General features: G+C 40.6%; 1 protein-coding gene across 8 annotated transcripts; it reads right to left on the bottom strand.

Annotated features, from left to right (window-relative positions):
- Positions 1-21,628: 21,628 nt before the first annotated feature.
- Positions 21,629-109,623, bottom strand: ZNF438 (zinc finger protein 438). Of its 8 annotated transcripts, XM_086742038.1 has the most exons (9): positions 100,370-100,716; positions 100,128-100,237; positions 98,752-98,833; positions 98,188-98,241; positions 67,026-67,095; positions 63,100-63,156; positions 53,004-53,108; positions 46,655-48,518; positions 41,329-45,031 (listed from the first exon to the last, which is right to left on the bottom strand). In XM_086742038.1, exons 6-9 carry the CDS (start codon positions 63,125-63,127, stop codon positions 44,419-44,421), a joined length of 2,610 nt encoding a protein of 869 aa, XP_086598164.1. In that variant the 5' UTR covers positions 63,128-63,156; positions 67,026-67,095; positions 98,188-98,241; positions 98,752-98,833; positions 100,128-100,237; positions 100,370-100,716; the 3' UTR covers positions 41,329-44,418. The 8 variants fall into 8 exon arrangements, with proteins under 8 accessions (XP_086598169.1, XP_086598164.1, XP_086598161.1 ...); XM_086742043.1 differs by lacking the exons at positions 41,329-45,031; positions 67,026-67,095 and adding an exon at positions 21,629-21,790; XM_086742035.1 differs by lacking the exon at positions 67,026-67,095.
- Between the last annotated feature and the right edge of the window lie 5,392 nt (positions 109,624-115,015).

Here is a 115,015-nt window from a genome sequence, read left to right as displayed (position 1 = left end):
CATCTGCGCTCAAGTATCCAAGTCTTTCACAACCCCAATACTTTTAAGATGCAGCATAAATATTACAGCCCTGCTTTTGCAGGGAGAAAGGCTGCGGCATGGAGACTCTGAGTAAGTAGGGCAAACTTCAGAGAAAACCCGGAGCACGACTGAGAACAGAACCCAGATGCACCCAGGCTCATGCTTGGCTTTAAATGCAGCAGTAGGATCCCTCTCATTCGTGATGCCAGTATAATGGTATTTCCTCTCCTGGAATGGTGCATTCGGCTTTGGCCAGCACCTCTCTCTCTCTCGGAAAAGTCAGAGGGAGAGAGGGAGAAGAAGGCCAGAGAAGCACAACCAAAACAGTTTTTGTTGTGCAGAGGACCACCATACAAGGGAAGGCAGAGGTGCAGGAGCCTGCAGAGGCCTGCGACGTGCTCTGTGCCTGGGGGAGCAGCGGGCAGACCAGCAAGCTGACAGCGTGGGGCTGGGCTTCAGCCAGCCGCAGGGACGGGGCTCGGTGGCAGGGAATTCGGGCTCAGCCTGAGTCTGCTTCTGTTTTCGCTGTGTCCTGGAACAAGCTGTTTAACACTTTGGGGCTTATCTACCAGTGTGGGGAAACTTCGGCAGGGTGTTTTAAAGTGCAAGTTTAAGGTGTGCTGGTTAGTCTGGAGAAGAGGAGGCTGAGGGGAGACCTCATTGCTCTCTACAACTACCTGAAAGGAGAGTGTAGGGAGGCAGGTGTTTGTCTCTTCTGCCAAGTAACAAGTGATAGGACAAGAAGAAATGTCCTCAAGCTGTGGCAGGGGAGGTTTAGATTGGCTATTAGGAAAAATTTCTTTACCGAAAGAGTGATCAGGCACTGGAACAGGCTGACAAAGGAGGTGTTGGAGTCACCATCCGTGGAGGTGTTCAAAGAACGTGGAGACGTGGCACTTCAGGATATGGTTTAGTGGACATGGTAGTGTTAGGTTGACGGTTGGACTTGATGATCTTGGGGGTCTTTTCCAGCCTTAAAGATTCTGTGATTCTATGATTCTACCTTGAGCTAACTCCTCAGGTCAGCCCAAATGCAAGGCAGATCACTGCGCTTGTGAGTGGCTGCTCCCAAAGGTGCTGTTAGACGTCTTGTGTATGAGCAGTTTGTGCACAGTATCATGGACATAGGTGTGATGATGAATGTGCTGTGAAGTCCCACCTTAGTACTGCATGCAATGGTCCTGGCAGAGGTAAGCCCTTAGTCAAGAAGAACAAAGCTCAGCTTCATGAAACCTGAAGACCCTCAGATGCCCCACGGTGGTAGAAATGCAAAGTATTCTTTTTTCAAGCCTTTATTGTTCCAGCATGACCTGTCTTAAGTACTCCCCGCCTCTAACTATGGGATGGTAAAACAGCCTTTATCCAAGGGAAAAAGACAAAAAACTTCAAAGACTTGAAAAATAGACAAGAAAATAAGTTAATGGGGCCAAAATGGACTCTTCAGTGTGTTAGGGAAACACCCCGGGGAGGATTTGAAAAAAATCTTCTTTCTTTAACAGAGCATTTGACACTGTATAATTACTTTATGGAACTCTTCCGGTTTATGCTTGCAACCTACAGAAAAGGGCATCTTGTTTAACAAAGAATCTTGATTTTCAGAAAGCCTCAATTTTAGATGTTTTAGAAAGGCTCAGTGTTACACTGGGAGTTGGACTAGATAACCTTTGAAGGTCCCTTCCAACCCTAACCATTCTATGATTCTATGGTTTAGGAAAATGCACAGTTTCACTGAGGACACTGTTTTTGATTCCAGGCCTGTGTAAGAGCCACTAAAATGCAAGTACATTGTGTCCTGTGCTGTAAGGTAGCTGAGCAAGGCTCACAGCCTTGGAAGATGACGACCACTTCCACAGTGCAGGGAAGGACCTGACGGGCCCCCTTGCCCAAACTGGCTGCAGGGCTGTGTCCTCCAGCTGGCAGAGAGCCTGTGGAGCAGCAGGTAGCATACAGCCCGTGCCACAGCTGGTTTATGAATGGTGTACGTGACAGCCCGCTCTTCTTCCTGCCTGCCTTGCAAAGTTTTGTGACTATTGCCTTTAGCCGCTCATGAGGAATTAAATGAAGAAGCCATGGCTGACATCCCGTCCCATGGCTGTGCCATGCTCTGTGCACAGCTATCAGACAGACTGTGGTGTGATGGCAGCATTGTGAAAAGATAGCCTTCATCTAGCAGGCACAGATACAGGCACCAATGAAGATGCACTATTGCCATCAATAAGGTGAAACTACCCAGGATCATACCCAGGATCCCCAGGTGGTTGTAGACACATATGCCAAGCCAGAGGCTGCTACAACATCAGCATTTAGGCTGTGCCTGCCTGTGCCAGTCCTGCCAGACTGCTGAGCTGTTGGACTATGGAGGATGAAAATGAAGTTCTCCAGGAAGTTTGGCCCCCAAATGAGTGTTTCTTCAGGGCATTCCTCCCAAACACAGACTGGGAAATATAATCCCTCAGTTCCCAGATACTTTTTCTAGGCAGCTCTTCATTGTTCCTGTGTCACTCTGTGAGGGTCTAATGAACCTGGCAATGGGGACAGTCATTAGACAGGCCCAATGTGTGCCTTTGGCACAAAGCCATCAGACAGTGATGGTTCAGCCCTCCATCAGCAGGGTTGCTCAGGGTTGTCAGCACCTACCTCTACGTTTGGAGATGGAGGAGGCCAGAAGAGCCCAGAGCTGCATCAGAGCCCAGGGCTGCTTCAGCTATTTCATCTCAAACACCACAAATTCCAAAGGCATCCTCTCCTCCATCGCATTCGGATCCTTTATTGCCTCTGGAGGCCCAGGTGACCTTGCCTTTCTGACACCACATCCCTTGACTTCTATCTTTGTCTCCAATAAGTCCTCTTTTCCATCTAGGCATACACAGTGGCCTTAGCAATCTGTTCTCCTTAAAGCCAGGGGCCCTCTGTGAGAAAGCATCTTTTCCCACATCTGCAGGTCTTGTACTCACTTTGAAATCTGAGATGTACTTATGGTTCTGCCCCATTGCTTTGTGCACATGCTAATGTGAATGTGGGATTTCCATGCAACTTGAGACAGAGATTTCCTTTGGTAACCACATCCATGATCTGCCTGAACCCTGCAGCTTAGGGATCCCTTGGCAGCCTCTGTCACCCATTTTTAATTTGCAGAGCTCTTTCCTCTACCATTTACCCTCTTGTCCTCACAAGGACCCTCCCATAAACATTGGCCAGTTATCTCTACAAATCCCTTCTGCCATGATCTCTATGAAAAGCTTTCTGAAGACCACAGTTTGCTGTTTATGATGCTAATTCTGTCTCCCTGTTGCCTCAGCCCCGAGCCTGCCTGTACTGTAAGCTGCCTGGGCAGGACCAGCGCTTGGCCTTTCTTTGGTACAAGGGGATGATGGTCCAGGATGAGTGATACTCTGTGAGACAATAATAAAAGTGGTAAACAAATAATCAGACTAATGCAGGGGAAAGTACTTACTGGAACACTGGTAGGAGAGATCAAGCAATTCCTCTAAAAAGCAAGTTATTCCAAATACCGTCTTCCCTCACCCAAATCAAGCCATCAGGACCTATGCTGGTTTGACTGACCACATTTGCCCTCATCAGAATATCCTTCTCCACCAACTCTTCAACTTCTGATACTCTTCACTTTCAGAGCCCACAAACATAAATCAATTAGAAATAAAATTTAATTTACAACATCAAAACCAGTCACATTTGGAAACAGTCTAATTCCCTGACGCTCAAAAGCACATCGCATTATAATTTATCAACCATCACATTTTTAATGATGTCAGACATTTGTCATAAAATCACCATTAAATTGGTATCTAATGGCTTCTAATAAATGTCAAAATGAACTTGCAGATGCCTATTTGAAATATATTAGGAGCCGTTAAACAGCAATTAAAAGGAAGTTTCACAAATAATATTTTATATTAGATATGTCACAGAGCCATGCAAGGAAGGGACAGTGACATTTTGAGAAACCTCTGAAAACGCTCCCTCGTGCCACATATTTCTGCAACGATGGACTGCGTACCTTCCCGGAGAGCATCCATGCTTCCTGGGCATCCAGAGCTGGCCCTGGGCGCTCATGATATGGATGCCGTAAGTCACTGCTTTAAGGCCCAGCATGGACAGTATGTGGGGTAATGGCTTTATCCCCTCTGTCCATTGTCCCCTTCTGCTCCAGAGGCAGAAGGGTGTCCAGACCCTTCCCCAGTGTTGCCCTCCAAGGTGCTGGGAAGTGCTGGGACAGGCAGGGACGTGGGGCAGGAAGGGAAAGATGCCAGTGTGGGGAGGGATAAATGGGTAGTGGCATTTGCTGATGCTTGGAGGGGACGGGCAGGGAAAGATCTCCAAGGGGAGTGCAGAAGGGAGGATGAGTGGAGAATGGGATGTGAACAGCCATTCTCCCTCTACAAATGTGAGGTGGGTGAGATACAGGTTTACAAAGTTGAGTAGAGGAACAACTTGAGGCCTCCTGGTACCGAAGTTTGCATATGCACTATGCATATGCATGCACAGTTTAGTACTGAAGTGTGCACAGTTTAGTACTGACTTCAAGAAAAGAGCTCACACCACTGGCACTGCCCTGCCTATCACCTTTTTCTCCAGTCCACATATTAACAAAATTCATCATATGTGGTTGGTGCAGTCTGCTATGATCACATCCCAGGCTCTTTCAGGGGAGCACTGAAGATCACCTTTGCCTGCTGGCTCAAAGCTCTCCAGAAGCAGCTGTGTGCTGAGAGGCACCGATGGTCCATGTTATGCCCATGTGTCCATGCTCCTTCTGTTCTGGAGCTGTGGTTTAAAAAATGCATCTTAAGTCCATGTAGACATGTATATACGATTTCTGTAAAATTATACAGCTTGTTAAAAACATGCCCAGGTATGATGCCCCTAGTTTCTTTTGCAGAACAAAGATTACTTTCATCCGCTGCAGAATCATAGAATCATTTAGGTTGGAAAAGACTTTTAAGATCATTGAGTCCAACCGTTAACCTAACACTGCCAAGTCCACTGCTGAACCATGTCACTATACTTTGAAAATGGCTGACAGACATGTAACTGTCAAACATTAACAAGAATGCCTGTATCAGTCCAGCCAGAGCTTAGAAGTGGTTAAAAACAACTTAATCCCAGCCTGCTCCATTGTAATGTTAGGTTCTCTTAAAAGAGCAGCTTGATTTCTTCTTTTTTTTTTTTTTTTTTTTTACATTGACCCTCACAAACGGGAGGGAGGGATGGGACTAGATGTGACCATTAATCCTGCTGAGGCTCAGGCCAGTGCAGTGAGAATTAGGTAAGCGGGAGGCTGCGGAGCCCGATCGGGACAGCACGTTCTGGCGTGGTCAGGAGAGCGAGCAACAAACCAGCGCCTTACACAAGTAGGTATCAGCAGCCAGTAATAGATCCGTTGTGTCAGTACACAAATATGCTGTTATGCTCCACCTTCCGTCCTATTTGTTTCTTACAGTACTATGGCTACTTTACTTTTTACGTAGCTGAGAATTGGTCCTGACACAGAAAAAGCAAGAAAAAAATCCCATTTCCCCCACCCTCCCTGTTGCTCAGGCTGTAAAGGACCTGTTTATACAACTGTGGGAGAGGGTGTGTATTTGCATATTAAATGGGATCAAGAAAATATGTAACGTATGTTGCAAACAGAACTAATGTCTAAACACACATGTAAACCTGGGCTAACGGGTCCTGCCAAAATATTTTAACCATCTGTTTTTACTTAGCTGTTTTTGAACAAATTATGTTTATTATGTTAATTTATTTTACTGTCAACAACACCAAATGACAGAGTTGCCGCTAAACAACATCATTATATATCACATTCTGGCATAATACCAGCAGGTTTTTTTAATGTGACAGGAATAAATGCATATTAAAATGTCAATTTGTTTAAAATCTAGTTCAGGGTGGTAAATACATCTGCACAAATTCCTCGTGTTCCAACAGACTCTGTTTGCACAGAGACTGCTTAAAGATAAGGAGCTTCGACAGGACTTGGAGAACGAGGCAGGAGTGCGGAGGGGCTGCCTGGACCCCTGGCTCCAGGCTTGAGGTTGATCCCAAGAGGAGGGGAAGGGAGGGAGCGAAGTGGGGGCTAATTCACCTTTTAAGAAGTTGTGATTAAACTTCCTACAAGTCTGTCTTCATTTGCAGCATCCATGAAATCTCCCTTAGATGAAGAAAAACTGAAATTGAGATCAACCACAAAATAATATTGATCTTCATCTCAGGTCCACGTCCTGTTCCCCAGCGTACGCTGTTTGTGCCTGGGCAGGAGTCTCTGCCATCAGGCTCTGCCTCAGGCAGCTGCTGCTGCAAGCCCACATCCAGACCTGAGGACAGTGAGGGATGCTCTGGAGGCCCCAACATCCTCTCAAAAATCTCCCAGCAATTAAGTTGCATGATACCTTCTGGATCGGCTCCTCTTTCTTGCTCAAATAATTTTCCGCGCGTTGCCCAAAAGCAAATCTTTGTTTCAGCAGAATATCTTTTGCTGACCCCCTCTAAGACAAAAGATCTCTTCTCTGGAAGGGAAGGGTCTGTCAGTGGCTTCCTCACCTTCCCAGCTTCCCCATCCACAAGTGCAGAATCATTCCTCTTCTGATTTCCAAAGTCAGTACCTGTTCTCCTAAACCGGTCTGCTCCTTGAGTCCTATTCCCGCAGAGAGAGTTGCTCACACCTTCCCTAGCAAAACCAACCTTTTTTCCAAATAACTGGTTCTAAATCCCATCTTCTTGTCCCAAGGAGGCAGTGTGATCATCTCCTCTGGCCACGGGTCCCTTCCAGTACTGTTAGTGGAATGGCGTAGGCTGCTCTGCTTTTGTTACCTTATTCTCTTCTCAGGGCCACGCTCGTGGGGCTGACCTTCCCTCACACCATGAGAGGACCCTGCTTCTTCCAGCTCTGGGCCTGCACATGCTTTTACACCGCTCCACAGGCAGATCAGGGAAGTGGCCAGAAAACCCCAACCTACCTCAATCCATCCTTTGGAGCGGTGGGAAAATAGACTATGGCCCAGTACAGCTGGGAGCAGAGGTTTTTATTGTGCTCCGGAAGACAAATAGAAAAATTGGAGAAGTAGGGATTCCTCTGGATTTTGAGCCAAATAAAACAGAAAGAAGACAGACTGACTTTCCTGCCCAAATATTCCTCCTTTCTCTCTTGTGCTCACATACAAAGCACTAAATCACACACACCACCCTCGTCTCCACCTAGCACAGACCTCTGGAGCTGTCTTGATGATGGCTCGGTAGTATAAACACAGCAACTGGGACATGGTAGGACAGGCCATGGCATTTTCCCTGGTGTTTTTATACGGACCTCAGAGAGGAGAAGAGAGAGTAAAATGAGCTTGAAGTCTTCAGAAGCACTGAAGAACTAGAATGGAATAAGATGAAAGTGGAACAAGTGGAAAAGCCCAAGATGAGATCACGAGTGCAAGGAATGCTCTCTGGCCATCATGAGCCATGCTGCTTCCAACAGTTTGCTCTGGGAGCTGAAGGAACTCATGACATATAAGCCACTGACAATGTGATATATTGCAGGATATGGTGCAAAATAAAATACAATCAGACCACAGTCCTGCAAAGACCCATGCATATGCGTAACGATACACATGAACGGTCCTGCTGAGGCCCGAGGAATTACTCTGGCACAGATGGTTGAACACATGCACAAAACCTTGCAGAACCAGAGCCTGGGAGAGGTATGGTCAAGGAGGAACACTCCTGCCCTGAGAAATCCTAATGCACCATAACACCACCACTGATATTGAATCAATTAGCTGAGAAGCAACCAGTCAGGAAATATGATATTGCTTTCTGGGCACTAAGGAGCAGGCATCTTGGGACAAGATTTTGTTTAAGACAAGGAACAGGCTGATTTTGATCAGCCTTTTGAGAAATATAGCAAAGAAATACTCTGCACATAAATATTTTGATATCTCACTAAAAAATATTATAAGCCATGCCACCTTTGTTTGAATGCCCTTCCCCATCATGACAAGGGCTGTTCACGCAGGATGGTAACGTAATCGTTGTTTATAGCATCCACTATGGCACTAGACTTTGTCAAGTGCAGCGACGTGTAAGAGGCAATGCCATGCAGTGCAAAGCTTGGGGGAATTCCCCCTCCCCTCTCTAAATTCTGGTTTTATGAAGAAAAAGGTTACACAGTTTGTATTTCAGGAGTTGAAGTCCTGAGAAAATAAACCTCAGTCCAAGTACTTGTCCAGCATACAACAGATATTCCATAAATGTATGGGCTGATTTCACGCATATGGCTGCTCATTTTACAAGGGGATGATTAAGATGGTCATGGTTATGTTGGCTTTTAGTCGGCAAATGCCTCAGCTGTTCTGGATTCATTTAAAATCATAATGTACCTCTGTGTGCAAAAAGCAAGCAGCCAGCACTCCTCTGCTCTTACCGTCCTGCAAATCCAGCCCTTTGCTTTTGACGGTGTTTCCACCATGGTTCATTAGTCGCTATTGACTTACGGGGTCCGTCTCTTTGTCCTTGCAGCCTGACATCTTCCTCTGCTCTGGCACCAGAGACCCAAGGAGTGGGCAGGGCTGCCTTTGGGGAGGGGTGAATTTTTATTGCAGTTTGCCAGCTTCCACCCCGCTTCCTGCTGCCTTTCTTGCTCTTTGATATCTTGCGACAGGCATTTTGCAGCCTGCCTCCTGAGGGATGCCAGCCCGCCCCGCCCCGGCCTTCCAAGCAGAGCGCACGGAGCTGCTCTGCAGGCACTTTCGGAGGAGTCATTTGTTAAGAAGTGTTCCCAGTGGGAACACAGTTCAAAGTGTTCCCCCCTCCCCCTCCGCCCAAGATTGGACCTTCAGCACTTGCACCCCAACCCAAAAGAGAAGCGTGCCTGGCACCATCGGAAGAACCAGCTTTTCACCCCCGGGAATGGAGAAGGCTTTTGCAGTGCAGTCTGGGTGGTGCAGCACCGTGCGGTGTTATTCCTGATGTACCCCATCCCCTCCCCAGGAGTCATACAGAGCGTGATTAAAATCGCAGGCTGTGACTTAAGAAACATAACCACCTTTTCCCACTTTAATCTGATTTGTTAATCTCAGGCTTTTCACGCACACTCCATTTGATACTTCCTGCTTCAGAGGGTTTTCTTGCTGCAGCTGCCCAGCGTCTCTTCCCCTCACCCTCCTCCACATCTTTTCCTGCACTTGGTTTATCTCTTCATTGTAAAAAGGAAAGGCATTTATTGCTTCATTCATATTAAGTTATTATCATGTAACAGAAATAAACTGCTTGTTCCTATATAATCATAGATCACTTTGCAGAATGCTGGCTTCAAACAGCAGAGGTAGAAGTCTGCAATGTATTCCTCTGAAGCAATCTTCATTTCTTAAAAAAACTCAACAAAACAAACCCTAAAACCCCTAAGTCAGTATCTTCCCACAACTGCAGCTGATTTCCTGTGTAAACTAAAACCATGTGATATTCCATAAGTGCTTCCAGCTCTAAATTACAGGAAATTAAAACCATCATGGAAAAGGAAAGCTTTGGACTAAATTCCCAGATCAGATATCATTATAACTCCATTTCAGTCTGATTACAATTTGGATACTTTCTAACATACCTGTTAGTAATTAAAGGAGCTGGTAAGAGCTGGTACAGCCCAATGTCACCCAGGTCCTCGCTGCAGACAGAGACATCTTCCACACCCAGGGCAGTGCCTCAGAGGTGCCACAGCTGAAATCATGAGCTGAGGTTGATTGAGGGAAGCGTTTTTATGTAGCCTTTGTGAAGGTCAGGCTCTGACCTTTCGACTGTATTAAATTGCGTGTGCCATACACAGTCACGGTTTGCAATTAGCTGGCCACACACCCACATCTGCACATGCACGTGCTGTTTCACCATCAGCCCGGTGGCTGTGCAGCTCTCCGTTGCTCAGTAACATTTTTTACAATACGAAAGAAAGAGTTGTGCAAGGGAACGTGGGCCAGTGCTGGTGCACAGCATATGCATTACAAAAATACAGGAAAAGAGAGAAACTGATCTGAGCCCATCCCACCTGAATTTGGATGCTTGGTCCTTTGGGAATGGTGCTGTCTACTGCCAGTTAGAGCCCTAGAGCTGCTCTAATCCCATGGAAAGCTGTAGGAGAGATTTAACCCATGTTTGCATGCTACAGTGATATGCACCATGCAATCTGAATGCACAGGTGATCATAGAACCATAGAATGGTTTGTGTTGGAAGGGACCTTTAAAGCCCATCCAGTCCAACCTCCCTGCAGGGAGCAGGGACATCTTCAACCAGATCAGGTTGCTCCAGCCTGGCCTCGAATGTTTCCAGGGATGGGGCATCAACCACCTCTCTGGGCAACCTGTTCCAGTGTTCCACCACCCTCACTGTAAAAAATTGTTTCCTTATGTCCAGTCTGAATCTACTGCCTTCTATTTTGAAACCATTACCCCTTGTCCTATCACAACAGACCATGCTAAATTGTTTCTCCCCATCTTTCCTATAAGCCCCCTTTAGGTATTAGAGATCTCCTCCATATTTTCCCCATAGGTCCCTTGACAGAGAGCACCCACAGCCCCTCATAGCTGCAATGATGCACTGCATAGTTAGCAGCCCTCTGCCTCTCAGGTGGATTCTCTGTAGCTCTGACTTGCTGGCAAGTCCAGTGGCCAAGCTGAGATATATGGGCACTTGTCCCAGTGTTCCCATCCCGTAAATGGCTGCAGAAAGGGAACTTTCATTCCTGTGACCAGCACATTCTCTTATTTTCTGCAGAGTATCTATGTCCTTCAAGGCACTAAATCAGCCTGGCACTGCTAAGAAATAGGGACTTCAATTAAACAAATTAATTGCAATGCTCTTGTACAATTTGTTAATTGATGTGCTAGGAGATTTTTTAGTTTGTTCAGCCAAGATCATGGTAATTTTCCTTTTGAACTGATGCAGTGAATAATTATCAGATTGAAAAGAAGTTGAGGCAAAGTATTCATTTTAAGGACAGCTCTTGGGTACGCTATCATTCATTTCTTATTTCAAATGTCACAGGAGCAAAGCATCGCTCTCACTGTGGAAGGGAGTCTCGCTGGGTGTCAGAGCAATGCTGTATGCCACAGTCACCCTTTCAGGTGTTTTAACTGCTGCTCTCACTTCTTCACATGTAAAACATTTGGGGCAGTTCCTAGCTCCTCCAGATGTTAAATTTTAGGCTGTCCTGTTCCTGGTATTACAAAAGCATTTCTATAAACAGGAGTGTCTCAGCCATCAATACATACTCACATTTAGGCCTGCATTGATTGCTGTCTTGTTACCAGAGTGAAGCAGATGCTCCAGTGGGGCACAGGGTCACCTGTCCGATGCCAAAGGAACCAAGACAATTTGCACAAATTGAGGACTTCAGCCAATACTTTTTATAAGCTGTTCTTACTGAATGTCCCAAATGAGAGGCTTCAGTGCCAGCAAAATCATTAAAGTGAGCAGCTTTGCCTTTCCCTACCCAGCAGACATTTCTGTTAGGGTAGGTCATTAGTTATTCCTGAGGTTGTTAGGTTATCGCATTGAATCTTAATCCATCTAATTCATCCCAGCACACTCCCATTTGTTTCTAGAGCTTGCCTTTTAAAATACCATTAAATCATGTCAAAGGCCTTCTCTGCACCTGCCAAGAAAGCTGCATGCATTCCGTTTTTCTTTGCCAGGTGAATTCTATTTAGTGTATTCCTGGAGAAGACAGCTCATTGCAAATCCTGTTTCTCCTTCTCCTATTTCTCCTTTCCCAAGCACACTTTCTCACATGCACTGGGAGATTTTAACTTTACCAGACCCAGCTCAACCTGGGCTCAAGTCAATCTGTGTTGTCCTGAGCAGGGGCTGGCGGGTTTCCATTGCCTTGAGCTAGCCTGAGCGTCCCCCTTTCTCCTGCTGAGATGAGAAGTTATCAGGGGGAAGAAAGAGGAAAGTATTTGCCTTTGATAGTGTAATGTGAAAATAAAGAAATCCCCACAAAACCTGTCCTTCTGGTGCATAAAACTCTGGTTAAAAATTCTTAGCAGGATACTAAAACTAGAGAAACTCCGCTGAGATCGGTGCACAGCTTTAAACCAAACGTATAAATTAGTAAAGAAATGGCATTCTCAGTCCTAGATAGCTTGTAGTGAATTAGACCAAGGCTTTTACAGAACAAAGGAACCTAAACCCCCCCCTAATCTCACTTTGAAGGAAAAAAGTCTCTGATCACTCCACCTGCCACTTCTCTCTGTGCCAAGAGAAACTTGAGTATACACCAAAAATATTGAAGGAGAGTTGAGTGTTGCATTAAATTTATGTACCACTAGAGACTAGGGTTGAATGTGCTGACTGAACTTGTTCTAATAACTGAGATGGGAAAAATCCATACTGCAAATCACCTTACTTAGGTTGGTTTAACAAGAACTATTTACCCAAGAAAGAAAAAAACACTGAGTGCTGATTGCTTGCTTTCTCACCCAAGAAGAAAGAAATACACACAGCCAGAGCCTTATAATTTTTTCTAGCTGCAGAATACAACAGAAGAGGAAAGGGAGTGTTTTGTTAGACCAGGTAAAGGATTTTCCACAGAAAACAAGCAGGATTTGCAGAGAGCCTGTGTTTGTGTATTTGCCATTGGTTAAATGTTTACAATTGGTGCAAGCTTTGAAGGCACATGGGGAGCTAGGGATTCTGGGGTTGTGCTGATGTTGCCTTAGTCATCAGGGTTAACCTTAGGGAGTGTGTTGGACCTTGTCTTTGAGAACACATAATTGGGCCACACTTCACATGCTTGGGCCATCCTGTGCCTGTTCCCTTATGGCAAATGCTCGTTTGGAGTCTGTCCCCTTATGGGTACGCTTACACTGTGGGTCTTGGTCCAGGAGAGCGGGCAAGGGGCACGGGCTGGAGGTGGACGAAGTACACAAATGCAGCTGCATTCATTGCCAGTGATTGTAGGGCAAAAGTAACCTCCACCCTAAATTACATCAGCAGAAGGGAGGAGATCTCTCATCTTAAATGGCCAGGTCTTGTCCCCACATTTTGTCCAGTGAGACCCACGCACAAAGGTCTGGTCTGACCTGTGTGTGGGGATGAGGAGGTAGGGAGCACCCTTGGGAGGACCCGGGGAGTGTGGGGAAGAGGCAGGGTGAAGGGGCTAAGGCTGGAGCAGGTCTCTGGGGAGGCTCAGCAACAAAGGTGGGCAAACCTGCTGTAATTAAAAATCCAGGACTTCAAAACCTTGCTGGGAAGCTGGGGTGTCTAAGGGCAGCCATTGCTGCAGCCATGGTCTGTAGCAGTTTTCGGTGCCCGTGCCCACGTAGGGGTCTCTGCTGAAATTGCCAGGGAGGTTTCCAATTAGCATGAACTGAGGTAAGTTATTTGGGGGGTTTAATCGGGCAGACACGCCTCCCCTGGGAAGCAGCGTGAGACCACCCACTCACATTGCGTAAGCCACCAAGAAAACATTAAACTTATAGTAACCGTTCTGAATCACTACCAACCCATACCATATTTGAACCATTCACAAAAAGGTGAAAGGTTAATGTGAGCTAATTTTTTTAATCATTGCTGTAACATTAGGAAGAAGCTCTGTTAACCTTCTGGGGACTGCTGACTTACTGCCTGGTCTTCATTTGTCTGATCCTATGGGCTGCAATCATGATGGAGTAGTTTCCCATGAGAGCAAATAAAATCCAAGAGGTACATTTTTCTTCTCAGCTCATCGTTAAAAGTGTGATAAGCCATGCCATATATTTTCTTGTATATTATAGCCTTTAATTTTTAATGTTAATGACAGAAATGTTACCATTAGCAGGACCGTATTTTGCTCCACACTTTAGACATTCTTTTGTAACCATATTTTCCTGTCCTCTTTCAGGCAGATGGTAACTATTTCAGCTTGAATTCCTTTTTATATTAACATAAAGAGAATTTGAAAAACCAAACGAAGCGATAATATAACTAAAATAGAAGCTTATGGCAGCAAAATGTCAAACAATTTTTTTCCTAGCCATGACCACCCTTTAACTTTGCTGTTACTAGGTGTGTGCCTTGAAACAGAAGTCAGTTTTGTAAATACTGACAATGAAGAGGAATCAATCCACCTCAATCCCCGAGTCACGCTGACTTGACTTGTGCACAAATCCGAGAGGACAAATTATTGGCTGATCAATTGGAAAATTCGTATGTTTACAAAGCATGTAAAAGCCATGTTGGAGAGCAGGGCTTTGTCCAATAATTAATAATAAGGCTGGTAAAGAAGGAATTCCTGAAGTCTAATCCCAGCTACGTGTTTCTCTCCGTCCTTTACGCAAGTCTTTCCAGCTTCCCTTGTAGCTTTGACCTTAGCAGCTGTTAAATGCAGAGAAGAGCAGTGACGCCTATACGTCACACCAGTTTTGCAAGGAGCCATTAACTGTGTTGCATCTACTTATGCAAGGTTGGCATCACATTTCAAATCCAGTTACAGCCAACATCTGAAAAATGCTATGGGATTAAGCACAGCTCTTCTCAAGGGAGGAAAGCAATGGTGAAGAAAGACATCATCAAATCTGAGCTGGGGACTAGGGAGTGAGGGCATGAAGAACATCTCTCTTTTTATGTGCAGGGTGCCAAGCATAATGGGGCCCAGTTTGCTGCATGTGATTGCTGTGCCCATAAGGACATGGGAGGAATGAGGAAAGATTTCAGCCCTCATCTTGAACCAGAGAGTGTTTCCTTTAAAAACAATCTTTTAAGCACGAGGCTTGAGGGTGTGCAATACACTCCCACCACTGCCAGCCCTTCCTGCAGGTTGTTCCTTGGTCCTTGGTGGTGGCTGAGGGGTCCCTGGGTCACCAATGTATGTGTTGGCCAGGAGGCACCTGTGGGCTTGAATAGCCAGTCTGGGAACAGCCAGGGAACAGTAATCTGCATGGCAGGTGGTTGTCTTCACAGCTCATGAGCTTCCTGGAAATGTCAGAGCAGGGACAGATTTTAAGGAACAAGATGGATATTTGAGTACTATGGTCTCCAGTGACTTCTGTTCCTTCATCAAGGCTAAGGAAGGAGATGGGCCACCTATGTGATGACAGACATTAGTGACACTACTGTAGGCAAAGACAAGTGATAAACCACTGATAGTGGAGCAGAGGGGAAAAGGTCTACTCCTGCAGTAGCTTTCCTCTTCTTCCTCTGAACACTGGGTCCGTGGCCTGAGACATCTCATCACGCTGATCTGCAGGAGGAGGACAAGCACAGTTCCTCCTGCTTTGAATCAGAAGGAATTAAATCAAACTTGAATGTTTTTAATCCTGTTGGCATGGGCTGGATCCTTGAAAATCATTACACCTTAGCACTAGAACCTTTCTCCAGGCATCTCAGCTTCCTGGAACAGCAGTTCTTTTGCAATACTTTTAAGTCTGCAGAAATGTTTCACCTTAATGCTACTAATGACACTTTACTGAGCTGGATCACAGCACTCACATTTTACTAGTTTTTATGTCTTAAGTGTGAGTTCTGTTTCTGATGTCTCTACTCATAGGCATGTGCATGTGTGCTTAGCTGTAGAGGTGTATCCATCATCTACATGGCCTTGGAGGGAATGCAAAATTAGGTAGACATGGAGCATTAAGAGTCTTATTTTGAGAAATTGTTTGCATGTGTGCACAGATACTCTGCTTAATAGATGTAATGAACTCTGGGGGAATAGATAGACAGGTGTATTTATTTTTCACTACTTACGATTAGACACTCAAAACCAGGATGTCTCTTCCCTATTTACCAAACTGTGGCACTAGGACTGTGGTATTTCAAATAAAAAAACCAGCTTCTCAGAGTTTCAGGTTATGCTGAGAAATTTGTTTAGGAATTTTGAGGCTTTTTTTTTTTTCAAAAAGTTACTCATTTGACAGCGATCACAGCCACTTGCTCTGCCTCGGCCTTTCAGTGAGGGCATGTGAGCTGTGAGGGCAGCACGGAAGAGGTGTCTGCCTCTGTTGGGGATTTTTCTGGTTTTCAGCATTTTTTAAGGCAGACACCGTGACTGCTCTACTGAATTTAATGTTGGCAGTGAGTGCAAATGAGACCCGAATATCAAATCAAACCTTTCCTGGTTTAGGCTCAGCGGAGGTGGGACAGGTCTCTGGCTGTGCAATAGGGGATTTGAGAGATGTGAGTATCATTACTGCTGAACAGATAAACCCCTACAACCTGCCAGGCTTCTGCATAGTTCAATGACTTTTTTCTCCTCATGTTTTCCTAGGCTAAACTTGGTCCTGAACACCACACATCTGAGGCATTAATGGACCTTTTCTGCCTCTCATGCGCAATTTTTACTATTAATTTTAAGCCCACAAAGCTAGTATTTGAAGATCAGCAGCCTCATAGCCACAGTCCTTTTTTTGAGGAAATCTTAAACTCTTCAAAATTCCATTTAAAATTCTAGCAGTGGCAATGTGTAAGGACCGTAACTACCGAGGGTCCTGCACTACTGGGACAGCCCCAAGGAGCCATTCAACAGGAAGATGCTCTCATTGAAGCCTTTATGGGCCTGACCCAGTAAGTCGGTATTGTTTCAATCTTCTATGTTCATTAACAGCTCTATATTGTAGGGTTGACATCATAAATCTTAACTGCTGCAGAGACTCTGTGGTGATTGATAGTGTCAATGTTTTTCTGTTACTCACAGCTGCAGCCATCATCAGTGTAATCCCTTCTACTGTATTTGGAGCATGTTGTATGTTACACCAAATATTGGCAACTTTTTCTGGATTTAAGCGGAATATTCCTTGCAACTGTAATGCAGTAGCATAAAATTTAGGTGGTGATGCATATCCATAGTGCAGAACAAACACTAAATCAGCAATGGGGTTAAGTCAAGAAACTTTTGTGCTCCAAAGAGCTGCAGGGCTCTTGCTTGGGAAGGGAGGGAGGCGTACGGACCCTCCTTGCTGTCATCAGTTTTGTTATGATTTATTTTGTTACATAAAGTTCCTGTCTGAGGGATTTTATCTGTATATTTCCCTGTAAATTAGTATGCACTTTAGCATGCTCAGTAAATAATAACAATAAATATTAATTATAGGCAGTTCTGGTTTTATCATACCATACCTGTCAAAAGCCAAAACTTTACCCCCTCCTTTACTATACTATTATGAAATAATTGTTCAGTTTTCTAATCTTTTACCAGACAGCTGAATATAAATAATATCCTGGTTTTGTTTCTTGGATTCTCAACAGCTTTACCTCTACTACTCATGTCTTTTTATGTCTCCAGAGGGAACAAAGCAGAAGAAAGAAGATAATGATTTAATCAAAGACAACTCAAAGGGTAGTTTTGCTGTGCAGATATAAACAGAGTTATTGGTTCTCTCAGGATTCCTTTTTGAGAACCATAAAATACCACTGCACTTAAGAAATAAGAGTTAATACACACGTTTCAGAAGTGTTTTCCTATCTGAGGAAAGGATTGACATCTAATATGTTATTGGTTGAATCTTAAAACATTTATGATGTTGTGAAGACAAGGTTTTTATTATACATTTTATCTTCACTTCTTAATCTATTCCTTAGAGTAAAATCAAACAATCAGTAGCAGCCTGCTATTTTGCTGCTGTAAAATGGAACCTAAACCACACATGAAAGCGGCAAATTGTTCAGGTGACATGTGAACCTTTACTGATTGACCCTTAACTAAGAAATGGACTATAGGAGGTACTGATCGGGTGTTTTATCTTACTCCAAGGTCTCTTTCTGTCATCTTTAAGTGCGACTGGTATGAACAACTATGGAGAAGTCTTCACACCATTAGCATTGTTGGACAGTAGCATTTTCAAAATGAATTTCCCAAAACTCTTCTTTTCTACTTGAGATAAAAGTGATACAGTCAAAGCCATCATATGAAGGATATAAAATACTATAAATGAGGTGTCTGCTTACTGTCCAGCAGCAAAAATATGTGCATTACTGAGACAATTTATTTCAAGACTCCTTTCTCACTCTTTAGTGGTGTTAAATGGAAATGACTAGGGAACTTCCAAGTGTAAATTTGGTCTGATTTGCTGAAGACTAACCAAATGAAAGGTGAATTTAGAGTAAAAATAGTATAAGCAGCTTACAGGCTTATAACTATAGATGAAAGATTATATTCTGCATGGGAGCTTTGCAGGCAACTCAGGCAAAAGTGTTCAATGTCACTAACAAATGTGTCACTTTCCATAACAAAAATGTGTATTTTAGGATGAGAAACCTCAGCAAATAAAGATGGAAATGTTACAAGCTGCTGGAGTACTTAATTTTCTTTTAACTCTGTACCATTTTGCAAGTACTTTTAAAATTTCTTTTCTAAAAAATAAATGATGCAGACTGTGCTACTTAATAGCATTAAGACCATCAGTCTGCTTTGCTAACTGGATCTGGATCAAACAGTGGAGATCGAAAAGAATATAAATGTACCTGATATTCCAGCAGATCCAGGAATAAACTGCACGCAATAGAAGAACTAAAGAAAAGAAGAATATATGTTGAGTATTCTTATTTCCAATGTTTCTTCACAGTTACTGGATTAACTCACCCTTCATCCCTTCTTTACTCATTCAGATCTTGACTCTTTTATCCTCTGCTGGCAAACTGAAGGTCTGCCTTGTGGTCAGAGGTCACTGAATTAATCACTTTAAACAAGAGCTTTGCTGAGATTTCAGAATTTCTAGTGTGACCTATTTCTCCTTTCTGTTTTCCACAGCTTTCCCAGCTTTTCCCCTGTTGTTTGTAAAGGAAAAATCAGTGGAATAAGATCAAGAAGCAGAAGGTGCCAGGAAATGAGCCGTCTTGTGGCCCAGCTTACAAGAAAGCGAGTGGCTCGTATTCCCAAGCCAGGAGGGGTGGCTTGGTTGCCGCCATCTCTCCAGTGCAGGATCTGGCCACAGCAGTAGCAGAAGGTAGTGATGCGGGTTTTGTGGCAAAGCCCTGGATGACAATTTTTCTCCTGATGTTAACACTGACACCCACCCTTTAGTCCCAGCAGCTACAGAAAGAAGAGCTCTACCCAGTTACATGATTCCATCAACTGGAAATGCAACGTTCTTAATCTTACACCAAATATAGTTTTCAAATTGCCATTATACAAGCATTGGAGTTGCTTAGGATCTGGTGGTTTTCTTTGTTAGGCACCAATAATCAGCTCTGCGTGGAGCAAATCACCAAAATAAAGAAATCCTTGCCCCAGAACATTTTGGAAACCTGAACTGTGACCAGACAAGATGAATCAAGAGGAATTTATGCCTGCTCTTCTACAGAAATTGAGCCATGAGGACCACACTAGTATGGCAGTACATTTTGGAGAGGAGTCTCGTCTCTTCAGTGCAGACACTGCAGCGGCAGTGTGCATGCACAGGGATGAGTGGGAGCTAAACTATCACCAGGCTCTTCTGTACAGCATAAATGTGTCCCCTTCCATGCACTCTATGTATCATCTCTTTAGCTAAGCAGTCACTCTGGCGACAAATATTGCCATCCTGCATGTCTATACCATAAACAGTGTTCCTAATCTGAAAGTGCTGTGCGCACGTTATCTAGAGACCAGGCAAAAGGAAAGTATAGATAAATACCTATTTTGGCAGTGATTTATGCCACATAGGCAAGAATAAGTCAACTGGAAGAAAACCAGCCTGTCGGTTTTTTTCTTAGGTTCATTTTTCCAGCTGAAGCCAGTCCCCAATGCAACCGCCAAAACGGATGTGTGGTTGGGCAGGGTGGAAGGAGAGGGTTAGCAAGGGTCCTGGGGGATGTGTGGGCAGGCCTGTCCTTGGATGCCAAAATACTCCTGGTGCCTCGTTTATTGACTTGTCCTTTGGTCCAGAGGCTTCCCCTTTTGCAGCCATCTCCTCTCCTGTCACTCAGGGAGGGCCAGTTTCCATGCGCAGTAATATTCCAGGGGCATCAGGGGAGCAGCAAATCCTCTGAAGAGTAGAGAAGCTCTTTCTAGCTATTTTCCTTTGGAGCTGATTCCAACACAAATCTTCAGCTGAACAACTGTCCAGCGACTAATGCAACAATTGTACCTTGACCAGTTGCAATAACACACTCAGGATTTTTGTATATACTCAGTTTCCACTGAACCAAATAGGATTTAAAGAAAGTGCTGTAAGATTTACTGAAATGAGGGCTGTGGTTGGGAGCCACGGCTCAAGCATTTTTTCCCTTGGTTTATGGTCTATTTAGATATGGGGAATGTACTAAAAAGAAACAGCACTTCTCACTCGTGTACAGGGGAGTAGATGTAGACGGGATGAAAAGGGTGCTGCCGGCTCAGCCCTTGCCCCATCGCACCCTCTCGCCTGCCAGCACTGCTCTCAGGCATTCTGCAAGCATTAACTGCCTTTAACTGGGTTACTCTATTTGCTATTCCTTCGGTCTCCAGTACACCTTGAAAGATTGCATTTAAAATGTAAAATAAAAAAAGAACTAATTCCATTAACTCAAAATAGGTCTCTAATTGACCTCTTAATACAGTGTATTTAACATGACACCGTACAATTTTCATATGTAAAGAGGATGATTCTTAATAATTCAGCGCTTCTATTTTCATTCTATAGAATACATCTTCCAAGAGAATTGGGAGAACATTGTGAATTCCTGTCATTTATCATTCCGCCACAGAAATGAAACTGCAGCTGCCACCGACATGAAGCAGTATATTTTATGCCTGCCTTCCCATGCTTTGCTCTTGTAGTGGTGGACTCCAAAAACTTTATACTTTTCATATTAATAAACATACTGGAAATGTGGATGTGAACATACTTTTTCTTAATCTTTTCAGTAACAGGAGGGAGAAAGTGCAGACAATCAGCACTTACCTTCGCAGGATTCAGTTCGGACTCATAGCTGTTCTGAGAAATAAAATGTATGCAGAGCAGAATTAGTTAATTTGATTTCATGTTGGGCTCGTACACAGCATCTTCCCCCGCCGTCTCCCTCTCCCCAGCCAGCCCATCCCCTCCGCCCCCAAGATGACACTTTGCATTTGATGTGAACCCTCGCAGATTAAGCGGGCATGTAATTTACTCCCACAGCAAGGCCCACTGGAACTGCGGAAGTGATGTAAAGGGGACTTTGTTTAAACGAGAACCCGATCCTTAATGTTAAGCCTGCAGACCTGCATGTAAAACCCTCTTGTTTAGGCTGTCAGCAAAGCCTTTAATTTGCATTCAGTCTTGCATTCATCTGGGATCCGTGTATGGTATTGACTAATGTTTTATTATTGTTTGGTAAATAGAAATATTTAAATTAAGAACAACTCAATGGCAGGGAGTGCTTTATATAGTCATCACAACATGCTTCTCCTGCTGCTGTGAGTGTAGGAGGCATGGCATTTTTCTACCACTTAACATGTGAAGTCTGACATATTTTAAAAACATCATCAAAGTGTAGCTTTAGAAATCACCTTAAACATAAGCCCAAAGAAACAAATCAGTAGTCTTTAGACAATTTCCCTCAGCTAAACTGTTTCAATATGCTATTTTTACTTTATTACTTCTTTCCGCCTTTGGCAGCACAGGCCTTTTCAGCCAAATAGGGCATAACGGACCATGAAAGCGGGATACGTCCTCCAAACCCAAATGTCAGCTGCAGTTAAGGTGAACTGCTCCATTTTAAGACACAGTGAGTTATCTTGTGCTTCACAGGAAACCTCAGCACCAGTGTGAGAGAGGGACTGGGAAGGGAGGTTGGTCTTCACCGCGATGGAGTGTGACAGCTCTCTGGGCCCTGGTGGCTCCTCGTGCAGGAATGCTATGAAATAGCAGCTTCATTAAAGAAACACAAGGGAAAGCGTCATTGCCAGATTTGCAGTATTTCCTCTTCTCACAGACTGTGTATTTTACACAGCTGACAGTGTGTTTGTTACAACGTACCTTCAGATGTGTGCCGGCAGGACACGCTGGAAATTGTGCATCCAGACTGGGGGACTTCCTAACCATAGGCCCCCGACATCTGCTGCACACTTGTTGCATGGCTGGAACATGAACAGAGCTTTTAATTTTGCTCTTTGATATTTGCATTCCTGTTTTTAAATGCTGTTTGTGTAATTTATGCCTTGCAAGCCCACAGAACTTTGGTGGAAGGGGACCTCTTTATTTGAACTCTCTGAAGTGCAATATTTCTCTTGGCTTAATTTTTCCCTCCTTCTAAGCTTGTGTAGTATCATCTGACAAATTGGATCTATTCTTTTCCAGCGAGTTATCTGAACACGTACTTGTAGCTGCTTTTAAGAACAGTACAGCTCTCAGATAATTCCATTGTTACTTTATTTGCCAGATGTAGTTTGTTTTCCACAGCTGGAGTACTAGAAAAAATGTTGCATAACATACATCTATTCTTTTCCAAATAGAAATTAAAATCTACACATAAAAGATAAGTGGGTCTTGCAGAACCCAGTACTGCCTTATGTCACTTGTCTCTGTATGCTGAAGCGAGTTCAGGCTTGCGGTCACCTCCCTGCCAAAATACAAGCTCATCGCTCATGTTCCCTCTCCCTGGGCTTCCCCAGCCATTCTGCTGCTCTGCGCTTCAGTGGCTGCATTTGACTCAACAGGCCCATTGACCAGAACTCGAAGCGCCAAAAGAAACTCTTTACACCAACCTTCAAAGCAAGTCGAGGAAGCCTTTTGGTTACTCTCCGTTGACTAGCATCACCCACATTAGCAGATTTACTTTTGATATTTAGAGCCCTGACATTATCCACAGTCTGTGCAACCTCTTTTTCTTTCTTTCTTTCAGGAGTTATTCCACAGAGGAACAGCTGGTGTCTCTAAGGTATTATGAAGTGCCCTGAACACCACACCTGGGGGCTGTGGGATAAACCCATGGAAGGATCCCCCCAGCTTGGCACGGAGAGATGATACACTGCTGGACTCCCTCTCCCTTCAAAGGAGGTTAAACGCAAACAAACACTTTTAGCTCAGTGGAGATCAAACCGGGTAGCCAACATGTGCATCCAGCTGAGAGCTCTGTGAGGTCTGGGTGACACTGACTTTCTTCAAAGGAAAAGACAGAAACAAACTGATTTTGTGAAACCCATGAAAGCCGCCTTTGCAAATCTCCACTAGAGAAATGGAGGTATCTGTTTGGCAGAAAGCTAAATTTACTTCCAAGCTCCAGGATAGCAGTGACGTGTCGTTCTTTGAGAATTGCTTGTCTGTGTGTATCTGCGTGTGCACCGCTTCAAATGTTCATGAGACGGCATTTGTCACTGTGTGTTCCCTCTGCAAAGTGTCCTGTCTCACCGGGGCAGTGCACACAGTGGCAGGGCTGCCAGGGTCCATGTTTCAGTTGAGGACAAAAGTAGCCCAGTAAAACGTGCAAAGCCAGGCACTGCGTAAATTACTGATGCGCCCAATCTGCAGACATCTACAAAGCAGCATCCTTGAAACATTCTACATATTTTAATATTTTAATTAAATACATGTTTTATGCATTCATGCCATAAGTACTTTATGGTTACTGACTCTGCAGTCTTCTGGACTTAAAACCTCCAAGAGGTACAAAAGAGAATACTTAACACACGGGAGAAGAGGAGCCTTCTTCAGATGCCAGGACTCAGTATCTTTCTGTTTGATTTTTAATTTTACAGATAGAGTAGATCAGGAATTCACAGACCAAGTCATTAGGGCTTAAAAAAGTTTAAATGCAAGCCACTTTGGCATTAGAAAAATACATACGCAGCATTTTCTGTTTGCAAGGTGCCACAAATGTTAATTAATGAATAAATCTTGCTTGTCTTAGCTAGAAAAGTCCCTTGGTCAGTCTTCGACTTTCCCCCAAAAGCCAACAACAAAGGCCTTTATCGTAACTGCTGGAGTAGCACTGGGCACAGATCATGTCTTGACTAACGGGATGTGATGCAATAAAAAGCTTTAGAGATAATGAAACCATCTCTTAAAAGTAGTGCATTAAGAGGAGGCTGGACTTCGTTACAGGAAATTATGTGTCACCATGGCCGTGCTCCCAGCAGGCAGGACCTTGTAGGCAGCTCTCTCTTCATCTCACCACAAACCCACCAACCAGCAGTGGTTTCGCTCCAACATGTCCACATCCTTATTGTTGGGGGCTCCAGAACTGAACACAGTACTGCAGATGGGGTCTCACAAGAGCAGAATCAAGGGGCAGAATCACCTCCCTCGACCTGCTGGCCACGCTTCTTTTGGTGCAGCCCAGGATATGGTTGGATTTCTAGGCTGCAAGCGTGCATTGCCGGCTCATGTTGAGCTTCTCGTCCACCAGCACTCCCAAGTCCTTCTCCTCAGGGCTGTTTTCAATCCATTCTCTGCCCAGTCTGTATTTGTGCTTGGGACTGCCCTTGCCCATATGCAGGACCTTGTACTTGGCCTGGTTCAACTTCATGAGATTTGCAAGGGCCCACTTCTCCAGCCTGTCAAGGTCCCTCTGGATGGCATCCCTCCCCTCCAGCATGTCGATGGTACCACACAGCTTGATGTCATCGGCAAACTTGCTGAGGGTGTGCTCTATCCCACTGTCCATGCTGCTGAGAAAGATGTTGAACAGGGCCGATCTGAATACCGAACCCTGAGTAACACCACTTCTCACTTGTCTCCACTTGGACATCAAGCCATTGACCGCAATTCTTTGAGTGCAGCCATCCAGCTTCCTTATCCACTGAGAGGTCTGTGTGTCAAAGCCATTTCTCTCCAGTTTAGGGACAAGGATGTTGTGCAGGACAGCCTCAAACACTTTGCACAAGTCCAGGAAGATGACATCAGTTGGTCATCCCTTGTCCACTGATGCTGTAACCCCATCATAGAAGGTCATCAAATTGGTCAGGCACGATCTGCCCTTGGTGAAGCCATGTTGGCTGTCACCGATCACTTCCTTATTTTCCACGTGCTTTAGCATGGTTTCCAGGAGAATCTGCTCCATGACCTTGCCAGGCACAGAGGTCAGACGGCCTTCTAGTTCCCCAGGTCTTCCTTGTTTCCCCTTTTAAAAATAGGGGTTATATTTCCCCTTTTCCAGTCCACAGGAACCTCACCAGATTGCCGTGACTTCTCAAATATGATAGACAGTGGCTTGGCAACTTCATCCACCAGTTCCCTCAGGACTCATGGATGTATGTCATCAGGTCCCACAGACTTGTGGATCTTCAGGTTCCTTAGATGGTCCCAAACCTGCTCTTGTCCTACAGTGAGAGGTTCTTCATTCTCCCAGTCCCTGCTTTTGTCTTCTGTGTCTTGGGCAATATGGCTAGAGCCCTTGCCGGAGAAGACTGAGGCAAAAAAGTCATTGAGTACCTCAGCCTTCTCCATGTCCTGGGTAATCAGGTCTCCTATTTCCTTCTGGAGAGGGCCCACATTCTCCCTGGTCTTCCTTTTATCCCCAATGTACCTAAAGAAGCTTTTCTTGTTGCCCTTGATGTCCCTGGTCAAATTTAATTCTGTCAGGGCTTTAGCCTTCCTTACCTGATCCCTGGCTGCTTTCTTAATCTCCTTTACAATTCTATGCCAACATGTCATATAGGTAAATCTTAACCTCATTGGAGCTGAGAGCTTATTTTCCTTATTATCTCTGTTGGCTCTGCATCACTATAATTGAAGGTTCTGCTCTTTTCCCAGCATGAGCTCAAGTCCAAGTACAAATTGTTAGAGAGGAACTGATGTGCAAGCACATGCCAGGAGAACCTGACAGCTCGTGGTGCAGCTCAGCCACGGGCACAAAACCAGCACTCAGCTGAGCAGTGAGCACACAAACCCTTTCTGTGACTGCATGAATTCTTAATAGAAATATCTCTAGAAGAAAAACATTAATGTGACTTTGACAGGACATTTCTTCCCCTGATCTCAAAGCACACTCCAGAGGTGGTGGTATCTAGTCACGGTTAGAACCGGACACTGAGAAATTCAACAATGTCTGTACATCCAGATCTGGAGCACTGCAAACTTTTCAGGAATGCTAGTTAGGAAGAGGAGAGGATCAAAACACCATTGCCCATAGCATCTGCCAACAAACATGCTTCTTGTTTTTATAACCTCTCTTTTGAGAAACCACATTAACACCTGAATGCTGCCTCATTGCATTGTGCAAAGCGTTTCTAAGATTTAATTCAATGAGTTATTCAGATTCATATCACTAACCTGCAATCATGCCAGTCAATAAGTTCTTTGATTTTTATGTTAACTTTCTGCTATCCCACTAATTGACTCTCGGGAGAATTACAGTTAGTGCTCACTGTACTGGAGCACTGAAGAATTGCAGCTATTGCAATACTTTCAAATCAAGATCACTTGAAGAAATAAAATGTTTTTAAGGAGCTGACATAAAGCATGAGATTAAAAGAACAGACTAATGAAATGATTATAGACAGCATCTTCATTTTCATTCTGACCAGTACTTTGCGATCAAACACACCACCTTGCATGTGGTATACAACAAACATTTATTTTAAAGAAAAGTTCCACTGGGCAGGTAAGTACTACACTGAATTAAAAGGTACCTTTCTGTTTCCTATAAAATTTAAAATGAATAACTTAGGGAAAATAATTGCTTGACTACTGAGAAATTGTACATAAAGCACAGCCATAAACGAGTGATCTACTCGGTGTTTGTATTTAAATGTTCCCTAGTTACCCCTGATTACAGCTTGCCACATCAACGAAACATCTGGTCTGGTATTTTTCTTACACTGAAATATCTTGGCCAAGCAGGAATTTTTATCTCAAAAGCAGCTGAAACCTTTGTTTACCATCTCACAGGACATGCTGTTAGACTCTTGTGCTGAAGATCTTTTTTAATGACATGCTTGATGGGACTGAACGGTGCATGTTCACCAGCTTTCACCTTCACTACTAATAACAGCACAGTTTCCATCTGAAATGTCTTCTATAATTGTGTAATTACACACCTCATTTATCCAATTGTTAAGCCAAGAGTCTGATTAAATATTAACTACTGCTTGGTTCTCCCAGTGTCATTAGTTGGAAAGCAACCCTGTAATCTCAGGTAACACATGATGGTAATTATCCTTCACAGTCACACTTAGCTGAAAATCCAGCACAATCAGAGCAGATAAGGTTGCCCAGCAGAAAACACATTGCCTCTCTGTTCCTCCTCACCTTACTGCTGCCTGAGCCACGTGCCGCGTGTATGGGCTTCCCAGGATGGAAAGGCAAACAGGTACAGAGCACAGCAGAGGAGGGCAGTGGCTGGTTTTGCTCCTCCAATCCCGTGCTGCACGTTGAGAAATTGCAGCCTGGCTTCCAAAGTTATAATGACATTTTTAAACTTCAAGTCAAAGAAGGGTCAGTTTGGTGTTGCCCAAACATCCCTTCCTATGGAAAGTAAGAGGGAGGGCAGAGCAGCTCGGCTTGTGACCAGCAACGGGAGAGCTGGGAATGACGCTCTTGTGTCTGGCCTTGCATCAGAGCGGAGCGTGCTCTGCGAACTACGTAAATATTAGGCAACCTTAGCTGAAATACATAAACCAGGAGCAAACTGCACTTCTGCTGTGCTCTGCATGGGAGCATCACCAGGCTCCTTAAAATAAAACGTTGCAGAAGAGAGCATCAAAATCCTATAAACAACGCAGAGCAATGGCAAACAGATGTTTCGTTCGTCCCTCTGAAGAGTGCTGTGTGCCGCTGCCCACAGCCCTCACCAAAGACCTCGGGCCCCAGGGACCCTGGGCTGTGCGGGGGGTTTGAGCAGGCACCCTCTGCCTTGGGGAGCGGGACCACGTTGGAGGGGGGGTCCTGTGAAGTGGAGACCCTGAGCTGTGGGGGTGAGTGATGTGTGGGGGTGGGCATCATGGAAAACGATCCAGCAGATCCCCTTTCCCAGCTGCCGCGGCGGCGTTAACAGAGGACTGCCTGGAGCAGCGGGGCTTTTCCCCCGTTAACGTCTTATTACGATGAAAGGAGCAGTTTATACCTCCCAGAGTTATTGCTTCCAGGCTGTCTGTAAACTCAGGTGAAACCTTGCATCTGGTTCAGGTTTTCAGTCTTCCTGTTGCAGCAGAGGGGATGGGACCACAATTTGTGTGCGAGGAGAGTGGAGCTGGAGGTGGGCTGGGACGGGGCCCTGGCCACCCGCCGAGCTGGGGCCACCGAGTTGCTGCCTGAGGCCTGCTGTGCACAGCCCCTTGCCTCCCCTCTCTGCGGTGCAACGTGGCATGGCGGGGCCGGTGCTGGCACGCCGAGGTGTCGGGCATGGCTGTGCACGAGGCTGCGGGAGGGGAAGGGGTCAGGGCCCAAGACCTCTCAGAGCATCGGGGTGGGCTGCTCCAGAGCAGGGGACGCAGAGGGGCTTTGGAGCCGGTGGCACTAGAAAGCCCAGGAGAGAGCTCTCTCATCCGTAATACGCTGCAGGCCAGCTCAGGCTCCCGGTTCAGCCCTGCCAAGTGATGAATTTGAAATAAGATTTGCAAGATCAGAGACAGAAATCAATAAACTCCATCAGCTAGATCTAGCAGCTGTCTGAAACAACAGGTTACAGCGGCTGATGAATACTTCAAGGTGGGGGAAATGAATTAAAAATAAGACCAAAATACGATCAGAAAGCATGCTCTCCAGCTGCTAGCCTTAGAGGAGAGCAAAACCCAAGAGAAATAACTACATTCAGGTATACCCCTTAAAAACACAGCTACAGCAACCTCTTTAAGGATAGAAAATCTCTTTATATGGTGGGCAGGTTACACTGCAAGTTACCAAATTGCTCCGTGTTCAGGTTTTATCTGCTTGGTTTTGTGATTCATAAAACTGAACCATCAGTTCCTGTATTCTTTCTGAAATCCACTTTGAACAACCCTCAATCCACGTCTCCGCCACAATCTTTTCTTGCACCAGTTGTGTAAATAAAGGCTTCAGTGAAATACTATTGATACGCATGACTCAGCCCCAGCAGCGATTTTTTTGGAAGCTGAGTGAATGCTTGAGCTCACCAGCATGCAGCTTGCAGGTGGGACATGCAATAGGACATGGCCTGGCCTGGGAAGCACTGGGGAACCCCCATGCAGTCTCTACCGTATCAGCACATGGCAGAGGCCTCTCTCTCCGTAATTTTCCTTTCCAGCCAAAGCCATAAGAAGTGGGATTTAAGCCAAAAAGTGTTAAATGTAGACAAAAAAAGGCAGCAGAACACCAAGGTGTCTGGGAGGCAGGGGTGGCCGCTGGGGCAAACCTGGGGAAATCGGAGTAACCTCCATCCTGCAGGACTGGAGTGGGAGTTTCCCAACTTCTCCAGCATGGGCTGGGACACAGCTCTGGGACCTGCCGCCGCTGAGCCAGGCTGGGTGGGGAAGCCACGAACGTCACTCTCGCTAGAACCTATGGACAGTAGGCGTGGAGCTGCAAACTCATGTGTTTGCTTCCCACCAGAAGTCAGGGTGGACAGGCAAATGAAGCCTTTGTGATCAGTGGATGAAAAGCATATGAAATATTGGCAAGGACAGCTGTTTCAAGTTGTACTTGGTAGCTTTAGTGGGCTCCTAATGCCTGGAAAGATAATCTCAGGAAAGGAGGCACTGACATGGCCACCGTTCCTGGAGAGGTTTCTGGCTCATTACAATCTTTGTGCGTTACACTACATAAACCACTTAAAAATATGTTGTTGCTATTTAAAGGGATTATAGCTATTGATCATCAGAAAACATCTAAGGGGCCTCTGATGAAAAGTCAAAGAGAACATACATAGAACTAGATTTTTTGCAGCACATCACTCGCTGTCTTCTGTGTTGTTGGAAGAAGTTTCACAGAAAAATAAAACCACCTGGAGGAATAAATTTGTTCAGTTAAGGTTGACCTGAATACAAGGCTTTTTTTTCCTTCTGGCCTTGCACAGACCTTTTACAAACAATTGTTTTCCAAACACTGATTACTGATACTGACGTTGCTTGCCAGGAGTCTGACTGTCCTCCTGGTGATGCAGAGGATCCCAGAACGCCATCGCTGCTCTGCAGCAAAATTGCCCATTTCCTCAGACAGACGTGACTAGCCATTCAAAAAGCCAAAGCACGGCTGAGGAGCCTTTCAGAGGAAGCACAGATGCACCACCCTGAAAGATAACTCATGTTCCTTCTGCTGCCTTCACATCTGCAGCACCAGTTCTAGCACGGAGGCGGTTCCAGCAAATGGAGACGTGTGATCTTGGGGAGCCACCTGCAAAAGCCCACACAAAGGCACTCCCCAGAAACCTCCCAGCCTCGTAAACCTCTCACGGGCCCCCGAAGGCCATAAATTCTGCAGAGCCTCTCACAACTGTTTCAGAACACTTAATGTTTTCCTTCTGCTCTGCGGTTTCCCTGCCCACAGCGGAGATCTCTGCACCCACCTGATACTGAGCCTGGCCGAATATTGCTCCATATGCCAAAAAGCACTGTGGAATTGAGCTAAATTGTCTTAGCTGATGTCCATCTAGGTAAGACGTTGATGCCACTTCCTTGTGACTTGATTTATTTTAAATTAAAAGGGGAAAAAAGGCAATTGAGGTTAAGTATTTGAGTCAGATTTTCAATTTCTAATGTCAAGCATCAAGAAATCAGTGAAATGGGTGAATGACATCACCTGAACTGAAGAACTTGACTTGGGACAAGTGTGATATTTCTTTCCATAAACACAAAAATGCTATTTAAAAACTAGCATCCCAAACAAAGAGAAAAAACTTGTAAGGAAGATGGCTTACCCTACCACGTCAGAGAGGGCAGGAGGAGAACACATTGAATGAGTTACTGAAAACAAAACCAACCTGCAAAGCAAAGTTAACGTTTCCAGGTAAGAAGGTGGTGGACAAACCCAGTTAGACCCTGAAAAGGAAACTAAATAGGAATGTGAATGTAAAACTGTGAGTGTCAATATCTCATTTGAAAAGGATTTTCTTGCAGAGAACCTAAGAAATATCAGCCTGTCTCAGCTGCAAAACATCTATCAAATGAAGAGCATCAGTGTGTGAACCAAAAATACATCATAAAGAGGGAAAACCAAGCAATCTCAACAATTGTAACCATTTTAGTCTATCCTCAATATTGAACTATAATTTGGAAACCTTTATGAAGTCAGAAGATGATGAAAGACATGAAGGTCTGTAGATACTTCCCAAAGTTGTCTACCTTCAACCTAGTGCCCTACCATTCTTCAGTAAGACAAGTGATCGTCTGCACAGTGGGCTGTGTTCGGTGTAAGCTACCTGCACCTCGGTTAAGAGGTGCCATACAGAAACTGGTTATTTAACCAAGTACTTTTGTTGTGGGCCAAGAGGAAGAAGACCATGGGCTGTACTGAGATGGGAGCCATCAGGTGAAGATGGGTACCACCATTTTTGAAGGCTCAGCAATTCAAGTTATTTATTTAATATTTTTAATTAACCAGATAGGAGAATTAGTTGGTATTGTGAGGGTAACAAGAATACCGGAATATTATGCATGAGACTTACATGACTTTGTGGGTTGGACTATTAGAAATGGATTAAATTTGATTGAACCAACTCCACCTTGTGCACCTGGAGACCCCTAAGTGGAACTGTAGCTTTCACATGGGGACTTGTTATTTGGTTTTGACAGCGAAAGAAGAGGGCTATTAGTTCACAAGATGATTACGAGCTACCAGAGCAATGAGGCAGTACGGAAGGAGATCAAACTTTATGACCTGAGAAGTTTATCCCTATTGCTCTGAGCCTCACCCACGATCACTCAGGCTTTCTTCTACAAGGCACTGAAACAGCCCCATTTTTCGCTGCTGCCTGAGCCCCCATGGGAGCTGCCGTAACCCTCCCGCCCAGCAGTGGCAGAACTCCTGGGGCTGTGTGCTGGAGCAGCTGGTCTCTCCTCGGGCGCCAGCTCAGGGCTCTCACACCTAACGAGAAACAACGAAATAAAACCATGTGAACCCTTGTACTGTCTCTGAAGCTTGGTCAAGTCTGTACGCCATCCTTGCAGCACAGCAATTAAAGTGATGCTCTTCCAACCTTGCCACCATCTCCAAAATCCTTCCTCCCTTTGCCACCAGCACCCCAGGGCTCAGGGGCAAAGGAGAGGGCTGCGTGCTCCCTGCTCCCGCTCATCAACCAAAGCGCTTTGAGTGTTGCAGTATCGAAGTGCAGCAGACTGAACTTTACATCAAATATTTTAACGTGAAGCCTGTATCAGATTTCACTAGCAAAGCATTTCATATGGGATAAAAAGTATTCTGTTCTGAGCAGCGAGTCACGTTTTTCTTATTGGGACACCGATGGAGCCTGCAAACAGCTTGGGTGGTGGTAATGCCGTGCTGGGAAGGCTGCAGCTCAGCAGCGATGGGAAGTGGTGAAGTAACAGCAGTAACCTCCCTGTGTTTGTACCTCTCTCCTTCCCTGGCCACACGTCCCCCCAAAGGAAGAGGGATCCTGCTACACATCCATGGGTGCACTTCTGTCAACTTTGATGCTCAGCTTTACCACCTGGTAAAAAACCATCTGGGTTTTTGTTTGTTCATTTCTGTTATTTTTTAAAAGTTTCTTATACATTGAATGACTAAAAGGGATTTTGCTGGAAAGGACTCCTGCATGCAGACAGGAAGGGGATACAGCTAGCAGGACAACAAAAATAGTGTTTGTCACAGCACACCTGAAAACCAAACTGCTATTACATTTTCAAGGCTATTTCTCCATGTATATTTCAATCTTTCACTACTTAAAATCCCTGAAAATACTTGCAGACCTGCTTGTCTTAATTACTTTTCCCAGACCGTCTATAAAACATCAATCAATAGCCAGTGCTACAGGCAGGAAAACTCTGTGATGGAGAAAAATCTAAAGCAAACAATGTACTGTTTAAGTCTACGAGAAAGAACTCACTCCATGGCCACTCACGGCCAGTCATTCTTTAATCAGGAATTTCTATTTAGCGTTAGGTACTGCTGTTCTTTGCAGGGGCTATCTGAGATTTTTTACAGGCTACAGGAAAGAAAATGACAGCAAGGGCTGCCCGAGCAGCCAAGCGCCCGGCGCAGCCGGCACGAGGGCGGCGAGCCTGCGCACTGCGCACCTGGGCAGAGCCTTCGCACAGGGGATGCAATCACGTGTGAGAGAGCAAACAGGAGGGGAGGAAAAGCTCCCCAGCAAATTTAACATGGAACAAGGAACCAAATACTCTTTCCTTTTAATCCCTTGCAGTGACTTTGGCAGATATATAAAAAATTATATAGCTTTTCAGTTATCTTTATTTGTCTTCATTCTTACCAAATATCCAGCTCTGGAAATACTTTGAATTTCTTCAACCCCTCCCCAGCTTTTATTACCCTGGTTCAGTACATTCTGCAAACTGCAATTTGGTGAATGAGTTCAGACCAATTTATTCTAACTTGTATTGTAATTATATACAGCAATTAACCTCTTTCTCCATAATTATGCAAGTAAAACTACTCCTTGTTTTCCCTCTGTCTCAGTTCAGGCTTCTTGACAGAACTTCACTCTTTGTCCATAATTATGAATGCTTGCCAGATAACGACCTACCAGTGAGGACATTCACTGAAGTCCAACTATGGTTCTTGTACTGGGATTTCTCGACCTGTTGTTTGGATCTTTGTAATCAGCACCAGGAACAGGATTTTTCTTGTTATACACAAAATTTACTCATGAATTAATTAGAAGAAATAAGATACGCTGTTCTGTAATTCAAATTAATTCTCCCTGTTCATTGTATGCTGGCGTACACTTGCCCAGTGGCATGGCTGTTGGCTAACAGACAACAACCACATGCCTGACGGGGCTAGGTGTCACTGATGTCACCTCGCAGGCATCAGTCCTGCAGAGGCTTGCGATGAGAATACTATTAACTGCCACAGAAACACCCAAAGTGCCAAAAAATTAAGTCTTTGCAGGATCTGCTCTAATCGCTTGCTGGGAGAGCTATTGGGATGGCGGTGGAGTGCACCCCTCCAAAGGCAGCTCCTCCTGGAGGGTCCTCTGGCTGGAGACAGCACCACGGCCTCTGCCCGTGCTGCGACCCGGCATGTGCTGAGCAGCAGAGCAAATCAAGCCCTGTGCAGCTACAGCACCCTGCGACGGGGGAAACGCAGAGGCTGGGAGAGAGGACCGCACAGCGCAGGACGCGGCACGCTTGGCTCTGCGCTTGGCTTACCTGGGAGCAGGCAAACTGAGATGCGTGGCGACCTTGGCCCCTCCTGAATGAATCTCACTCCTGAGACACATTAGCCTTTTAGAATCATAGAATGGTTAGGGTTGGAAGGGACCTTCAAAGGTCATCTAGTCCAACCCCCCTGCAAGGAGCAGGGACATCCCTGACTAGGTCAGGTTGCTCAGAGCCTCATCCAGCCTGGCCTTGAACGTTTCCAGAGATGGGGCCTCCACCACCTTTCTGGGCAACCTGTTCCAGTGTTCTATAACTCGCATCGTAAAAATTTTTTTCCTAATTTCTAATCTAAATCTACCCCCCTCTATTTTAAAACCATTACCTCTCGTCCTATCGCAACAGGCCCTACTAAGCAGCCTTTCCCCATCTTTCTTGTAGGCCCCCTTGAGGTACTGGAAGACCGCTATCAGGTCTCCCCGGAGCCTCCTCTTCTGCAGGCTGAACAGCCCCAACCCTCTCAGCCTGTCCTCATAAGAGAGGTGCTCCAGCCCTTTTATCATCTTCGTGGCCCTCCTCTGGACCTTCTCCAACTGGTCCATGTCCTTCTTGTGTTGGGGGCTCCAGAACTGGACACAATACTCCAGGTGGGGTCTCACCAGGGCAGAGTAGAGGGGGAGAATCACCTCCCTCGACCTGCTGACCACGCTTCTCTTGATGCAGCCCAGGATGCGGTTGGCCTTCTGGGCCGCAAGGGCACATTGCCTGCTCATGTTAAGCTTCTCATCCACCAGCAAGTTGGAGTTTTGCAGTCTATGAAAATGTTCCCAATATATAATATTTATATTCCACTGGTTGAAATATGGAGCAGCTCAAAGTTCTCCCACCCAGTTACAGTTCTGGCCATTAGGACAGCAAGCTATCAAGACCAAGTTAAAAAAGGAGAGTGGCTGCATTCACCGTGCTGCTTTATTTCTCAGAAGGTTGGCATTTAGAAATAACTAATCACTTCAATTTGACAGCGAGCAAAGCACTATTTGCTGTGGTGTCTGAAAGCCTTGAGAAGGATTTGGGTACATTTAAAGCTTTATTAGAATAGTGACAGGGCTTGCCTGTACAGAGCGAGGATGCTGGATGGCTGTGCTGAATTGATACTGATGCATATTGAATCTAGCACTGATATCATGAGGGGCAGGAAACTTGAAAGGTGAAAAGGTAAATGGCAAGAGACCTAAGGCTTCATTCTAATCGCTCTTTTTTAAAGGTTTTTTTTTTTTTAATTTTAAACTGGAGACTTCTGTCAGTGTAAACTGAAGATTCACTCACTTTGCAGACTTAGCAGTGATTAAAGTTCTAGCATCTCTTCTCCACAGCGAAGCACTACCATGGCACTGCAGCAAAGAAAAGAATATCACAAATAAATGCTGCACGGAGAACTGAGCATCAACTCCAAGTGACAAACTTGGTACCTGCACCTCTCCCCTACCGCAGGGAGAACTTCTCTTCTCAGCCCTCCACAGCTAAAAGAGCCATCCTTTTCTTCTGGTTCAAAAGAAATTCTTAATTCTATTGCAGCTTCATCAGAGCAGGTGAACAAGTCTATTCTATAATGAATTTTATCTGAGAGAAGTTATTTACACTCAGATAACCTGCACACGTTGGGGATTTTTTTGTTGATTTTTTTGCTCGAGGCTTCATTACGCTGTGTTTACAGTTCACTCTTTTCTTCCTTTTTTTTTTTTTTTTTTTTTTTTAGCCTAGTGTTTTTCAAAACCACTGCCACATTTTAGGTACTCCAAAAAGATTGCGACTAAGAGCTAACCTCTACATTTTCTTTTAAGTGCAAATGAATCCTAACAACCTCATGAGCTAGAAAGCTTTAACCCGAGAAGGCTTTCCCATGCCTCACAGCAGCCGCATCCCCTAGAACAGAACTTTGTTCAGAGCCAAGTAAACAATAATGCACTTCCTCCCCTCTTAAATCTCACTTGTGGATTGATCATCTTACTTTCCTTGGACCCAACTGCAGAAGGGGAATTATTTTTCACAGCTGACAGTGGGAATGGGAAGCCCAGGAGGCTGAGAGCCCCGGAGACCTGACAGTCTGCTTGAACTGTGCTTGAAAAATGCAATTCATCCGAACACGGCAGAGAGAAGAGGGGGAAAAAAAAAGATGAGCCTAATTGGTTCTGACTATAAAAGTCAGATCTCAGTTTTCTCTGGAGATGCACATTGCAGGAAACACTATTAGTGAACCTGGATCCTTTTTAAAAGGGCTAATTTAATCAAGCACTACAATAATTTACGAATATGACACTGGTAGGAGATTTACATATAATATTTGACAGTAAAAACTATCAAACGTTTGTCATTAAATGACACCAAATGATTCATTTGGGAGAAAGACAACACACGTTAGCAGTAGCCAAAGGGAGTGGTCTCGCATACGGTAAATCTGGAGAATAGACAATTTGTTGAGCACTAATTCAAACGCAGATCCTATCTGTTATGCACAGAATAAAAACAGGAGACAAAAGCTCAAAGTATAAAGGATGCCTACCATGAAGATATGGGGATGATTTATTATCAAGTGACGGGTTAAATGAGTTTGGTGACAAAATACCCTATGGTGCTGCGCATGATGCTGAATGTTTGTAAATGCCAACTCTGGGCTGCACTGAGGAGCTTTTGTTGAGCAGCATCCCCGGGACGGCTGGTGGAGGTGCAGCCGCGAGGCTCCCATCGCGCTCCAGGCGAGCAGGTACGGAAACCACATCACATTCACCCCGCGTTCCTCTGCCTGCGTGTGGAGCTTTCAGATGGATCCCCTAAGGGCTTCAGGCTTCTCATTTTTTTCAATCTCTCACCTTACATAAGCACTTCATTTATCAGAAAAGAAAGGGGAAAAAATCCATTCCATGTTGAAATAGACTGCCACCTGTATTGCTTCCTAATGTAAGTGAATCCCAGTGGAAAGGTTTAGCACCAGACTTTTCTGCTGGACCAATAAATCACTCTCAGAAATACCGTTTAAACCCTACATGTGGTGTTAACCAGCAAGAGTAGCACGTTTTTGAAAGAAATTCCATCAATTCAACAATTAATCCAATTTCCTGGAAGGACTCAGGAGGCCACTGTGTATTTTGGGATTCAGATCAGCCACAGATCTATTAGCAATGTAATGACACTGTTACTGCATTTTAATTTGAAAAAAAAATAACTGGAATACACTGTCTACAGTGTGACACTACCAAACAAGTTTTAAATGTTGCACAGACTTAATCCTTTTATAATTTTGTCTGCGACCGTGTGTGTAAAGACACTGGAAATGACGCTATCGAAAGCCATGAGCCCATTAACCTGCGCAGACATCGCGGCTGTCTCCTGGAGTGCTGGTATCCCATCCATCTATCAGCCCAGCTGTCTTACAAGGTACAAATAAAATGGTGCTTTGAGTTTAACAGGATGTAATCGACTTACAAAGTGTGGCTGGGGAGAGGCTAAAAACTGGATTAGGAGAGCAGCACGTAAAACAGCATGAAAAAAACAAATTCTTCCCTGGAAAACTTCCTCTCCAATTATCCACAAAAAAAAAAAAAAAAGAAAAAAAAGAATAAAAATAAGTGAGCTTTCAAACAATCTGTACCACTTCTCTATTTTATAGCTCACTGCAATTGCTTTTAATTAACTTGTGTAATTTACATGGCCTGAATTCTAGAGCCAGTTCCCTTTGAAAAAACACCTTCTTGCAAACTTTGATTAGCTCCAGAGAAAAGACAGCAGATTACTTTAAATGGCACGAAGGTGGATTTATTGGCAAGAGTGTCAGGTTTGCACTTAGCAAGGAATTGGCAGATTGCAGAAAATAGCTGGACGGGATTCAAACTCCAAGGACTCTGAGCTGAAAAAGGATTTATTTGAATAGCAAAGTATAGCAGCGTATTTACTTTCGTTAAAATTAATAAAAGCTTTTAACTAAAAACATGAAGAAATTAAACTTCCAGTGGAAAGCAACGGCACTGCTTCCAACGTACGGTCACAGGGATATTTATTGCTTTCTTCCCTCACCACAGCATTTATTGCTTCTAGCACTAGGAAGGTGTATTGATCTCCTTGATCGGGTGTATGTTCAAAAGTCAGATTAAATCTGAAGCTGCACAAAATGACTTAGCATACAGGAAATAAAATGCTTTATTTTTATCCTAAATCAATTGTAAAAAAAAAAAAAAAAAAAAGTAGTATATTCATTGCATATGAAAGGCAGAGATATTGAAGTCCCAGGAAAAGCAGAGCAGTCAGAGGAGTGTAAGCTGCTTTGGGCAGGTAGACAAGAAGCTTGGCCATGGTCTACAACAGGAATGAAGGGTTTTGTGCCAAAAGAAGTTTGCACTACTGAATGGTCACCAGCTGAAATAATGATGTTATTTGGTTGGGGGGGGGGGGGATTTTTTTTTTGTCTCAAGTTTTGTGCTTTCTTTACAAATGTCACAAAATTGCTTATGACAGTGCTTAAAGTATCAGATTCAGTACTGAAGCCTTGTTTACACTTGTGACTCCACCACTGGAGATGGACCAGTGGGAACCCCAACAGAAATGGTTTCCAAAAAGCCAGGTACTGCTCTGCTCCCGGGCTGCTGCTAAGCCCTGCTTCAGGTGGGAGGCTGGCCCGGCTGACCTCCGGGGTCCCCTGCAACCAACGTTTTCATGAAACATTCTGCAAAATAGCATTCACAACTACTCAATCCCAGGCTTTTGGCTAGTAGCAAAGATGCCAGACACAATGCTGACTTTGCAGAATCAGACATTTATGTATTGCCTTCAGCCAGAACAGCTCACAGAGGATGCTTAAAAGGTAGAGGGCTAGGAAAACAGAAAAAGAAAAAAGGAAAAGAGGGGAAAGGAGGGGAAAGTGGGGAGGGGGCGGGGGGGGGGGGGGGGAAGAAAAATCTCAGCCACAGTGTCTCTGAATGTCTGCTTTACACCATCAGATCTGCGTGAGACACTTCTATGGAACTTCCCTAATTCCAGTCTAAGATTGGAACTACGTGACGAGATGTTCTAGTCTTTTCCAACAGCATATAAAGAGCCCAAATCACATTTAACAGCTTATTTTTCTCATAGTAACCGTTCACTTTTTTTCCCCTACTACTTATCAGTGTTGTATCTGCAAGAAACGGAGTGAACACTTTTCCTATTTTGCTAAGTACTGATGCAGCGTTTTATTTCACTTCTATGGACTAAAGCTAAAAGATGCTTTTTCAGAAAACTGAAAGACCACATTTCAAGTCTGGCAGCAAGCTGGTCTCAGCAGTCAGCATGTGGCTCACATAACCAGAAGCATTTAAGTAAGATACCAAAAGAAGAGGACATTCACAAAGTCAGTCATGCCACTTGGAAGAGCTCTTGCGCAAGGAAGCCAAGGACGCTCCAGACTGACACACCTCAAATGGGAGCAGATTCTGGAACCTTGTAACCACAGGGGGTGGAAGGGAGAAGTTCAGAGTAAGGCTGCAGGACACTTCCACGTATACAGACCATCAAAGGCTAGTCATACTGATGCTGGACCCCATATTCAATATGTTGTGCCAACCTTCATCATCACTGTTTCCTTTGTGTATTCCCCATTCCTCCACTGAATTATGCTATAAGTCCCCTAGAAAGTGTCTGAGTATTTACATGCCTTGGACCATGTTCCAGACTGGCACAACAGTAGAAATATTTAACAAAATTCAAGTCAAAGCAAAGGTATGGACATTTTTAAATTCTTACTTCCCTTGGCCACTTTAAGTAACTCTGGACAAGAACAAACTGTCTGTACCTAGTAGCAGAAGACCTATTATCTATAGATTTCCTCTACGGTGGTGTAATTGTGCAGAGAAATCCACATACGGGACAGTTGGCTTACACATCTCTTTCCAAAAGAATTTTCTTTTCACTGATTTGATCTGTTATTCTAGACTAAATTGGAAATTTCTGCAAAATAACTTCAGAATAATGTTTCTGGATTTGTCGGCAGAAGAAATCATAATTCATCCCATCATTTCTAATGCTTACATGGAAAAGTCAAAAAAATGCAAAGAAAAATGGAAGGAAGAAAGCTTCCTTTGTACTTGACAGCACCAGACCTCTCATATTTTAGAACACGCCTTGTATTACTACATCAATAGAACTGTTAAACAAAGCACAAGTAGAGAAGTACGCTATTGCCATTTTCTAGGATTTCTTGAATGTTTGTCAATAAGGTATTAGAAATTCACTCAAGTCTGAAAACCAAGTTATTTTTGCACTGAAATTTGCAGTTCCTACTTTGGAACTGCAGAACAGTCAGCCACACAAAGTCATACACTGACATTCTCGCATGTTGCCCCACATTGTGCATGTATATGTAAGGCCATCAGGACTATTTTGATTCCATGGACCTGCCTGCCTGTACAGATTAAGGAAGTAAACACATTTTTTTTCCCTGAAACTTGCTTGCAGGCTCAGGTCTTCTTCAGTATTCCTAAGCAAGAAAAAATATAGCAATTTAATAAAAAGTGAAGAAAATTCTACAATGTGACAGATCAGCTATAAAAGCACACACTGAAATGAGGACAACCTTTTTAAGCCATCAGAATTTTCTTCATGAGACTAGACTTTTTCTGTGTCATACTCAGCATGCAGAGATTTTCCTTTTTCAGAGCTATAAGGAATTTGATGAGTAAACCCCCTGCAGTTAATAGCATTCAAATCTTTATGCATAATAACCACAAACCTACATTGTACAGGTTTGATAATAATAACTGACAGCTGAATTTGAAGTATACGTTTCTTTCCAAAATAGATGCGCATGTAGGTGGATGTGTTGTAGAAATATAATATACTACATGGCTGAGCCTAGATAAGCTGGTGATTCTCAAATGTCAGCATCATCTGCACAAAGTTAGGGTTGAAATCTGCTCTGCTAAATACCTGTTCATCCTTCTCACGACACTTTCTCTAAAGAGCTCTGTGAATAGTAGATTAAAAAAGTATCTAATGAAGTATGACAGAAACTCTGATGGAGCTGAACAGGAGAGATCTAAATTCTAACAAATAAATGAAGTAAAACATTTACTGCCAGCAACTATGTCAAGTTAGCCATAGGAAACTGTAGCTCTGCAGCTGGAGAAGGGAAATACTCTGCAAGCCAGAGAAGCGATGGAACTCCTCCAGCTTTGATTATTTATGGTGTGATGATGAAGGAACAGCTTTCCATGTGAGGAACAGCTTTAAAGTTGAACAGTGAAGCTGAAACAGAGATTTAATGAAAAATCAGAGGGGAACAAAACTACAGCTACAAAAACAATAACATTCGTTTCAACAATTTAAAAATATAATTTATGTGCAAAACCAGATGTTAATTTGTCCAGCTTCAAGGTAAACAGCAAACTGTATTCATAACAACCCTTCCGCTGAACAGCAAACACGCACTATTTAACGTTGCTGTAAATAAGGCTCACTTCATACCTCCAAATGTTATCAAAATCAACACAACTGCAAAATAAACACATTTTAAACAAAGGACACATCTGTATTTAATGCAAAGCCACTTTCAAAAATCCCAGCCTTTCATAATCTACCATAATCATAATAGCCTGAAACATAAGAATGCTTTCAGGCTCAGAAAAAAAGGCTTCTAATTTTAAACATTTACAAGGACACTGAGAAGTGGCTTAGAATCATACTTTAAGACATGTTTTCATGCTTTAAATTGCTGAAAGCTGAGACCCCTTTCCGCATTTGGCCTGGACTAGAGAAAGGGAGAGGAGTACAAAAACATGATGAAAAGAAAAAACTATACATGAAAACTTCCATTAAAAAAAAATGCAACCCACTGCCTCGTCCCAAACCTCCTTCCTCCCATCATCATTGCAACTCACCCCGCTTTTACGCTAAATTAAAAGGAGTAACTCTTCTTGCCTGAAAACCACCATCAAATCACTTGTCTACAGCACTAGCTCTGATGCACCACTATTTTTAACAACTGATTTCTGAAAATATTTCTGAAGGACAACTCTGCCATCATCGGTGCTGCTCCTGAACAGGAGGGACTCAGTGTTAGAGCTGCATTCATTTCAGCTTGTTTTCAACTATACCAAGGAATGAGTGATACTGCAAGAAACGTGATTTAATGTCCATTCTAAATAATGAACATGAGCAAACCTTTTTAATGTGGGGGTTTTTTTTTCCCAACTCTTAAAATGCATACTTTATCCTGGGAATAACTTCCCTTTGATATATTATAACTATGTGAAGGAGGGACTGCTCTCACATTTCTGTTTCAGAGAAAACACCAAGCTGTTTGATTTTGAAAGTTAAAGAATTAAGATGGGGGAAAAAAAATGCTTCTAAATGCAAACACATTCTACTAAGTTAAATATAGTCTCAGTTTGATATGAAACACTGACTTTAAAATTAGCTATTCCTTTCCAAATATGCCATAATTTCTCCTCCATCTACCCAGTGAAAATAAATATGAATATATTGTACGCATTAAAAGATGGGTGTGCCATACCCAAGGGTAAGAAAAAGCAGCATTTTTAAAGTAGTTCAGCATACAAAAGTAATACACAAAACCAAAGAAACACCCACAAATATGTATTTATAGTAACAGACAGAATGAAGAAAGTTTTGAAAATCCACAGGGATTCTTCCACCTTACCAGGCACCTGTACAGTTCTGAGTATTTTCTTTTTGTCTTTTATTTTTCTTGGCTCCAGTCTTACAGTTCAACTCCAGGGCAAAGCACCATACAACAAGAAATTGCATTCAAAACTATTAGCTCATCAAAACTGCACACAAAATACTGCAACATCTTGTGGAATCCCACTCAGAAAACCCATCATTTTTAGATCTCTTCTCATGTCATCACCACAATTTTTGCAAAACTGTGAGAAGCCACCCAGGACATTTTTAGGAACAACTCCATCATTGCAATCCCTCAGTTACAGTTTGACCACAAGAAGAACTGGATAGAGCAGTGCTGTAGAGACAGTATTGGTGTATTTTTCAGTTTGCCTTCTGATGTGCTCTGACTTCTGTTGAACAGCAATATAGTGACTTCTTATGCTGCCTCCATTATTGCTCCCAAAATAAATCAGAGGTACATAAGGCTTTTGATAACAGTGGTTTAAACACCAGTTTCAAACTAGATTCAACAGTTCAACGACCTTTTCATCAAAACTGAGCCCCAGAACTCCGTCTTGGTACAGCCTGAACTGACTTGCCCTCTTGGAGGTGTGCTGAAATGGTCACTTACCGTGCCTGCTCCGGAGCAGGGGACACAGCAGGCACTATTCCTGCATTACAGGCTGCTACAGCTTTGCATCCTGGTAAGGCAACTCTTACTGGTTCCTGACATTGCAAGGTTAAGGTGCTGCATGCAATTCCTCTAGTACAGTAAATCTGGCAACATGAGTGAAAAAAAAACCTCCTTACCTGTACAATAGACTTAGAAGTGAAGGGACAATTCCCCTTTAAAGCCACAGACTGGGTCAACTGCAAAGGTACAAAAGCTGTATCCCAAGAGTGTTAAAGGCAGAGCGCTAACGGCGTTGGCAGCAATAGCGCTGCTGTCACAGAAGGTGCGAGGAATATGCTAAAAGTTCACTGTGAAACATGCAATCTATTGCAGAATGTCAAACTTCCCAGGAGTAACCAGCTCAGACTACTATTTTTAAAACAAATTTTTTTTTTTTTGTAAAGCAGTCAAGCTTTGAGGGTTCCATCTGCCAGTAACAAACTTGTAAGCAAGGAACACAGTTGAAGACACTGAAGTCAGGAATACAAGTCTTTAAAGCTCTTAAACTATAGATTATAAAGCTCTTGAAGGCCAGCTGCATCTATGCACATTCAAACGATTCACAGAACTGCATGGAAATGTATATTTACTATAAAATCTAGAAGCACAGTTTGGACTGAAATTATACTTTCAGTCTGGTTTGTAATTTAATTCTAGATTCAGATTACTTCATATAAATGGATTTATTTCTGTGTGTTTAGTATAATTTAACTTGAGAATCTTTTTCCTTGTTAACCATTAGTACTGAGTATTTGCTGCTACTAAGTTCCTTAAGCATGAATTTTAAGTACAGTGTTTTATAATCAGGTTGCATGTACTCATCTGGAATGATACTGGATAAATACATTTTCTATTTAACAAAATAAAGGTTAGCATAAATTAAAAAAACAAACAAACAAACAAACCAGCAAACCCACCAAACAAACCTCAGAAGTGAAACATCTCTTGAGTTAGTTTAGAAACACAGCAAAAAAACCCATAAACAATTTGGTAAGTTACTTGATATTTTTCATAGCATTGTAGAACTCAGCTTCAATATTCACCATTATTAGACAGTTCAATAATTCCTTGTTTTGATAACAAGCTAAAAATTGTCCATAAAGTGGAAGGGTCTTCACAGTTATGATGACTCTGCCAATGATGACAAAGATCCTCTTTTCTCCAAAATAATTGTTTGCATAAAATGCAGTTATAGCCCGCTTTAGACCAAATTTCTATTTTTCTGCTTGGGGTACCAAAACCTACCTTTTGCGTCTCCTTGGCTGCTTCACCGCTTCCTGACTGAATCAGTTCACTTTTAGACAACGTATCAACATTATTTTGATGGTGAAAGTATATCTGTCTTTTCAGTTTTGGAAAAGTATAAGCCTCCTCCTCATGGGCACTGCATTTTGCTAAATGTCTTCTCTCATTGCGCTGTTTCCAGAAGTGGGTTGCATGTTTGATCAGTTCCCCCTTAGCTCCTCTGTTTCCTTGCATAACCCCTTCCTTTACTCGTCCTTGGATCTCTTCTCCATGAGAGCACAGTAAGTGAAACTTCATTTCACCAAAAGACTGTGCAATAAACTGGCATCGACCACATTTGATCTGTAAGTTCACTTCTCCTGGGTTATGGAATAAGTCCTCAAAATTGCACTTATTTCCCCTGTCAAGAAAAGGAAATATGAACTATTTCAGTGTTAACCATGCACAGAATAAAGATGGCAACTCCTGTCCTTATAAATTCCAAGAAGAGATGACATCCACAAAATAGTCTTTTAATTAAAAACAGGCACTGGTGCTACAGTATCTAATTTATTTGGAACAGAATAAAAAAAAAAGATAAATAAAATAATAGTAAGGCTGATTAGGAAACGACTAAACCAAATGTTACTCAACACTGCTGAATTTAAGAATTGCCTCCAAAATTAGCCTTGGTAGAAATAATCTTTTAACAACACCAACCTTTTAACAAAAGGTTAATAACTTTTAAAGTTCCTGATTTAGTGAGGTCAATCCAAATACTTCTAGCTCTGCCACAGAAAAGTGAAAATTAATATTACATGTAGCGCACTACTAAGAGACACTAACTTGTTCACGCTGAGTGATCTAAGGTCAATTTAAGGCAAAACCACATGTCCCACCTCCCACTCCAAGATGGAAACAATGAAACTTCAAAGTTTTTCTCCCTAAAAGTTTGTAGCACAGTTTAAAAAAGTTTAAATATCTAATTTACAATTGGACAGCCCTTATTGATTTAGGACAACTCTGCAGCATAAAAGAAACAGATAGACACAGGGCTAGCAAGTCCCTGGTTTAAGTTAAGCCAATCAAAAGAAGACCTCCAGAGAAAGCTTCTCGCAATGTCGACAAAAAAGACCATATAATACTTTGTATTTATACACATTAGACATACCACCCAACAAAACAGATAAAATAAATGATCCATTGTACGAAGTCCAGTAAGGCTGAAAGAAAAACACTGGTGACTCTCGGGTTCAATTCCTTAGAAATTTCTAACTGATGCCCCAGAGAGTGGAGCTGGGCAAAGCAAAATGTGTAAAACTGAACTGTAGTGTTGTAGCGAGGCATCAGGTTAAAGCCCTGAGCTTATTAAAGTGTACTTCAATGAAAGTAAATGCGCAGAACACACAAAACAGTCAACATTTATACTGTGTCAAGAATTTAACCTCAAAAATCATAATGCAGAGATAAAAGAGTATTCTATCCATCATATTAACTTCTCTACTTGGCTAAGTGATCGTAAGAGCAGCAGCAATCAAAACACAAGATGGATTAGCTCACAGCACTCCAGAGAAGAAAATGGGATAATGATATTTAATAGGGTAAACAAACTACAAGCTAACATTGAAATACGAACTGCTTTGCACTTGTTGCAGTTGGTTCACTTATCTTCTGGGGAAAATCCAAAATGGGCAGAATGCAGAAGACAGTGCAGATTAACAGAAAAAGCATTAGCCGTGAAAAATCAACTGATCAAAATAGCTCCACTGGCAGTACACTGGATATTACTAGAATATATGCAAATTTACTTCGGATATTCCAGTGCCAGTAATAATTTATATTCCATAAAACAGCTAAAATATACTAGATGGCCCAACGGATTGACTAGATTCCTTAACAAAATATTTACACCATTAGCAATCTCACTTGAGGGGGGGAAAACATAAGGAAAAATAAAGAGTTTCCATAACGGTGATATTAATGAACTTCCACTGACAATCTGAAGGTCTGTTTTCATTAGTACTTAAATAGTGAGAACACTTACATCTCTGTTGCTTCTTCTGCCTCTTTTGTATTTCTCTCTCTCTTCTTTAAAGCATCTTGCAGGTGTTGCTCGCTAGTAGAGGGCTCTGTGCTGATAACAACCCTGTGTACTTCCCTTAGGTGGCCAAAGTACACTTTTGCATGGCCAAACACTTTAGCACAGAATTCACAGCACACAAGCTTTTTGGGTTTGCCTTCATTGTGATGAAGTTTCATATGTGTGCTCAGGCTCCCAGAATGAATGTACGCTTTCCGGCAAATGCGACAGCTGTAAGGCCGTTTGTTGGTATGTGTGTTCATATGGTCCTGAAGATGGTGTTTAAATTGGAAGACATGGTTACAAACATGACATTTATGCAACGGCTTAGGTACAGATGAACATGCATTTCTACTTAAATCACCGGATTTAGCTGGTGTGGCATCACTACGCTTGTAACTTAGATATCTGTTGGGAAGTGAACTATTTAAAATAAAACCTTGGTCTGAACGGTCAGGAGATGGTGTCTCTACTATTGCTGCAGAAGTCAGTGGTGCAAAAGCCTGCACAACGACCACTGGTTTTGGTCTAATACTACGGTATTTTTTTACTCCTTCTGCTTTTTTGTCTTCAGGCAGTTGAGTATCAGCTTTTGCCCTCTCTCTTCCTTCTCTAAACTTATTAATGATGCATTTCCTTCGCTTGGCCTGAAAAGCCAATAAATCATCTGGGGCTCTTCTTCTCCTGCCTCTTCTTTTACAGGCTGCACCGTTCAATTTCTTAAGACTGTCAACATCCACTTTACTGGATGGAGAGAAGGTATTTTCTCGAACGGTTTGTTTGGGGACTTGTGTAAATGATACGGCTAACCGCTTATCAGATGCTTTAGTAGGCGCATGAAAGGATTTCGCCAAAGCTGGTATCTTTTCACATTCAGATCTTAGTGAAGGACCAGATACATCTGTAACATCAGCATCCTGCTTAGATTTACAGAACACTGAATTTTTCATCCTTGAGCAAGGCAAAATAGGAAGTTTCCCTTTTGGTGCTGATGGAGTCATCTGTATTGTATTGCCAAAAACCGCCGGCGACAGGACAGCAACAGAATTTGGAGAATTTGTGGGTTTTTCTTTTAGTTTCTCAGACATTACGGATGACTCTCTTGCGGTTTCAAATGCTGTCTTCACAGAGTGTAGACTTAGTTTCATGGGATTAATTGTACTTACTGGCTTGGACAAAGAGTCTTTAACTACGCATGGTCCAGAAACATTACTGTTAGCAATTTCAGATTTGTTCACTAAAGGAGATCTAGATTCCACACAATTGCTTTTATTGACTAATGCAGCAACTGTAATTTCAGCTGAGTCACGGTCTGTTAGCATTACTTGCTCAGTTGAATCTGAACTAGAATGAGGTTCAGGACAGTCTTCAGTTAAGGCAGTCACAGGGGAGGTCTGCGATGAGATCGATGCTTTGGTAGGAACCTTGTTACACGCATCCAATACAGAGACTTGTGCTGGTTTTTTGTCACTCAGCAATTTATTTCTTACGGATTGGTACCTAGGGATAGGCAGCTTTAGGTTTTCAGAGGGGGCCACATTGGACTGCTTGACTTGCTGTGTTAGGGCAGGGGCAACATATGGCAAGGCCAACAGAGAAAAAGTCCCCTCGTGACCAGCCACCTGCATGACAGCATAGTTTTGAGTTGGTACCACCAGTGGTTTAGAACCTGCAGCTGAAATTGGTGTATTTCGCTCAGGCAATGATGACTGAGGACAAGAAACGACTCCAGATGTTAAAATTTTTGGTACCATTTTTGGAGCAATGGTCCTAAATTGACTTTTCTTCTGAAAACTTTGTATTATATCCGAAGGGGATTTGTGTTTATCTGTAACAATAACATAACAAAGATGTAATATAATATATAGTATTTCTCTTTTAAAAATGACTGTATTGAAAATAAAACTGTTTACAAAGGATACTATTACACACAAACTTACTAAAAATATTTGGGTATTTAAATGACCACTAAACTAAGTTTAGAATTGCAGAAGTTTCATAGACAAAAAAAAAAATACTCCCTGAAGCCATGTGCTTGAATATAGATATGCAAAAAAAAAAAAAGCTCTCTTAATCTAATCTTAAATGGATGTTTCATTCTAGGTTAGAAACTACGTGATGTTTCAGAACAAATACACTTAAAAGCCTCTTCTGCCCTGGAAAAGCGGCAGTAGCATGCTGGCAACATTCACCTGGAAGAACTAACAGGGACAGGAATTAAACTCCATGATGCAGAACTTTTCTGAGCACCTGCTCTGATCCTATCTCTCAACCAGAGTCACGTTATCTTTCAGAGCTTCTGTAACAATTAGAATATGTGGGTTTTATCAGATACAGACCAAAGCTTACCTGATTAAGTCTTTAAAAAATTACTGATATAAAACATGCAAATCATGCGTAACACAATCAAAGAGGACTTGACAGAAGATGTACCATTGTTAAACACCCAACCACACACATTGCTTATGTGCCTTCAATGCACAATAGAACTACTGTAGTAAGTTATTCAAATATTTTATTGACAGATGCAATTTATCAAGGTTATATCACAGTTTCTTCCTGTTTCTACTTGTGTTGGTAAATGTTACGAACATTTTTAGTAAAAAAGTGAGGATAATTAAGTAAAACAAATAAAAAGGTAAACTGTGTAAGACATAATCTGCATTAAGCAGCAGACATACACACTGATCTTTCAGAGACTCCATAAAAAAGAATTGGATATGCAGTTATTTGTACCACTATATATTCCATTTCATATAACAGCCTCATTACCCACTCCCAAATTCAACTACTGATGCTTCAAAAACTCAAAAACTGGGATAGATTTCCTGTTTTAAAAAAAAAAAACAAAAAACTCCCAACAATCTCAACCACTGAAAACTCAGCTACAGAGATTCCCAAGCAGGAAGGCAATCTGGGAAGGCAACAATGTAAGAAAAATTAATTTTGAGAGAGGAATCACATTTGAATAGAACATACAAAAGTAAATGCTGGGACACTGAAATATTGCAGTAAGGTAATTCCATAGGGAAGTTTCCATTCCTTACCATTTTAAAGCCTGGTATTATAAATGCATTTCTACGTGGTTATGGACTTAAAGAGGTAACTGTGAATTACTACTAAGACTGGAAACTCCAGTAAGTTTATCTTAATCCTGGATGTTCTTCTCAGACGTCACTCACTTTGCAACATGCAGCGTAAGTTACAGAGCTATCATACTTCATTACCAGAACTCCTGGACAGATATACGAGCATACTCATGGCACGCACACGTGCAGTAAACCCACTGCCTTCAGGACATGCTAGATTCACTCAGCAATCACATACAAACTGTACGGTTCATATATAGTAGGTCTGATGCCTCTCAAAACTCTTTGACGTACAGCAGGTTTACAGAGTAATAACTCTGCAGGGCATAAACCTTTGATTCTTTTATTGCCACCCACAGCATCAACCCCCAAGTCTATTATGTACCTTCTTGATTATCCAATTAAGTGAAACTACTGGGTACCACCGTAACTTCCTTTCTGCTCAATGTCTGTAGAGATGTCCAGAATTTCTAGATATTCTGTCCAGATTGGACTACTGTACATATGGAAATCCTGCACAAATTTAAAGAGCAATCCCTACACACAAGGATAAGTCCAGGCCTACAGAGTTTGTGCAACCTGGGAAAAGCAGAAACATGGTAAATTTAAAATTCTGTTTCTCTATAGACCTTTTTATTCTCCAAAAGCTAGGAGCATGTACTATTTCTCACTAAGAAGTTCCATTTTTGCCAATTTAAAAATCACTAAATAGATAGAAATGTTTATCTTTTTAACCGCTAAGATTGCTTATAATACTCAGATTATTTTTTGTTTCCTGCAGGGTATCTTCTTGTTCCTCCTTTCGAGGAAACACATTTAAGAGCTTCTGAGAAGTAAAATAAAATGATTTAAAGTATTGTAATCATTAATCAAACTAGCCCTGAACTTCAACGCTAGGTACAGGTAAAATTGTACAGCTTAAACATAGCAGATGACAGAACAAGCCTATTTTTCTTTTAGGGGATGGAGTCTGCTCTTTTTTTTCCAGATTATGCTTGCTATATACTGACATTAAAGACTTTTTCCAAATCAGCTTATCCAAATCAATAATCCAAGTTATTCAGCTTGCCAGAATATTCAACACAAAGTAGCTTCCATTTCCTCTCATGTTTGGCTTGTACCTCTCCCTTTTTATTTCAAAATCTCATTCACTGATTTGCATGAACTTTTTAGGAAAGCCAGCACTTCAGTAGACTGCTGTCTCTGCTACTTCACACTCCAAGTTATAAGGCACCTGCTCTCCAGCCAACAGAGCAAATGATGTGAGATGGAAGTTTTGCTGTGGACATGCCACCTCCACAAAAGTGCAGAAAGGGCAAAGTACCACAAAATAAAGGTTAATTTGAGGTTAGGAGGAAATATTTGTAGAAATAATGCATGACGCTAGCTTTAAAAATGAGCATACGGTTCTCAAATACATTGACTCACCTACTGCAAAATTAGGCAGTAACATAATTTTTCTCTAAAGAAAGTTTCTCCGCATGTTTTCTCAGCATTCCACAAGAAAGTACCATTCTAGAAGCCAAGACCTTAATGCATATCAACCGCAAAGTGCTCTTTGAAACAAGGTCCATTTAGATCAATATTCTTACGCAGTTAACACAATACTAGGCATTGATGAAACTGTTTGAGAAGGGATTTTTATACAAATGCTCTTTTTGCAGCTAGCACAATTTTATCATAAATAAGTCTTCCGGGCAAGCTACATTTGGTATTAGCCTTTGGTACAACCATTTTTTTTTTCTTTTTTTTTTTTCCCCAAGTTTATATTAGACAGTTTAGTGCAGAAACATCAACTGCAGTGTCTCCGGTAAGCAAAGGATACTCAGCTCTGTATTTCCCTCTCATCCAACACAATTGCTGTAGGTAAGCAGCTTATCCAGTGTCTATATTTAGAGATGGGATAGGCGTAGACTGGCTGTACGACGATCCTTCGGACTCAGTTAAGATTTTGCTTGTGGACTCAGAAAGCTAATTGGAAGAACTGGTGGAAGACTATTTAGCATCTTGGAGCAGGAAAAAGCAACCAGTCAATTCCCAGAGCAGAGTGGCAACTGATGCCACCCAGAGTGAACAAGTATCACTTGTGACCAAAATTACTTTTTTCATTTGTACTTGGCAAAAAGTTTAAACAATTTTGTTTGCACAGAGATCACTACAGTAATTCATGTCTTCATCACCCAGACACTGAAGGACTTGAATATGCTCTGGCTGTCTGGCTACCAGAAGGCCACCTGAAAACTTAATATGCATCTTTCAGGGACATTCCACTTCTATTCCACACCTTCTCCTAAATTATTTGTGTCTCTGATTCAAAGGACTCATTTAGACTTGTCAGTTCTGACTTGAGGAAAAGCATTCATGCCCATGCAAACCCATGAAGTTTTGCATCTAAGAAGCAGAATTTTCAGTTAAGGGAGGCTCTGCAATGGCATTTTTGAAGATGGCTCTTGACTTCAGACAACATTCTTTCTACAAGTTGGTCTACAGGTCCTTCACTGGAATGCAACAAAGTTTATACTCTCTCTAAAATTTTCATTAAGAATAAAGGAAATGAATGAAAACATTAGATTTAACATCTGAATGATGTGAAGATCATTATTAATTTCTGTGTTCCCAGTCTTTCAAATAGGCGTGGAGTTGGACACTAGGTAGACACTTTTAAATAATTAAGCACAAGGTTAAATCAAATGCAATTCAATCCATTTACTTTAAAGGCTTCTCTTAAAAGATTAATGGTTACCATGCTAGTAGCTGCAAGTATCAAATCACTCAGAAACTTGCGGGATGTCATAAGCTTTCACTCCTTCTAAATGACCTTAAAATTGTATGGGACTGGACAGTGATACACTACTCAAATAAACCACCAAATCCCAGAAACCACTGTGTAATAGTGTTCATTTTTTTAAGAATCCTTGTAGACCACCTCACTTCTGTAGGTATGTATTTAGTTTGTGTATGATTGGTCAAGTGACAGAAAACAACTTTAAAAAAGGATCATCTTGTTTTGAAGGGAAAGGCAGAATATAGATGAAAAAGATTACTGAAATATTTTATTAAATGCATGTTTATATTGTCGAGTCTTTTGTTGACTTTGGAAGGAAGAATATTTGTTCTATCAGAAAGAAAAAAAATGCACAACTTTCTAACAGACAATACTAGATTTATTTCTGTCAATGACAGTTAATCATTCATTTTGCCAAATCTCCATACACACTAAATACCTGTGGATACTGTCTTTCCAGCACAAGTTTCTTGGTTTTGCTGACCCAGCATACTTTGTTGGACACAATATTTCTCTGCAGGATTAGCATGCAAAAAAACACCACCTGCAAAAGTGCTTCAGTCAGTTATAAATAGATCCCCAGGACAAAAAAAAAAAACCAACACCCCAACCCTCAAAACCAACAAAACCCCAAAAAAAGACAACACAAAACGACAATAGAAAACATTAATTTCCAGTTAATGTATTAAGAAAGCTACTGCTTCTTGCTCTTCACCATTTTTCTCTCCTCAAAAATCGCTTTAAAATATAATACATTACATGCCAAATTCAAGGTGATAGCTTAATAACTGAGTAAAGCTGGTTAATGTGGTAAACAGACGGGATGCTTTAGCTTCAGTGTCACGGCAGACAGTCAACAGCACCAAAACAAAAAATTAAAAAAAAAAAAAAAAAGGTTCGGTAGCTTTAGTGAGGCTTTTAAATGCAAGGGCTAAGTTCTATGCTGATTGACACTTTCTGTAATCCCACATATATCAATGGAACTGAAGATATTCTAGAAAATAGAATTTGGCCTTCTACATTCAAAATTAGTTTTGCCACACACCTATAGGAAGGAAGGTTGGTAATAGAGCCTACAGATCAGGAGTGTCCAAACCTATATATTATAACAATTAATCTGTAGTTGTTTCTGTCTTTGCCTAATAACTATTTGGGTGTAATGTTCTGTTCCAGGTATTTGCCTCAGATAATCTAAAATGAATTTCAACAGAAAATGCCAGCCATCACCAGGTATGTCTGCATTTAAAAAAAAAAAAAAAAAAGAAGAATCTAGTAACACATCTCTGCAAAGACCTAAAGACCTTCATATTTGACACAGCAATGCCTCTTTTGTCTGTGAAAAGTTGCCCAAATTTGGCAAAGTTGTAAGGTCTTGTGTTCAACAGATACTTTAAGCAGCTAATTTTTCTAATGATTACATTCTACTGAACATGTTCCTGCTTCAGGCTGGGCTGGATTTTTCCTAAAACTACAGTTCTAGTTCCAAACACCCAAGCTGGAACAGGGAAGTGGCCTCTCCTTAACTGCTGAGCTGACAGTGTGGAAGAGAAACTAGGATATATACAGGGCAAGCAGGAAAAGGCCAAGAGAACTAGAAATTGACGCTTGGAAAGTGTTTAGGCCAAAGATTCAGGGTGGGATACAGGAACTAAACACAGACTTAAGACACGTAATGAACATTACTACTACATGTGATTTGGAAAGGAGAAGCATTTAAGAGATAACCACAGGGATAACCTCATATCTTGCATTTACCTTTTAGTACTTGATTTTTTAAAGAGTAATCCAATTATGCATATAGGAGTATTTGTATGCAATTTAAAATAGATTAGAAAAATAAAAAATACAACCAACTTATATTCTAAGGCAAGATCAGAAAATCACAGTAAACATTCACATAAACACTAAGATACAGAATGTACAAATATGCTTAGAAAACATGTTCTGGTACACCGCAGGAGGAGCGAGACCAAAATAGTTTTTCAAAATTCTAAAAGGGAATATTAGACCTCTTTAAAGCGATATATAATTAATTCTAATTTGAGCATCAGTGTGATTTGCTAGCTGTGCACTAAGCACTTTATCAGTTAGAAAGGTCTTCTTTGCTTTAAAGTCTGTGCAAGTTTATAATCTTAAGGGATTAGGACTAGAGTGTATTTCAAGAAATTCTGTGAGCAGTGAGATACTTCCTGGATTCCTTAAATAGTCTCCAAAAGACTCTTCTTAGCAGAAGAGAGCATTACAACAAAGTTACACAACAAAAATGTTTTTTTGACATTAACTGGACTCCATTAAAGTAGATGTTCAACCTTAAAATTTCTAGTGATATTTTTCAGTGTGGGAATAAGCTAAAACTATTTTTGGCATAAACAGTCATTTTTGAGAGATAGCTCATACAGTAATCCAAGATAATGGGTACACAGTTCACAGTTAGAGAAGTTCTTCAGTTTCCTAATTCAGTCTTTTTTTTTTCCCAAAAAACATTCTTATTGCACTATCAACCATATATTGATATATTCTAATTTTTATAGGTATCTGCTTTTGAGAAAATCAGTATCTACCATAATTTATGAAAAAAAAAGATGGAGAAAAAAACATTAATAATCTTCACTTTCTCAGTTTTCAGAATTGCTCTCCTCTGTTGTTTGAAAGTATACATAGGAGTTGCTTCATTATCATGCTGTCATCTATCTGGGCTTCTGTAAGGCCTTTGACAGAGTCCCCCACAACATCGCTCTTCTCTAAATTGGAGCAATACCCATTTGATAGAGGGACTATTCAGTGGATAAGGATCTTCATATCCAGAGAATAGTGGTCAATAGCTAAATGTCCAGATGGAGGTCAGTGATGAGTGGTGCCCCTCAGGGGTCCATATTGGGACCAATACTGTTTAATACCTTAATCAATGACACAGACAATGGGATTGAGTGCTCCCTCAGCAAATTTGCTGATGACACCAAGCTGAGTGGTGCAGTTGACACACCTGAGGGATGGGATGCCATTCAGAGGGGCCTGGAGAAGCTCAAGAATTGGGCCCATGTAAATCTCATGAGGTTTAACAAGGCCAAGTGCAAGGCACTCCTCGGGATCAATACAGGCTGAGGGATGAAGGGATTGAGAGCTGCCCTGCAGAGAAGGACTTGGTACTGGTGAATGAAAAGCTGGACATGAGCTGGCAATGTGTGCTTGCAGCCCAGAAAACCAACTGCATCCTGGGCTACACCAAAAGAATCATGGCCAGTAGGTCGAGGGAGGTGCTTTTCGTCCTCTACTCCGCTCTCGTGAGACCCCACCTACAGTACTGCGTCCAGCTCTGGAGCCCTCAACGTAAGAAGGATGTGGACTTGTTGGAGCGAGTCCAGAGGAGGGCCACAAAGATCATCAGAGGGCTGGAGCACCTCTCCTATGAAGAAAGGCTAAGAGAGTTGGTGGTGTTCAGCCTGGAAAAGAGGAGGCTCCAGGGTTATAAGAAAGATAGGGACAAACTTTTTACCAAGGCTTGTTGCAATAGGACAAGGGGTAATGGTTTAAAGCTGAAAGAGGGTAGATTTAGATTAGATATAAGGAAAAAATTTTTTACACTGAGGGTGGTAGAACACTGAAACAGGTTGCCCAGAGAGGTGGTGGATGCCCCATCCCTGGAAACAATCAAGGTCAGGTTGGATGGGGCTCTGAGCAACCTGACTGAGTTGAAGATGTCCCTGCTCCTTGCAGAGGGGTTGGACTGGATGGCTTTTAAAGGTCCCTTCCAACCCAAACTCATTCTTACTATTCTATGAGTCTATTTAAGGTTTCTTTCTGCAATTAAGGCTTCTTTGTGCCAATACAATCTCACCAGCATCTTGGCTCCAGTATCTGTCCTCACAGAAAAGTGTAACATAGAACAATAAGTTAAACTAAAGTTAACATATCAAGAAATCAATGCATCTAGATACTATATTATTAGCATTAGTAACAATAATAAGACATCATTTTGGATTTCTCATAGATTTAGACTTCACATATCTGTATTGTCCCAAAACAAGTAACTTAAAATATGTAGGAAATCCTCTTTCTATAGGTAATAACAAGTGGCCAACAGCTTTGAGGTAACCTTTTGCAGTTGTATTATCAAATGTATTAGTCACATGTGGGTAAATCAATATTCAAAAGCAACATCTTGCATAAAATGTGGGCAATGCAAGGCTTAACACAACCTCCTATCAAAGACGACATTTTTGTAAGGAAGAAAGCCTTGGAAGTCTTTCCTAAAAGTCAGAACAGATATACATAAGAGATTTTTAAACACTCTTTTGCAATGAATTTAAGATGTATTTATTAGTAGATCCACATGTTCTCTTAACACCTCTCATGTAGTGTTTGTGAAATTTAAAAGCTTTCAGTTTCTTTGAAGGCACAGTCTTTCAAGTTATAAGCTACTCATTTCATATTACGGTTAAATTAATTACTAGGTTTTAAGCAGATAAAAATATTTTCATATCAAGAAATGAAAATCGACACAAAGAGAGCTAGACATGAGGCACCTGTAATTATTAATAACATTTTCCACCTTGTAGAGCTGAAGAAATAACACACAAATTTTTCTCACTATGGCAATAAGAGAACTTAGGAATAAGGTTTACAGACATAAATCTATGGGCTCGGGATGGTGCCTGGCCTGCGCAACCACACAAATCAGTATTAAAGATGAAAACACTGGTTCTTCCCTGTTGAAGCATGAAATTTCTGTCAGAGAGACTGTTAGATATATCAAAGACTGTGTTTCAAATTCTGTATGTGTCTACTAGTTTCAGCAACTAACTGTGTCAAACTTCAAGTGGGCATTATCTAGAAACCACGCTGCTCTGACAGGACTCAGCTGAGTAGACTGGAAATTATTTTGGTATCAATGCAAATCCAGTGGTTTATCTTTGTTGGGTTTGCCCAATCATTCTATTCCACACAGGGTACCATCCCTGGTGATTTGCGCAAGGCTTCAGTAATGCAGTCACCTGGGGGAACTAATTGTTCAGAAAATAGCTGAAGGGAGGTGATGGAAACACAGGTCATAAATTCGTAATTCATAAACCTTCAATGGCACTGCAAATTTAGATTAGGTACTTTAGAATGTGGGCATAAACAGAAGATTAAAATAAAAAGTTGTAATAGAATTTTAAAAAATTATTTTCTAGGAGAACTGCCAGTTGAAATTTCTTTTAGCAAGCTTCAAGAAAGATATGGACACAAATAGTAATTCATTCACTGTAAAGTCAATGTCAATGTAAAGTTCTTTTAAAAGGACTATCAAGATCCCATCAACCTGGACAAAATCCTGATATGCCTAAAGTAAGTGGTAATTAATAGACTTATTTTTTCCTTAAGCGCAGGAAACAATAATGACAAGGTCTGCCACAAAAATGAAGGCAGAATTCTTCAGAAAATATGCAGCACAAAAAGGTCAAGTGGAACTATTTTATGAATAAATCATGAAATATTTTCTGACTAGACTCTTGCTCACCTTTCAAATAAGTTGAGAATAGAAATCTATCTTCATCTTACTGAGAGTTCAACCTTCCTCCCTTCCCTCTATGGGACATAAAACACATACATCTAATTGCAGTAAGGAAGTTATGCCTCTTACTCCCACAATTTATTTTTTGCAAATACTGATGTGCGAACAGAGAGCACAACAGAACAGCAAAATCGTTATTCCTTTTATAGAGTATCACTTTTTTTGGTGAAAATCAGAGCACTTCTTTCTGAAGAGAGCCTGTATGCAAGAGAAAACACACAATTAATTCACCACTTTGGCTCAATACAGCGAATATATTTTACTTGAGGCACTAAAAGCATCTGTATGGTGACTTCTGTAGTACAAACCTCGGAAAGTCCTCCCTCGTTGAAGACAAGCAGAGGATCAGGAGACTGTCAGTCTTGGCCTGGCCTGTTTTGAGCCTTCCAATATGAACTATACACAGGGTTTGTCATTCCACAAAGAAAGGGCCAGAACACACTGTTAAACTTAGATTACAGCTGGAGAGTATTTTCTGAGGGATTTTGTAAATAGTTCATTTCTTTTGAAAATTACCTAAGTGATCTAACTTCTGAATTGGGAATCTCTATCCGGGGTTTCTGTTTGCTCTAGCTCTATCTTCTTTCATGTCTTCATGACCCAATTTTCTTCAGAAAAAGACTCTACGCAAAAGATATGCAAAACAGTGCCACCTGTAGTCAATCCCAATCAAGATTAAAATACAAATCAAGATTAGAGGATCTCCACAGTATTTCAAATAGGTATGTCTATTTTTTCAAAGACTGACACAGCCTTGTATAACATAAGAAAATCAAAACATTTTCAGAAAGACTATGATCCTGGCTAGGAAAACATTAGTTTCCAGAACATAGAAAATTATAACTTGCCTCTGAACTTAAACATAGCTAGGCCTTTCTGGCAGTAGTGTGTTGCAGAAAACAATTTAAATTACACTACTTGAATGTTTTTCCTCCCCCTGTGCATAATTACAATTATTTGCAATGCTTACTGCCATTGCTAAGCTTGGCCACGCTAGCCACTGTATTGTTTAAAGGCAGCTCCGGTTCTCAAAAGAAGGGACTGGATGTGCTGCAGAGGAATTGATGGAATACACTGCTGATCGGCGATAATGGAGCACAAACACTTGTAACGGGTGCCGGCCTACGCGGGAATGAAAACAGGAATGCAGGCCAAAGACGATACCCTCAGCCTGCTGTGTGCCAGAATACCAGCGCGTCTCCAAGCCAAGGCCCCTGTACCCTGCGTCCGCCGGCAGACAAAGGAGCCCCTCGGCGCCAAGTCCAGCAGGGGGAGTCGGGCGCCCGTCACCGCTGCCCCCGGCCGCCGCCGGGAAGGGCACACGGGACAGGCCGGGCCTTGCCGCGGCCACCGCCGGGAAGGGCACACGGGACAGGCCGGGCCTTGCCGCGGCCGGGAAGGGCACACGGGACAAGCCGGGCCTTGCCGCGGCCGGGAAGGGCACACGGGACAAGCCGGGCCTTGCCGCGGCCGGGAAGGGCACACGGGGCAGGCCGGGCCTTGCCGCGGCCACCGCCGGGAAGGGCACACGGGACAAGCCGGGCCTTGCCGCGGCCGGGAAGGGCACACGGGGCAGGCCGGGCCTTGCCGCGGCCACCGCCGGGAAGGGCAGACCGGGCCGGGGAGGTCGACCCATGCTGCGGCCGGGGCCGGGCAGGCCGGGCCGCCTTCTGGTCCTTCTCTTATGTGCCTGCTCAGTTTAGATCTGCCACTCATCTCGACTGCCCTACAGCAATTTTTGACCAACAGAAAGGCTAAACTACTTGCCTAATAATTTTCTAACATTAAATATGACTTCTGTTGAAAAATCCCCAAAGTCAGGAAATCTTATACAGCACCACACACCTCTGAAAAACTTCACGATGAGTTACACTATTATTTCAAAATATTCTACCTTTGCAAACTTTTCAGTCAATTCAATGTTTTGTATAAACTTGAGAACATCTTGATGTAAAGCAGTTGTGCCTTCCTGTTACAAGTAATTACTTGCATTAAACCACTTAGTATCTGTAACTGCAGTACAATTTTTGCACGAGGGATTTTTTTTTTTTTTTAAGAAAAAAATCCTTCACAGACTTTGTGTTAGTCTAGTTCATTTCCCAAACATCACGTCCACATTACTAAAACCAGCAGTATTTATAACAGATGTTCCCCTTTTGGTAGGCATCTGAAAACGAAGCACTGTTACAAACATATTTTCCCATTCCAAGCAATACCCTGAAATCTTTGTCAAACTTTCTTGCTTTCATCATTGCTCAGCTCATCACACAAACCATCTGCATAAATAAAGATGTAAGCATCTGCTGTATGGCAAACGGTCTCAGGGGCAGATGTTTTTATCCTTGCGTTCATGTCACTGGCTTGGATACATTATTTGAACAGATGTACACAATCTGAAAGTGTCATGTCCCACAGTGAAATGTCTCCAACTGCTTTCTATCAAAGTACATAAATGCTATTTGCACCTGCATTTATGTTAATGATACAAAGGCAGCAGGGGTCCAGCAAAGTGCGAGTTGATGCTAAGAAACACATTTACATGGCTAATTGAAGTTTGAGATCTCCCAGCACGAAATGACCATAATAACATGGATACAAAATACACTTCTACTTATACAATGACTTTTTAAAAAACTGTATGATATTTTAAAAAACTGTATGATTTTTTAAAAATTAAAATAAACATTCTCAAGGAGCAAAACAGATTTCAGCCTGTGATATACTTTTCCAATGTATATTTCAAAAAGACAAAAAAGTATTAAATAAATGCCTAGATAAACCAGGACAGCCTTACATTTTGCACAATAATTGTATAAGATCATATTATGCATGTTAAGAGTCATTTAGTAAAAACATTTTATAAATCTAGCAACGCCAAAGGTATTTCAGTTCTTTAAGGCACACTAAGTATTTTATGTCATTATGGAGCACTATTAAAAAAAAAATCCAGCACCTGTTCAACAGCAAATATTAACATGAGCGTGAATGACAGAATATGATGCTTCAATGATAATTTAATAATTCCTAGGAAAAAAAATGTAAATCCTAGCAGTTAAACATTTATCATTACTTAGAAAAGTGCATCTGTTTGAACACAGAGTTACAATTGCTTGTTACATAAATGACAATCACCTTTCTTATAAAATATTTTATATTGAGAAAAGTATAGATGCCTGGAAGGAGTATATGTCAAATTACAGAACTCCTGCTATTACATGACAAATGGTAGCAGTGAAGGGTTTACGTTGTCCCTCAAAGAACTTGCACTAACCATTACTTCCATACGCAGATGAAAAATAACAAGCACTTTCAAAGTATAGAAAGACTCACAAAAATGCTATATTGAATGTAACTGATGGATAGGTTCTACTTTCAATACCATTTATTTTCAAACCTTTTATATGTAAGAAATGTACCAATGTTATAGTTGTACATAAATCATTATAAATTATTAATAGCCTCAACATTTTCAAAGTGTCATGACACATTTAAGAAACAAAAATGATGCTTGATACAAGGGAAAAAAAAAAGAGTGACAGTAAAAGAATACAAAAAAAAAAATCCACTGAGACTAGTATATTTGTAGCGTATCATGATTTCACAGTGACATAGCTCTTGGGCAGGATCTGGTTATGATTTCTAACATGAACTCACTCTCCCAAAGTCTAGACTATGGCTCTTACAATTCACTCTGGGTGCAAGCTGATAACAGGCCACTGACTGAAATGGATTCTTGTTTAGAAAAAAAAAAATTAAAAAAAAAATCTTAAAGCAAATAATTCATTAGTTTCAAGTTTGCAAACAGTTTCACAGTCTATATATATTCTCCTCCTGTTAATTAAGGCTTTTAAGTACTAGAATTAAGTATTGAAGTCTTAAGCGTACGGATGCAGAGCAGACTGCAGGGTGGATAGCTTTATCCAACAGCAAGTCCTGTCTGCCTTGAAAGAATAGTCCCATTAGACACAGAACTCATCAACTAAGACCACTTTGCATGACATCCTCCTGGAATAGCTTCCTCAGAATTATTACAGTGTCATAAAAACACTCAGTCTTCACAAAACAGGCAAAGTATAAACTTACATGACACTAAATGCTCAAGGCTTCAAGTTAAGTAATATATAGCACTTTCCTTAATTAACATAACTACTAACAGTGGAAACTTAACCGACAACCTGCAACAGTTCTGAAAGGTCCATTAGAGCTTATGTCATACCCATCAAATATTCACTCACATTTAAGAAGTATCATTAAAAATGACATTCAAGTTAAAAATCGTATTTAAACACTAGCATTGTGACACAGATCAAAAGGGAAAGGAAATTAAAGTCACAGCTACACATTTTGAGGCTTGGGAATACACAGTTGCAGCACAAATATCCTTACTAATAACGGAGGGAAAATTCAAGACGCTAACCCTACTGAAAACTAGATCAATAAAAGATTGCTTTTGAAAAGACCATACATAGAAGGAACATAGTTAAACACACAAAATGTTAGTAAGGCTAGGAATGTTGGAGAAAAGGCACTTAAAATAAAAAAATCTAAGTTTATATTAGAAAATATTTACTTTCTTGTTTGTGCTAGTCTCGTAGCATAACTTGCAAATAGATTTGACTCCCAGTTACATGGGGGTCAAATATGAAAATGATTTTCAAATATATGAGGATTAAAAAATTGCAATAAACCTTGAACACTTAATTCTGCTGAATAAACAAGAAGTAGATTTATATGTTTTAAGTTTCAACTACAGGTGATAACAGTATTTAGCAATGTCCTAAAGAAGAAAACAATTTTAGCTATTGCAACTGTTTGAACTGAAAAACGCTGCAGTATAATGGCTTCTTTTTAATTTTTTAAGCATATTAGGGTAGAATAGTAAACACAAGTTATACAGTGATTTATTAGTGACGCTGAAATTTCTTCCACACTTTGAATCACAAGCATCTAATTCCTCATAAAATGTATAAAAAGTATACTATACCTGGAGAAAAAGTTAAAGGATTCTGCATTATGCCTTTCAATAGTTACGACAATGTTCCTGGAAAGAAGAAATACAGATACTTAGAAGTGCTAATAATTATTTCAGAAACAAAAAAAAAAAAATAGGACAATGTCAATAGTTTTCCAAAATTATATTTCAGAATGGATCCCAGTATGCCCATACCTCAAGCAAAACGCCACCAGAGTTTTAAGTCAAGTGTTTCTCTGGATCACACATACCCTTATATGCACTTCCCATAGTCCAACATTGAGTACAACTAACTTAGGCTTCTGGTAATTGAAAACCCCCGTTAGAGACAGAGAAGACACGTCATGAATACCAATGTCACAATGTGCTCTGAAGAATCACAGACAATGTAGGATTAAGGACTCATTTTGCTTCAAACATCTGATGGATCCCAGATAACTGACTAACAAGCAGAATCCTCCACAGATGCTACAGTGAAGATACCAGCTTGCATTTGTGAAGCAAACATTACACAGCCACCTCTCCTGAATTTGACGTTGGTACTTAGAACAAAATTTGATGCATCATGTTTGACACTAAATGACATTACATCAAGTGGCCACCCAGTAACTTAAGAGTTGGTTATTTCTTTCCAGTGCAGTCAGTGTGTTGCTCAAGCTTTGGTCAAGTGTGATTCAACAGTTAAGAAAGGCAGGCATAGTGTAAATAAAGACAATACAAAATTGTGTTATTATCCACTTCGATTTTCTTTATCATAAAATGGTCTAGCTTTTGGAATGGCTTCATAATAGTTTTATTTGTCTGACCACCACTAACAGGTTAAAAGTCACACGAAGTATAAGACTTCTGTTCTCCTGATGTAGTTGGAGGCTTTGGGAAGGTAACAGACAAGTCCACTGACCAATACAGACGAAACTCCAGCTACTTGGGGGTTTACTTGGATCTAGGCTTTCATACCAGTGCATATCTATAACATTTCCCATGAGCAGAGCCAGCTGTGCAGATGTGGAGTTTGCTTACTTTTCTGGCCAATTTAACAGCCAGTAGAATCTTACATAAAGAACATTCCAAACATGCACTCAAGAACCATCTTCCAAGCACACGAAGGACCAAAAGATTAGTTCTGGATAAATAAAAAAATAGGACAAACTCTCAAACAATTATGAAACACAAAAATAAGTCTTGAATATGTTTCTTACTATCATTCAACTGACTCTCAAAAAGCAATGGTGAGGTTCCAGTAAGGAGATGGCTCTGTGGGCAGCAGGGAAGTATAAAAGAGGCAAAACCAATTCCATTTCCAGGAAACTCAATACCAAAACAAAAAAGAAAATCGAGCGTGGCTGCTGTGAGGAGATTTCTCACACAGTGAACAGATGAAGCTCTTTGGTACGTCCATCTTCTGTGCTGAGCCATCTGTAACAAGAAGCTGTTGTATGGCACCAGCACCTCCTGGCACTGGTTTGCTGAGGCGCACCAGCAGAGCCCAGGCTGCCTCAGAGAGCCTCTGTCCGTGGTACTTACGCAGCCAATCTCTAAGTTGTCAGCCCCAGCACACAATCATGTGTACACATCACCTAAATGTCGTTTCACGTCGTGATAACACATAGACAACTCCCTCTTAACCTACAAGAACGGAACAGACCATATGGATGTAATTTTTGAATGGCAAAACACTTCTAGAAACCAATGTGAATTTTCAACTTGTCATCCACAGTGTATGACATCCGTTGCTGAATAAGATTTTTTTACAGAATAAAAGTCAGAAATTTTTCTTCCACTCCAGTGTTTCCAACATTTGAAAATATACTGAAGTAGTTACAGCAATGCACATTCTTGTAAAAATAATGTAAAAAATGATGTTCAAATGAAGGTTCTCAAAATTATTATTCTGAAGTCTTACTTTCATAGGTTTTCATGGTTCCTCCCAGTTGTAGGGAGCATTAAATCATTTAAAAAGCTGTCCCACTTATGGCTACTAATTCCTCTTAGAATTACAGAAAGCAAACTGAACTTCAGGATACAGATCAGTAATTCTAGAATATCATGTGGAAATACAAGCTCCACATCATCTTCCAAGCATTCACAGACCCTAACTCCAAGACAGAAACTGGTCCAAACAAATCCAAATATTTTGTACAGGCAGCTCTGATGTGAATTCACTCCTAACTGCTGTAAGGCAATGGTCTTCATCTAGAAAACGTATTCCTTATTTGACAAGCTAGTACATTGATCAGCTACTGTCAATAACAAAAAAAAAGTATAATTTCTTAAATTAACTTTTCATCTTCTAGCCATTCACGAATCATTTTTTAAACTGTTGTTACACCAAAGAACCTTTCACTGCCCTTTATTTTTGCAGTTATTTCCTTTTTGAAAAACTGAACAGCTCAAGATTTTGCAGTCAGCACAAGATTCTTCTTATCATTCCTTCAAATTTTTCTATCTGTATGTACATGTATGACTGTATTAAAGCACATTTTCTTTGAATACACAGTTTACAAAGCAAACCACGTAACTTTGTGTGACTTTCCTGTCTGTATTTTTTACTGTTTTAAACTTTATCAACAGTGATACTGTCCTTTTGATCACTGCCTAGTGTGAGTCTTCGAACTATTCTCACCACAACTTTACTACACGTATAGTGATTCATATTCCTTTCTCATTGACAGTTTCTGACATCTTTCAGCTAGGCTGTAACATGTTTAACAGATACTTTATATCTACATACATTTGATGCGTGTCCTAAACATAAACTGCAGTCTTATCAAAAAGTTCTGAAATTTTGAATCAATGCACAATACAGAAGTTGAAGGATACAACACCTATAAAGCTACCTATACCTGCTCTCGGTGGATTTTTTTTTGCACTTGACTGCAAGTCCGGCTTGGCATGATTACTTCCTATAAAAAACATGTTGATGTTCAAAAAAGAGCCAATCTTAAAAATAAAATTATTAACTAAATTTTGTACCTGTTTTACACTTATGTCCAGAACAAATTTTAGGTTGGATACCACTAATAATTCAGGATGTCTCGTTGGTTTCGTTGAAAACTAAGGAGGCAAACATTCTTACAGTCTTCCTTGGTTGTATTTAAGTCCAATACTGGTTCTTTCCAAATACAGAAGATGATATTGGTTATTTCTCTCTGGCACTATCATCAATTTTTCTCCACCTGAGCCTATCACAACGACAAAACTTTTAAAATTCTATATAATCTTAAAATATGTTTTGCTAAGTTTGTAACTCTACCATAGGACAATAAATAAAATAATTCAAGTCACTGTACTCCAGAATTCAAAATAGTTCTCTTGATATCTGCTGCTGACTGCTCAGAGATGAAAATAAATCTATCATAAGAATTTCAAGTGAAGTGGAGTTGAAGTTGGACAGAATTAAAAAGTAAAATTTATCTTAATGCCACAAAATAAGCTATCATGCCTTACATTACCACAGAACGAAAGAATAAATGACTTTTCAACCAGAAGAATCAAAAATATCAAATAAACCGGAAAAAACCTACACTGTAAATTGGTCTTTAACAACCAAAGGAAGCAGAGCATATACATGTAATAATTTAAAAGTAATTTTCAGAGAAAGATACCCATAGGTCTTTTATATGAAATTCGTGTCCTGATAGACGGACTGCCTCTGAATATCAGGTGAACCCAATTAACCTAATTTGATGCTTGTCCATACTACGACATTTATTTTAGACGTTACACAAAATCCTTGAGAATACTACAGAGAAAACGACAAATAGGCTGTAAAGGTTATGACATTAATTTTACTGTCATTCTCATGCTTTAAGCAGGCATCAAAACTAAAAACCTCATCCTCTGGGAAGGAAGAACTATCTGAAAGTAATTATACTACTTATTATCATAAAAGTATTAAACTAAACCACTATGACCATAACTGAATTTATTTTTGGTACCTTTTGTTCAAAGAACAAAGCTTCTCAATGACAACTGCATCTTCTAATGCAGTGAACATCAGTTCAGGTACTGGAAGAAAGCATTAAATCAAATCTTATCATTTCATATTAAGTTTAATTATGAATTTTAATTTAAAACTAGGCATGTAAAGAAGTGTTAGTTAAATATTATTATGTAATTTCATTTCAGGAAGAAAACATTCAGCTAATACCAAAATTAAATACTTAGTACAGTTTAGAAAAGATGCTGTAACAGAAGCCCATGAAATGTTCATTTATGTTTCAAAAGCAATTTTATTCACTTCACTTTTCACACCTGTTCTTTCACATACTGTGCCATCTTGTAAATGACAGTGCCATGTAACCATTATTTCCCCAAATTTAGAAACTTTTCAACTATAATCAAGTTCCCCAAAAAGCATAAATTAATCATATTGGCATAATATCAAGGAAAGTTGGCAAGATTTGTTGGTATTTAAAAGCAGAGTTAGACATGAAATAAAAGATTAAAATATTGAAGCTATGCAAAAATACCGAAGAAGGTAAAAATGACAGACGAAGATTGACTAGTGTAACACACAAAAGCATTTGTTCAAGCTAGTATATTTGCCAAAAGCCTGCAGTGCTTGGCTACTTTATAAAATCAAGCACAAGGCATTAAGCCAATTTGTTTAAACAATAAAAAACCCCCCAAAACTCCAAATCCCAATAACCAAGCAATAGTTGACTTGCTTTTCTGAAAACTTGCAAAAATATTCTGCATTTCAGTATCCAAGTCTTCAGTCACAGAAGTCTGATTTATTCTTATTCAAAATTTTCTATTCTAAATCGTATTTTCACACTAGGACTTCATCCTACATCAGTGAATCTTCATCCTCCCGTTCTATATCCAAAGAGAGAGGCATGTAGTCACAAACAACAGCTTGCTTACAAGAGAAATTACACACTGCTTATGCTTCCATACTTAGGTAATTAATCAGGGAAAAATGTGTGTCCATGGCAGAATTCTTTTGGCTCAGCCCATCAGGTGACTTCAACAGACAGCCAAAAAGAAACAGAAGTCTCATTGCAACTGGTCCCTTTTCCCAGTACAAACTCAGCAGAACAAAAAATCCAGGCTATTTTTAAATTTTTGGTCATCCTATGGGATGGACCAGTCTGAGTGCATTTCCTGAACTTCAAGCTTTACATGCACTCAATGCCACAGTGGCAATCTTGGACAAAAACTCTTCCCTTCATACTCTGTTAGGTCTATAGAATGGTTGGCTGGCATGCCTACACAATGCCCATCTGTCAAAGTGGAACTGTGCCTACACAACAGGTTCTATGCTACTTTCAATAACATGTTGCTGATAATAAAAGTTTATTTATGAAACAATACAGGGTAATCTCAATGTTTGGATTAAAATAAAAAGTAAATTAAAATTGATGGCTTTTCCTGAGGGAATAAATCTTTGAAAACAAACTTCTAAGGTTTTCCAATTGTATGAATAAAGACTAGCACATACACTGCAAGAAATGAGGACGTTCCACGTGTTTTTACTACTGCAGACAGTCCAGCATACAGTCTTAGTAATTCTTATTTTACAACTATAACTATCTCAAAAAAAAGCAAATTCAAGGACCTGAGGTCCTCCTGGTCAGGTGGCCTGTAGCAGACGCCCACTATAACGTCCCCTGTCTCTGCCCTCCCCTTAATCCTGACCCATAAGCTCTGTCAGCTCCTCATCCATCCCCAGGTGGAGCTCCATGCGCTCCAGCTGGTCACTGACATAAAGGTAACATCCCCTCCTCATCTCCCCTGCCTGACCTTCCTAAACAGCCTGTATCCCTCCATTCCAACTCCCCAGTCATAGCAGCCATCCCACCGTGTCTTCGTGAAGCCAACAAGGTCATACCTCTGCAGGCATGCACACATCTCTAACTCTTCCTGTTTGTTCCTCATGCTACGTGCGTTAGCATAGAGGCACTTAAGCTGGGCCTCTGATGAAGCCAACTTGTTGGCTGGAGCAGTTGCAATTCCTTTGAGCTGCACTATAGGTGCTCTCCTACTTACCTGTGATCCTTCCCCAGGCTCTGGGGAATTTATAAAAGCTGAGTTTCTCAAAAGTATGCCCAGAAGAGAAGGCTGAAGACGGAGTGGTATCGATTCTCCATTTTATGAAATACATGTGTATTGTATGAAATGTATGCGTATTAAATACATCGTAGTTGAACAGTTTTTACAACTGTAAATAACCCCAAATATTTTCCATTTGAGAAAATAACTCCATTCAGAAAAAAAATAAAAAAGAGCAACGAACAGCACAGTTGCTATTACACCTAATATTAGACAATTCATAGAACACCAAAAAAATAACATCTTTTTTTTTCCAAATTTCCAGTTTAAAACGACAGACTGTCATTTTGTTTTCCTTTAGTAAATAACTTCTCAGTAGTATGGCTTTGAATGCCGCGAACTGGAGTATTGTATGAATTCCACATCTGTGTTAGACATCTTTGTCATTATTCTGTATTAAAAGGTCAAAGCTTCTCATTTTAAAATAGTCTTGGATCTTGCTGCGGTGAAAGTAACTGTGAAATGATGAATCAGTACAAATTGTTGTTTTGCTATATATTTTGAGGGCAGCTAGAAACAATATCTCCAGAAAATACAAACTACTAGTTTCATTTTTATAAGATACTACATGAAATTTATGCTGTCAATAGTTCTTAGAATTTAAATTCAAATTAAATGAGTATTTTAAAAAATAAATCAAGAAATAGAGACATCTAGCACTCTTATTTGGCAATGACTACTCTAGAATTTACTTTAAAATTCAAACTGCGCTATTCCTTCTACTCTTGTTCCCTGCCTCCCCCACATTATCCTAGTCCTAAACTAAGAATTAATTTATTGCTTGGGTCCAAACTGCTATGAAGTTTTGCCAAGATTCTCAGTAATGCAGTTTCATAAGACAGAATCTATATATCTTACAATCCTGTTAGCAATATGTAACGTCACTCATAGTGGAATTGCAGTACACCATTACAGTTTTCAGTTTGCAATGCCTAATTAAATTCTAAGACTTTTTGACTTTGCTGTTGTTCATAATTAATGACTGTTTCGGTCTAATAAGAACAGAATACATAATTTATCTTTCACTATCTATCTGCTGAAGTACATTAGCTTTCTTTTCAGATAAACAATATCACAAATACTAGGCAGCTATTTCATTGCAGTTACAATAAAACTTACATAGCATTAGACAAGCATCTGCAATTGTGTACGCAGCTACCCACATCATCTTTCAGGTTGGCAGGGACCTTGCTAGGTCATCCCATCCAACTTTCCCCCTCAAAGCAGGGTCAGCATTGGGCTTAGGGCTTTGTCCAGATGGGTCTTTAAAAATTCCAACCTCAACAAATGCCTTTCAAAAATCAAATTATATTTACCACTTAACAACACAGGATAGCCTGAAAATCAGAGTAACGTTGGGTCTATGTACATAGGACAGATTGTTCCAGCAATTCCTGCTGCAAAGCTCTTACCACACTTCAGAATTAGCTAAAAAGGTACTCAAAAATCCTTCCTGCATTTCATGCTATGCTGAAGGATTAAAGAGAATTCAACTGGTTGGGATAGAGCAAAGACATTTTTTAATAAATGACCATATATACTTTTAATTGCTTTTACACTACAGATTAACAGGTTATTTCAAAGAGTAGAATGAGGTTAATGTACAACAAAGGTACCAATCAAAAGAATTAAAGATGACTAAAGGAAAGACAAAAAAAACCATAACTTGTATATTATCTGCTTTTTTTTCCAGTTCTAACTGGTGGTGTAATGACAATTTTCGGGTGAAAATGAAGTTTTAGGATTCTATTAACTATCAATTTAGACCATGGAAATAACCAGCCAGGACTGCAATGCTGAAAGGAGAGCGAGTGTTCTGTCTTCTTAATTTGGTAGTTCTAACAAATTTGAGAGATATTTGATACCTCAGAACTTACTCACACACAGTCAAAATGTATTTGAATGTCTCAGGTAAAACAGCCCTTAAAATTCCATCAATAATTTAAGGATTACACAAGAGTACAACACATTCACCTGCACAATTTGACTGACTGAAGTTTGAAACGTGGCACTAAAGTCTTCGCAGAATCACAGCTAGTCCTTAAATTATGTGAAGACTAAATAAGAAACAATCAATCCCTAATGATGTCTTCTGTTTCAACTATGGTATTCTGGGTAACTTGGACACTAACCTGAAACCTTCAGGGGGTGAAAATAAGATAAAACTTACTGGGTCATTCAGGAAGGATTTTGTACAGTATTTTTATTATTTTAATAAAGTCTGGCCATAAGAGAGGTAACCAACAGCTGACAAAAAGCAAAAAACCACTTCAAACTTTGCAAGGTGAATTGCCTTTGCAATCTTGACTCGAATAATGGAGTTATTTCTGACTTTACGTCTGCAAATTTGAGCATAGTACTAACTTTTGCCATGGTACAAAATAAGTAAAGAGAGCATCATCTATAGTTGTTCCTGTAAGAATTTTCATTATAGAGTTTCTTTAAAAGTCAGCTAGACAGCTTTCAGTCAGAAAGCCACATTCTGACATTTATAATGTTTTTGCAGTAATATCCTCCATACAAAAAAATACACTGCATTTTAAAAAGTAACTTCAATGTGTCTTACTTGCAGATTCAAGGAAAACAAGCAATCAAGAACTGGAAAAAAATAAAAGGAACTTACACTGCATAGAGGACAAAATGAGAAGGCAAACCCATGACTGTGCCTGATCAAGCAATAAATGAGCTAGGCAGAGATAGTGTGTATTTCCAGGATGTTAAAATTCAAATTGCCTATCAAGTAATGACTTTTAAGAGAAAGTCCCCCACCAAAAGGGCTCTCCTGTAACACACACATTTCTAAGGCAGAAGTTAAAGAAACAAAGAAGCGAAAAAGGGCATTAGTGCCAAAAAAATCTAAAAGTAACCCTGACAAGTGCTTAAGATCAATCAAAGCATACTAGATTCTAAGGTCCCATTTCTCTCAACCAAGAAAGTTCTTAATAAGAACTATACACTGAAATACTTAGTTCCTTACGTTGAAGGAAACAGCCTTTTTTCTTCAGCTGAACTCAAAAATAATCTCCAAATTCTACACCAGAAGAATTCACTTAAGAATGTGTAACTGTTGTGAGGCACAGCTGGTCTTTGCAGATTGCCCTGCACTGAAAAATATACCAGATAACTAATTAGATGTGTACTAAGAATTGTTTTGACTGGTTTTGTGATACACTGATTCTACCCCCAAACTTTGCCTCTAACATTGCTAACCTAGACTGTGTTTTGGGGCTAACGACCTCTTTTTCTGGATAGCTGAGTGCCCAGTACACTTTAAGAACACATATACTTCTAAAACTAGCAATGTAAATACAATGTCCCAAACATGATCCTACTCACCAGAAAGGAATATGTACTTAACAAATCATACTTTAAAAACTCTTAAAAATCTAATGACTGGTGTAAGCAACTTAAATACTATAAGACTTCCACGTTTACTGTCTCCTAAGCATATAATAAACTGTTTTACATCGGAAGAATCATCAAAGATTAAGTTTACAAACTAAAACACAATCTCACTGAAACAGCCTCATAAAACTCAGAGTTCCAAGTTCAGTGCAAAAACTAAAGGGTCACATTTTCTGCGACAGCAAGTACCTTAAGTGTTAAAGAATATTGCATAGATTTTATACGTGTAGTTAAAAAGAATTCCCAACATGCAACCGATGTAGACAAAGTTATCTTGCAAAATTAAGGGCAGTTCAACTTCCACAGCTGAAGACGTGGACTACAACAGTAGAACCCTTGTGAAAACTGTAGCAAGAGAAGCAATCGCCCAGCTGTGTGCTGAGCACAGGCAGAGCAGGCAGCACCCTCCCTTCCTGCTGCTGCTGCGCTCAAACCATCTCATACAAACCCCGGCAGAGAAGTTCAGCTGCTTACCCGCATTCTTTGCTCAAAAAATCATATCCCTCTCATTTTCTGGGAAAGGACTATCATTGCTTCGATGGATTCTCCTGCATGGAATGACCCAATTCCCTCGTTGGGAGCTCCTGGAGGCCTGACCCAAATGACAAAGCAACTGCTGGGCCAAAGCGACTGATATATCATTTATTTTAAGAACAAGCAGAACATAAGAGAGTATATTTTCTAGTCAAACTGGTATAAACACATTTCTTAACACCAATTGTAAAATTCAGATAACACCAATTGTAAAATTCAGATAGTCAAAAATATTCCATAGCCTTATCTAGATTTGGTGACACTGCTTGATTGATTAGCACCCAGAAGCAACATAAAATAGTGGCTGTTGTTCAAGCTGGTGAGCCATTCACCATGCAGTATACAGGACAGCATCTGCAAGACCAAGTGTATATCCATATTCCATGATTTATTTAAATGATACCTTTTTTGCAGGATTTATTACTGTCTGTCAGCACAATGTTACTGATGAAACATACCTTTTTATTACAAAAATCTTCACACAAATAAATATACAAAAAAGAATGAATCAAAGTCTAACCTGTCCTAGTTCACTGCCTTCACTCACTTATCTCGTGCTCTTTTCACTGTGCAAACAGTCCTCGCCAATGTAATTCTCATTTTTGTCTCCACCACCCTGTTTGTTGTTTAAAAAATGTTAAAGGCACAGAGCTTCAAAGACTAGCGGACATACTTAATGAAGTATCCTCAAGACATGTTCATGGAGAAAAAATGTGAAATAAACATGTCAAAATTATTCCTGGCCACTGTCCAGCAACCAGCTGTGGTGCACAGACTATGCTAACCCTGGGAACATTCTTCTTTCTCTACAGGCCTCCAGCTTTGCCTTCTGTTCCTAAGGATATTTGTATTCCTAATTCATTCAGTTAAATCTCAAACTAAGCAAGACCAAACTGAATTAGTACTTCAAAAGAAAAAAACAATTAAGCATGACCAAGCTTTTAAAGCAACTAGGCTTTTGTGGTTTGACATGCTGTACCTTTTCATTAATTTCCCATAAAACCCATGCTGTGGGACACCTATATTGCTTGAATCACGTCAAATCTTCAAATTCTAACACTGAAGTTCTGCTCGCTTACAGTAATTCAATAACCAAACATCTATTTTTTTAAATAGTGGCACTAATTCCTACATGGTCAAACTCAAGCTTTGTTAGTCATATTCAGTGTCTCTAAACTGCAGTAGAGTTTTAACTATTTGAGACGCTGCTCAAGCATGCACAGATAGTTAGGAAAGGCAAAGCTCACCTGGAGTTGAAACTAGCAAGGGATGGGAAAGGTGACAAGAAGGGCTTCTGCAAGTACACTGGCAACAAGAGAAAGGCTAAGGAAAATGTGGGCCTAGTGTTTTCATGGAGAAGGGGACCAAGTGACAGAAGGCATGGAAAAGGCTGACATACTAACATAACATCACCAACAGCAGATGAAGATGAGATTCAGTAACAAGATGCTTAAGACAACGGAAACATGTACAAATCCACAGGATCAGGAGGATGTATCCAAGAGCACTGAGGGCAGTGTCACTACAAGGATGCATTCTGTCACCTTTTAAAAGTCATGGCATCAAGGGAGATTCCCAAAGACTGGAAGACAGCACACAACACACTCATCTTCAAGACAGACAAGACAGACGATCTGGGGAACTAGAGGTCAGTCAGCCTCATCTGAGCCCACAGAAAGGTTAAGGATCAAAGCCTCCCACAACCCATTTTCAGCCATATGAGGCATAGGGAGGGACAGGGAGGAGGCTGGGAACAGCCAGCACAGACTTACCAAGGGTAAATCATACCCAAATAACCTAACTACTGCCTGTCATGAGATGACCAGTCCTGTGGATAAAGTGAGGGCAGTGGGTGTAGTTCATCTTGCCTTTATGAAAGTCTTTGACATGGTCTCCCACAGTATCCTCACAGCCAAATTGGTGAAATACGTATTGGAAATCGGATGTTAAGGTGGGTGGAAAACCAGCTGGACTGTGAAGCTGAGGGTGGTGGTGATCAGCGGTATAAAGTTCAGCTGGCAACCAGTGGTACGTCTCTGGGATCAATCCCGGGGTCAACAGCGTTACACGTTTTTATCAACGACCTGGATAATGCAATGGAGTGCACTCCTAGCACGTGTGCAACTGATATGAAATTCAGAGCTGGGAGGCAGGGCCTCTATTCAGAAGGACCTAGACAGGCTGGAGGAAAGAGCTATCAGGAATCTGTGAAACTCAACAAGGACTAAGGAAAACGCAAGTGTCTTCTTACGGAGTACTGCTGCATGGAGTTACAAGCTGGGGGCTGACTCGCCCATTCTGAACAGCATTAATTATGCAATTCTTCTTTAAATCTTCACTGATGGCATGCTACTATCTGCCTTTTCAAGGTGCTCATATTATACTTTCTAAATTTGGGCACATTAGTTCCCCTTCCCCTCTAGCTTTCTAGAATTTCTCCACCGTTTCATGATTTGTTAAAACTTAAAATTAATAATTCATATAGCTTCTAAGCTTTTTTTTTTTTTTTAGTATCTGTAGGTGTCAGTGCAGCGGATTTAAAAACATCTAACATTAATAGTTGCCAGTACAGTGATAATATGTTCTTTCCATCACTAATGATGGAGGAGGTGAGATGTAAAAGCATAATCCAGCCTTTTTCTGAATACAGAACATAATATTTATTGAATATTTATGCCTTTTTCTGCACAGCAGAAATTTATCATCCTTGCCATTACTGGACTTCGATCATTGCTAAGCTTTTGTATCCTTCAAGAACACCCTCTATATTAAAATAACTCTATTGTACTCTACTGCCCACAGATTTTTATTAATATCTTTACCTCTTTAACCAACTGTCTCCAAGCCAGGTAGTCCTTGCCATCATGAGCTCCTCATTCTTTGAATTCTATTGTATTGCTAACATCACTCCCCTTCTTACCTTGTTTTAACCAAACAGCGTGTTTCCTAAGAGAAGAATTGCTCTGGGAGTATCTAAATGAGCAAGCAATTGTCAAGTTAGTCATATTCTTACAGTTAAGTATTCCTTGCTTTTAAAGTTTGCTCCTGTTTTAAAGATTAGGAGATACGCGCATGCAGAACTTGTTCTTCGCTCCTAACATGCAAAGTTAGGTCACAGTTCCTAACCCATCTGCACTATTTATTCTACATGTATCAGAAAGAAAATCTGTAGCCACAGAAGAACAAGGCTTTTATTTGTTAGAAAACTGTCATATATGTATGAACAAGTATTTTAGAAGCTTCAGAAACTGAGCAGTGGCCACTTGATTTATCAGCAGACATTCCCCATATATACAACAGGTTGAATTCTTCTCATTTTCCTTTATTCAATACCGAATGAGTTTTAAGGAACTACTCATGTTTCTAGGATTCAAACTACATTTATAAAAAGCCTCCAATGTATTCTGTCAGTTAAAACATTGGCACAGTATCACTCTACTTGTCTTCTGAATTGTGAGAACTCAGAGTAGGCAATGGAATGTTTAACATACAAGACCATAGAAAAGTCTATAAGGTTCCGTTGTGACATTTTAGCTTTCACAGAGGTTCTCTGGTAAAGGTGCATGGAAAATGTTTTAACATACAAGTTATCTGGGTTTACTCTCATTTTCATTACAAACTTGTGTTTTGTTTTTTTTTTTAAATTTATCATTTTGCTCAATCTCAAAAAATTAGCACTAAATAGTAGAAGTATACAAGTCTGTACACAGATTATGATATCCCATAAAGATTTAGATAAGAGTTTTAATATGGAAATAACATTAATGAATCATTTCTGTAAAAATAAAAATTAACACTTCCCTTGCAGTAAAGCAGAAAACCTTGCATATTACTTCTATCACATTTACTTTCTCTCTGTAAAGTCCCTTTACCTTTCACTAATAGTGGCATAACTTAAGATTTGTGTTGTAAACTTTGTATATTTTTACATACACACTGGGCGCATGCCAAAAACCTGCATCATCTTCTGCAAAGTTCATTCGTCCAGCCCAACTACTTTTTTTTAGAGCACTGGAAGGGAGGAGGGGAGAGAAAAAAAATAATGGTGATAGCCACCAAAGACATTTCCCACTTTTCTTCTACAGATATTATGATCTGTGTGAATTCATTTACTGAAAACAGGCCTCATGATCCACAGCATGCAAATATCAATGATCACGCTCCAAGTTTGAACTGAATTAACCTTAAAAAAGAAACATGCAACTGCAATGACAAAGAGTTCCATTCACACCCACAGTCCTTTGATCAATCTAAAAAATAGGTATTTCCATTGATGACCATTAACTTTAAAGATAAAAAGGTAACTTGTTTTTACAATATTTCGGGCTATATAAATACATAATTTCTAAGTATTTGCAAAATTGCCCGCTGCAATAGCTATAACACCTACTGTATTGAAAGACAACGAAAATCCACAGAGTGGAAATACAATTCATTCCAGACAGATGGAAGAACGAGCTTTAAGTGTCTGAAATGCAAAGTTTTGGATAGGGTTTTTAAAAGAGCTTCCAATAAGTAACAAATTTAGACACTATATATACTTTTAGCAGATCACATAGAAAGCATAAAACTACTTTGGGCATCAGACCAGATGGCAAGAGCAGAACTCTTTCTATACAGAAGAAACATGTATAATAACGATGCAGTGTGTTCCTGTTTCCTAACTCCTTTCAAATTGTAAATTATCTTTCAAAGTTCTTTATTTTCATGACTGTTCATCTAAAACCATACAATTAAAAAGTCTATAAAATACAGACAGATCTTAAAAAAATTCGGGGGGGGGGGGGGTACTTTCTCAAATGTTAAAAATGTCATGATGTTTCATCTTCTCTTGGCATAGAAAAAACGCCAGCACGTCTATCACTATACTTAATCCACTCCACTTCATTTGCTAAATAGTAGTCTCTAAAGTGGTAAACTGGGCAGTAAAACTTAACATTAGCTACGTCTATCAGGCATCTTTCATTTCTGTATTTATCTATGGGGGCAGAAAATGTTTTAACTAGTCACTAAGAGCTGGAAATAAGCTATTTCCATCACTGAACCTGCATGCTTTCTGTAAATGGTCAGATATAAGAGGCACCTGGGATCTTACTTGTTACACTGCTGTAAACATGAATAAATAGCAGGGAGCAGGAGTGTTTACAGGGTTTTTTTTTTTTCTTCAAAAATCACAATTTTCTTTAGTAAAAAATCAGTGAATAAGCTGGATACATGCTTTGTGAACTCTGAAAAGAGATACTTTCAAAAATACACAAATTGTCTGGAAACAAAAATTGGAACTGTTAAAAAAACAGATGTAAGTAGGAAAATTATCACTCCTGTACCCTAATCTTTTTGTTTCCCATTCCATGGCAAAACAATCCCACCTGAAATTCATTAACAAATAAAAACACACACACTGGTTTCATTTATTTAAGGTAAACAATAAATTACGTTTTTCTCAACGGGTATGATTCAAAAATCAAACAAGTTTGTGCAGATCACCGTGTCCAAGACAACAGTCCACCAATCCACCAACTAACTTTTCACAGTGGTAGAGATTCTCATCTGATCTGAAATTACTATTTTCAGTGCTAAGTCTTTAATGCACAGTTTCTTTTGTCAGCTGAGTATTATCTAATCTTAAGCTACAGAAATCATGCCCATTTCAGTTTTTAAATGAAAGATGGCAGTTTTACCCAGGATACCTGTTTTCTTCTCTTTACAAGTGATGCTTAAATCAAATCAAGAAGTTCCAAGCGGGCAGCGTAACAGAAGAGAGATTTTTGTCTCCAGTAGCAACTATACAGTGTCACAAACTGTTCTATTCCTCTTTTCTTCCTCATACACATTTTTGACAAACTAAGAAATTTGTTTTCATTAACGTTTCAAGAACATTTTCAAGCTTTTATGCCAAACATTTTCTTTTTCAGGCAACAACAGGCAGTAGAGTATTTAATTCTTCTAATATTTCAGTCATAAAAACTTTATTTCCTACCAAGAACAGGAAACTGTAGCTGCATTGCCTAATTTTTCAACATTCTATCCTACTATATGTTGCCAGTACTTTATAATAAGGCTTAAACATTTTCCAAAAGTGATGGGGGAAGCTAAAGAAAGAACTGGTCAGGAATGCGAAAGTCAATGGCAGCCTTAGCTATAGGACACGATGAATCTTAAGATCCTGAGGAAAGCAATCAAGACTAATAGCAAAATTGCAGTCCTGGACTATATGAAACATTTCTGTTTGTTCAGAAAGTCAGTTGGCGTGACCTCTTTGAAAGGGCCACCCTGAAATATGTAGGAGAACCAGTTGATATTCAAGGTCAACCTCTTCAGAGTACAAAAATGGTCCAGCATTTTGACATGCAGCAGCTGTGGAAGAAGCCAACACAGATGAACAGAGTACTCCTAACTGAGCTCCAAGACAAAAGAAGCATATGCAAGGTAGAAGAGGAAGAAGCTAACAGGAAGAATACAGAAACATTCCCTGGGGGCACACACAGAATTAGCAAACCAAAGATCATTTGGAATTGCAACTAGCAAGGGATGTGAAAGACCAAGAAAGGCTTTGATATACATATATATATAGCAGAGCAAGCTGAGGGAACTGAATACTCCCACCTATTCTGCACTTACAGGGCTGTGCTCATGTTTGGGTTCCCCACAAAAATACCTGAGTTCAGCTGTAGGAAGAGAAAGCTAAGGTGGGAATCTTACTGCTGTCTTCACCGACCTAAAATAGGAGGGTGTATGGAAGATGAAGGCAGACTGTCCTTCAGGCTGCACAAGAGACAGACAGGAAGCTACAGACAAGTTGCTGTGTGGGAAATTGAGATATTAGGGAAAAAAAAAATAATCACACAGTGAAAGTGGTCGAAGACTGGAAAAGGGTGTCCAGAGGCTGTGTAGTATTCACACATGGAGATGATCAAGACTCAGCTAAACAAGACGTTGGACAACCTCACCTAACTACGAAGGTAGCCCTGTTCTGAGCTGGGCATTTGAGCGAATGACCTCCCGTGGTCATTTCCAAAATAATTTTTTCTATGATTCCATAATGTGTACCCACAAGAGCACATTAATTTTGGCACATCCTTTTTCAATTTACTAGTTTTGCTTTCCAACATATGCATCTGTTAAATAATTAACCTTTCAAAATAAATGATGATTCAAATTAACTTTGATATTACTGATTTCTAAAACCCCTTACTGTGCTACTGCAGTATTCTCATACCTTCTCCTGCTTCATCACTGGGATCTCTGCTCTGTGTTTCACCTCTCTTTCTCCCTAAAGCATCAATACAGAACTCCAGGAATTAAAATATGTAAATAAATTAAAGAATAAATAACAGCAAAGATACATGCATCAAGTCAGTAAACACTGCTAAATACACAGGAAGCAGACAGATGGAATTAAGATACAGTACATACATAGTGTACAAAGGACTGCCATAATTTAAAGATCTTATGCATGCCTAATACTTATCTAAGAGTGAAGACTATAGCTAATTCCTATAAAAACATCAGTGTTAATATATTTACATATATATATTTATTTTTATGTAATGTGTGTAAATACAAAGAACCAAAGATGGAATGTAGACCACAAAAAAGCTGATGCAGAACACAAATCTATTTTGAAGTCAGTTAATGGAACTCTCAGGTAGGTAGCTCACCAAGTCCAGCATCTAGAAAAAAAGATCCTGAAGGACAGTTGCACAAAGAGCACATGTTCTGAGATTCTCCATAAGTGGATGCATGGCATATTCTGAACCATGACAAATCCAAGAAAACTCAAGGAGTCAATCATTTTTTTTTTTTTTTTTGCCCCAGTGGTAAATAACATAACTCTACCACAGTGCCAATCAACATTTTAGCAGTACTTAATACTTTGTTATATATAGTTCAAGTTATCCAAGAAAGTCAGGGACATAAAAACTGCCCTTAAAAATCTAGGCCAGTGGCGCTCTGTGACTAAATTTCAGTTTGTGAACACTGAAAGTGAGAAACCAGTGCATTTAAAAACAAAGTGTCTGCAGTTCTACGAAATGTGCTATTACACCTGATGTGTGTTAAATTTGTTTACATGTTGCTTTTTATAGCCAGTTTGAAACTGAGGTACTTAATCTTGCCTTAGATAAGTGAAGTGAATTAATTACTATCAAATCTTAGACATATTTATGCATTTTGTCATAACAGTAATTTACATGTCTTCTCAAGGAGAGAACTTGTAGAACTCTGAATACAAAAATACAGTTAACTACATTGTTTGAAAGCTTAGAAACTCACCTAATTAAAATTATTCCTTAATTTTATAGGAGCTTGTTAAAACCAAGCAGCTTCTTTCTCTGCAGTAAATACACCTAAGATTTGGTCCAGTTCTTCCCTGCATTACAGCTACGCACATCATCTTGCCTCCAGTACATTAGAGACATCTAAATCCAACAAGATCAACAGCACCAGCTTACATCCTGTAACATCCTTTCTACACAAAAAGTAGGAGATAATTTGCATAGGACTTTGAAGCCACATAATTTTCGTAGAAGAAAATTCATTACCACTCGGTGTTTTCCACTGCAATGGTGAAATTTATAATGGAGAGTTGGGTCAGTTACATTCTAAGCACTTGACAAAGTAAATTCAAAACAGGCTACCTTTAATTACAACATAACACGTAATTCCTCATTGTCTTCATTGGAGCAGGAGTAAAATTAATCAGGAAAAGAGAAAGGAAAGATGACCCATACATCCTATTAGATGGAAAGTAGGCTTCAATACAGTTGTACTCACTTCCAACTAACTCTAAATTCGTAAGGGTTTTCATAATATAAAGTCAAAAGCAAGGTGTTTTGGAAAAAAAACTAACCAAAGCACTACCTCGCTGCACTTCGTTGCACAGGAAGCCTAGAATGCTTGCAATGTGTTGAATGCGTACCCAAGTGGATGTGTTTAGGTAAGTCCTCTTCAAATAAAGTTTCCTACAAAATCTCAGGTACCTGGAGATCACATGCAGGCTATGATAAAATAACAAAGGAACAGTCTAATTCCAATATATCAGCAGTATCTTCTGTCTGTTCAGTTATACTCGCTTGGTGATTCAGGTTTGGTTGTTTGGGGTTTTTTTCACATGACTACTGTATAAATACTTTATGCTAGGACCAGTTTTCTGTGCGTTGAATTTTGAATATGCCAGCAAGAGCCTCTGGGTTCAACAACAAAAATGGGCATCTCTGACAGCCATTTTCACAATTATATGGCAGAGTATGCACCTTAGAACTGTGCAGCATACTGACTGCATTTCAATTATAACTAAGCCGTCAAGCTCAAGAAGATTTCCTGATAAAAATTAAAGACATTTTCATTAAAATACATTCTTCCTATCCTCTACTAGTATAGCAGCACAGCTAACAACATGCAGACCAACTGCTCTATCTTCTATTTATATAGTAAAGCACAGGCATTGGTATGCATGAGAACTAAAACCAAGAAAAGGGCTCAAACTGCTACAATGTATTACCTACATAAGGTTTTCTTCCAAGTATAATCCCACTGAGATCAAAATCCGTTATACATTCACAAGACTTCAGTCAGCCAGTTACGGGGAAGACTTGCAAGTATCTGAGGTGCAAGCACAATATCACAGCTAAACAAAAGAGAACTACGTGCAGCCTGAGAATTTCACACAGCATTCAATTAAATGCACAAGGTAATAAGACTATGATTATGACAAAAAAAATTATCTGTAACAGCATAATAAGCTAACAGTATCGCTCTTGAACAAAGTATCAAAATTTGGGCTACTCCTTGAAATAATGGTGCACAGAACCTCCAGCTACTTTTTCTGACGTTGTCAGTAACAAAAAACCCCACCCACTGATGTCAATACATTAGCACATTACAACTCCTCACATCCTAAAAAACAACCCTGCCATCACCATCTTGTATCTTTCTTGGCGCTGTGAGAAAACAGCATAAAGGTCATGGAAAGCAAACTTCACTCGCATTCTTACAGGTGGCTCCTTCAGATTAAAGCTGAAGAGCAGCTGAGCAGTGGCACCTAGGACCTCTCAGTGCCTTTGCAGAACACAACACTTCAGTTCCCACACCTCTGAAGCCAACATTTTTCAGTAGTATGCAGTCACTTCTATTTAAAAACAAAATAATACCTTGTGTTTACTGCTTATATACCACAAACTGAAAATCAGAAGAAATACAGGATAATTGAACTACGTGGGAAAGACAGGATTGAGTAATATCCTCTCGGTTTTTGTAAGACGTAGCTACTGCAAAGAATTCAAAAAGAAAAAAAAATCCTGAAGGCTCAACTAAGTAGTTCTACATTCAAGCAAGCTTAAAATGATTTGCCAATTATACGGTCAAAAGTAAGAAGCTACAGTCAAAATCTGTCTTTTTAATATCATAACCTATTTTCCAAATGTATCAAGAAAAAATAATCTTTCATGTGAACTCGCAGTCATTCAATCAAGATTCAGCAAATTCTCAACCCACACACTTGATTTGTCATCTATTTGGCTGCTAAATCTGACTCTGAAAGAGTGATGTGTTACCTTATTATTATTTTTCAAAAGATTTCTCTTGGGATTGCACAGCAAAGGAATAAGTATGTAGCCTATCTTACACAGGAAGGGGAGATTTTTATCCTTAAAAACAGGAGGTTCGCCCACATGATCACCTGGGACAAACTTGGCCAGTGCAAGCAGGCTAGAAGGTTATAGGAGCCTGGGAATGTTTAACATCAAGAAAGTAATTACAGCCCAGCAAGATCAGAAGGAATTACACAGGAAATGTGAACAGTAACCCTTTCATGCCAAAAAAAATCATGAAAAAGTGAGCTCTCGGCTGCCAAACTCTGAGGCTGTACAAACCAATTGCAAAATGCAGAAATGGAAAAAACACTATATATTACTAGGGTATAAATTCCCAACGATGTGATAAAGCTATACTTCCAAGAAAAGAACAAAACCTCTGGTCTTTCTTCTTGCCATATATACGCAGTATAATTAAAGCCCAGAAGAAACATGAAAACATTTCAAACACCACGTAAGAATGGTCAGTTGTCTCTTCTGAATTTTATGCTGACCAGTCTCCTCCCTAGAAGGTGGTCAAACATCTTGTTCTTATTTAGTCATGGGAAACTTCCTTCCAAAATAAATAGTTCATTATTCAAGCAAGAATGCTAACTCTCTCAGTTATCTATTCCATAAAAATGAATCTCCCAAATTCTGAAAAAAAAAACCCCATAGCTCAACAGAATGGGCTCAAGCTAACCTGTGTATTCGTCGGTGAAGCAATTCCTATTCTCTAGGGACAGGAGGAAAATCTGAGTAACCTGACTATAGTTCAGTCTAGTTACCAACCCTTCAAGTGCCGCTTTGGAAAGTGAACAGCGATCATACATGCAAGCTCTTCACACAGACCTGGGAACCATTTTAACGAAGCAAGAGAGCTTTTTAAGCTCCCCACTAAGGAAAATTGTATTCCTTTATATCTACCAACAAATAATGCTACAAAGTATTAGCACATAACCCTGACCAAACAAGAGATGAGAAATAAAGTAACCAAACACTAGTGTTTTTATTAATTTGTTGATTAAAACTATGACGAATATATTCTCATTACAGTAAACAAAAATAATAAGCTCCTCTAAAGTGAGTATTAGCATATATCTGATCTACTAAAAACGACTCCCTTTCTTTCCTACCAAAGTCTTCTTTTCCTCATCTGTTCCACTCGATTCTGTTTCATTTCCTTTTCCTCGCCTTCATATCCAAGCAGGCATTTGCCATGACTAATGCCGCATGCAAAACCAACTTCATGACTGAAGTCTACTCAGCTGATTGCTCAGTGCAATCACTAAATAAACAAAATTGAGGGAAAAAAAGAAAAAATACAAAAGCAGTACATGAGAATTTCCAGAATGGGTATGCAAACAGGGCAGATACCATGCAGTGAAGAAGTAACAATCAAGAAGGCCAAGAAGTCATTGCTGACATTATGGCTTGCACAAGTCTGTAACTGCCATTCCTCAGGGCATAAAACTGAAATATGAAACAATTATATTTTTTATTATTTTACTGAGATGGAGGCTGAAAGGAAACAAGAACTGTGATCTCATTCTGGAGACAAAGGGAAAGTTCCATTTTCTCCTGCACTAAAGTTAATCCCACTTCTAAGCGTTGGTGATTTGCAAAAACAAACTGAACTAACTCTCCCAGTAAATACACGTTCTTCTGCAATTAAAGTCACTTCTCCTAAATTTCTCTGTCTCCATAGCAGATTAAATATTCAGCAGTACAATATTCATACAAGAAGTTAGCAAAAAAAACCTGCAATAGTAGATGAGACACTAAATTTTCAATGGCTATAAACTCAACACAAATCTACCCACAGCACATAATGTCTGTTGATCAGTCAGAAAAATATTTCCATATTGTTGTAAGATACTCTCTCTTCAAAGCACCTGTACATGTAAAGCAAAAATACTTCCAGTGATACTGCTATTGCTTTTTCAGTGAGCTACAACAGTTCCAATGTGCGTAAAACACAGTTTTTCTTTCAGCAGTTCAGCAAGGGGAACCGACCCATCCGAAGCCTGTTAGAAGCCATGAGCTAACCACAAGGACTCTCACCATGCAAATGAATTGATGGCAACAGCACTGGGAAGTGTTTCCTGTACCTCCCAAGCACAGGCAATGTGTCGGAAGCTGAGCATTCCTCTCAGTACATAAACTTGTAACTGATTCATCTGCTGGACCCTGAAGCAGCACTGGGGCTCACATAAGTATGCACCACAAAAATAAGATTCCTTTGCAAATGAAATCTATGAATTTTTAATTATTAATAAACATTTTAGAAATGGTCTTTCTAGTGTTTCATGTATGAAATGTTATCAAGTGACAATTCAAGTAAACTTTTCATTATTGAACAGCACACACTTTAAAACGTAATTCTATTTAGACAAAAAAAGGCTTATGCTGCCTAAGATTATTATTTCTCCCCATCATCAAATACTCCCAGGGTTAAATAAGACCTGGGATACTTAGCCTGTCCTACTTCCCTGATGAGAAAGGGCAGTTCCAACACCATATAGGTACAGTCCACTATCCAAATGATGATTCCTTCTTTGCTTTGTTTTCTACAGGGAAAGTGCTTTGCAAATTATTAGATACTGCCATCAAGACATTACTCTGTTTCCTTGGCTTGCATTTTTGATGGTCCAATTAAAAGCCCATTACTTTAAATCAAGTTCTTGATTCTTTTGCTTTTTTTTTGTGAAATTAACAGCTTCCTGAAACAGGAAGAGACATATGCAGAACAAACCCATTCTATAGTCAGGAGTTTCCATCAACTTAGCTAGCAATATTCTTAGTCCAAGGAATTTTTGCGCTTCTCAAAAGCTTATCAGCTAAATCTTTCAAAGATATCTGCATTTCTTTAAGTGCAGTTTGATTTTAAAATCAAAGAGAAAAATAAAAAGTCTGCTCTACTTTAATCTTGAACATGAAAATAGGCTTTTGTGTCTCAAAATTGAAAAAGAAATTCACTTTCCAATGAACATCAATATTATATACCACGTGTTTGAAGATTTTTAGATGCAAAAACATCTTCGAAAAGGTTTCAAAACTTTCAGTGAATTAGATCAATTACACCTTAATAGTTTCTCTAATCAAAGGTTTTAAAACAAATGGACTGTGCCTGAAAATACGCTTACATTTACACTAAAGGCTACTGTTAATCACATACCTCGTTCAAAGATACGGTCAGTTCTTTCTTACTTCTACTGCTAAACATACATCGGATGCAAAACCAAACATTACTCTGAACTATTTTCCTTTCTGTACCTTATTAAAATCAGAAACAAATTATTGGAGTATTTCAAATGCTAACAATTATCACTGCACCAGAGATAAAAGTATGTTAAAGAGTGAAACATACAAAAAAAAAGCTATTTCTTCAGTAGTGTTCCATTTTTTTGAATGAAATGTGCTTTCTTGCTTCACTGAAGCAAGATCACAAACCTACCAGCAGGCTTCTGTAAGACTGACCCAGTATTTGTAAGGATCAAAGCTAGATCTCAAAACAGTGCTTGAGAACTCAGACCTTACACAATACTGTAACACTTCTAATAAGAAGTGTTCAGCTTTCTGTGAGTTTAAGATTCTTTTACCCTCAAATTGACAAATTGTCAGAAAAGTTGCATTTTACTCTCCCAGCACAAGGTTAAGTTAGAGTAGAAATTGGAAATTAATTTGTACCGAGTGTAATAGATTATTACGGTATGGTATTGATATGTAAAGAACATGAAAACTATTCTGAATAATTGATAATATATTAAAAGCTCCAAAAGTAGTTTTATCTCTTGTATCTAAATATGTCTTAAAAGACTATGAAAAAAATATGGCTTAAAAATGCAAAAATTTCAGCTTCTTAATCAGATCTCTGGCTATTAAAAAAATCCTCAGCTGTCTAGAACTTGTGTCATAAATAATAATGACTCTCAGTTACAAAGAACTGTACTCAAACTAATCAGAACTTTTTTCAAAGGCAAATTAACTATCTATTAAAACTAAATAATTAGAAACTTTACCTCTGACTAACTTGAACCAAAACAATGAAAGTGTATCCTGGAAATTCCTTCTTCCTTTCCCAAGACTCGACAAAAGGCAAATCAGAAAAAGAACGTTTTACACTACTCGGTACAGAGGGAATACACTACTTTGTTTATTTAATGACTAGTCCCATACTTTTCGATTTATATTAGGCATTTTTTAATGATTTTTTTCTGATGTCTTGCATCTTCCATAAGAAATTAGTATATCTGCACCAAACTACAAAGTCCAATAAGCACTAAGTTTTCCTATGTCTATGTTTCTGCAGTGCAAAGACATAGAATCATCTTTCAACAGACAGGTAGACTCTCCAGAATAGAAACTCTATTGCTCATAGCTGAGTAGAAATTTCAGAACACACTACTGGAGACACCTGAGATGTACAACACTGTTTGCAGGGGGAGAACTAGGGCAAAACTTGGTCTGCGGAATCCCACTTCCAGAAGTATGACATCATTGTGTAGCTCTGATCATGGGATGGTATCCTAACAACTCAGAGCAAGAAACGTACCTAGTCTCTGTTCAGCTTCAGCTGACAGACAAGATACAGTAATGGGCTCTCCTTGCAATACACAACTATCTTCACAGCACGCTAGTATGTAAATGTAGGTTTAACACTTGCATGAAATAATGAAAAAAAAATAAATAAATAAAACAGGTGTGATCCCTGCAAATCTTGATCTAGCCTAAATGGAACCTACAGTATCATGCTTCTTTTAAAGCAAAATCTTACCCTGCAAAAGGAACCTTACAAATACTTATGATTAAATGATCTAGAATAAAGTCTTTAAATACAGAATCCATAATTTAACAGGTTTTCTAGCATTTTTGTGTGGTCGCAAAGTCTTTCAGACACTGCAGTAAAGAAAGGAATTTGACAGTCAGGTAAAAAATACCTGGAAGAAATTAAGTACAGGACAGACATAAATTATGCTAATCAAACACATCAAACTGTTACAGTTTAAGCATCTCACCTTAAGCAAATGAACATGTCCTAAACTGGTCATAAGTGCAAAATTTTGCACTGGACTGGACTTACTGTCTGAATAACCCTCACAGCAGCTGTTGATCAAACCTGGCTTCCTTCACCTTTAGAAAATCAAAAAGGCTTCGCTCAGTCCTCTTGGAGCAGCTCTGACCACAGTTATTTCCAGGCTTGTCATTTTCAAGCCCCTGAAATTAGCTATGTAATCAAGAAACTCAACATGCCACAGCTAACAGGCAAGCTAGTTTGTCCTTTCTCTTTTAGCAGTGCATTTACATTGTTCATCAGCAAAAACATGGGAAGATTCATTTCCAAATCTGAACAGCATACTCCAGTCATGACTTTGTAAGACCAGAGGAGAACAGAGCATGCACATTACATATCTAACACATATGATGCTTTTGACAACTCACTCCACTATACTAACTGCTTTTTAAAAAAAAAAAAAAGGTAATATTTTTTCATTATATTCTGAGTGCACAATAAGATACATTCCTGCTATTTCAAATCCCATCTCTCCAGAAAATGATAAGAGCTACTACAATCACCACTAGAACAAGAAGACCCAAAGCAGGAGGCAACATAGTTTTATAAAAAACAAACACAAGATTAAGAAGCATCGCCTCAATGAAAATCAGAAGAATCAGAAGATTTATTACTATCCTCCCCTCCAGATTATTGTATAGGTAACACTTTCATCACAGGAGAAAAAATATTCCTCAGGCTCCACAAAGTATTAAATACATCATTATACAGATAAGTCAACAGAGAATTGGCACAGCTTTCAAATACAGCAACCTGCAATCAAAATTACTGCAAATTACATCACATCTATGTTTTTATAATCTATAAACTATACTGTGGCAATATACACTCTTGAAGTGCAGGTAGACGATAACTGAAAAAAAAAGATATGAGAAAGACAAAGAAACAAGTAATGATTCTAACTAAAAATCACACAAGGTGTTTTCAGTCCCTTAATCAAGGCAAAGATAAAATACTTGCAGTCTCAAAAAAAAAAAAAAAAAGAAAGAAAGAAAAAAGGATCTACTAACTTTTGAAGCATTCTGCTCATTACAAAAGTGAAAAGAAATAAACCAAAGCAACAAACTTCTCTGGATCCCACATACATCTGGCACTCACCTACTTCTGCAAACCTGGCAACATGTAGCAGTGGCTTTTAAATGCATATTTTTAAAATAGTGACAATCTCTAAATAGCAAAGCTTATTATTTAGATGTTCCAACCCTAAATAATGTTTAAAAGTTGACCGTTACTTTAGGCTTATCATTCCTGACAGAGCACCTCTCAGTTACTGAAGTTCTTCTGCCTTGACAGAGGAATTCCATCTTTAGGATTCATACAGAGAAAATGTTTCAGTATAAATCATGGCTATTCTAAGCCAGGAAAATGTCCCACAGGTCACTAAGCTACCATCTTTCAGGCGAGTTCTCCATAATTAAGGTATCAATTATAATTTCACAGGCATATTTTATTTTATAAATAAACTCTATTTCCACAATTTGAGCTGTGGGAAAGAATGCCTGCGTCAATGCACCAACTCTTGCAGCACAGCAAGTTTTGAACTGAGTGCCAACTCTAAATATTATAATACGGATTCTAGTAGGGTAAAAATAGGAGGAAGATTTCCCCCTCATCCCCCAAATTCCTACAAGCCTTCTTACTCTTTATTCCTGTCACGGCACCTCCCTGACATCTGCTCTTTGCTGCTCTAGAGCCAAATACAACAAATTTAAGGCAATCTGTTGCTAAACACAAGTAAAAACTGCAGCTTCCATTAAACAGAGTGAAAAGGACATTTCAGTGGGAATGAGCAAAAGCTGATTTTGTAGTCTTTTCCTGCTGAACACTGCTTTTGATGCTTTTATCACAGAGTTTTGTATTTGAGTTTGATAGAGACTGAAAGCAAACATAGTTTCTAGGACTTGAACCATGCCAAGAGAAAAGACTGGCAGAGTGACAAGCATGCTCTTTTAATTAAGATACCCCCATTGCTATTTTTTGTGACTTTTTTACATACTTGCTGAAGTTAGTTGGATGACACACAAGGCCAGTGTTAGCTTATCTCCCCCTCCCTAAATATTCCATCGCTCTAGGTACAGAAAAAACTTGTGTACTCACTTGGATTAAATTACTGCAGGAACACCTACGTAATGCCTGAGCCCAGGCAACAGAAAAATCAAAGCTCAATGAGAACAGTGACTCCCTAGTGGTAAGACACAGAAACAACTGTCCTACATAATTTCTCTCCAAGCTGATGAGGACCCCTGTGTTACTTCCCAAAACTTACTCCTCAATGGCCCCACTTACAAGAAAAACAAAGTGCATCAGTGGGGAAAAAAAGTGGGGTTACTTGCCAAGAGTACTAGACATAGTACCTCGTGGGTATTTCAGTAGATATAACCCAACACAGAGATAGAGAGCAAACAAATCAGAGAGATGCTATTACCATTTCTCCTGTAAACAAACTAGTGACAAACTTAATTGCTTTACTTCCACCACCAATACAAAGATTTTACATGAACTTCAGAAAAAATCATGATGGAAAAAATAATCTTACAAATGATAAAAAGCTGAGGGGTCATATTCTTTCAGGAAGAAGGTAACCTGAGTCTGTATAAATACTCTTGCACTCTAAATTATCCATTTTCTATTAGAATTTCCCTAAATTAAAATTAAGATTTTGCTTTAAAAGAAGCATGATTATCCCTATACTGCAGAGCTCACTGTCTTATCAATTTACTACGAAATACAACCTTTCTCGTTTCCTTTCTCAATTTGCCACCCTAATTTCACAGAATGTCCCCTTACTCTTACAGCATGAATCAACAGAACAAAAGCTCTTGAATTACTTTCCTCAACCCATTCATCATTCTGTGTACTTGTGTTATACTTCATCATACTCACTGCCTTTCAAAGACTAAACCATCTAACTTTTTTTTCCTTCAATTTCCCTTTATACAAGCAAATTTCCATCCCCATAGATGACTCTTTCAGCCTTTTCTCCGAATCTCTTCTCCTCTACATCTTTTTTTAGAGGAGGCATCCAGCACCACATACAGGGTGACGGCATGCTATATGACAGTAAGATAGTGATTTTTACCATGGCATTTTATTCTCCATGCTATTCTCCATCACACCTTGTTTACTGATTACAAGCACAGACATCAGAAGTTAACAGAAAGGCGTTCTATGGGCAGCTTGAGCGAGTCGCGCAATTGCCAGCACTCGTTCTTGTGGGAGACTTCAACTTCCCTGATATATGCTGGGAATATCATACAGCGCACAGAAAACAGTCCAAAAGGTTCCTAGAGGGTGTGGAAGATAGTTTCCTTATGCAGCTGGTACGAGAGCCTACCAGGGGTGGTGCCCTGATTGACCTACTCTTTACTAACAGAGAAGGTCTGGTGGGAGACGTGAAGGTTGGGCACTGTCTTGGGCAGAGCGACCATGAAATTGTAGAATTCTCTATTCTTGGAGATGTCAGAAGGATCACTAGCAGAACAGCTATCCTGAACTTCAAGAGGGCGGACTTTGACTTGTTCAGGACGCTTGTTGCGAGGGTCCCTTGGGAGTCGCTCCTTAAGGGTAAAGGGGTCCAGGAAGCCTGGACGCTCCTCAAGATGGAGATCTTAAAGGCACAAGAACAGGCTGTTCCTGAATGCTGTAAGGCGAGCCGTAGGGGAAGAAGACCGGTGTGGATGAACCAGGAACTATTGTTGAGGCTCCGGAAGAAAAAGAGAGTCTATGTCCTCTGGAAGAAGGGACAGGCTACTTGGGGAGATTACAAAGAAGTTTCTAAGGTATGCAGGGAGGAAGTTAGGAAGGCAAAAGCTCAGCATGAACTCAGATTGGCCACTGCAGTAAAAGAGAACAAGAAATCCTTTTACAAATATATCAGTGGTAAGAGAAGAAATAAGGAGCATTTACACCCTTTACTTGATGCAGCGGGGAATGTGATCACTGAGGATAAGGAGAAGGCTGAGGTCCTCAATGCCTTCTTTACTTCTGCCTTTAATAGGCAGATCAGTTATCCTCAGGGCACTTTATGCCCTAATCTGGAAGTCTGGGATGCCAGGCCGAGTACACCCCCTGTGGTACAGGTGGAGACAGTTAGAGAGCTCCTTCTCCATCTGGACTGCCACAAGTCCATGGGACCGGACGGGCTCCATCCTAGGGTGCTAAGGGAGTTGGCGGGGGTGATTGCCGAGCCACTCTCGGCCATCTACCAGCGGTCCTGGTTATCTGGGGAGGTCCCGGAGGACTGGAGGCTTGCCGATGTGACTCCCATCTACAAGAAGGGCCGTAAGGAGGATCCAGGGAACTACAGGCCTGTCAGCCTGACCTCAGTACCTGGGAAAGTTATGGAGCAAATCATCTTGGGTGAGATCACTCGGCATATGAGTGGCATCCAGGGGATCAGGCCCAGCCAGCACGGGTTCACGAAAGGCAGGTCGTGCTTGACCAACCTCATTTCCTTTTACGACTGGGTGACCAGACTGGTGGATGAAGGAAAGGCTGTTGATGTGGTCTACCTGGACTTCAGCAAGGCCTTTGACACGGTCTCTCACAGTATTCTCCTAGGGAAACTGGCTGCCTGTGGACTGGGTAGGTATACCCTTCTTTGGATAAAGAATTGGCTAGGGGGCCGTGCCCAGCGGGTGGTGGTTAATGGAGTCAAGTCCAGCTGGCAGCCTGTTACAAGTGGTGTCCCCCAGGGGTCGGTACTTGGGCCCATCTTGTTCAATATCTTTATTGATGACCTAGACGAGGTGATTGAGTGTACCCTCAGTAAGTTTGCAGATGACACCAAGTTGGGTGGCGGTGCTGATCTGCCTGAGGGTAGGGAGGCCCTTCAGAGGGATCTGGATAGGCTGGATCACTGGGCTGAGCTGAATGGCATGAGGTTCAACAAGGCCAAGTGTCGGGTCCTGCACTTTGGCCACAATAACCCCATGCAGTGCTATAGGCTCGGAGCTGAGTGGCTGGAGGACTGTGAAGAGGAAAGGGACCTGGGGGTGTTGGTTGATGCTCAGCTGAGCATGAGCCGACAGTGTGCCCAGGTGGCCAAGAGGGCCAACGGCATCCTGGCCTGCATTAGAAATAGTGTGGCCAGCAGGAGCAGGGAGGTAATCATCCCCCTGTATTCGGCACTGGTGAGGCCGCACCTTGAGTATTGTGTTCAGTTTTGGGCCCCTCACTACAAGAAAGACATTGAAGCCCTGGAACGTGTCCAGAGAAGGGCAACAAAGCTGGTGAGGGGTCTGGAGCACAAGTCTTATGAGGAGCAGCTGAGAGAGTTGGGATTGTTTAGTCTGAAGAAGAGGAGGCTCAGGGGAGACCTCATTGCACTCTATAGCTTCCTGAAGGCAGGTTGTGATGAACAGGGGTTTGGCCTCTTCTTCCAGGCAACAAGCAGGACCCGAGGAAATGGCCACAAGTTGTACCAGAGGAGGTTTAGATTGGACTTGAGGAAAAACTTTTTCTCTCAAAGAGTGGTAAGGCACTGGAACGGCCTGCCCAGGGAGGTGGTGGAGTCTCCGTCCCTGGCAGTGTTCAAGAGGCAGCTTGATGAGAAGCTACAGGATATGGTTTAGTAGCTGTGGCAGCAATGGTAGTGGGAAGACGGTTGGACTAGATGATCTTATAGGTCCCATCCAACCATGTGATTCTATGATTCTATGATTCAGAGCTCTCGGAAGTTAAGATTCTTAACACATAGCCCCCTACTTTGAATATGTGGCACAATGAACATGTGAAGACTTATCATTTCAGCCTAGGTAGTCCTTGCTTTTTTGTCCTTCAACATAATTTCTTCCTCGTATCACACCCACTACAGTCCACAAATCTTTGTGGATGCCCATCACGATATTTTCCCAGAAAGAAAAATCACTGGTTTACAAGAGAACATAAACCCAGACTAAGCAAAGCTATCTGCCCTAAACTGCAGATATGTGGATTTTACACCTTCAGGCCTTCAATGAGGCACCAAGTATGCTTCGGTGTAAGAACAGGTCTGTAATGTAACACAGTAGAACTGCTCTTTGAAAAAATGAAGACTTTAATAGAAAACATACACACATGTATATATGGAACTCAAGAACATGCTACACCTCACTTACCCTACAAGAACTAAGGAAAACACATAACATCCCTGAATTAACTTACTAAAATATCATAAACTATGATAGATACTATATTGACCCTTAAGGAGCACATATCCAGCCAAAACTAGAAAAAAGTTTCCAAGTAAAAGGTGCATTTGAACATCTGAAATCACAGCTGCCTATCTCTACTTTTCTCTGGAAGCTAAAAACCCAAGAGAATCAAAAGTCTCACGTTGTTTTTTTTTCCTCAATTACAAAGAGTATTGTAAAGTTTGTTTAATATTGCCATTTAAGGGAAAACATAATAGAGTGATTGACCCAGTTCTTTGTTCTTAAAGGCTCTGCTAAAAGAACAAACTATTTGTGAAAATAACAAAAACCAGCTGAAGGCATTTGGGTGGTCTCCATTTCAGTCCTGTAATACAGAACAGTCCCTTCTTTCTAAATGCAGTATCAAATTGTTTTCCTTCTTCAGTAAAGCCTCAAAATGTGTTGATGACAAAAGCAATAAAACCCATTTAACATCCATATTATTCATTTAGGACATTTTACAAGTAGACTGATAACTTAAAAGTGCTTGATTCATCATACACAGAGCACGCTTACATGCACAACAGAATTACACAGGTTTTTATAGACTGATCCTTTCTGATTCCCTAACAGTATTTTGAGGGTTCATATACATTAACCTTTAGGGCAGTGCATATCATTAGCGGTGATTGATGCCGGACTGAATGTCGATATTTAAACTTCCCTGCCTTGCTTCCTAAAAAACAATTGATCTACCTTATGTCTTCAACACTCGTTCTATTTTGACTGAGCTGAGCAAGACCAAGAACTGTCACAAGCTCATGTCTTGGTGTGTGTAGCACTACTTCAGTGAAACAGCAGCCTGATACAAATCTGACATTACAGGCACTCACAGAAAATTGGTTGACTGTAACCTCACTTAGGGAAGCTAACCAGTCAAGGACAGCCAAAAAAACACACCAAAATTAAGTTTTTTATCATTAGTATTTGAAATCAATGACACACAGAAGACTGCAGTGTGTTCAAAACTAGACAAATCAGTAGCAGGAACATCCCTGTTTTCTATGGTTCATCCAAAAGTGAAAAAGAAAAGTGAAGTGGCAAAGAACCATGCATACAACTGCAATCACACTTGTCTAAGCTGCAATTTGTTGGCATGATTTTCAGAACATTGTCCTTAAAAGAGAAGAAAGAGTCCCTTGCAATGGATGAATAACGTACAAAAAGTAGGATGACACACCTTTAAGAGTTTGTTTGGTTTGGTTTCTGTTTGGTCAGGTAAAACCATCAAATACTTCCTACAGACATTTCAACTTTCATTTACTGATAACATAGGGCTTCATGAGTAAGACTGAGTATGGAAAAATTGCTCTGACTGATCTGCCAGCCAAACTCAAACAAACAGCAAAAATTCTCCATAAAACTAGAACTTAGAAGCCACCTAATATCCCAAATAAATTTCATTGATAGGTCCCAGTAAGTCTGCCAGTAGTGGCTTCTTTCCCCCACAACTCCTGTAATCTACTTGAATCATACAATTTTCTGAGCTGCTTTTCAATCTCTTTTGCACCTGCTTCTCCTGGCAAATACTCAAGCAAGCCACAAGACCACTCCTATCTCCCTGCCTCTTCAGTGACTTGCTGTGACAGAGGCATTTCAGCAGTGCTGGGATACTCCAGCTCCGAAGCTCATCTCAGCACATGACCTCTTCTTGGCATTAACCATGATACTTTTTCTAAATCAACAATTTGGGGCTTAGACTTTTCGAAAAACAATACACGGCTGGGAGTGCTGGTGGACAAGAAGCTCAACATGAGGTGGCCATGTGTGCTTGTAGCCCAGAAAGTCAACCATATCCTGGGCTGCATCAGAAGAAGCATGGCCAGCAGGTTGAAAGAGGTGATTCTGCCCCTCTACTCCACTTTTGTGAGACCCCTGCCAGAGGACTGTTTCCAGCACTAGAGCCTCCATCATAAGAGGGACATGGACCTGTTGGAGCGAGTCCACATGAGGACCACGAAGATGATCAGAGGGCTGGAGCACCTCTCCTGTGAAGACAGGCTGAGAGAGTTGGGGTTGCTCAGTCTGGAGCAGAGGAGGCTCTGGGAAGACCTTATAGCAGCCTTTCAGTACTTAAGAGGGCTTATAAGAAAGATGGAGATAAACTTTTTAGCAGGGCCTGTTGTGACAGGAGAAGGGGTAATAGTTTTAAACTAGAAGAGGGTAGATTCAGACTAGATATAAGGAAGGAGGCTTTTTAAAAACAAAGGCGGTGAAACGCTGGAACAGGTTACCCAGAGACATGCTAGATGCCCCATCCCTGGAAACATTCACGGCCAGGTGGGACAGAGCTCTGAGCAACCTGATTGAGTTGAAGATGTCCCTGCTCCTTGCAGGGGGGTTGGACTAGATGGCCTTTAAAGTTCCTTTCCAACCCAAACTATTCTATGATTCTATGCCTCTATATTCTTTTAAATTGTTACACTGTAAAGAAGTTCGCATTTCATTCAACTTTAATAGCAACAACATGCAAATACACTTCATGAGAAAGTGCTCAACTATTATTCAAGCATCGTTGTTCTCTTATTTGTCAATGTCAGTCTTGTAAAAATACATGTTCGTGTTTTCAATTTTGTTTAAAAAAATCTTTTAAAGTAAAAATATGTTCTGGATCTCTGTAAGTTAATTATAATGATAAACATGAAGCTGTAAGTCTAAGCAAATAAGGACAAAATCTTAACTTGACTGCAGATGAGGATGAGCATCAAAACATCTTTTACTGCCGCTGGACCGCTAAAATCTTTTCTGGACATTCTGGAAGCAATTAGTTTAATTGGAGTGCACTCCCACTGAAGTACACCCTCAAGGAGGTTGAAGGATTTAAAAAAAGCAAGCAAACAATGAACAGCAACTCAAACACAGAGACAAAAACTGTCTACGTTAGAAGGGAAGTACATAGATGGCAACTGAATCTTTTTATTCCTTGATTACATTTAACCAGAACACTGAAAACAAGATTCTGAAACACTCTGTGGTATTTTCTCAGTCCAGTTTTACAAAAGAAAAAGCATACAAACCTTAAGGAAAGAACACATTGAAAAACTTCCTTTAAAGGATGCAAAATTAAAATGCATCAGCTACCTAAGGCTGTCTCTGCATCCACTCATGTAACCTGTGCTAAACATGAGCAGCTTACCACAATGAAAGCAGGTAAGCTACCTGCATCTACCACCTAGGGAAAGAACCCTAGCTTACCATATGGCATTTCTTTGTGTTTAGACCAACAGAGACTTAAAAATCAAAATATTCTGCAAGGATGTTAACCATATTCTTTTAACATACCCACCTTATACATCCTGCTGCTGCTATGGCCAATAAAATACTTCATCCATCTTAATTCCTATTTCAAGGAAAACAAAAAACAGAAAGTCCCAGTATCTCAGGAAATTTATTTAGCAAAGGACAGAAAATAATCTAAAATGTATCTTCTGGTTTTTATTTTATTAGAAAATTATTTACTGTTTATTTACGGTTATTTACCATTTTCTAAAACATATTTGCTGTCAAGAAATCAAACACAATGGCATCTCCTCTGAGGCCTACCACACATTAACAGCACTTCAGATTAGAAATTGCAATAATAACTATTTGAATAAATACTGCTAAAATAACTGATAAAGTTCACACATTCCTGATTTGACCACATACTTTTAGAACTCTAAGTTTCTATCATTTTAACTGCAGTAATACTTTCAGTGAACTTCAGACTGAAGTTGTACTTTCGCCATTTGACCATTCCACTTTGACCCAACAACATCTGTCTCATTAGGCACAAATAAACACGTGAATGCATCACCAGTTGCATACAGACATTTAAAACATTAAACCACTTCCATAAATAACATATTACCTCTGCACATAAAAATCCTTGAAACACCCCAAGTCACTGATGAAGAACACTCCTTCCGTCTAATGCAGCATAATCATTAAACCTGTATGTCAAAAACATACATGTACAACAATCACTACATATAACTACAGCTTCATGTGAGAAAGTTGGAAATACCTCATCACATGCTGTCACTGTCATTGCTAATTCTGACATTGTCACAAATGTGATGTAGAGGGTACACAGGAAACTAGTATTTCCTTCATTAACGCTTTGAAAAAATTTCAATGACAAAATTTTAGATACCCCAAAATCTATTACTTTAACAGCCTGCCCAAAAGTTAAAAACATTTGAGCCATACCATAGTGCTAGTTTTCTTCTGATCCTCCACCTATCATTACCCAAGAATATTTTTTTAATTAAACACTAAGAACTTTATATCAGATCATCACAAAAAATATTTTAAACATACAGTCATAAGCTTTTTTCCTTCCTTTTCTTTCCTTATTTTTAAAAAACTTTAAGTTTAAAAAATCCAATTTTTCTAGCTACTGAGGCAGAAAAAATACACACTCATCCCTGGAATATATCTTTTGATTTGCATAAAAAGAACTTTAAAAAAATTAACTTAAACTAGTACTAAAAATAACTAGCTGCATCAATGTTAGACAAAAAAAAAAGACAAAGCTCAGTATTTTGGTTGCTGTATTGTCTTCTGAAAAAAAAAAAAACCAACTGTAAGCATAAACTATGATCTAACAGAACCGTGCATTTACCTTATGTTATCCTCCTCGTCTCTTTTAAATATAGAATAATATGAAATACCATTTTTAATGGCACATTACAAGTTCAAATACAGAGAAAAAGAAAGGAAATGAGCACAAGACAGTATGAACTGACGAGCAGAAGACTGACAATAAAACGTAAGCTGTGTAACATCAATTTTAATTCAGGCACAGAACTAGGTAAGTCTAACCACACAACTTCTAGGCAAAACAAGCCTATCTCTCACGTTGTTTCAAATCCGTCAAACTGCAGACGTTACTGCAGGCCTTCCAAAACTCTCTTACACTGCTTTCAAACACTTCCCTCCTTGTTGTGCCAATGCCAGCTATGTCAGGTCACTTAGAACTTGAGATACGTTCTCTATTTCATTATCACCAATACAAAGTTTCTAGTGGATTCATAAGCTGGCAGGCCTCAGCACCAGTTAAGCACAAACACTACGCCCATTTACTGCATTCATTTCTGCAGCCACAGAACAAATGAAAACTCTTCAGCTCCCAGGTTCCTTCCAAAACCCAAGAAGCCTGAGAAGGCTGTGCATAATGTTTGTACTTTTACGGAAACAGCAGCAAGGTTTATGAAGTAGCGCTCAGGTCTAAGTCTGACTCACGCTGGCAGGGGGACTCCACACCCGCCAAATGCTTCCACAACTCAGCGCCACGAAACTGGAGGGCACCTGCTGCCATCCCTCGTGCGTGCTACATTTTATGGCCACGTGTACTTTAAAAAAAAAAAAAAAAAAAAAAAAACAAACCAAAACCCAAAGTGAATTGTAGAAGTAAGTTTTGTGACTTGCAGAAACCTTTCTGTGGATCTTTATTATAACACCACACCCGATAACGGCAGTCACACCTGCTCACTCCTTCTGCTTGCAGGGGGCAGGCACCACCCAAACCAGAGCCTCGGGCGGCTGCGTTACCACCGCGCTCACCCGCCGCCCGCCTAGGCCGAGCGCTGCGCAGGCCCCGCCAGCCGCGCACCGCCGCTCGCAGGCTCCGGCGGCGGGAGCCGAGCGGGCCCCGCTGCAGCGGCCGAGCTCTCCCTCCGCAGGCCGAGGCACGGCTGAACTGCGGGCTCGGGACCCGCTCTCCCGCGGCCGGGCGAGTCAAGGGCCTCAGGGGCGCGGAGCCCCAGCGGCAGGGCCCGGGAGGGACCCCTCAGGCTCTCCGGGTGCCGGGCCGGGGAAGGTGCCCATTTCCGCCCGGAGCCGGAGCCCGGCCGCCAGCGGGGCAGCCCCCCCCCAGCCCCGCGCCGCCGCCCTGGCTCCTCGGCCCGGGGCGGGGCCGGGGGGGGAAGGGAAGGGAGCGGGCGCAGCCGCGCCCCGCGCCATCCCCAGCGCCGCCCGCCCGGGCCCCGGCCCCGGCCCCGGCTCCCACTACCGCGGGGGGAAGGGAACTTACGCGCGCCCCTCTGCGTGCCTGCGTCACGCCACCGAAACGTCACGGCGACGGCGCGATGTTGCGTCACGCCACACCTCGCGGGAAGGCCGTGTGCGTGTGGGCGGCGTGCCCGCCCCACTGCCTGCCCGCGGCGCAGGCGCAGTGCCGCCGCCGGGCGAGGGTTGTTGGCGGGAAAGCAGCGGCCGGTACCGAGGGGACGGTGGGGCAGCGCCCAGGGCCTGCGTTTGTTGCTGTGCCGGGGCCTCAGCCTCGGCCCCGCCGCCCGGGACGCAGGGGTTACACGAGTGACTCTCCGTGCACTGCTGTGCCTGAAGTGAGGCCTTCCCTTCCCCGACGGCCGTTGGTGTAAGCGGGAGCCAGGCTCTCAGCCAGCTCTGACACAGACTGTCTGCATGGTGTGGGCGAGCGGCGGTGGGACTGGCGATTTCAGGGAAACAGGTTCGGAAAAGGAGTCTCTGGAAAGTACAGGAGCTGTTCTGGGGAATGGGGCTGAGGGACGTGCAAGCATTGGGTCTGAGGGGAGCACAGCCAGCTGAATGCGAGCCGGCAGTGTGCCCAGGTGACCAAGAGCATCCTGGCTTGTATCAAAAATTGTGTGGCCAGCAGGAGCAGGGAAGTGATTGTCCCCCTGTACTCAGCACTGGTGAGGCCACACATCAAACACTGTGCAGTTTTGGGCCCCTCAGTACAAGAAGGATGTTGAGTTGCTGGAGCGCGTCCAGAGAAGGGCAACGAAGCTGTGAGGGGTCTGGAGAACAAGTCTTATGAGGAGCGGCTGAGGGAACTGGGATTGTTTAGTCTGGAGAAAAGGAGGCTGAGAGGAAACCTTGCTCTTTACAGCTACCTGAAAGGAGGCTGTAGGGAGGAAGGTGTTGGTCTCTTCTCCCAAGTAAGAAGTGATGGGACGAGAGGAAATGGCCTCAAGTCGTGCCAGGGGAGGTTTAGATTGGATATTACTGAGCAGGTCATCTTGAGTGCCGTCACACAGCATGTACAGGACAACCAGGTAATCGGGCCCGGTCAGCATGGGTTTATGAAAGGCGGGTCCTGCTTGACCAATGTGATCTTCTGTGACAAGGTGACCTGCTTAGTGGATGAGGGAAAGGCAGTGGAAAGGAATACAGAATGCCTTCCAAATATCCACATTTCTCTACATGTACCTAAGGCTGAAATTTGAACTGTGTAGGTTTACACTGTATGCTAACAATTATATTTAAAATATATGTGCAGTTTTCTGAATATCTTTGTCTGCAGCTCACTGTAAAGCAACAGCTAAGGAAGCAGATATCCTGAGTCTTTGGCCCTGATAACTGTTTTTTCAGTGTAGCCAAACAATAAAAACAAATTGAAAGTTTAGACTTTGAACTTGGATTTCATGAAAATATATGTGAATTAGAATTAGTTATTTTGAACATAAACAAAATTTTATTAATACAGTAACTACATATTGGCAAATGAAATGTGAGGTGATAAAACAGGCAGGCTGGCTCCCAGTAATTTCAGAATTAAGGTACATTTATGATACGATACTGTCCTTCAGTTGCATGTTCCACTTGGAGGCTCTCTATCTGAAATAACTGTTCCTGTGCTCAGAATACTTTATTTAAAAGTCATTTACAATTTCAGCAGGTACTGAAGTTTAAAAATAAACATTCTTCACCTTTTTGTGCCTACTAAAGCTGAAGTGGTTTGTAGTTACAGAATCTGTAAATTACAATGAATTTGAATGTGAATCCTCCAAGTGGTCTTAAATAATTGTAATTCCTTTTGAAAGTCATACAAGTCTTAGCTGTTGCTTAAGCAAAACCATTGCTATATTCAGGATGTGTACTGCCTTTCTGAACCACAAATGAGGAATGATTAGCATGTGATAGCTCTTGATACATGCCACTTGGAGAGACACAAAATATTCATTCTGATGTGCAAATGTGTTCGTGCCTTTACCAGCTACTAGCTTTCATTTAAAAATATAATGAAATACTACAATGGTCTGTTGCTGGTGAAAAAGAAAAGAGATCTGATGACAGTATAAGTTTCCATTGTAGACTGTTTTCAGTATTCACAGAAAATATAAGTTATTTCTAGTAGAGAGTACATTAATTTTCCTCAAAACTAATTCACAATAAACTGTAGAGGCTTTGTAGCAGCAGTAATTCATGTCAATCTGGAATATCAAGTTTTAAAACAATATTGGGAAAAATAACTCATTGTAACTTGTTAAAGATAATATTTTGTGTGGAGTTACATCCTAAGTTATAATATTCTGAAGTACTATTTCTTGAATATTTTACAGGAAAATGTATCAGTGATCTCAATTCTATTTTACAGGCTTTTGTGACTGAGTTTTTCTTAAAAGCAAAATGATAGAATGAGTTTATACTTAAAACTGAAAGTAAACAGAACTTAGTAACCAATGAACAATCAATACAATAGAAAAAAATGAAAGCTATAATACCTGATTAAGATATTATTTCTCTTGTTACAACCTACAATGGACAAAGAGATACTGTTTTGAAGATTGCATTGGCAATGGTTTAGAATAAATATTATGTAGAGAACGTTCTTCCTCCATGATCTGTAAATTACAAGAGTGGTAGTGACTGTCACATAGAATGAACTGAAGAGTATACCTACATGATTAAGATTTTATGATGCACTACTAAGAAGAGTATTAGTAGCTTAGGGTAATAAACTGGCTAAAAAAATGTCATAGTATTAAAGCTCACATTTTTTTCATATTTAGCAAAGTAGTGTATTTTCAGAATTAAATCAATAGCGATGTTGGCACAGTAGTGCTTTTGCCATCTATCAGTACAAGTGGAAATGCCAATACATCGTAATAAAGGGGTGAACCACTGTCCTGTAGTGCTTTGAACTGAAGCCTCGATGGGGAGAGCAGCTTGAACAGACAAGCTGTAATACTTCCTTCCCTCCCCTGGTCTGTGAAGTTTTAGAACATGAATCGTTAGTCTGCTGTTCTCTTTTGCACTTTAGCATACATGGAGCAATTTTATAACACATTTAAGGAAAATCCACCCACACGCAGTAAGGTATTACTGCATAGTTTGGTTTAGACCAGCTAGAGGATGATTTAGGTTAGGTTTGTTTTAGATAGTTACATTTGGAGCACAACAGCAGCCTTAGAATATTATGGTTTTTTGAAGACGATTAAGGTATTTAAATTCACTGCATTAGAGACAGACTCAAAGAGTTTGGAGAACTTGGACAACACCAAACACAAGCTTTGAAAAACCTCAAAGTACCAGACTTCTCCTGCTTCCCACAGCTTAGGCCTCCTGCTGGCTATTTGTACGTGTTAAATATATAAGACAGTTAGGCTTTAATGTCTGCACCTCAGTTCCCCTAGCTTTGAAACAGCAGTGATAATTCTGACTTAAATATTGTGAAGATACATTAATAAATATGAGGAAAACTCTTTGAAGTTGAAAAATATAATGAGGTTTAAGTATATTCCTTTTTGTCATCATTAACCTGTCAAACCTTTAAATGCTGAAACACTGCTTTTGGAAAAAAAAAAAGAAAAGGAGAAATGCTGGTTAAGATAATAAAGAAGCCAAGATCCAGATCAACTGAGCAGAAGAGTAAAATTAGTAAAATAAATATGGGGAAAAAAATAGAGACAGAAAAATGAGAAGAAAGTCTGAAACAAATGCTGCCAGCAATTGGAAGGGCAGTTAGTGTGTTTCTAAGAAACACCTTTGCATAAAATTCAGAGTGAACGGGTGTTAAGATGATGTGTCAGAGAAGTCCGGGCAGCAGTTTATCTCCTAAAGTCTCAAATGGATCAATGCTGCCCTGTAAGTTCCTGTTGCTTCTTCCCTGACTGTAAGAGGACCCTACGGCAGCTACCTCAAATAGATGAACCCCAGCTCTTCAGAGTTCAGGCGCCTCTTGTGTTACAGGATGGCCAAACGGAGGTTTTCAGGTAACTATTTTGATCTTATCTTAAAACCAGCTGCACAAGAAGACTGGGACCAGGCAGAGATCCGTAAGTGAAGTAGATAATGGACTTCAATCTGCTGAAGTGGGAGAAGATAGGCTTGCAGGGGTAGGTAGAAGGGGGAAGGATCAAACTTAGGGACAACCATCAGAATAGTCTTGCACATAACAACATATTCCATTCCAAATCCTGGAATGGATCCAAGATGCTTAATTTTCCTATTTCCTGTTACAATAACATACATTTGGGGACTAAAGGTCAAAAACATACAACTTCATTTGCACAGAAGATGAGAATCCATCACCGCTAGTGGTCAGCCCAGTGGCTGAAACAACACAGGTCTGTAAGCTGGATCACCCCCCCTAGCCATAAAGAGAAAGCAAATACACTCACTTAGCGAACCTTTTTGTTCTGTTGTTTTTGTTTTGGTTTTTTTTTTTAAAGAGGGACACACATAACTAAGAATTGTATCATTATGCATAAGTGCGCAAAAGCCAGAATAATGCTGGTTAGCATTTCCTAACTTGTCAGGATGTGATTTCTCAATCTCCTAGTATTCTTTCAGCATAGCTTTTGTGTTGTGATAAGTGGAAGGCTAGAATTTATATCCATTATTACTGCTTCATAGAAGAGAGAATGAACATATTTTAAGTATTTATTATCCTTCTTGTGAGGTGACACTTTCAAAAGCTTCTAAGAAATCATAAAGTAAGAAAAATCTCTCTTTGAACTGATTTTGTACCAGCTTAGGATGACTGATTTTTCAAAGACAGCAATAGAATTCAGCAACATGAAAGGCTTGACTGGTGATGCCAAATAAAAATTATTTTTAAAAAAAAACCAAGCTGCTTGTTCTAAAGTTTTCATTTTATGCCCAACAAGTTGATCTCTGTCCTTCAAGGTGTGACAAGTCAGGAACACATAGTTCTTGTCTCTTTTTTTTGTTTTTCTTAATGAGAAGCCAAGGAAACCCTCATGACTGAGAGGAAATCTGCAGGCTTGCAAGCAGGAAGAAGTAAACTCACTTCTCTCAGCATCACAAAATATTTTACTACTGCTATGGACTAAAAAGCCTCTACAAAGAAATATAGCACTGGGAAACACACAAAAAACCCCAAAGAAATATAGCAATAGGAAGAAAAAAAAAAGCAGAAAATTTTGGAAATGGAAATAAAAGAATAAAAGAGATGTAAATACATAAATAAAATATTTTTAAAATAGGAAGATAGGAAAAAAATGAAACAATACTTTAAAATATGGGAAAAATAACCTTTTGTGAGCAGAATAAAGAGAGTGAAAGCGAAACTAAAAATAAGTGCAAGATTGAATGGGAAGGACAGAAATGAATGATTCAGAAGTAGCGAAGAGATTGTTTTGTATTCATTTGGAAATAAATTTCCATAAAGGTTGGACAACTTAGAGGTAACAAAAAGTTTATAAAAATAGCTGTTCCTAAAAAGCAGTTAAGGAAACATTTGAAAAATGTGCGGAGTTGCAAGTCCGTCAGCCAGCCCAGCTGCTACGCATCCTGGGGCATAAAAGGTATTTGCTGTGAAACTTCTTGTAGCACTGTCAATGAAGCCTGAAAAGAGGGACAAGTACTAGAGGACTGATAAAAGTCAAACATGGCCTCTCTCTCCAAAGAAAGCATAGAATGCCCTTTGTAACTGCAATCCAGGAAATAATGCTTTACCACTATGTATCTTATTCTGGCAATGCTGCATAGCAATAGAGGATGCTGGGTTTCAGAGACTGAAGGATTAAATTGTTGTTGCTTGGAATTTTGAGTTTGTTGATGAAGCCGTTACACTGACAATGAAGAGATGCTTTATGAAAATAAACCTTTCAATGAAGATTGCAGCTCACAGAGAGACCCTTCAAGGCGGTGACTAGTGCAGGAATCCTGCACGGGTAACCCTCCTTTTAACCCCCGGTGATCCACGGCAACCGTACACTACTGGCTTTCTAGATAGTTTATTACATGTTCTCATAAAAATCTTCATTTGTGTGTGTTTTTGCAATGTGTCTGTGCTGTAATACAAGGATATGTATCTCTCCTTCAGTTTCATAATGCAGAAGACTTGCTCATCAGGTCTTTGCTTCTTGCAGGTGATTGTCCCAGGATGGGGTTTGCAGAGAGCGCGCTGGGAGTGCAAAGGTGGCAATACCTGCAGCACTCTCTAGCAGACCTGCAGAGTTGAGGGTGAGAGAATTGCTCTTGAATCACAAGATAAATCAATGATTTTAATGAAAATTGCAGTTTCCTGTGTTGCTTTTGGACTTGTTTTACGTCGTCCTATAGGTCTCTGGAAGATGTATGAGAATGGGATGTGTGGGATACTGGACTGTGAAGAATTTTCTTCATTTTAACCTCAAGAAACTTAAAATAGTTCTTTAATATCTCTTAAAGCAGTTCTCACTTAGTATTTCCTTTCTTTAATTTTAAAGAAATAATTCAAATACTTTCTCTGTACAATACCCAGTGAGCAAGAAAACTATATTCTCTTTTTCCAGTTAGGCACTGAGGCGAGGAAGCCTTAATGTTATTGCAAGATTTCTCGGAGGACCCCAGCCAATCTGTTCTGCCCAGACTGTTAAATAAGATGGAGGCTCCTCTTAGAGGCAAACCAGATAGGAAAAGGATCCTGGTATGGAAAAACTGAGTGTCACCGAGCTATTGGCAGTCTTCTCTGGAAAGGTTTTTTTTTTTCCTTGTCTGCTCTATATAATATATATTTAAAGTTGTGTTTGTTGTTGTTTTCTTTTACCGTTACTGGCAATCTGTAATTTCTACATCCCTTGTCTTCAGTGTACTTCACTACACAAGGGAGCTATAAATACATCTAAATTTATTTGGTCGACTTCTGTGTTTATACAGTTCCGACTGAAGTGAGGTCACTGAACTAGAGAACTGACTCTCCAACTGGTTCTCAAACCCCTGTAGCATCACACTGTCATTCTTGGCACGTGAAGCGTGACCTCTTGTCCCACAGTGGCCAGGCAGATTACCAAGAGGTTTTATCATAGTCACTTACTCCACATTTAATTAGTAATATTTTTTTTCACAGCAGTACATCTACATGGCAGTTTTATTTTTCGTTTCCATTAATAACTATGGCCTACAGACAGAAATCAAAGGTGCTCATAAATGCTTGCGTTTCTGGAAAAATATAACATGGAATTAAAAACTGAAAATTATATTTAGATTTTATGTACTCCTATTCCCCAAATGAATTAAAAAATCATGGGAACCAGCTTCGGTCACTGTGAAGTATCATGTGCTGAAACCTCATCACATCGACACATCACCAGCTAAGTTTAGAGTAAACTTCTGGATGCAATCAAGTGACCCATGGCCTTGGCAAAGATCTAAGTTGAAGTCTCATGGGGAAATAATTTCTGTCTCTTAATTTAAGACAAGGCCGAAGGAATGGAGCCCTGCAAGTCCTACAATTAAAAGCCAGAAATCCCGTTTTGATTTGAGTAGTGAGCTCTGTTGCTAGCAGCTATGCGTGTAAGAGTTAGTGAGGCACAGATCTCCTGCTATTTTGCCCTTAATGTGGAAAAATCAATCACCCTTTTAAAACAGCAGACTTCAGATAAAACATGCAGGGCCTCGGTGGCTGTGAAAAGGCTCTCTTTTTTCCAAGCCTTTGATAAGAAGAGGAAGTTAAACAGAATTTTAACCTTTTTTGTGAGTACATTTGAAGTGAGTGAGGACCTGATTTTCATTGGCATCAAGGCTTCTGCTTTAAGCTTAAAGAACCTTACATGGGCGTGAGCTGTAATTAGGCCCAAGTCCCCTGTCTCTCTTAGCTTAAGGTATGTAACAACTCTGGATCTTTAATGTCTATAGATGCAGCTTCAGGGGAGAATCTCTGATATCCAGAGATTCAGCTCTAGGGAACAGTGACAGCCTGGGAACAGCCCAGAAATACGATTCGACAAAAGTCTGTCCTCTGAAACCCCCAGAAAACCAGTATGTTTAAAAGCATTTCAAATGTATTATTATTCTTTATACTTGTTCTGTTCAAGATTAATATCATGCACTTATATGAAACCAACTAGTATAGGTTTTAATCAGCTATTAGGTGAAAAAGCCTAATAATTTTCATAGTTCATTAAGTGAGTATTTTACATAGTTGACACATTTACTGTTATTTTATTTTTCATATGTATTTTTGTATATATGCATATTAAAAAGGTATTAGTGAATAAGGTCCACCAAGAAAAAGCTTAAGCTATCCTTTAAATGAGCAAAGCCAGTTTATATGTTTTACTTACTAATATGAGTGCCTGATTTCAGAAGATGTGTATGACAATATAGTGTATGACAATGATCACTGTGATCCTCAAATAGATAAGTTATACAAATGCAATACTGATTTAGCTTATGAATCATTAATAGTATGTTCTTAAAAAGATAGCATAAGGCAATAAAAGAAGATGTTGCAATAGTCTTAAAATTCCTGCACCTTGATTTCCTATACATTTATCCACCTCAGTCTCACTCAGGACCATCCTGATGCTCCCAGTTTTGCAAAGGGCACCAGTACTACAGCTAGCATGCTCTGAGTTTGCTGGCTCATCAGCCAGTCCCTGCCAGCTAGAATATGTCACAATATATGTCAAACAATCGCCTGCAATGGCACTGTTTTAGCTCACTGTTTTCCCGTACCTGCGTATTGCCGCAAGCCCGGTAAGAACATAGTTTTCTTCTAGACTCTACTTCTTTCAGATGTGGATGAAGTTTCTCAGTGGATTCCTGTGTTACTACCAGGCAGAAAAAAAAAAACCCAGATCATAGAATCATAGAATCATAGAATGGTTAGGGTTGGAAGGGACCTTCAAAGGTCATCTAGTCCAACCCCCCTGCAAGGAGCAGGGACATCCCTGACTAGCTCAGGTTGCTCAGAGCCTCATCCAGCCTGGCCTTGAACGTTTCCAGAGATGGGGCCTCCACCACCTTTCTGGGCAACCTGTTCCAGTGTTCTATAACTCGCATCGTAAAAAATTTTTTCCTAATTTCTAATCTAAATCTACCCCCCTCTATTTTAAAACCATTACCTCTCGTCCTATCGCAACAGGCCCTACTAAGCAGCCTTTCCCCATCTTTCTTGTAGGCCCCCTTGAGGTACTGGAAGACCGCTATCAGGTCTCCCCGGAGCCTCCTCTTCTGCAGGCTGAACAGCCCCAACTCTCTCAGCCTGTCCTCATAAGAGAGGTGCTCCAGCCCTTTTATCGTCTTCGTGGCCCTCCTCTGGACCTTCTCCAGAGGATATGAAAAGATATGAAAAGGAGTATGGCCAACGTCTCATTTCCTTAAGCATCCAGGTTAAGAAAAGAAACTTGTAAGGCCTGTGACAGCCCAGCTCTTGGCCATGAGGCATCTAGCAGTGAGAGGAAGGAAAAGACCGGTAATACCGAGCTGTGATTCTTTACTGCAAATCCTGTGCCAAGACATCTGTGTCCTGAATAGAAAGAAATGGAACAGTATTGGTAATTTGTCTCCTGGGTTAAGGGCAAAATATGTCACAAGAAGGATGCAGGATATCCTAGGGAATTCCTACCAATTATAGTCCACATAGTAACAAGAACACAAAAGAAGGGAGATTTAATATACTCACTGAATTGCTTTGCAGATGTAAGAGAGAAGAAAAGAGATGCCTCATCTCAGGAATTTTGTGATCTCTCTCATGCAGAGGCCAGCAAAGGAGTAAGACAGATCCTGGCCATTATGCGATAGATGCACCGAAGGCGTGAGAAGGATCCATGCAGATTGAAAGCTGCCAGGGTTGTTTCCATGCCAAGAGCTTCCTGGGACGTGAAGTTTCTCCCCACGTCAGGTTCCAGAGCAGCACGGCCAGTCAGAAAATAAGTGAGGAGGGCGCTTTTCTTGGCACGAGCAATCCAGCTAGAATTTCTAGCTCATGGAGTAAAGCTAAAGATAGGTGTTAGCCTAATAATGACAAGTGTACTATATATAACATATGTGATAGTATATATAGTACATATTATATTATTATATTCTAATAATATCATATTAATGTATACAAATATTATATAATAATATATAAAAAGATATTAACTGTCGCTACATTTGTGTGTAGAAATGTAAGTAGTATGAGAAATGGACGGGAATGGAGTACTAGGCAGATCCAAAAGCTGGTGTATTTCAATCATAAGGTGTACAGAAGCAGCCTTCTTCCAGTTAGCATGCAAGGAAGGAGTGCAGAATTACAATTAACATGTAAAGCAATCTTAACCGGCAGCATTCGATGACTGTCAGTTCATTTGGCTCACTGTATGTCTTCTATTGATTATACTTTCAGGTGCATTCACATGTTTACCTGGCTCCAAAGAGCACGTGGAAAAATTATTGGTGGAAAAATTATTGGTAGAAAAATCCACGGAGGGTTAGTACATGCAAGAAAATGAGCTCTGGGTTAGGTAGCCCCAGGGCCGCAAATTATGGCAGGTGGGGGAGTATTCCAAAGAAGTACTGAAATATGCTTTTCTTGTAGTATGTAGTATGTATTTCCTAGGAGATAGGATGCTGGAATAGATGAAACTTTTATCAGAAAAGCATTTTTTTAGTCCATTTGTTCATACTTGAGTTACCGAGATTTAAAGTTTGATGTTTCGTACTATTGTTAAAGGACTAATTCAGTAAAGCTGTCTTTGATACCACTGATAACATATACCCTGCTGTTTATTGCCTTTAAAAAAGCAATAACTATCTTTTAATTCATGAGCGTAGATATTCCATAATTTCAGTTACGTGAAACTGAGAGTCAGAGCATCATATCTGGGGATGAAATGTGAAGTTACACTTCTGAAAGAGAGGCTGAGTATGAGGGAGTCAAAGTTTGATTTACACCTGAAAGGAAGAAAGAGAAAATAAAAGTTTTGCTATCGCCAGGTTTTTCCCAAATGTCACACAAGATTATTTAAAGCTTCACTAATTAATTGATACTGACACTCAGTACAAAATTTTCAAGCTTTTAAGATGTAAGTGTAGTCCTAGATTAGATGGGTGAATCTGAAAAGAAAACACAGGTTCTAATGTATGTGAATGGCTTAGTATTTTTAAGAATTTTATGCTTTAGACTTGAAAATTTAGTCAGAATTATGTTGAAATAAAAAAAAACCTCACAAAACTAGGAACAGGAGGTAAAAGCTGAAGTTTAGTCACTAATGCTTCTAGATCTGATGCTTTCATGCATAGCATACAGCCAAATGAAGGTGCACAATGAAAAATGTCACTGAATAGAGAATGTTAATTTTTCAGGAGATGTTGAGTTGGTAGTTGTCTTTTAAAATATATTTAGCTAGGAACACATACCAAATCATGTTCTGTGTTGTGTATAAATAATTACATCTTTCCCCCATGCAGAGAGATTGTGTCTCTGAATTTGCACTGGTAAAATTCAAATGCCAGAACACACACAGTACAGAACTAGAATATGGGAGAAGGGTTGTTTTGATTTTTAGCATAAAAGATTTTCTCTTTACAGAAAGGAGAATAAAACAAACTTATTGTAGCGGTGCTCCTAATTGGAACAGGCTGAAGAATAAAGTGTGCAAAATTAGAAGTCCTTTTTACTAAATAATGGACAGGAAAGATGTGAAGAGTGGGTATGCCATGGGAGACATCAGTGGGAAATTCCTGGATATGTCTACTAGGGGTTCTTCCATTGGATTATTTTATTCATTCATTAAAAGTGCAATAATTAAATTATAATGATCAGAAATGCACCCGTGCCACCTTTTTTTTTTTTTTTGACAGTCAAGGTACTTTTCTTGTTAATCACACAGTCTCTACAGATCTGCATCTGTATGAATAAATCCTTCAGTATTCCATGACACTATTCCATCGTGGTTTTTCTAATGGTGAATTCTAGGATGCCTACCAGAAACTACAGGAATTTGGAGACTGGAGTGAAAAGTAACAACTCCCATGATTATTCCACTGGCATCTAATGATTTTGCCAGTGCCACTTTTGACCTGCTGACAGGCAGCGTAGGGGATGCTGCCGAGCGCCACGAGTGTGTCTATCAGCATGCATGCATGTTGGCAGGCGTGCAGGCAGACACGGTTGGCAGTATAGTTTCACAGGGCTTCTGAGGTCATGGGAATATGCTTAATGGAGAAGGAGCAGGAGGATGAAGACTCAAGAGGTTTTTTTTTCTGTAATCACTGCAGATGATAAAAGACACGCTTGTGGACTCAGCGGGCTAGCAGGGCTCCTGGGACAGGTGGCGAAGCAAAACTCAGATGACTGAGGGTCATAGCGGATTTTCAGAAAGACAGAGTGCATTTCCTAGAAATCTGTCCCCTAAACGTTGCCTAAGAGTTGCAGCACCAGAGCAGCAGTGTTAAAGTTGTCCACAAGGCAGAAGAAATAGGTTGCTCTTACTCTTTGGGAAGCAGGCTGCCCCCACTTACTGCCTGCTAGCAGTTAACCAGGTTGGGGCTGGCAGATCAGCTTCTGGGCTTGTTGCCATGGAAGATTGAGATGTTTCTTTGAGCAGTGCTGCTCTACCAGGTGTAAACACAGGAGGAACTGGCATCTCTTCAGGAAGCAGAGGGGAGATATTTGTGTCCACTGATTTTTGGGAACACCTTTTCTGCTTCATTTGCTCTGACGGTGCCTTCTAGATGTTCATGTTTGGTGGCTTCTAGATGCAACTGAATGTACTACTTCTGAAGGACAGGACTGAGCCCAGGACTTCTGCAGCACTCTGCACACATGCATGGCAGGGCATTAATGAGTACTGCCTGGCGCCTATGGCTAAATTTGCCTCAGACAGCAGTAGAGGTTAAGAAAAAGAAACGGAGTTCCCATCTGGCTGTCTTACACAGATGCCACTTACAAACCATAAAATGCTGCCAACCCTTTCAAGAGCTAAAAAGGAGTAGAAAACCTGCTTGGTGATATTCTAGGTGAGCAAGGTAACATAAGAAAAGGCAGAAACTTCCTTAATGAGGCTTTTGGAAAAGAAACATAAGGATGGCATGTAACTGTGCAGGCTGGCAGAGGCAGTGGCAACAGAAGCTGTTCCCTAGGAGGCTGGACACTTCAGAAAACTTCACTGTAATCCTCCTTTCTCCCCAAATCCATTCTGTTGTTACATCCTTATTCAGCTGTAAATAAGAACCTTTAGTTTCACTTCTTCCACTTAAACAAATGAAAAAAATCTTTGGGACAAATCCTGATCTCAGTCCCACATACGTAAACCAAGATTAACTCTGTTGATTATAATGGCGTCAGTTGGGACTTACATTACTGAAATTCATCAACAATTAGATCACTTGGCTTAAGCCAAACATAAATAACAAAGATATTTGCAATGCTTTCTCTGTAAGGTGATTTCATTTGGCTGTCCTTGGAGTCCTTCTTTACACTGAGTTCAGAAAGACCTGGATTTCACCCAGAGGTATTCCATCAGCATAAATCTGGCTTAAATGATACCAGAATAACCTCTACCAGCTTCTAGTGAACCATGCGAGCATCCCTTAATTGCAAGTTTGGGGCTTTCGGTACCTCTCTCCAGTTCTCTGCTAAGGTTGAAACAGAACACATTTCACCAGTGATGGGAAAACAAGAGAAGAGAAAAATACTTGCCATTCAGAAAGAACAAAATGAGAAAGCATTGCTTAGAAAAAAAAAAACGCCACATCCTTGCATAAATATCTCCTGTCTGTGGGTCAGGGCTAGCTTGTACTGTACTCTTTGATGTGGAATTTTATTTTCATACCACTGCAGACACAGACTTTTTCAAAGCAACAACTGTACTATTTACTGCACGCCACAGCCATATTTAGAAAGAATTGCCACAAAATGTAAGTTTAAAAGAACTTAAATGCAAGACCCACAAACTTCTAAGTGTACTTGCCAAATAGTACATATTTCTATCAAAACACAAGATATACTTCATTTTTCTCAATAATAAGAAGTTATTACATAATTCTCTACCTCAGCAGACATCAGTGCTCCATCCTTTTCCTGTATGTTACATGAGGGAACAAGAGGTTGCTTTGATTCTGCTCTACCTTGTCCTTACGTGTTATACTTACCATGCAAAATGGATGCAGGCTACTATCAGGTACTTGAGCAGCTTTCTGTGCACAGT

Source organism: Chlamydotis macqueenii, chromosome 2 (assembly GCF_036417535.1).
Source record: "Chlamydotis macqueenii isolate bChlMac1 chromosome 2, bChlMac1.mat, whole genome shotgun sequence".
Taxonomy (NCBI): domain Eukaryota; kingdom Metazoa; phylum Chordata; class Aves; order Otidiformes; family Otididae; genus Chlamydotis; species Chlamydotis macqueenii.
Note: the sequence above shows the minus strand (reverse complement) of the source record. Positions and strands in the feature narration are given on the sequence as shown.

Excerpts from the sequence above, each read along its gene's own strand:
- ZNF438 (XM_086742037.1), bottom strand. The coding sequence starts at position 63,127 with ATGCAGAATCCTTTAACTTTTTCTCCAG. Across the intron at positions 53,109-63,099 it reads TCCTTTAACTTTTTCTCCAG|GTGGTGTTTTTTTGCATGCT; the intron begins GTATAGTATACT and ends GCACTTTTGCAG. Across the intron at positions 45,032-46,654 it reads GCAGAAGAAGCAACAGAGAT|GGGAAATAAGTGCAATTTTG; the intron begins GTAAGTGTTCTC and ends TTTTCTTGACAG.